This window comes from Coloeus monedula (genome assembly GCF_965178545.1).
Source record: "Coloeus monedula genome assembly, chromosome: 5".
NCBI lineage: Eukaryota > Metazoa > Chordata > Aves > Passeriformes > Corvidae > Coloeus > Coloeus monedula.
In genome coordinates this window covers 10,436,348-10,556,269 of record NC_138785.1, presented here as the reverse complement: position 1 = coordinate 10,556,269, position 119,922 = coordinate 10,436,348, and the positions used below count along the sequence as shown (strand labels likewise).

Sequence of the window (119,922 nt, the reverse complement as noted above, 5' to 3'; positions counted from 1 at the left end):
GTCCAAATGGCACATTGCTCCTTTGCTGTCAGCAACTATCTGTGGAAACAGCTGGCAAGGATTTTCACCTCCCTCTAGAGCCAGTTGTCCCTCTAAGTTCACCTCTCTGAAGGGCAACAGCCTGTTGCTGCTGGCAGCTATTCACCAAGCTGAAAATTCTGGAGACAACGAAGTCCATCTAACAGTTTCAGGTTTACTCTTTGCCTGTATTGATGTAGATATAGAATTTCAATTTTATGTTCGTTTGCTTCTTCAACACATAAGACAATTACTAAAAAACATAATTCAAACTGCAAGCTGGTTCTCAGCACTTGGAAAATCCAAGAGTGAAATACTTTAATCAAGATTTCTTATGTCTGTGCAACAAGTTTGATGATGTGATACTACTTTTTAAATCTGTTTTTCTGAAAAAGGTAAAAAACCACAAAAAAACCAAAACAAAGACAAAAACTCAATGTATTCCAACCCAGCCAAGAATGTGCTGTGATTCTTTTCCTCACCTGTTGGCCTCTTTCCCTCAAAAATTTTGAGCCAACTAGCCACCCCAACTTCTGCTTTACCAGGCAGGTGAGAGGAACACAAAGTTCCTACCAGCTGTGTGATAACTGAGATCAGTTATATATAGGTGTAACTACACCTATACACATAGGTGTAACTATGCACAACAACACATATATATATATATATTATATAAGCTACTTGTAGTGTTTGGCAACAGATAAGTAAATATATGATGCAGCTCTGTGGCACTTTTGTGGCTGCAATCAGCTACTGTAGGTGCTGTTTCCTCCCTGTGGGTGGTTAGGAAAGACTGAGAGGAGAGCTGAGAGGACAGAGGCACATAGAGGGTGAGGGCAGACAAACAGGGACAGAAGGAATTTTATGTAAAAGGACACAGGAGCTCACTTTGTGTGCTGCCCATGGAGTGGCCCATTTCCATGGAGTGCCATCCCTGTTGTGATGCACACAATTCTGCTCTTAGGAAAGGTATTACTTGGTTGTGTGCTTTTCTTTCTTGCCCTCCTCACCTGCTGCAGAAGATGGAAGCTGTGCAGGATGATGGAAGTCAATTCCATTCCCAAGCAACAGGGTTCAGGCATCACCATGGGTAACTGGATTCTCCTGCATTCTGGGAATTACTCTTTTCTTTGGGATGCTGCAAGAGATTTTATCTCCTCCAGCTCTTTTGGAGGGGGAAAAGGGCTAAAACTGTAGGTTTCTATGCTGAAGTTATTCCTGCTACTTGCTTGAACTACAGGTAATTAAACAGGTTGTTGAAATAGCATGATTTGCTTGTGGTTTATTGAGAGAAACCAATTAATTTTTATTTATGCCTCAACATATGTTATAAATCCATTTTCTGACATGGGGTGAAAAATTACTATAGGGGCTGTACACATGTGGGGAGCCTTAACACCTGCCACATGCAGGAGGCAGCTAGGGCATGTGAGGGGGAAGGAAACTGCCGACATTACAGGCAACCTCTTTAGAAAACGGCAGTAAGCCCTGTCTGTGAGGGGACTTTGCCTGACAGGGCAGAGAAAGCTTCCACCACTGGGCTGCAAGCGACCATCCCCCTGCTGGTGTGGCAGACCCCCAGAGGCCAGGGAAAAAATGCCTGGGAAATTGGGCCGTGGGAGGAGTCTTAGCACATAAAAGCAGTGAACTGCAATGGAATTACCCCCCACCATTTTTTTTGTCTCTTGGAGGACTGAGGGCTCACCCAGAAGTTCAACTCGCTTCCCCCCCCCACCCCACCTGCTTTTTCTCCCTGCTCTCCTGCTTCTTCTGATGCGCGGGAAAGACTCCACTACCAGAATAAGTAGTAAAGTAAGTATGTTTATTCCAGTGCTGGGACGCATGGGGGATAGTTCCTCCAAAGTCATGCACGCTAACAGCTGCATTCAGCTTGGTATATGTCAGGTTACAAGTTCCATATTCATTAAGTGTTGCAAAATGATTAGAGGATCAGGGACATGGATTATTGATAAAGGGAACAAATCAATAACTGTACAAGCAAAAGCTTGCAAGCAAAAGGCCTGCGTGAGAAAAGCCCTCCATGAGAAGTGCCTGTGTGAGAAACAGGCCTGAGAACAAAAAGGGAGTTTTTGAGGATGTGCAGCTGTGCAGATAAGATGTACTGACCAGGAGAAGGGAGGGTGAACTCTGAATTCTTTAATCATAACATAACTAGTAGAAGCTTCCCAATGTAGTCTAATTATGTAGAAGCAGAAATGTGCTTTGATAGGTTTGAGTCAATTAAGAGTTAACAAGCTGGTATACTATATAAGTGCCTCTGGATTGCTAATAAAGGGAGCTTGCTTTTATCAACCATATTGGCTGGTCTGCAATTTCTCCCCCTGCCGCAGTTGCTGGGCTTTTCCAACAATTAAGTTTCCCAATACGCCTATACATATTCATTGCCTAGCCCCGCCTAGCTTCTCTTCATATTACAATGAGCCCAAAAGTCATTTACATTCGTGTTGCGCTTGCGCAGTGTTGTCTGGTGGTTGTGGGCAGGGGTCTCTGAGATGAAACAAGAGTCTTCCTCAGATGAAGTAAAGGGTCTTCCTCATCTTGAACTTTTCACCTTTCCTCCCTGTGCATGCTCTTTATGCCCCTGGCCTAAGGCCAAACTTCAAGACTGGTTTGAGTTAGTTTTAGGTTAAAACCAGGATCTTTGGTCAAGATTCCTTCCCTTTATCAATAGTCTCGTATCTTCTTATCCTGTTTTGGTAGGCACAATAAGTGTTGGGCAAGCAGTACGCATTGCTTCCAACAAACAACTTCTTAGTAAATAATTTAACCTCTCCTTCCCCATCCCCCTGATTCAGTCCCCCCTTTTCTAAAGAGTTAGTAAATTCTTTTACTAATACATAAATTCTTTTCCTAATGATTTTTTATAGTAAGCATCCCTTAATGCTCTTCCATGTGCATTTGATAAAGTAGTTAAAACTGATAACCTTTAATAGTACTCTATAGTTCCAAATAAGCAACATAATAGCACAAGGCAGGCACTAACCAAGATTAATAAGACAATTATGGGGTGACATAACATATTTAGGATGCCAGTTGCGGTAGGTGAACACTGAAAAGCGCATCCCACCAGTTATGACTTGCATCTTGTTCTATTCTTTGCAAGATTCTGCTTATTTCTTGTGTGTCACGATAGATGGTGACTGTCTCAGTTTTGAAAGACAGGTGTCTGCTAAGGAAGGCAGAAGCCCCCCTTGAAATGGCAGATATAACCCCTTTTCCCTCCAAGTTATTATATTTGAAATCAAGGGCCTTTAGGCAAAGATGTGGGAAATAGGAATAACAGTTCTTTACTATATATATATATATATATATATATATATATATATATATATAAAACCAGTCAAACAAAGTAACAACAACTATGGCAGTAACAGCACACAATCACAAACCCAGTCCCAGCCTTCTCGGCTGTCGGGCCCTTTCCCCTCGGGTGCAGTTCCGCTCGCAGCCGGCAGGGGCGCTGGCGGCTCCCGGTGAGCAGGGCAGGTGCGATGGTTCCCCCGCGGCTGCAGGGGGCGCTCCGGAGCGAGCTCGGGGAGCACGCGGCAATGGCGGCCTGGGATCCCGGGAAGGGAAGGAACAAAGGCTTCACAAACCACTGGGCAGCTGATCCTGGACCCTTGGGAACAGCAGGCTGGAAAGGCAGGCTAGAGCGGCAGGCTGGAGCGGCAGGCTGGAGCGGCAGGGACGAACGCAAATCCCGGGCGGCAGGCGAGATGTATCCAGATGGGAGAACCCCACGGAGGCCCAGGCAGGCAGGGCGAGCAGGGCTACAGCGTAGCGAAAGCTCGAAGCAGCAGCGGGGCAGGGCAGCCACAGCTCGGCCTCCAGCAGGGCAGGGAAAGTGGCTTTTGGGGTTCCGGCGTTGTTTCCAGCAGGAAGAAAATGGCCAAAAAGACAGAAGCAGCAGCTCCTTTCTCTGCAGCTTCTCTCTCCTGACGCTCAGAGCGAACTGACCCCACACCCAGGTGTAGACAAAGGAGTAGCCAGGCCCACCCCACTTCCTCTTTGTCTTTCTTAAGTACAGCTATTTGTCCCCTAGCAACATGCATATGGGAGAAAATTCCTTTAACAGGAAAAAAACTAAGACTAAACTAAAACCCCAACAGTGACTAAGGTCTTTTTCCCATTTTCTTCAGATTTCTTCTAAAATCTCAGTTAGGTCCTGATGTTTCGCTAATTGCTTTATTAATGTGAGGTCCATCCCAATAGGTGTGGGTAGCAATTTATGGTATATGGTGTAGTGAGACCTTATCAATTGATGAGACCCAACCAGTGCTAAATACGAAAGATCACACCCAACAATCTTGGCAAAATTACAAATACAAAAATTAGGGTGATTCCTGGCAGCTACATTTATATTACTGTCATCTATCATCATAAAAGTGCAGATAGTTCTTAAGCACACACAACCTTGACCAATATATACAAGTACAGCTTTTGCTGAAGTGTCTGGATGGATCTCAAAGTGACAAATGCCTTGTTCTGCATCAAGACATATGTCTTTAGCATCAAGTGTATTACTTTCATAGATAAATCCTTGTTGTTCCCGTGTGATGCAAGATTCTAAATTTACCGTTTGCCACTTTTCTCCTGCCATCTGAGCCCATACTCTCTGTTCAGAGGGGTAAAAAACTGTCCCTTCATAGTTTAATCCCAATGCAACAATAGGATAAATTACATAAACTGTGGCATTACGTATAGTAAGCACAAAGGCAGTAGCTATGTTAGTCATTGGGTCATAGGTGAAATTTACCAAGGTCCACCAGGATTGGAGCTTTCTTTCTAATTTAGTAGCATTATTCCAAACAGCTCCTCAGATGTCAATAGGGAAAACACCTTCATTTTCTTCTCTTATAATTAAGGAAGCTGTTGATTGCATCCATAATTGGGCTCATATGCAGCTAAGGGCTAATGATTCATTGTCTTGAGCTACACCAAGTGTGTTTAATATCAGTCTGTGGTCCAGGTCGCTGATTTTTGTGAGGTCTGGGAGTATTTTTGAGACTTGCCATTGGCTGTTTCCTAACGCTAATAAGGCGGATTGTAGGGGCTGTTTTAATTTGGTCAGGTCACTCGTTGCCGTGGCCAATTTATTCATCAGTCTCTCTGAATCAATTCCATTTATAAGTCCCAGTCCTGTTCCCAGCACGCCAGTCAGGTCTCTCCGCATTCTGCCTTTGAGGGGGGTTTGCTTCTGCAGCCAGGCTGTCCACCCTTCAAAGGATGTTTGTATTAAAGCGGAGCAGGCTGGTTGGACCTCAGAAATATTAATTTGCATTAGTAGTTCTACATGCTTAAGAGACCACTCTGGATTAAACAGCAGTAATTGCTGGCCTGTGTTTCTCACTACATAAAGGCCAATCTCATAAATCTTTGGTTCAGGTTTAAGTGATGTGACCTGGGTTTGGATTCGATTGCCAGTGTAGGTTGTAGGCCTAGCTATGGCATTTATCTGGAATTTGAATGAGAGCCCATTACTGTCCTAGGCCCAAAGACAAACCACTTCAACAGTCTGTACTAATGTAAAATTATACCAATGTCTTGGTTTGAAAGACAGGTGTCTGCTAAGGAAGGCAGGAGCCTCCCTTGGAATGGCAGATGCAACCCCCTTTCCCTCCGAGTTATTATAATTTTGAAATTAAGGGGCTTTCAGGCAAAGATATGGGAAATAGGAATAACAGTTCTTTACTATTATATATCTATATCTGTATAACCAGTCAAACAAACAACAATAACTATGGCAGTAACAGCAAACAATCACAAACCCAGTCCCAGCCTTCTCGGCTGTCGGGCCCTTTCCCCTCGGGTGCAGTTCCGCTCGCAGCCGGCAGGGGCGCTGGCGGCTCCCGGTGAGCAGGGCAGGTGCGATGGTTCCCCCGCGGCTGCAGGGGGCGCTCCGGAGCGAGCTCGGGGAGCACGCGGCACTGGCGGCCTGGGATCCCGGGAAGGGATGGAACAAAGGCTTCACAAACCCCTGGGCAGCCGATCCCGGTGTCTGGCTGGACCCTTGGGAACAGCAGGCTGGAACAGCAGGGTGGAACAGCAGGGATGAGCACAAATCCCAGGTGGCAGACGAGATGTATCCAAACTCAGGAGCTGCGGTGGAAACCCCCCGGAGATCTGGGCAGGCAGGGCACGGCGGGGCTACAGAGTGCAATGGTGGGGGCAGGGCAGCCGCAGCCCAGCTCCCAGGGGGGCAGGGAAGGCGGGCTTGGGATCCCGGGGTTTCTCCGGTAGAAGGAAAGCAGCCGAAGAGGCAGCCTCTCTCTCTCTCTCCGTCCAAATGCCGGGAACTGACTGCCCGCAAACCTAGGTGAAAGAGACGCAGCCTTCCCCCTGTGGCCAGGTCCTTTGTTTTCCTTAAGCACCCAGCAATTAGTCCCCCTGGCAACATGTATGGGGAAAATTCCTTTAAGAGAAAAACAAAAACAGGAGGAGAACTAAAACCCCAACAACCAACAATCTACTTCACTTGAATGACTACAGATTTCATTATGTTTGTCTGTAGGAGTAGCTGAAACACTAATTCAGGTTCTTTTTTATGAGTAGTTCCGTTAATCATTCGGCATCCTATTTTGATTTCTTCTCCTACAGTTCCCTGAAGCTGCCAAGTTTTTTGTTTTTCCCATTCTTGCTTTGTATACACTTGATTTCCATGCATGACCACAGTCAGCAGGTTTATATCCTTTAAATCAGAATATTTCCCCATGAATCCAGTAAACTGCATAAAGGCTTGGGACCGTATGTCTTCTCTCCTATGAATAACTTTCCAACTGGAGGTTAGAATTATGACTGTGAAAAAAACAGTTTTCTGGGTTATACTTGTGTGCCATCCTAACATTTTCATTTTGTTTGGGTAAACTTCAATTTCAGTTCATCATCACCAGGGGTCACTTTCAAAGGGGCCTCTGGAGCCCTCTTTACTCGGGTATGGTGAATCCAGGCACTCTGATCTTAATCACGGTGTAAGTGGTGAGAAGTACCTGAAATGGTCCTTCCCACTGTGGTTCCAGAGTTTTTTCTGTAAGAGAATTAACATACACATGATCTCCAGGTTGAATGTCATGTACAGGACCGTCCAAGCCTCGACTTCAGGTTCCAGCCACATGTTTTCCAGTTTCTCTAAGCTGTTTGTCTAAAGCAATCATATAGGTGGCTAGCACCTCTTCCCCTATTTGGGTAGATACTCCTTTCTGTACCCCATATGGTCTCCCATAAAGTATTTCGAAGGGACTTAGCTTTTCTTTAATTCTGGGTTTGGTCCAAATTCATAACAATGCAAGTGGAAGAGATTGGGGCCAGGGTAAATTAGCTTCTTGCCCTAGTCTCACAATTTGCTGTTTAATCAAATGATTCATTTTCTCTACTTGATCACTCGACTGGGGGTGGTATGGAGTGTGGAGTTCCCAATCTACGCCTAAATGTCGGCTAGTTTGTTGTACCACCCTTGAAATAAAATGTGGTCCCCTATCTGAGGATATTGTGGCTAGAACTCTGAAGTGTAGTATTATTTCTTGTAGTAATGCTTTGGTTACTTCTCGAGCCTTAGCAGTTCTAGTAGGAAAGGCTTCTAGCCATCTTGAAAGAGTATCTGTCAGCACTAGCAAATATCGATACCCTCCTTTTCTTGGAAGTTCCGTAAAATCAATTTGCCACTGCTGTCCAGGCCCATGGCCCCTCCCAGTTTGGCCCATTTTCGGTTTGGGGATATTTTTGGGATTAGTCTGGAGGCAAAGGTTACACTGTCAGGTTACATGCACAACAGTTTTGTGTAAGTTTCTAGTGATAATTTTCCCAATTAAGTAGTTATATAGGGCATTTGTTCCCCAATGCATTTTCTGGTGCTCCTCTCTAACTAGTGACCATAGCAAATAGGAGGGAATAACCAAATTTCCTTCTGCAGTGATAGCCCATCCCTCTTGGTTGAATGTTCCCCCTTCATCTTTAATCAATTTCTTGTCCTTTTTGTTATATGTTGGCTTACCCTCTAGGGAAAGTTGTCCATCTGGGATCAAGGCTACAGTCATCATTACTTCACCTTTTGCTGCTTCTTTTGCCGCTCCGTCCGCCAGTTCATTTCCTTCTTCCAATTCTGAGCTCACCTTTTGATGTGCCCTTATGTGCACATGTCTTGGTTTGAAAAGACAGGTGTCTGCTAAGGAAGGCAGAAGCCTCCCTTGGAATGGCAGATGTAACCCCTTTCCCTCCGAGTTATTATAATTTTGAAATCAAGGGCTTTCAGGCAAAGATGTGGGAAAAAAGGAATAACAGTTCTTTACTATTATATATCTATATCTGTATAACAAGCCAAACAAACAACAATAACTATGGCAGTAACAGCAAACACAAACCCAGTCCCAGCCTTCTCGGCTGTCGGGCCCTTTCCCCTCGGGTGCAGTTCCGCTCGCAGCCGGCAGGGGCGCTGGCGGCTCCCGGTGAGCAGGGCAGGTGCGATGGTTCCCCCGCGGCTGCAGGGGGCGCTCCGGAGCGAGCTCGGGGAGCACGCGGCAATGGCGGCCTGGGATCCCGGGAAGGGATGGAACAAAGGCTTCGCAAACCCCTGGGCAGCCGATCCTGGTGTCCGGCCGGACCCTCGGGAACAGCAGGCTGGAACGGCAGGCTGGAATGGCAGGGACCAGCACAAATCCCGGGTGGCAGATGCGATGTATCCAAGCAGGGAATCCCCCCGGAGGTCTAGGTAGGCAGGGCAAGCATGGCTACAATGTAGCGAAAGGCTCAAAGCAGAGGCAGGGCAGGGTGGCCACAGCCCGGCCTCCAGTGGGGCACGGGAAGGCAGCGTTGGGATCCCAGGGCTTTCCAGCACAAGGAAAAGCAGCCGAAGCAAGCTGACTCCTCTCTGTCCCAACTACTCACACACCCAGGTGAAACAAAAAGAGTAGCCAGGTCTTTTGTTTTTTCTTAAGCACCTAGCTATTTGTTTCCCTAGCAATATGCATAGGGAAAAATTCCTTTAACAGAAAAAAAAACTAGGACTAAACTAAAACCCCAACAGCATGATTGCTACCTTCTCAGGTAGCTGGACTGCTTCCAACAGCCACATTATTTCTTGTGCATGTTTGATGTTCTTTCCCTGTGAATTTAACAGTCCTCTTTCTTTCCAAATGGCCCCGTGTGCGTGTACAACTCCAAACGCATACCTTGAGTCTGTATAGATGTTTATTTTCTTTCCTTTTGCTATCTCTAAGGCATGGGTTAGGGCGATTACTTCAGCCTTTTGCGCAGAGGTGTTTGTTGGCATGGGTCCAGATTCTGTTCTTCCCGGCAGGTGGTAACTGCATACCCAGCATGCTGTTTTCCACTGGTGACATAACTGCTCCCATCAGTAAACCAGGTTTCTGCATCATCTAAAGGAGTATCCTTCAGATCCTGGCAGCTGGAGTAAGTAGCTTTGATAGTTTCCAGGCAGTCATGGCATACCGGTTCCCCTTGATTTCTACTGAGAAAGGAAGCTGGGTTGACAACGTTAGTTACCACTATTTCTACATCATCTTGCTCCACCATGATGGCTTGATATTTCAGGAACCTTTGTGGGGAGAGCCAGTGCCCACCTTTCACTTGAAGCACTGCGGACACCGTGTGGGATACCAGCACAGTCATTTTCTGAGCCAAGGTGAATTTGCGTGCTTCTTGGATGTTTAGCATGACTGCTGCAACAGCTCTGAGGCACCCAGGCCATCCTTTGGCTGCTGCATCTAGCTGCTTAGAGAAATAGGCAGCTGCCCATCGGTATGGGCCCAGGTCCTGTGCTAGTATTCCCAGGGTGATCCCTTGTTTCTCATGGGAAAATAGAAAGAATGGCTTACTCACGTCTGGAAGTCCTAGAGCTGGAGCTGACATGAGGGCATTCTTTACCTGACTGAAGGCCTGCATGGCCTCCTTTGTCCACTGGAGATCTCTGCTTTCCTTTGTAATGAGCTCATATAATGGTTTCACAAGCAGCCCGTAATTGTAAATCCATAATCTGCACCATCCTGTCATCCCCAGAAGAGTCCGTAACTCTTTCACTGTCTGGGGTTTTGGGGTTTGGCATATCGCTTCTTTGCGATCTTGCCCCAAAGTTCTTCATAGCCCAGGCAGATCGCTTTTTGTTTTACCACCTGAGCCTTTTTCTCAGGTACCCTGTACCCTTGGAGTCCCAGAAAGTTTAAGAGGCTTACCATCCAGGCTACACAAGCTTCCTCTGTTCGGGTAACTATTAAAAGGTCATCCACGTACTGCAATAGCTTCCCTTCTCCTGGTGGAGTTTCCCAGGACTCTACGTCTTTTTCAAGTTGTTCTCCAAACAGGGAGGGATGGTTCTTAAATCCCTGAGGCAACACCGTCCACGTGAGTTGGGTTTTGCTCCCACTCTTAGGGCTTTCCCATTTGAGTGCAAAAATTTTCTGGCTGACTTCATGGAGAGGGAGGCAAAAGAAGGCATCCTTTAAATCTAAAATGGTAAACCAAGTTAGCTCTGGTGTTAAGCATGTTAATATAGAGTAAGGATTCGCTACCACAGGATAGAGATCCTCAGTTATCTAGTTAACAGCCCGTAAATCCTGTACCACCCACTACGACCCATCAGGTTTATAGACAGGCAAGATAGGAGTGTTAAAATCAGACTGGCACTCTTTTAACAGTCCTAACTGTAAGACTTTTAAAATTATTGGGCTAATTCCTTCTCTGTCTTCCCTTTTGAGGGGGTATTGTTTAATTCTAACTGGTTGTTTTCCCTCTTTGAGTTTGATCTGTATTGGCGTTGCATTTTTGGCTCTCCCAGGTACATCTGTGGCCCAGACTCCTGGGAACACTTGACTCATTATCTCTTCTCTAATTTCTTCTGGAGAGCCTTTAGTTGTTAATATTAGGCTCAGTATTTCCACATACTGTTGGTCATTTACCTCCAGAATAATTTCCCTGTTCCTAAAAGTGATGGTTGCTTGCAATTGTTCCAATAGATCTCTTCCTAAAAGCGCTTTTGGAGAATTGGATAAATATAAAAACTTGTGAATACCCCATTGTTTCCCAATTTTATATTTCAACGGCTTGCAAAAATAAACTTTTTCGATTGACCAGTTGCTCCCTGTCCACAATGTAGTCATCCCCCACAGGCATTAAAGCTTTATTTAAAACTGAATATGCTGCCCCTGTATCAACCAAAAATTCTATTTCTTTTTCCTTTTCCCCTAGTGTAGAGGAATTCCTTGTGGAGCAGGGACATAGGATACCCCAGGAGAGCTTGGGCATCCCAGGGCTGTTGCAGAAGTACCCCTGACGGGGCCTCAGGCTGAAGACAGGCTTGCAAGGCACCTGCTAGCCGACAGCCTTGAACAGCCTTGGGAAAAGGTATACACTGGTCAGCTCCCCCGCTGCTTAGAGGCTTTCTGATGGGAAAGGGGCGTGAACTTAGAAAAAGTGTAACTTGGTGAAGGAAAACAATAAAACTGGAGCACGATGCTCAAATCGTATTGGTGTTCGTATCGTGACTCTGGCTGGATTCCCCTGCACCCAGGACCCCCCCCCCCCACTAAACCCTAGCTTCATTATAACCAGTGGATCTGCTAGGGTAGAATCCCCGGGTCTTCTTCAATCTTCTTTCATCTTTCTCGGTTTCCTCTGTTCTGGCAGTCTTCTTGTCTTCTTTCTGGGCACTCATTTTTCCAATGACTGTATTTTCTGCAAATTGCGCATTGGTCTTTACCCTAGGTGGGCCCTGTCTGGGAGGTCTCTGTCTGGGGGGTCCCTGTCTAGGTTTTTCTCTATTTCCTTCCCTTTTTACTGCTACTAATTTCCTCATCCCTTGCTTGTAACTTTCTTCTCAATTACTGAATACCCTCCAAGCTGCATCTAATAGAGTTTCCAGGTTCCTCCCCTCTGGCCCCTGAAGTTTTTGCAATTTACGTCTGATACCTCCCGTGGATTGTCCTAGAAAGAAAGATACTAGCTGTTGTACCCCTACCTTGGTCTCAGGATCCAGCGGTGTATTGCGACGCATCCCTCATACGATCCAGAAATTTGGATGGTGATTCGGAAGGACCCTGTTTTACTGCATACAAAGCTGACCAGTTTAGGGTTTTGGGAATAGCCCTTTTCACCCCTTTTGCTGTCCATTCTTGATAACTTTTTAATTTCTCTAAATCAGCTGTTCTTTTCAGACTCCAGTGTGGTTCCTGGAGTGGGAAGTAATCTTTTATATCTAACTGTTGCATTTTGTAATAGTCCTCTGCCAAGTCTCTTGCTGTTTTCAAAACTAACTGTTTCTCCATGTCTGTTAGTCCACCCAGTAGTAATTGTATATCAACCCAATCTGGATTATGCTGTTTGATTATGAGTCATAAGTGTTCAGCGGTACCCACTGGATCACTTCAGTAATTTTTGGCAATGTTATACTATGCAACTAGGTCAGCAGTAGAGAAAGGTACTCTAATCAACATTGTATTCCCATCAGGTGCCACTGCCTCTCTCAGGGGCGCCATCAATAGCTTCTTCCTGGTCCAGGATGAGACAGGACTGCCCGGGGAAGAAGGGTTGGCGTTGGTGTTCCTTCCGAGTCCGCATTCTCTTCCCATCTCCTAAGGGGAGGCTTAAGCAAATCAGTTAGTTCATCGTCTTGTTCCTGAGCTGCTGCTTGATAAACTTTGTCTGACCTTGTACATCTCTGGCCTATACTGCACGACGAACAACACCGCTTATTTCTTCCTCAGCCATTTTTATTCTCTTTTTCCAGAGCTAACACCATAGGATCACTGGGGGTTTGATTCCACAATCTCTCTGCCATTCAGGGTGATTTCGGAGAGAGAAAAAAGCGTCAGCATAGGAAACTTCTTCCCATTTACCTTCCCGTCTCAGAAATAGCATTAACTGTAGCAAGGTGTTATAATCTAAAGTTCCATTAGGTGGCCACTTTGCTCCATCTTCTAATTTATACAGTGGCCACCACTGGGTGCAATATTTTATAAGAGTTCATTTATTTTCTGTGCCTCTAGCTCCTACTATCTCTTTCCAATGTGCCAAAATACAGCCAAAGCGGGCTTGCTCTGGAGATTTCCTTACTCTGTCTGGTTCCCATCCTATTCAGAGTTCGAGTTCACTCAAATACTGTGCCACCCACCGCCTCTGGGTCACCCGTATAGTGTATAAGCCACTCTTTATAAATTCTCCTATGCCTTCTGCCAAGCCTGCTTCACTGCCACTTAAAATCTTCTTCAAAAGCCTTTACTACCTCCTCCCAATCTGTTTCTAGCACGCTACTATTTTAGGAGCGTGATGCTTTTTGCCACACAAAAGTTTTAAAACAAAATGTTCCTTGCTTTCCCAGCACTCTGGGCACGGATCTCTGCCTGCTAAATAAATAGAATCGTAATATCTCCAACTTCTGCAAAACCCACAGCCGGTGTGGGGCTGGAGTCTTCTTATATACACACACAAAGCAGGGAATCCTTTCTATCACTCGTGCAGGTAGGACAAATGAACGGAAAGAGTCGAGGGCTACCCTCCTACCATATAACTGCTGAGGGATGGAGGGGGGGCAACGACCTCCCTCCCTGCTTAGCCACTGTTGTTTCTATCTCTTTCTCCTAGTTTTATCTCACTTCCACCCAAACCTTTCTTTGCACTCTCTCACAGTTCTTTCCCAGTTTTCTTCCTGAACCGCCCAAATCTCAGGTACCAAATGCAACTTTCTGCACACACACTTTAAAATCTCAGGCTCAAAATCAACTTCACTAGAGTGCCTCCAATAGCACTGAGAACATAGGCTCTGCTGCCTGGCAGAAGAGCAGTACCACCTCTTCTTACAAACTTTAAACTGTATTAATACCCATGCAACATGCCACCCTCTCGCTGAATGAAAAGTTCTGATACATCCACAAAAACAAGCTATTCCACGTACTCTTTCAAAACCTAAATCCTCTGCTGCTGGTTGCTCCCAGTCTAAAGCCACCAATCTTCCTGCAGAAGTTTTGTATACTCCCTCTAGAGGAACTCGTTCGCCTCTTCTCTCTATCCAATGTCCTATTGGATTTATAAATTCCTAAGAATCAAGACCAAACCACTGAGGGGAAGGGGTTCTTCTAACCTCTCGCCTAGCCACAATTCCAAAATCAACAATCAAGCACCACCCCAAACAAATGCTTCAATACTACACATTCAAACAACACACGGCAACATACATGTCTCCAATTTACAAATGAATAGGCGAGCTAATTGGTGGGGTTTTAGTTTAGTCCTAGTTTTTTTCCTGTTAAAGGAATTTTTTTCCCATATGCATGTTGCTAGGGGACAAATGGCTGTACTTAAGAAAGACAAAAAGAGCTGCCCATTGGGGGTGGGGTGGGCCTGGCTACTCCTTTGTTTCACCTGGGTGTGGGGTCAGTTCGCTCTCGGCATTCGGAGAGAGAAGCTGCAGAGAAAGGAGCTGCTGGTTCTTTTTCTTTGGCCGTTTTTCTTTTCTGCTGGAAACAACGCCAGGATCCCAAAGCTGTTTTCCCTGCCCTGCTGGAGGCTGGGCTGTGGTCACCCTGCCCCGCTGCTGCTGCTTCGAGCCTTCGCTACGCTGTGGCCGTGCTTGCCCTGCCTGCCTGACCTCCGGGGGGTTCCCCGCGTGGATACATCTCATCTGTCCTCTGGGATTTGTGCTCGTCCCTGCTGCTCCAGCCTGCTGTTCCAGCCTGCTGTTCCCGAGAGTCCGGCTGGACACCGGGATTGGCTGCCCAGGGGTTTGTGAAGCCTTTGTTCCATCCCTTCCCGGGATCCCAGGGCACCAGTGCCGCGTGCTCCCCGAGCTCGCTCCGGAGCGCCCCCTGCAGCCGCGGGGGAACCATCGCACCTGCCCTGCTCACCGGGAGCCGCCAGCGCCCCTGCCGGCTGCGAGCGGAACTGCACCCGAGGGGAAAGGGCCCGACAGCCGAGAAGGCTGGCACTGGGTTTGTGATTGTTTGCTGGTACTGCCAGAGTTATTGTTGTTTGTTTGACTGGTTATACAGATATAGATATATAATAGTAAAGAACTGTTATTCCTATTTTCCCACATCTTTGCCTAAAAGCCCTTGATTTCAAAATTATAATAACTCGGAGGGAAAGGGGTTACATCTGCCATTCCAAGGAAGGCTTCTGCCTTCCTTAGCAGACACCTGTCTTTCAAACCAAGACACTAATATATAGCCACATACACATAAAAGCAGTCCAGTAACAACCAATATCCACACAGGCATATAAGCAACACAACAACAGTCAAATCAGCTACTAGTAGCAAGAATATTCACAACACTCACTTGTAATAACTTCAGGGTCCCTCTTATATTTTCCCCAATACAGTAACAAGTTCTGGTGGGACCCTGCCCCGTAATCACCCGATCCGATCTCAGGATCGCTGGCAGCCACTCTATCGGTCGACAATTCCCCTTGCCGGCTCCCGTAGCCAGTCACTTGCAAGCCCCACCTTTACCCACACAGGGACTACGCTGTGCATGGGACATCTCCTTGCGGCTTACCAGCAGCCCTGGCCACGCATATGACTTAGAGGCACCCTAAATGCAAAACATACCGTTTATCCACAGTTTCAGCAGGTCATTATCTATCCCTCACAGTGAGCGAGCCAAAGGGGTGGAGTTCCTCCAGGAAAGCCCTGGGGTGCCCCTAGGACGTCCGCTCCTCAGCCAATCCTGCAGTCAGACAGAGTTTCTCCTGGCTGCTTTCCAAAATGATTGCCAGGAAAGACTCCACTACCAGAATAAGTAGTAAAGTAGGTATGTTTATTCCAGCACTGGGACGCATGGGGGATAGTTCCTCCAAAGTCATGCACGCTAACAGCTGCATTCAGCTTGGTATATGTCAGGTTACAAGCTCCATATTAATTAAGTTTCCCAATACGCCTATACATATTCATTGCCTAGCCCCGCCTAGCTTCTCTTCATATTACAATGAGCCCAAAAGTCATTTACATTTGCGTTGCGCTTGCACAGTGTTGTCTGGTGGTCGTGGGCAGGGGTCTCTGAGATGAAATAAGAGTCTTCCTCAGATGAAGTAAAGGGTCTTCCTCATCTTGAACTTTTAACTGTTCCTCCCTGCGCATGCTCTTTATGTCCCTGGCCTAAGGCCAAACTTCAAGACTGGTTTGAGTTAGTTTTAGGTTAAAACCAGGATCTTTGGTCAAGATTCCTTCCCTTTATCAATAGTCTCATATCTTCTTATCCTGCTTTGGTAGGCACAATAAGTGTTGGGCAAGCTGTATGCATTGCTTCTAACAAACAACTTCTTAGTAAATAATTTAATCTCTGCTTTCCCATCCCCCTGATTCACTTCCCTGCCTGGCTTTCCTGTCCGCACCCCCTGAGGCAGCCCGTCCTCATGACTACCTGCTTCGCAGCCATTTGCACCCAGCCTGCAGCCATTGCTGCCGCCGCCTTCTCCATGTTGCTCAGAAGCCAGCCCGCAGCCGTCATTCACTGACAGAAGGGACACGCAGCCTGCTGCCGCTTGGAAGTCACACCCAGCCAATCACAAGAGCCGCGCAGACTCATCGCAGCTTGTAGCACACACGCTCTATCTGACAAGCAGATGCCAACGGGGCGCCCCGGGGTACAGCGGTAACATTCTGTTCTTGTCTCCTGTTTCTCTCTCCTTCTCTCTTTTCCCCTCTCTGCTCCCTTTATTATCCCACTTCGGTAGGAACACTTATCTTTCTTTATCAATAAACAGTTCTCAGATACAATATTGCCACGTTTGTGATTTATTTCGTCCAAGAAATCTATCAAAAAGAATCCTCCCCGACTCCCCTTACAGCAGGACGGGACATTTCTCTATCTGCAGATGTTCTCCACTTTGTCTTGACATTTTACCCAACTTAAATAATGGCTTTAGCAAGCTCTGAAAGGCTGATTTTGATTAATGCTCAACAGCTCCTGCATAACGAACAGGAAACTTCGGAGCAATAGAAAACTCTTCTTTGTGTGGTTGGTTAATTTTTTGTATAAGTTTCATGTGCAGATCCAGTCACTTAATTACCTAAAAATCTTGGTTTCTTAGTGATAAATAGTTTTCCTTATTTATAAACCTTCATGACTCAGAGATCTTAAAAAAAATATATGCATGAGCTCTGCTTGTGCCCTAGGAAAAGTGTAATACAATGTTGTAGTTGCTGTGTTTCATCTCAGGAAGTTCAGCTGCCTGTGCCTTTTCTTCTCAGTTCAGCATTGACTGTGGTATGCAAACCAATTAAAGAGGGAAAAATAGAGAAGAAGTGGAAGAGGAGAGACAGTAATATGTATCAAGATCATATTTCCTCTTTCTATCTCTATAATGTAATTAAATTACTGAGGCCCACGGAGGTTCACTGATTACCCGCCCCATAATGTGATTTTTTTTTTGTGGCTTCCTTCTTCCTCCATAAGGCTATTTTCTTTTTGAGTAATTAGTGGGAAATGTTCTCCTGTGAGGGGTAATTGAGCATAATTAACCATTGGACAACATGCACTCACATCATCAAGCAGAAGAGGGCAGTAAATCAAAAGCAGTAAGAGTACTAAAATCTGGGACAGAGAAAGAATTCCCTTATCCCCAAAACCTGGAGCTGAACAACACAGGAAGAAATTAATAATGTATGCTTTTTTCCTGCTGGAGAAAAAGGGCTTGACTTGTTTGGGGTTTTTTTATTATTTGTGGTTTGTAGAAAATCCAAATCATACAAATAGTTTTCATTCCACTGTTTTAGTAAGTGACTGATTTCCAATGCAATGTATTTGGTGTTGAGGCTCTTATAAAGTGAAAGGAGCCCAACCTGGAGTAACTGTTGAAGGCTTGACAGTTCTTGCCTACGGGAACACAATGAGGCTGGATGTGAATGTCCTTGTTTCCATTTAAATTATTAATGAAGTTCTATAAAATCAAAATCACTGCAGTCTCACCCCTCTTCGCTTACTACAAGTAAGTAGAGGCAGCAGCAGCAGCAAGCTACACAAAGTACTTAGTTCTAGTTATAAACAAAGAGAAAAGGACTTTCAAGTGTCTGAAATTGTTACTTTATGAGTAACCCTTAATGGCTTGATTTCTACCCCACTTCCTTTCTGCATGTCTCTTCACAGAGTCATGTGTTCCATACCAGTTCTGAGATATCCTCACTCACCACTGTCAATGTGAATTGCAGACCTTGGCTGTTCCTAAATGAAAAGTAGTTTTAAATGCTGAAATATTATGCTGTGAAAAACAAAAATGTCTTCGAGGACAATTTTTTTTTCTTTAAACCAAAATAACTGAAAGCAAACTGGTTAGTCTCTGTATGGAATTTCTTCTTGTAACCCACCACAATTTCCAAAGGGTTATCATGTATAGGAAGGGGGCATTCTGTTTTGTGCTACCTCTAAATTAAAAAGACCAACATGCCATGTACATCCCATGTATTTTCTAAGTGAAAATGAGGTAAAGTCCTCTTTCACACTGATTCTAACTTTTTCTTTCTAAAATATTGCAACTGCTGTATTTTGAAGTCTAACATATAGCAACAAACCACTTAGTCCTTTATTTCTATGTAACTCTTTCTTTTTTAAAATCAAGATAAATTTATTCAAGAATAAAATCCTGCCTGAAACAGGCTTGTTTTGGCATTGCATTGTTCCCCTGCCTGAATCACATAACTCCCATGTAATTAGTGGTGTTACAACCCCAGCTGAGGATCAGAAGCCTCTTGGTCTTACCTACTTTACAAGCAAAGTAGCATTATAACTTTAAGGAAAGGAAGGTATGTGTTTGGGTTTCTTCATTTGACGTTTTGTTTTATTTTATTCTAGCTTGTATGTTATTAATGGAAAATTATAAATGAGAGGGAATGAATTCAGAAAATATTTGGCTTAAACATGCAATGTAAAGGCCTTTACAGTAAAATATAAGCTGCTTTAGGAGCCTACAGTATGAATAAAATCAGGGGGGTAGATAGGAAGTTTAAGTAAATGTGAGTGAAGTTGACACTAGTCATATGTCTTCATAGCACAGAAACCTTGCAGCAAGTCTGAAACTTTGCCTTAATTCTGTTGGATCTGGAATTCTCCACAGATGGAACTTTTATTTATCTGGTATTTATCTTCAGCAATAGAAATATGTGAATCAACAGGTTTATAGACCTCTAATTAGGTCACATATCCCTGCAAAAATAACTCCAAAAGCTGGTTGGAACTAGCTGATCGATCTTTAATGTCCCTTCCAACCCAAACCATTCCATGATCCCATGATTTGGGGAAACATTTGTTCCTTTGTCATGTACAAAGTGGATATTCAGTGGCCCTTTCTGGAGTGAGCATTTGCAGTGTTGCCTGGGACTGCTACTAAAGACTGGTTCCAGTTATCAGTAGTGTGTCAAAATAGCCACCTCCATGTGAGACTTTTCCACCAGCAATAATCTTTGAGCTCTCAGCTCACAATGTAATACTTCTTTTTTTCCTACAAGGGCTTTTTTTTTATAGAAGCAAGACCACTCAAATGTTTCAGAGTTGTGCTAGCAAAGTGACTACTTTTGTGACAAATACATGCAGCAAAATATCCATCCCAAAGAGCCCACCTGAGATTTCTTTCCTGCTAGCACAGACAGCTTCAGCAATGTGCAAAGCAACCTAAGAGGGCTGCATAGGCCAGGTGGCAGGAAAATGAACATCAGCTTTACAGAAAGGACCACTTAAGAGTCTGTTTTTAGAGCACCCCTAAGTAATGGCCATGTCACCTCACGAAGGAGCTACTGAGATGTGCAAAGCAGCTTTGGTGTACATGGCTTTTGTTCAGCTGACAGTGGGTCTGTGTTTTAATGAAGTTGTCTACTCTTTTCCATGAAAAGGATCAAGGCAAGAGGTTTTCTAACTTTTTTGAGTTTTTACTTGGACCCATGGGAAGAAGAATAAGGAATAAACCCCAAATCAAACCCCAAAAAGTGAGCACATCAAGTCAGGACTTATTAAGCACTAAAGATGAAACTGACAGCACTTAGATCTGCCAGGCTGCAAAAAAACTGTCATTAAGGGCTAACATTTCCATCCAGCCGAACACGCTTCCAGTCTGTAACACAGCAATTTTTGCCAGGAAGTCTTTAATCTTTTCCTCCCAATACCCCACCCTTCTCTTGACTTGCTCTTTTTTCCCATTTATTTTATAATTGTCATCTACTATCTTCTATCATCCACTATTAATGAGATTTTAGCTTTACATCTTTGTTACATTTGTGACACTATTTACATGCTACACTATTAAAATAATTACATTTTCTAATGTGCAAACACTGAATATTATAATTTCTAGCAGCAACGTGGATGTCAGCTATATTGTTAATAAATGATAACATTTTTCCCCATATAATTTGAGGCTTGTTTTTAAAGGCAAACAAAAGACCTAAAAGTGATACCTCTTACCTTTTGAAGAGCAGACAGACAACTGAAAATTTGTTAATATAAACTAGGAGCAAAATCTGTAACTGACAACAGCCAAGTGTATACCTTATTACACATCTGGCAGGCTTAGTGCGTGGAAAAAGCTTAATTTTGCTATGGTGTGTGCTTTACTACAAAGCCACAGCTCATTTAAATTTACACCTCAGTAGTGGCCACTTACATAAGAGGCTGCTGGTAGCACCATCTATTATTAGTAATGCCTGACATGTTTTTGGAAAGAAAGAATCACCAATGTTTCCATGCTTCAGGGCACAGGAATGATATTTTTAGACCTACCTTTATTGTCAGGGAGATGTTTGTGCCATACCTGAGTAAAATAACTGGCCATGTTATTTATCCCGGAAAACTCAACTTGTATGTAACCTGCAAAAGTCAATCAGATTCCAGAGCCTAAAGACCCCTTAAAGATTTTATTTCCTTAGGAAAGGAAGCTGATGCCCTGAAAATGCAGAGGGAAGAAATATTCAGCTCAAATGCATAAGGAAGAGGAGCCAGAGCAGTAGAGCAGCGGGTGGTAACATGCAGAAGGCAGAAGCTGAAGACCGGGTATCTATTAAAATGCCCTAGGGTATATTACCGTGTCCTGCAGCGATAGGGAGGAGCAGAGAAGATCCAGCAGGCAGGAATTGTGCAGCAAGATTGATTCATTTAATTATTTTACAAATTCTTTTATAGACTTTATTCTTCATAGTCTAATTGGACAAGGATCAGCCACCCCTTGGGGTCCCTTGGCTAAAATCCTAAAACATCCATTGTCAAAATATTTTTCTACTATACTCTAAAAGAAGACTTTTCAAGGCTGCAGGTGTTTCATTGTTTACAGAACTCTACTTCTACTTCTGTGAGAGAGAACAGTCTCTCACGGACTTAGAAAACAGCAAGAAAATCCTTGCTGACAGCATTTTTGTATCCACAGATATCAGAGTTGGTAAAGCAGGAGATGCACAGAGTGTCAAAGGAGCAGTGTATGTGGATGGTCAGATGGAAATTGAGATGCAGCAGAGGTACTTTTGCACGCAGATGGAGGTGAGGAGCAGATGTGTGTGACTGAACTGCCTGTCACAGGGGCTGGGCTCCTGTCAGAAGGGAGATCCTTAAATCAGACCCTTACAATGTACAGGCACAGGAGGCCCAAATCAGTCTGAACAGAAACCTTCATCCTAGAGCTCCTTACAGCAAGTGGCTTTGCATTGCAGAAAACCTCCCTGGCAATGTAGGGGTTTCTTTCTATTTGTAATGAAAATGTAATGCCTCCTCTTCAGCTAAAGCTCTTCTGTTTTTTTCTGTGAAATGCCAAGGGCATTATGTTTGAAGCCCAATGTTTGTAAAGGAGAACACCAATTCTGTTCAAAACTTCGGACCAGGCAAGATCAAGACAGTCTCAATGCATACTTGCTTTGTGAGCAGAGTCTGACAGTGCATCTCGTTCTTCCAAGGGAACAACAAAAACTGGATTACGAATTTGACTGGTTTCAAACCCATGCGCTCTGTGAGCCGGCTGCGGCGCGGTAGAACTGGGGGCCGGCATTTCAGCACTGCCCTGACAGGACAGGACATTTCAGCACTGCCTAGAATTGGTTCTGCACGCTTGAGGCTCCGCAGCTGGCCACACACACGGACAGTTCATTCTCCTGTACCCAGCAGCAGAACCGTTGCCGGGACAGCACCGCGCTCGCAGGATCGGAGCGAGCTATGGGCGCAGGCACCTGTTCCGACACAACGGAGGGACAGCGACACCCCGGTGCCTTCTTCTCCTCGGCCTCTCTCCCTGCGTCCTGACCACGGACTCCTACCGGCTAGGGACACGGCAGCCGGCAGCAGGAAAAGACGAGGCAACGCTCCTTCACGGATACGCTCCCGGCCCCGCCGCGCCCCGCGCAAGCGCGGAGCGGCCGCGCATGCCCGCAGCGCCCCCGCGCGCCCGGCGGCGGCGGCGGCGACAGCGGGGCGGGGGGGGCGGCCGGGCCGGGCAGGTCGCGCGCTGCGCCCCCGCCCCTCCCGCGCGGGACGGCCCCGGCCCGGCCCGGCCCGGCCCCGGCCCCGGCCCGGCTCTGCCCGGACGGCGGTGCCGCTTCCTGCTCCTGGCCCGGGCGGGCGACAGACGCGGCCTCCGGGCGCACGGGCACGGTAAGGGCGCGGTGTCGGCTCCTGCCACCGCCGCGCGGGCGGGCGCTGACAGGCGGCAGCTACCCTGCCAGGAGGCCGCGGGGCCGTCTCGTCTCGGGGGCGGCCGCCGGGGTGTGTGAGATGGCCTCGAGGTGGTGGGGCCGGGGGTCGCTCCGGCGGCACCTCCCACCAGCCGCCCTCCGCAGCTACACTTTCGGTTTCGCGCGGGCTGCGGCGGAGGAGCTGAGGCCGCCCTGTTCCCTCCGACTCGGCTCCCCGCGGGGTCCGCGCCCGCCGGAGGGGGCGGCGGGCGGTGCCTGGCGCTGTCAGTGTAAACAGCCCGAGGCAGTGCGGCCTCCCGGGCTGGGCCCGCAGCTTCCTGGGCCGGGCTGTGCTGGGAGCGGGGCGGCGGCGGAGCGGGGAGGCGACTGGGGCAGCGCCAAGGGGCAGCGCCTTGTTTACCCAGGGCGTCGGGAGAACATGGCAGCCCGGGCGTGCTGGACACTCGATGTCATGCGTGATCGCTCTTCCCGTGCCTCGTCCCTGGGATCGCTGCTTGCACCACGGATAAACAGCAGAAGTCTGGCATACTTTTCATTATACCGTGACTGTAAAACGTCGTGGCTGGGTGAGCCCAGTTCGTGTTTAGCTGTTACCTTTTTGGATGTGTTCCCTCTTGTCTCTCCCCACTTGAATAATTCAGTTTTTCATTCTTCCTGCTTCCTCCCTTATGGCTAGTCACTGTTATCTTTCTTGGGACTTTTCTTTAGTCATTTAACTTCTTAAGCAAAGACAGCACAACCTTACTGTAAGTTTAAAAACAGGTTCTGGGTCTAATCCTTACTGCTTTTCCTTCTCCTCTCACGCCATCTCTTATAGTAGACAGGATCAGCTTTAGGAAAGGTGCTGGGAAAAGGATGGTTCTTTTGTGTGGTGCTGTCAGTGACACACTCTTCATCTCTCAGGTTTCAGTAGTATCTGGTTCAGAAGGTGCCTAAACTTTAGACTGTTAGACACATCTTTATGTTCAGTAGTCTCATAAGCCATTCAGGGGCTTTGCCTTCATAAAGCTGTCTAACTTAAATCTTACAAGTTTTTGACCTCGAGAATATCCTGTCAAAGCTAATTACAGAATTTACACACACTGCTTCCTTTTAGAGTGTGTGTGTTGGGTTTTTTTTTTAAAACGTACATCCTCACCATTTAATTTAATCGTCTTTGCTAATTTATTATGTAAAACGATGAATAATTCCTCCCTACTCTGGCTTGTGGGGGAGTGGAAATGATTGCGAAGGACCAACAATCAACTCGCTGGAAAGAGAGGTACAAAATAAGGGTAAATATGTAAGATTTCTGTCAGAGGGAGGAGAAGGTTTCAGGGTATCTTTAAATAGAGAGGAGTGGGAAGAGAGCCTGCTAGTAGGATAAGATACGGGAAGGTCCAGAAGAAGCCTGCTGAAACCACAAAGCTTTTTGCAGAACGTTAATAGTTTCTAACTGACTAGTTTCTAGCTTACATGTTTTGGGGTTCATCAGCTTCAGCTACTGAGGTTTCAGAGCAAACTTTGGATGTTCAGATTATCAAATTAAATATGTATGGCAGGAGGTCTTCTAGTTTTTACTGGATTTGATGCATCATTAATTTGATCCAACGTAATAATTTCTGTGCATTCAGCAATAAAATTACTGCTTTTTTGTATGAAAACTTAGGAAGTATGGAGTGGCTAGGACTACCTTGCCCATTCCTTATTTTGATTTGTGCTTTATAAATTTTAGTGCTTGGTGTAAATTGTACTGTAAACTGCATGGATTGCATGTTCCCCTGACCTTGTAAATATAAAGATTTACTTTGTATCCTAATTTTGATATAATCCCTGCAACAGACTATAGCAACAAGTTTAGGGGCTTTTTTCTGCTCAGACAGCTTTTTCAGTGGCTTAATTTTTCACTTCTTAGACTTGTTGAGTCTCAGAAAAAGAAAGCTAATTTCCCATTTCTTCTGCACATGCCAGTGTTAATCAGATAACAAGAGCTGTAAATATGATCTTGGAAAATGTCTTTAAAAAGACTTTTCAGTCGACATGAAATGTTTTACAGAGTGTGCTATGGTTTATATGTATCAGAGTGATAGTGGCATTTACTGCTGTATTTGAGGTTCTGCTTATGAAAGAACACCTTAATGCCCTTAGGAAGCCTTGTTCTTGTTAATGGGATTCTGCAGTGATCTTGGCCGGTGTATTTCTCCACATATAACTACCTTCATTTTTCAAGCCAACATTCTTAACTTTTCTTTGATTAAACCAAAAGAAGGCTATTTTGAAAAAAACAAGCTGTGTGTGATGCTGCTGCTAGCTGGAGTCCTGCGCTTGCGGTTGCATCTGTATAGGTATCCGCATAAATCTCTCCTCAGGATTTAGGAGGCCAGCTGAATAAAAGGGAGACGTTCCAAGTACTCTTGTGGTGGTTCTGAGTGCTGTGGGAGCAGCTGCCTCTGGTCACTACTGCCCAGACTTCTCCATGTTTGTCTTGTTTTCACGTATGGGCATCTTTTTTTAAGCATTATGTTTTGGGGTGGTTTTTTTGCTAGTTTCTTTTATAGTTAAAATAAAAGTGTGCTAAAGCTATTTGCACACTTATATTGAGAGTTTTGTCTTGAAACCAGTCCTAAATAAATTCACTTGAAGTCTGGCCTAGAAGAGATGACCTTCTCTGCCATCCTTTCCACACTGTTTTTCAATTATTATCTTTTATTCTGTTGAGCTGCATGTATGCTTTCCTGTTGATAGGTGGCTGTGCATAGGGGAATCATCTTAAGATACTGTTTTTTGTGGGATGTGTTCATCACAGTTGTGATTTTCAGTAGTTTTAAGCTAGTAACATACAAGAACAATTTGGATTTCTTGTGGGCACACACTTGGATACATAATGTCGGTCAGATAAATGTACTATTCAATATGTGAAGGAAATGGTATTTTGCAGCCTTTATGACAAGTGCCCTGTAGCCTCTGAAGACTTGCTCTAATTGGTTGTCTTGACCAGTGAAAGCTATAAAAAATTTGAGTCTTTGTTGTGTGTTTTGTAGTGGTAAATAGAAACTTCTTGCTGTTGAGGCAAAGTATTCAAGATTCAGAATTTTTTGTTTGGTTGGGGTTTTGTTTTTTATTATTTGGTGATGGGAGCATGTAGACTTGTTTTTGTTTTCCCATGAGATATGTATAAAAATAACAGATTATGCAGCAAGGATGTTTTTGTGGTTGTAAGGGTTTTTCCAAATGTTTCAGAACTAGTTTTTCTCCGAATTTGCCATTACCAGGAAGAAGAGGAGTGGATGTCAGAGCTGTAACAATATGATTTGGTAATTTTTTTTGGAAGTGTTAAATTTATTTTTTCTCCTCTGATGTTATTCTGTATTTTGCTTTGTTGTAAGCATCTATCCAGAGAGGAATTACATTTGCAGTGTGCATTTTTTTGTTTTATTTTTAATCTTTCTGCAGGTTGTTCTGTAATTCAAAACTAGCTGTACTTTGAACCAGCTTCTGTGCTGGCTAATTGTATCACTGGGGACAGCCTGGTCTCTTACAAACCTGAATCATCTCTTACTTTAAGATTCTGAGTCTAATTGTCTTTTGGCCTTTTTGGCTCGCTTTGTTTTGGGAAATGTGAATTTCTGAGCTCATTCCTGGAAGTGACCAGGCAGGCTTTTGCTTTTACAGGAATCAAATGAGTTGGGACTTGCTGGAGAGAGGATGGGGAATAGATTCAGTGTCCTACTGCAATTTGAGGGAGAAGCAAAAAGTCTTCCATAGAGAGATACTACTTAGTGAAAGGGAAGAAGAAGACAAATGCTGGTTCATTCAGAAAGGGCTGTTTCTGTGGGAATCTCACATGCATGTAGGTGTATGGGTGTGTTCGAGTGTTTGATTTAACTTAGAACTTCTAAACCAGACTGAACTGAAACTCTTTTACCTTTTCACTTGCTGACAAGTGGGCTTGTTGTTTTCTCTACCCTGCCAGAATTTTGAAAATTTTGCTGACTGAATGTCAGTATGAAGTTCAAATCCTATTATATAAAGACTTAGGGTTCCTTGCTGGGCTATCCATGTATTCAGTCTGAAGATACTATTCTTTTAATGCATGCTGTGATTTAGCATCTCATGCATTCTTCTGTGTACTTCCTTTCCCCTGTGAGGTCCTTACTAGGATTTCTGCCCCAACTGGAAAATTCAGATTATCATTTATGCCCCAAAATTATGCTTAATTTATTGCCTTAACTTCATTTCTATAGGAAATTGGTGATTTATGTAGAGATAGATCAGCATAAAAGTAATTTAAACCTTTTGTAACCCAGGAGATGGAAATCACATATTTTTGAGAGAACCTGATCTTGTAAACAGTATTGAGTGTTTTCGGTTGCTGCAATTTGGCAGTTACTTGGCCACCTGTGCGGGATTATAGCACGTAAAATATAAATATACAGCAGATGTGGTCTAGTATATGATTGTTTATTTGCATTAATATTTATTTATTATTATTGATTGTTTGCATGAATATTGTGCATGAGAATGAAATTAGCTTTGTGACGTGCTTAAGCAGAGGTACCATATGAAGCACGGTATGCTATTACGTAGCTACAAGTCTGAGTTGCAGGAATAATACTGATGTTTGAAACAGGTTGGAATGTCTGGGCTTCCAAATTAAAATGCAATTTAATTTCTCTGGATTTCTATTTTGGGTTATGATTAATTTGCAATATTTCTATTGTGTATATAAATGGAAAACTGTAGAAGAAGAAAAGGTTTTTGCAATAAAACAGATTTTTAAATTTTTTCTTCTGATTGATTATTTTAGTGTACTCATAAACAGTTGGTTTTCTATTTTACGTATTTCTGAACTTAAAGATTTTTGGAATAATTGATAGGTAAGGAGTAGACTTTTTGTTCTAAAAATCTAGAGGGTGACAGGTATATATGGCTCCAGGGGATACCTGTTAAAGGCTTTCCAGCCCAAGTCTTGTTTGGAGAGCAGAGGAGATCTTGGCTTTCTTTTTCATCAAAAAATGGTGCTAGGTTTACAAATGAAACAATGGAAAATAATGTAGTAACTGTGGGGGGGGGTTTGTGCTATTACAAATGAAATATAGTTAGGTATGAGTCATGCTTTGTCATGTAAAGTGGATTGCCTATGTGAGCAAAACAAGCCTTATTTTTTTTTTCTAAATTGTGTATATTTTTTCTTTCTTTTGAAATGTATCTTATGCTTATTCCTTGCTTAGTTTGCAAGCATTTGTTTGATCAGCATTTGTAATTTTTGTTAGTGTAACCTTGCCCGTAGGAAGCGCAGTTATATTGCACGAATCCAAACAAGTTTTTCCCTAAATGTGCAAGATTAGTTTTGTTTAAGCTGGCTTCCTGCTACTGAAAAGCAGATTCATTGAGTTTGCCCATTGGAGTATTGATTATAATTTGTTTTCAGTACGTATTAGACGATCCTGTTTTCTTGCAACCTCAGTGATTGTTGTAGCCTTCTAACAGATGGGTTTTATTAAAAATGTTGGGCCAAATTCTGACTTTTGTTAGAAAGCACTGATCTCAGTTTTTGCTGTAGAGATGCAGCATGCAAGAGATTTCATAAACATTGGAAGACTTTTGAGTATAAATTATGCAAATAACTTTAAATTATTTTGTGTTTCAGTAACCTCTGCCCAGCTGTTTAAGAGCAGTGGATTGTGAATTCAAGCCTTTGATATCCTGAGGCTATCAGCATTACTATCTTCGAGAGAGAGAACAGTTCTCAAAGAATCTTCGGGGGATGCACCATGACATCGGTAGTGATTGACACTGGAGGCCCTGCCCTGGAGTTTGACAGCAATGGAATAAAAAATCAAGAGGTTAGAAAACTAAATAGCACTTACTTACTATCAAACTTTGAAACCTTTTCTCTTAATTTGGAAGAAAAATTCACTGTAATCTTGCCATGAAAACAAATGAAAGGGATCTGAGATTGTTGTGTAAGGAGGAAGAGTGCAGCCATTTTTCAAGTATCTTTTAATAGAAGATTTTGTTATCACAGAAGTGGAAGCAAGAAGTTTTGAAGTCTGCAGTACAACTGTAGACTGGGTTTACAAAATTATATTCTGTACTAAGCTTTCTTTAAAGATCTCAGATGTGTCTTGAGGTATAGAACAAGTTGAGCAGAACAATACGTGGACCTCTTTTAAACTTAGGCAGTACAGCATATTTTATCGTGTTTTGCATTCTTATCAATAAATAATGAATATATTCTACTCTCCTGTAGCTTTTAATAAACAGAATCTGGCAGTGTTCTACTTCTGCAACACTATAACTGATTATATATGCTTTTACAGACATTTTGATCCTTAAATAAGTAGAGATGAGCATATAGGCTTTGAAGTAGTCAGTTCTTCTGTAATAACTTATGTACTTAACCCAAAACATGTGTTCATAAGACACAGGTCAGATGTAGGTATTTTGCAGTGCATAGTCAAAGCCTTTGTTACATCAAGCAGAGGGAGGAGAAACACTTCCCACAGCTGAGTGTCTTCATTAGAAAGTGTGCTCTTTTCTAGTATCTTAAAGCTGTCTGCTGGTTTAAATTTTAAGTCCTTAAACCCAGGAAAATATCTGTGAGATTTAGAAAGCACCCTCTGATGGCTGATAGCTGTCTTTTATTCTTTTAATCTCTTGCTTTGGAAGAAAATTTCCTTTAAAAATATTTAAAATTATTATTATTCCATAAAGAAGGTAAGAACATAAGAGGAAAATATTGACATAGAGTTTAATAGTGCAGTATTTAGAGCATTTTTTTTTCTTTTCTTTCCTTTTTTTTTCCTTTCTATAGGAAAATGAGCCAGTCTCTGAATTCCCTGCAGTGATTGTGGAGCCAGTTCCTAGTGCCAGACTAGAACAGGGTTACGCTGCTCAGGTCCTGGTTTATGATGATGAGACTTACCTGATGCAAGATGTAGCAGAGGAACAAGAAATTGAGACTGAAACTGTGGAAACAGGTAGACTTACTTAATTTTTTTCTTCCATGAGGTTTTTGTACTTTTAGAAATCCCCAAGGAATGTGACGTGTTTAGCCACAGGAGGGAGGTCTTGACCTGGGTTCACATCTATTTCCTCTAAGCTTAGTTTTGCTTAGGCTTCAGTGATGACAGAACCATGTTGGCAGGTAAAAATGTCATGTTACATTCATGGTGCTGCATTCTAACACTGTGTCTCCTCCCTCATGAGCAGACAGATTTTCATTTATGTCTTTGCTATGTACTTATGCAGGGAGTTTCCTAGACAACTGAACTTGGAGTTTTTAAAAATCAGCTGAGCCAGGAAGCCGGTTAGAATTCAGTTTTACACTATGTGTGAGCCACACAACTGCATGGCAGCTGGAAATAGGGACTGCATGGCTCTATTTACCCCATCTTCCAACTCTTGCCCCTTCCTGCCTGTCCCTTCCTATCCTGCCGTTTTGGTGCAGAGCTGTATTATGGCTAGTTAGGTGGCAGGAGTGGGTGGCTAGGGGGAATGGAGTTGGGCTGTCCCATTATGGGCAAAAAGCCTAATAGATTGAAATTATCTCATCTATAAAATAACAAGTTAGGAATGAAGGAAGGAGTGGAGCTTCGCTGTGAAAGCTGAACTTTCCAGTGATAAGCACAAATCTTTCTGTACACCCTCTCTCCGAAGAACACAATCAGGAGGTTTGCATTTTCCGAGGAGCAGCTCAGTATGTTTAAAGTGTCTGTGGAAGCAAAAGTTGTGCTGGTATAGCAGCCTAATTACATCTGACTGTTGGGCTGTGATTCCTGCTATCCTTCCCTCTTGCTCTCTTGTGTTGCTTCTTGTAGCAATGGGGAACAAAGACACACGCACCTCCTTGCTTGCTCCAAAGAAGATGGTTTATTGTAACAAACCAAGCCTTTTTATGTTCTAAACTTAACCAAAAGAAGCGCACATTGGCTGCCTGCTACTGTGGTGTCACTGTTCATGCATCCCTTTACTCAATCAGCTCTCTGATCACGTGATATCCACACGTCTCCCCAACCAATCACTGCCTCACACGCGAGGCCGACCACATGCCAGCCATACAACCCGCTCTCTGGTCATGTGGCCTGTTTTTTACCTTGCTGTTAGCTGAACCTTTCCCAGAGTGCTTTCTGTTAAGCAAGAGTGAACAGAACTGAACAGGATTTCTTATCTCCCCTGTCTCCCCCCTTTTTTTTTGATAGCATGCACTTTGATAGCTAGCAACATATCTAATATAACTGTCATCAGCTGCTTAAATACTTTACCATCATCCAGAGTCTGCAATTGCTGGGGAGCCCCATCTCACAGTAAGGACCTGGAGGACCTTTCCCAGGCAAGGTTTCCAAGTTTACATCAAAAGGGGGTCCAGCTTTTATAAGACAAAATCAGCAAGTCAAAGTGACTTGACTACATTTTTAGCACAGAAACACCTGGGTCTGGTGGTGTAATTCCTAATCAGTCAGGGCCAGGGCTTGGCTAGAGCCAAGACCTTAACTGGAAGGGTTTCCCTAATATATCCTACAAACAAACCTCAATTAGTATCAGTTGGGAACATGACTTCACAAGACCTTATCTTTCTCATGAACAGGGGGACAGATTATAACACCCAATAACTGGCACAAAAAGCAGTCAGAACAATGCAGAGGGTCACAAGGTGGTATGGTAAAACTTTAACAATGAGCGTCCAGGGCTGACCAGCTGGGAAAGTTGCTTACAGCTAAATCTCTTAACTTACAAAATGACATATACAACAACTACATCACCTGCAGGAAACTTAACAATACCTGAATTTGCCAATTTTCCTTCACAGAAGGTATATACAAGTTTATAAATCCAGGCCTGGGACTTTACAATTATATTAACTCCCTAAGTGGTTTCAAAAGATACTTGCATTTTAACGAGGCAACTCTAGTAATCTCCAAGATGCACTGAAGAATATTGCAAATGTTCGTAAGTTGTTAACAAGCCCTGAGTCAGAATTCGCTGTGGGGTGAGAGGGTTACTGTCTTTATCCAGTGTTGATCTACAAGCTTCGTTCCAGTGGTATAGTCTTTTCTGCATTGGGGAAGCAGCAAGGCGGGAGCCATTCTTCCACGGGTTTTTTTGAGTAGGACAAAATTTCTGCAACTCAGTTTCATTAACTGAAAGGGTACTTCGAAAAAATAAGCACGGATCAAGCTATGAAGTGCTGGATGGGCTCCCGGGGTTTTCAGCGCGGCGCCCATCCCTGCCACTGCTTTCCGTGACTGGATGAAACACGCTGAGAACAAAGGGGCCGGCGCGGCTGGGCAGCTCCGCAGCCGTTCCCGGGTGCAGCTGCCGCCGCACAGCTCGGCCTCGGCAGGCAATGGCCGGCACCGGTGCGCTTCCAAGGGGTCGGACCTGCTGCCACTGTGTTTCCCACGCTGCAGCGATCACCGCCGTGTTCCCGACGTTACCCGCGGCACCCAACCCGCTGCCGCCGGCCCCGAGCGCCGCGCGCCGCTTTATGCGGCCGCGGCGCGCGGCTGATAGAGCCACCTGTGCCGGGACGGAGGTGCTGTTTCTGATGCCCTGTCAGAACCCCGGCGGCTGCTTCAGCTGCTGGGGAAGGAGAGGGAGTGAAAAGCAGTGGCAGCCCCGCTGCCGGAGCAGCCCCGACGCAAGGGAGCAAATGTTTCACTGCAAAACACAGGAGGGGTAGTATTGGGAGGGTTGCAAAGATGGTGCTAAGACTTCGTCCAGTGTGTTGGAAGTGGGTGTGAGGAGGCCTGATGTGAGAAACGCCGCCTCACGTCTTCAAAACTTTGAATTTTATTAGTTAACTAAGGATAATTTGACAATCGGGGATCAGTGTTAGCGATCAGCAATTCCACAAAGCAAAGCATTACAGCAGTGGCTGCATCACCGCTGATGGCATGTAGCCAGAGCCACGCCTCCTGCTTGGGAACGCAGTTTTTATATCGTGGGGCTCAACGTGTCTCCACCCAAACCCTGCCTCCCGAGGGTTATCCTGATTGGCTGGTTGGTCTTGGGACCTTCTCACTGGCTCGTTGTCGCCCACTAGTGATCCCCCGCTTATCCCCTTCTGTTAATACGGTCAATGCCCCCACCCCCTTCCTTAAAATCAGATTAACATTGTCAACAAACGACCCAAACCCATCAACAGATCATATAACAATCAACTTATTTACCTCATCAACAATTTCAACTCAACCATCTTTAACCATAAACCCCACATATGAAAGCCAACATTAACAATTCTCATTTATAACCGAGGGCTCAGGGGAATCAGTTTCTGACGTTGTGAAATGGCGGACATCCACGCGACTTCTTTAAGAAACGCCATAATAGTCCTCTATGGGGTGAAGTGCCCACAGTCATTGGCATCGCCGTTCCTGGCAATATCAAAAAAGTTTCTGTCCTACTGCCTGCCAGGCTTCCAATTAAAAAGTCTCAGTAGAAGGGAAGTCTTTTAAATACATGGACACCCCGTCCAGCAAGGTTAGCATTGGAGATGTCTGTACTTTGCTGATGCAGGAGCCACCATAGGCTCCATCTTCGTTCCATGGGAGTTTTTCTGCCTGTAATTCTTCCACTGCTCACCTGGCACTGCTCACCTGGTAGGTGATGGGCGTATGTTTGGGTTCCTTTGCCAAACTTTCCTGGTCAACCGATTCCTGGTTCAGTGGAAGTTGCTGCCAGTGCAGTCCACATCTTTCACTGCCTGTGAGATGTCCCAGATTGGGCTGCCATTTGTTGCAATGGGGAACAAAGACACACGCACCTCCTTGCTTGCTTCAAAGAAGATGGTTTATTGTAACAAACCAAGCCTTTTTATGTTCTAAACTTAACCAAAAGAGGCACACATTGGCTGCCTGCTACTGTGGTGTCCCTGTTCATGCATCCCTTTACTCAATCAGCTCTCTGATCACGTGATATCCACACGTCTCCCCAACCAATCACTGCCTCACACGCGAGGCCGACCACATGCCAGCCATACAACCCGCTCTCTGGTCATGTGGCCTGTTTTTTACCTTGCTGTTAGCTGAACCTTTCCCAGAGTGCTTTCTGTTAAGCAAGAGTGAACAGAACTGAACAGGATTTCTTATCTTTCACAACTTCTCATACTTCTCTATGCTAATTTTGCAAGAAGAAAAATAGCAGGGAGACCCTCAACTGTTCTGTATTTTTGTTGAGTTAAATTTCTGCTGCATTAGCAGAGTGTTAGGGTAGGGAGTACGGCGAAACTGCAGCCAAAGGACAGGTTCGCTTGGGCACTCCATGCTTAACTGGTGAGACCCACTGACATGGGTAGTATATGTTCCTGTCCTGGGGTTGCCTAATTTAGAGCTGGAGTTTAAATTCATGATGTCAGGAAAGCAAAACAAAGGTGAGAGACTCTGTCTCAGCTGCTTAACCTGGCATCCCAGTAAGTCTATATGCATTCCCATCAGATTAGGCACTTCAGTGCAGATGTCTCAGTAAACAGTGGATGCAATTGCTTATACATCCATCTCAATTCGGATGTTATTCTGTAGCACTAGCAAAAATCACAGGCATCAACTTCATGAGGTGAGCATGAACTAATGATTCAGGTTTTGGGACAATACTTACAATTCCATTTACTGAAATGTGTTTTGAAAGAAATACCCTAATTAGAAGTTCAACAAATTAATGTGAAGAGAAGTTATGCGATAATGCATTTCTTAAATTCAATTTTTGACTATGGTAATAAAAATAAAATAAAATAAAATAAAAATAAAAATAAAAATAAAAATAAAAATAAAAAATAAGATTCAGGTAAGTGAGAAGTGAGGGTATTCTTCCCAAACTGAGTTTTACAACTTAAGTTTATATATGAAAACTTTTAGGAGTTTATACTTTGAAGGTTTTTGTATTCAGAAGTTGTTTTTTAAACATTAAATATGCTGTTTCTTGTAAGATTTTTGTAGATTAATGGCTAACAGAACAGGTCTTTTAGGATAAAGAGCTGCTGCAAATGCACTCCTTATGTTTTTAAGCATAATTCTATGGCCATAATAAACTGGGGGAAATTACAATTTAAAACTTGTAGCTCTTCTATAGGAATAGTTTTATGTAAGCTACTGTTCAAAGAAAGGGGTGTGGGTGCTTCCAAGCCTTGATATTTGAAAGTATAGTCTTAAAATTTATAGAGCAGTTGATATGATAATTTGGTGTCTGTGGCTGGAGATGGTAAGAGATGTGTCTTGACTGCATGTGGTTTGTTGATGTTTTCTGTGTTGGTTTTATTTTAATTTCACAGTTTGACATTAATATGTCCTTAAAAATTTAGTATAAGATAATCATATATTAAAATCAGTTCAAATATTTATTTGTTTAATGGTTTTGATCTAAGAATTAATGGGCAGTGAAAAGCCAATAAACAGCGGAGGAGAAATTAAAATTAATGAAGATTTTAAATCTATGAATGCACACCGGTTCCTACTGTATTTTAAGTATTATTTGTGTAGTGTATACCCCATTAATCCAGTGTGGTTTTCATGGTGTAATTATACATGACAGTGAGCAGAGGTCCTTGCACAGAACTTGTGTCCAGTGTTGGTGAAAGGAGTGCTTAGTTTAGGCTGTTTTAAAGGGAGGGAGGCAGTGTTACGGGGCATGTGTTGCAACTGACATGTTTTGGCACAGCCAGGAGTCCTTCTGAATTATTTCTTTTACAGAGAGGTAAGATGTGTGGAGAGAAAGTATGAAAGCCTGAAGAAACATTCATTTTGGTAATGCACCATTATTAGCAATGAGTTGCAGGACAGTGAATCTGAGTGCGCTGGTTTTTAATTTGAATTTTGTAGTAGAGATAGGCTGTGGGTAGGTAGCAATTTAATGTAGGAGAGGTGGTAACAGGTGCCATGGTAATTGTTAATGAGAAAGCAGGCTAAGGCAGTAAACAAGGTATAATGTTTAAAGAGCATTTTAAGGTGTTAATTTTTTGAAGTACATACCTTTGTTATGCTAATGATCCCAATTTAGAGAGGTGCAACAGTTTGATTTCTGTACATCTTAGAAAAAAAATCTATTATTGCTAAAATAGTCTCAATAGATTCTACTTCATAAACAACAGAATTAATTGCTACAAAAATATTCATGTTATTTGATAAATGATCATTGTTGCACCAAGAATGAGTAGACTTAATACCTTTTGTGGTTCTAGACTCTACAGGCAGTATGGTAAATACTAAAACCCATCTTAAAGAATCCTTGGCAGTACTTGAAAAGGATCCCTTTTCTCATAATATATCCCCTCTTTTTCAGTATTTTTCCTGTTGGTCATGGACCTGAATTTTTTGCCTTTCTTTTGACAGTTCATTGGTCATTCCAATGTCTACTGATTTACATGGTTTATTGCATTACAACACAGATTTGAAGAGCCTTGGGCTAATTTGCAGTTAATCTAAAGTTTCACAGTTTAGTAAAATGTAGCATTATTCTAGCCTCCAGAGATAGGGATCAGTACCCTGTGTGAAAAATGTTGTAGGGAAGCTGCTGTGAGAAAATTTACTTAGGGTGCTAAAGAAATTATCTGTGCTGTGCACTAAATGGTTCTACTTGTGGTTTGCTATGCAATGAATGGATTTGAGACTGTGTGGACTATAAGGATAGTCAGTGCTGAGCCAAGGGCAGAATCAGGACCCACAATGTTGTTTTTAATTTAAAAATTTCTCACATTTATGAAACCACAATTCAAATAAAATATACTCTATGATCATATAAATACTCATGATTTTTTAGTTAATTCTAGTGGAGTATGAGGTTTTTCTGCCTAACAGACTCCTTTCCACTAATCTATCTTGATTCATTAATCAAGGATCATTATTTATAATTAATCCTTTAACTGTAAAATTAATCCACTAACTACCAAAGTACAATTCAAGTGTCTTTCAGCAAACAAGAAAGACTTAGTCGTTCATGTTATGTGTTTATTCCAGAAAAAAAATGCCTATTTGCTTGGAATAAAAAAAGGAGTTTTCTAGAAAAACAAAATACAGAAATTTGGGTCATTTCAGGTGACCTTATGACATTCTCTGTGGAAGTAGTGAGTGCCTTTTGTAATGGTTGGAAGGGGAAATACAATATTTAGATTGACACAGTGTTTAAATTTCTTTCCCTTTTTGTTTGATGCTCTTGGGACTAGTACCTTTAGATTACTGAGGACTGAGTTACAGCCTTAAAATTTTGTCTACTGCAACAGTCAAAGTGTTTGTATCATAAAAGACACATCCTTCTTAACAAGTTTTTAATAATACTCAAATTTTATTGGATTTCATTTCCTGCACAGTTTTTTTGTCCTAAAAGTAATTACCCCGACAGTTTTAGGATTTATTCAGCAATACATAGTAGCAGAAGCTGCTTTCTTTAAAGAAGCAGTCAGTCTAAAGTTAACCACTGCTACAGTTCTGTTTATTTTGTCACCATACAGAACTTGTAACGTGGATGTGTAGGTGTGATAATGGGGTCATCTTATTTTGGAATTTGCCATAGGAGCAGTATGGAAGGTAATACAGTCATGGTCTGCAGATCTTAGACATGGAGGATGCCTACTCTTTTAGTTAACTAAGACGTGAGTATTTAAGTATTGCCGCTGTAGATCCTGATTTAATTGTTTTTGTGAATATAACATCTTGTATAAATAGTTTTTTTCCCCTTGTTTTTTTATTAATCATCAAAGCACCAAGTACAAGTTTGGGATTTATTTTTTCATCACAGCTTTAAGATTAAAAAGGAATCTTATTTTCAAGAAGCTGAAATATCAGTCAATTTGTGAACTGTCACCAGTTTTTTTTTTTAGTTTCATGTCCTATAAGAAATCCTCCCTTTGGTAAAAGTTGAAAATCTGTTTTGATTCTAAAACTGTTATTGCCACAGGGGGGTGGAAGATACGCATGAAAAATGTGGATCTGAAAAATGACCCTTTCCAGGATGGAAAAATATTGGGCTGCAAAGACCAGGAAGTTCAGTTGAAGCTATCATGTAAATTGATAGCCATTTTTAAGGAGGGAGGATGTTGAATCAACGGGGAGTTCAGGCTTAACTCTCCCCCAATTAAAACATATGGATAAATAAAATATATACTTTAAGGGAAATCATCTTCTTCAGTGGAAGTTTCAGATTACTACTTACACAGTTATCACCATGGGAATCAGTTTTGCATCTCTATGTCTAGTCTTTAGTTACTGCCTGTTCTTTCTGTCTTTATATGTCTTCCCTTATTATGATTAAAACTGCTTTCTTCTAATGTCTCTTATGGAAATTTGAGCCTGTGAACTCTATAGTTTCTATGATAAATTTTAATCAGTTAAATATTATCTACTAAGAACTCTGTATTAGATTTAGTTAGAATCTTACCTTTGCGGTTATGGTATGTGTGTGTAAGGGATAGACAAAACAGTGTTATAATTCATTCTGGCCAGCCATCATTTGATTAAACTTCCTCTCAGGAAAAATGAGGTAACACAAGTATCTGGAGTACATTTTGTTAGTGGTGACATACCCTATTGACTGAACGTGAGAACGTACACATGCAGAGAGACCATTTGCTTTAGAGGACAGTGCTGACTACAAAAAAAAAAAAAGTTTGGACATTCTAACAGCTTGATTAAACTCTCATTTTAAGTTGGTGCTGTTCCTTAAAGAGCTAAGATGAAGCCTATTAGCTGGATAAAAACAAGATAAAACTTTGCTTGCTCTACTGCAAGAATTAGATGCCTCTTACACATTAATGGGTTAAGAGTTTATCCTTTGAATTATTTTTCACACCATGCTGCTATTGCTACTGAAGATCCATGTGAATCCTCATTTTTCCAAGAAGTCCACTGCACTTTTGGTAGTTAAATATCAGTGACAGTGAGGCAAAATGATTCCCCTCGTATTGCATGTGTTATTGTGTAGTGCTTGGAGCAGTTATGCCAAGGGTATATACATCTGTTTTCAGTAACATTCTTCATTCAGGAACAAAATGCAACTGCAGCTTAGATTTTATGTCATCTTGGTTGATGTTACCTTTTCTGAGAAATTAAGGAAAAGAGCTCTACAACTGCTCCATGGACAATAGTATTTTAATGTAATGGTAACAGCCTAGTTGTGGTGTCCAGTTCTTTCTAGATTTCAGGTTTCTGCCTTACAGCATTCAGTGCTCCATTCATACCAAAAGCATGCTACAAGACTATTTTGTAATAAAGCTGAATTTAACTGCACATTTCAGGCATAATTTTTATTTTCCGAGGCTGATGTGAGAGGCTAATTCAATGGTTTGCTAGTGTAGGGCATTATGGGTTGGACTTCAGATGCACAGAGGGATTCTCCTCTAAACTCCCAACTCCAATTGCAGCTGGGAGTGAGAATTTGTAGGATGTTACTGTCAAGACTCAGCCACAGCATTTTACTAATGTAAGCTGAAAAATTTGGGGCTTTTTATCTTGAAATTAGAATGTGATGAGGCATCCAAACCCATTGTGGTATGAGTGCACAAGAGTTAGTGGTGTTTATTGATCAAAAATATAGTCACAAACTATTGAAAGTAATAATTTTTAAAGGTGACCTGCATATTAAAAGGGTGATTGTAGTTGACAACAAACTGTAGGATGAGAGTAAAGCCATGTGTGTTTGAGCAGAACATTTAGTCCTTAAAAACATTCAGTGGGCTTATAGAATAGATGTTTGTTGTTATCAGGAAAGACTTAAGGACTTCAAAATTATAGATCTGGGACAGAGAAATTGCTCAAGTGTGACATAGTTGATATGCCAGCCTATTACCAGTCTCAAATACTGTTAATTTTGTAAAATCATATAGAATGCTATGCAAATACCTGACTTACCATTGTCAAATAGACTGCCCTGGAAAGAAGGAATTTCCTAATAAAGCAGGGAAGTGTAAATATTGATTGTTTGTGGGTTTGAGGTTTGTTTTGCTTTTTTTTTCAAGACAGCTGAGTTTTCTTACTCTGCATGCACAAGTAATAATGCTGGAATGTAGCACTTGCTATTTTGATTAACTCCTTTTCAGTTTGTCAAAGGTAGTATCAAATCCTGAGAATACATTTGGTTTTTGTCTGCAGTCATTAATTGCTGTATGAATGTGACATCAGGATCCTGAGTCCACTCAAAGGTGCAAATTGTAACAGACACATGGCTTTGGTATTTTTAGACTTCATATGGTGTAGTCAAGAAGATAAGCTTGGCATAGTCATGGACCCCTTTCCTCAATATTTCCCTGTTTCTTCCAGGGACACTTTGTGGTTGTTTTGCTATTTGGGCATTTTCTACTGTGGAATCCACAGTGGATGGTAATGATGATGTTGATGTTCTGATAAAACAGATGGCTGCATTTTCTTACATGTTTTCTGGCATTTAACTGTTAAAAATGCTTCTTTTTATTGTTACCTTTGCAATGCAGTAATAGCTATCAACAGTTTGATGGCCTGCTGTTGAAGACAGCAGCTACTTCAGTAATTATTAGATGGGAATTTCTTTAGAATCCTGGGCAAAACTGAACTTTCTGTAACTTTAAAATTAGTAGGTGATTTGGGCACTTGAGACAGGGCATACCTGGACTTCTGAAATTACTTGTGGCTTTTTGAAATGGCTGGCATTTAAGGATTGTTACTCTGTTATCATTTGCAATTTCTCATGTAGACTGCAAATACTACCGTCAGACAGATTGCCGTCTACCCTCCACTTACTTAAATTAAGCCAAACAAATCACCTCTGTAAGAATAAGCAACTGCTTTATGACAATTGCCTTTTCCAAGGGTAGCTTTGTCTTACTAGAATATAACTGGAATCCTCTGTGGCTAAAGTAATTAAATGCACACAGTTTTTTCTTTCTGATTAATTATTTGCTGTCAGTGGAGGGAAAAGGTGCCATTTTAAGGCTGTACTTTTAGCATTTCAAGCTACAGTGCTTGTGAAGTAGTTTTCCAAGAGAAAGTACAGTCTTATCAAAGAATGTTTTCATCATATTTGTGAGAGTTGTAGGAAGGGCAGCTTTGCATAGGAGACTGTAGGAGTGGAGAAGACAATTCCTTTATGAGCACTGAATACTCTATTAGTTTTGAGGACCGATCAGATGGTTAAGATAATTGATGATTCTATTCCAACCCAAGTCTGAAAATCTGATGAAACTCACCAGTAAATTCTACTTTGAATTTACTTCTCCTGTCTTGGATGCAATTAGTCACATCCAGCTGCTTTTTTTGAGTTGTATTTCACTTTTTCTAAAGAATCAGGATGATGTTTAACTGGTGTATATTGCAGAGAAGAAGTGATACATTTCCTTTAATATGAGCAAAGTTGTTCATATCCCCTAACCAGAAAGCACGAGCTGATAGATATTTTACTCCTGTGTTATACAACTATGGAGACACAATTCACTTGTCTTGAAGTTACTTAAGACTTATGACAAACAGGAATGTAGTAAGTAGAAGCATAATTTTGAATGGTAGCTTTCCAGCTTATCAAACATTTTGGCTGGGGTTTTTTCCTGGCAGTTGGTAAATGTACCATGTAGGTCTACCTGGCTATCTTGACAGCTGAACTTGTGGGTTAAAAAATTACAACAAAGCTTAGTCTCTGTATACTAACAGTAAAAACAAACAAACAAAAAAACCCCTCAACAATAACCTAAGTTAAATAAACATGTTTCTGTCTGACAAAGACTGATGCTGGTCAGGGATCTGTTCCTCTACATATTTTTTTTTACTTTTTTCATGCCAGAGAAATAAAAGTACATCTGCAATTTCCTGTTGCCCTGTTCCATTACAGTTAGTATTTCTTGCTTCACTGGGCCACCCCCTGAGTAGATTTTGTAGCCCTCTTTGTTAGCCTAAAAAGGAGGTTTTGCAAGAGATTTAAAAGTTAAATGCATGTTTACTTTTTTCCTGTTGACTGTCTTTTTTTCCCTGAAATAATAAGATTTTATTAGCATGACATCAATTAGCATTCATAAGATACTAGAAGTCATATAATTTAAACAGCTGAGACTGCAGGACTTTTGGACAAAGTTGCATTCCTCCTTAAAGACAGTGTTATGCTTTAATACTGTACTTATATAGATAAGGTATGCACAGGTCACTTCATAGATTTGTTGTGGTTTTTTGCCACATATTAATCTTGAAAGTGCACAGGCTCAGATTCTTTTCAAGTGATTGGAATCCTCTTGGGCATCCAGTGATATTCTCTCTGTGTATGATCAGAGAGAGGGAAGAACCAGAACACTGTGCAGCTGTTCAAGTCCATTTCATGTGAACTGGAAAATACTGTGCTAAGTCTGTGCTTGTAGTTGTAAATAAAAGCTATTTAGGAAACTGGTATTAAACCAAGAACTTCATGTTTAATACTCTTCTCTTCTTCATTTTGGACCTACGGTGTTTGTCAAAAGTTACACAATGCCAATTACTTGCGTGCACTTATTCAAGGAGTCCACACATCTCAGGCAAAACTTTATTGTGTATGAGTTGAACACTTTCGTTTGTGACTGAAAGCTGCAATCAGTAAACAATCCTCACTGAATTACACAGCAATCAAAAAAAAAGGAAAAAACTGTGAGTGCACCTTTTCCAAAGTATGGTAGTGCGAACTATTGACATGGGTGTGGATCTTCAAAAGCATTTTGTATCTCAGTACAGCTTTTGTTCTGGATCTAAACAGACAAACTTTTAAACTCTATTTTATTGCTTGAAGTATGGGTAAATTATAATTTTTAACAAGAGGAGGTACATAGGATAAAGTGACAGGACTACATGGTTATTGCAGTACTCTGTATGTAAGCTGAAGCTATGGCGTTGCTAAACTACACTGTGTAAGGCTTCCACTTCAATCTCAGGATGTTCTAATGAAGGGCTATTAAATTTTATTGCACATTTAAGTGTGTGCCTAGCTAAAATGCCTTTTCTTGTCCTTGGGCTTGTCTCCACTCGGTAATTTCTGCTGGAGAATACAGCAGAGTCCCCTAGTAGAAATATGCTGATGGAAGGAATTCTTGTTAGTACTGCCGTTCCACCTCTCTGAATAACAAAAGCTGATGGGAGCACTCTGCTGTTGGCAAAGCTGGATCTGCCTGAGAGCTTTTTGCCTTCAGAGCTGGCTAGTTGCCTTTTTTATCTATGCTTCTGGCTGGAAGGATCTTGGCTGGCAAAATTTTAGCACAAACCTACTCTTAGATATCATGGCCTGCATGTGAGAATCAATGATGTCACTTGCAGGTCTTGCTCTTTATCTGATGAGACGATGAACAAATTTAATTCTTTACATCCAGGAATAGGTGACTGCGGTCTACAAAATGCCTGATTTTTCATTTGTGTATTTATTTGTGTACTATGTATTAATATTTGTGTATTATAAAAATTATGTATAAATACAGTAATGGAAATGTATTCCTAAAACGTCTTGAGAGTTGTAGTGAAGGAGTAGGATTTGTCAAGAGTTTGAAGCACTGAATTTACCAGCTGGAGGTGATTTTTGCTGGATACTATTTTGTGATTTCAGTGGTGAGGAAAATTGCTTCTAAATTGTTCCTTCTAATCTAGGTCCTAGGACTACTGAAATTTGAGAGGGGAAAAGATTGTGTATTGTCAGATTGCAGCTGGAGCCCTTCACCTTCTTTTAATGGAGCTGTGAAGCTGTTGTGTTCAAGGAAGTCACTGTAGGCAGCAGGTGTTTGCCAGATCCTTGGCTTAACAATGTAGGCCTCCTCAGGAGTATGTGGTGTTAATGAAGGAATTCATGTGTGTAATTTCCATGCATAGCTCTGTGTAAGACATAATAGGCTTTTCTTGGTGCAGCTGCTCTTGGCATGCAGCTCTGAAGTTTTACTCCGGGAGTAATCAGGACAGGGACTTGTTGGGAAGTGTGGAGAGTGTTCTCTGACTGGTGCCTCTGTTGAGGGTCCTGGGAGGTAATGCTGTGGTGTTACTGAAGCAGATTTCTTCAGAGGGGAGTGGATGCAACCCTAAAAAGTGGTGTTTTTTTATTTAAGAGAGCAGTGAAACTTTTTTTTCACTCCACAAGTCTTTTCAGAGAGTAGATTTGATGAAGGATGGATGGGGCTTCTGGCTAACTGGAATCAGCCCTGTTACTCTAACGGAGATGAGATGGATTGCAGGTACGGAGCACCGAGCTTTTCTGGCGAGTTGTTACTAACACAGGTGCCCCAGGGACCTGTCAAGGGGAAATCATGTTAATGCGTCAGTGGTCGCCTCGGTGAGGACTGTCCGGCTTATCCTGGTACGCGGTCTGCCTCGGTCAGAAAGTGTTACCGGGGCACGGAGGTGCGGGTGGGCGGGGGCTGCGGGGAAATGGAAGGGAAGGCGTTCGCGGCAGTCCGGGGACGGCCGGACTGCGCTGCGTCCTTGCCCTCGGGCGCCTCTGGAGCCGTCCGGGAAGGCGCTGCCTGTGCCGCGGGGCGTCTGGCGGGGCCCGGCGGCTCCCCCCGCCCGCGGGCGGCCCCGCGCTGCGGCGGGAGCCGGCGCGGCACTTCCTGTCTGGGGCGGGCAGCGGAAGGACCGCGCGCGCCGCCCCGCAGGAAGCGCTGCCGCGCGCCGTGGCGGTGACCGCTCCGCCCGCCCGCGAGAGCGCGCTTCGCCGCCGGCCCCTGCGCGCGCCCGCCCGTCAATGTGAAGCCGCTCCGGCAGCGTAAACATGGCGGCGTCCGTGCATGAGGGGCCCACGAACCAGCTCGACCTCCTCATTCGGGCCGGTGAGCTGCGCTGCGCCGGGCCGACGCGGGGTGGGAGCGTGGACGGGCCGGGGCGGGGAAGACGCGGCGCACGGCGCGCTCCGGCGGCGGGCGGGAGGCAATGGAGGGCAACCAGGAAGTGATCACCTTGGTAGCGGCCGGCCCGGCGAGCGGCTGGCCCGCGGTACTTGCCTCCCGGTGCGGTTGGCACCACCGCGGCCGCCGTGTCAGGAATTGCGGCGGGGCGCGCGGAGGAGTTTAGTGGGGTTTTGGAGGCTGGGGCGAGAACCAGGAAGTGCGCGAAGCTGTTGTCCTCCCGCCTCCCTTGGCCCTCCCCTCGCTCCAGGCGCCGCCGCCACGCTGTCTGAGCAGGCAGGCCGAGCGTCACCGCACACTGCACGCAGGGCCGCGGCCCGGCCTCCCCGGGTACCGCACACCCGCGCGCGTCCCCCGCTATTCTGCCGCCTGGCCCCCGTGCCCTTTTAAACTCTGCTCTGGCGGCGGGGCGGGAGGAGGCGCTGCCGGCAGGGCCGCGGCCCCACGTGTGCGACGCGGGGGGGCGGTGGCGCCCCCTCCCCCACGCGTGCCGCGTAGCGGAAGCCGCGCGCTCCCCCGGGGCCCCGCGCAGAGGAGGGGCCGCCGCCGCTGGCGGGTGGGGGGCGGCGGCTGCCAATGGGCGCGCGGCGGACACGGGAGTGGCGGCGCGGCGTTGGCGGCGCGTACGGCACCGGAGGGAAGCCGACTGTAAACACGGAAGTGGCCGCGCCGCCGCCGCACGTGGCCGCACCTGCCTGCGGGCGCCCCCGGCGGGCGGGGGAAGGGCGGGCGGTTGCGCCGTCCCGGGCCGAGCTTCCTCTCCGGGCAGCTCCGCGGTCATGGCGGGATGAGGAGGCGCGAGGCCGCGGGAATTCCGTTCCCTGCCGTCGGCCCGTGCAGGTGCCGCGCTTTCTCTGGTCGCTCCTCCGCACCGTCAGACATTGCAGCCCCCGGGTCCAGCCGCTGCCGGGACTCGGGCCGTTTACCTGAGCTGTAGAACTTTTTCGGGGTTGCATTCAGAAACCTGTATGGTTTGGCCTCTTTCAGTTTTGTTAAAACTGTCTGACAACAGGATACTCCAGTGATCCCAGCACTTGTCTTAAAGTGTGGTAAAGCCCTGGAGAACGAGCAAGGTTACAACTGACCCAAACGTCAATGCAGTGTCAAGCATTCAGTTCTCCACCAAAGTTGTACCAGATCTGGTTTTATTTTTGCCTTTACAACATGGAGTTCAACTTCTAAAAGTAGTCCTTGGAACCATAAATAGTACAGTGTAGGGCATTATAGGTAATGAATTGTGCAGTAGGTGCACATGAATTTACAGAGCGAGTCAAGCTTAATACTGGCTTTACATTGACATGGCAGTGGGTTTTTACAGGTCTAAAAGTAAATGCTCTGTCGTTTCCTAGTGTATTAAGATACTCTTTTAAAAAGGGCCAAGTCACATAGTCTTCATCATCATTTCTTTTATTTAATGTGGAAAAATACCCAGTTTTTTTTTTTTTTTTTTTTTGGGGGAGGGGGGAACCCAAACCTCAGACACGCAAAAATACCCCACTACAAAGCAGTGAAGAACTGTTCTGCTGAGTAACCAGAAGGGGAGTAGGTCCTAAGCATTTGGACGCTTTGGGTCTATGATGGAGCAATAGCTTCACTTTGCCAGTAGAACACATCTCCGATTTTTGCAGGTTTCACTGCTGCAGATTTCAGTGAGTTGTTTTTTACTTTTGATTGTCCATAAATAAAGAATGTGTAAGTAGTTGATCATTGTGTCAACACCTTCTTAAGTCACTGTAACTAGATTGCTTGAGAGCCAGCCCTTAGATAAATAATGAATGACCTTTGCATTGCTCTTTCTGGTGTCCTTTGTCATACTGATCTCATTAGCCCAACCAACTTCATTCCTTTTTTTTCCATATTTGCATTGGAGTGAGTGATACCTACGCATGTCTAGTATTCCTATCATCATACTATCAAGATATCATATCTGTTTATTTAGTTTTGTATGTAGATGATATCACGTGGATTTAAGTGAGGAATTCTTTATCCTAAGGGATTATAATAATTATATGTTGCCTTTTCCCATGGCTGCTGGTTTCAGTGTTGGCAAAACTTCAGTGTTTGATAACTGTGGGAAGTAAGATGAACCAAAGATGTTACTGCTTAGTGTTATCTTAATTGCCAGTTGTAAGAGCAACTCTTAAATGACTTTACAAAGATATGTTTTGGCTTTATAGCTAATATTTGTGTCAATATTGGGCTGATGACATATGGCTCACAGTGAAACAAGTGTTTTGAGATGGTTGCTCTCATCTTTGTTATTGATTTGCCTTATGCAGTGGGTTAGGCATAATCCTTAAATTGTGTGCAGCTGAGAGTATGGAAAAGAGCCAGGCGTAGGGAAATACTAAAAATCCAAAGAATTATTTTTCAGTTTCTGAATAAATATCCACCATAAAACAAGCAGTAAACTGAGAATGCTTTCTTTTCCAGTCAAGTTTTGCATACAGAAAGATTTCTGGATATTACCTATAGAGGCAATTCAACTGCTTTTAATTAAGATGTAGCTTAAGCACTGTTACTTCCACTGCTGTTTTTAAATGCTGAAATAAAACAAGCATGTGAACAAGCATTAAAGTAAACTTTAATGTGGTTTGTTAGTGTATGTGTAGTCACTCTTGACTGAGTTCCATGCTTGGAATTGTGAATTCTTCATTAAAATGTTGCTTTGGTTGCCTGATAGTATTAAAGGGTTAGCTATTGCAGGTGCTACAGTTAAGTGTTGGCCTTGTCAATGCAGACACTGATAGCACTTCAGGTTGAAGGGGGGGAGAGGAGAGCTGTACTGCAGTGCAAAAGAGTACCATTTTGAAAATTTCAGTCTGTTTTTTTGATCTCATAAATTTCTTTCATTAATTTTGTTCCAAATGGATATGTTGCCACTGTTTTTTCTGTAAAGCTGAAGTACAGCCCTGTCAGACTTAATTTTACCAAGGTTGGTATTTTGTAACAGTTGTTGAGAACCTTGAATAATCTATAGTACACACTATTTGGGTAGAAAGTGGAGCTAGAAGGCATTAGGCCAACAGTGAAGATAGGCATCAACTAGCCTAGTTATCTATTTACACTTTAGATTTGAAATTGTTTTCTAAGATTTTTTTTTTTTTTTTTTTTTTGTAAATAGATAAAAATTTTTTAATGAAATACTTTAAAATAAAGTGCCATGGACTTAGATTCTGTCATAAAAGCAGTAAGATGAGATTTGGGTTAAAAGAATGGAAGATAAGTCGTGGTATTAGCTCTGATGTGTTCTCGATCAGTAAATGGCAGTTCTCATGTTACTCAGTTACCAAAGTCTGGAAAATTTACTGTCATCCACATAAACTACTTTGCTTCATTTGGGCAAGTGACAGTTCTTCCTGAAATGATTGCATAATATAACAGCTACACCTTACATTGTTCACTCAAACAGTACGGTCTGTTTTAGCTTTGGGGTCTTGCTTATAGTTGATAGCATAAATATAATAGAAATAGAATTGGGCATTTTTAGAGAAATGGGTGGTACACTTCAGTCTTTGATTAGAAATGTTTCTGCCCATTGTGATACTTGTGTATCAAAGTGTTGGAAAGTTGTGGTTTTTTAATTGTGGAAGCCTACTCCTTTGGTTTGCTTTTAGCCCATCTTTATTGTGAGAAGTGTTACCAAGTGTTGTGATACAAATGTAATTTAGTTGATGACACTTGATCAAGTCATCTGCAAGAAGAGCCGCCTGGTTTTTTTCTGGTCCCATCCCCTCTCTGTGAGAGCTTGTTCCCCCACTTCATCTTTCATGATGTGTTTTTTATCTGTTTTTTTTCGATATCATGTCTTCTATCTGAGCATTCTGACATACTGTCTTCTGTTAGACATTTTCTAGTGTGTCAGAAAGATACTTTACATAAATTTGTGTTGAGGTACAAATTTCTGCTTTTTTCTTCCTACTGTATTGGCGCAGTAACATTGCCTGTGAGCAAATGCAAACTCATGATGTTCACTGGGTAAACAAATAAATTCCTCTGAGGCTAAAACCATGTACTGGTTAAAGGACAATTAGCTAACTGGGAAGACTTGAAACTTGGTAATAGAACTGAGTTTAGTAAGTGTTTTAATAGTTGTCCTTTTGGCAGTGTTAGGTTAGTTTGTTAGCTGTCATGATAGACAGACAGCATGTGTTGTTCGAGCCAAAGCCAGAAGTGTTACTATTTTTTGCTTGATATTTTTTAGGTGACAGTTTTAGTGGAGTCCCAAGTAGCTCACACTGGAAAAGCATCTGTGAAGTGTGTATTTTCCAGCGTCAGAGGCTTTTGTGGAGTAGATAATGCTGTTTTTATTGGAAATGGAAGGGTTGCTTAGGGGAGAGGTCGAGTGACTCCTTTGCTCTGCTGTTACGGTTTTGCAGTCTTAGTCCCTAATGCTGGTTGTATTTCCTTTCTCTCCACTCTGGTCCTTCAGCAGAATGCCCTAGTACTGGAAAACTACATAGATGGCTTTCTGCTGTCTTTCTTGCCTTGTTCCTGCCCTCTGCTAAGTACCTCTTAGTTGTGATGCAGCATCTAAACTGTTCCCTGTAGGAAAATTTTGTATACTTTTAAGCATTTAGGAATAGTGAATTCAGTACCCTCTTACAATTGAAATTTGTCAACTGAGTTTGAACTTCTTTACAAAAGTCCTTCTTACACTGAACCTAATGGCACAGAAGCAGCTATTTGGTTAGAGAAGCTTTGCTGACATGCTTTGAATCTTATTGCATGCATTAGAATAATAACATATTAAATACTGATTCAGACTTTCTAATTTCAGTACTGTTGTAGAATTGATACATTTTTAACGACTATCTGAATATTGTTCCTGTATTTTGATAATCAATCAGTGAAAATTTTTATGAGGTAGATGAGGGAAACTTAGTCATCAAATTCTGTGCAACTGAAACTTTTATTTAGAATGAGAAATGTTTAGGCAGAGGGTTTCCTGCAGGGCCACTCTGTTACAGTGCAGGTGGTCAGCCTCTGACTTTGGATATGCCCAAACAGCTGGTTGGGAAGGAAACACTTGGCTGAGTATGGGGAGCATCCAGGGTTTGGAGCTGGGGAAAGGGCTCACAGTGCAAAATTCGTGCTGGTTGCCACTGGTTATCCAAGGAACAGAGTGCACAGTGAAGACCCTTTCCTGATTTTCCTGTGCTCTTAGGTAGGCTTTTATTGTTCACAGCCTGGGGTGAAGCAGTGTTGGAATGTAAGCTGTAACAGGCATCTACTATTCCAAAAGATAAAGCCCTCTAAATAGCATCCTAGGCCATAGCTAATAGGCTGTGGTGGGAATCCCATCAACCAGACATCAGGTGGGCAGCAGGCTGGTTCAGCAGGAACTTTCAGTCACCCATAATTTTGCATTTGTGCATCTTCCACATTTCATCCACTTTCAGATTCTGGTTGATATGTTTAATCTTCTGGCTAGTAGGTTTTTCAAGTTTTTAATCCCTGGATTTGAAAAAACTGCAGTATGCTGGAAGGCTTTTATCCCCTTGTGAGCCTGCAGGGAATCAGTGTGTATCTGGTGTTTCCTTAAGTCAGAAGCAGCTCTGGCATTATTTTTCCCTGCTTTTCACTAAACAAACCTTGAGTTATTTCTTAGATGTTTTCAGTAACAACATAGGTGCCTCGAAGTTTTCATAGAGAATTATTCCCAAATCCTCTTTAGTTCTGTGATACTGGAGATAGGTGACTCTGCTTAGGCTAAAGATAGCTCTCCTGGTTGCTGGCTGCCTTGCTGGAGTGGTTTAGCTTAGAGCAGATGGCCATAAATGGAAAGAGCAACTGGAGAGAGCCAGTTACCTTGGCCAGAGTGTGGATAATGGGCAACAGGTGCTTCTGCAGTCAACACTTTTCAAAACCTTTACAAGGGTGAGGAATATGGAGTTAGCTGTGAATAGAATTGTAGTTTTACATGATATGTTGGGGGTTTTTTAGTGTTGCTGCTGTGTTCAAGGTGCTGTGATCTGCACTGCATCAAACTTACCTGTGCTCTCTTGAAGTTGCATTATTTTTGATTAATTAGTTTTCCTAAACTTTCAGAACTTGAAAAAAGAGCTGCTTTTACCTTCTTCCCTTAGTTTTTGCATAAAAGCACACCCTTTATACTGTTTGTTGTGCTTTGTGGTTTTTTTAACAACCAAGCTGCTAAAACAAACTCACAATTATTTTGAATGTCAGAAATCAAAACAGGATTTATGTTTTAGAAATTAATCTTGTATCTATATACATATCTATATCTATATATATATATGCATACATAGACACATATATGTATATATTTATCCAATAGACTGAAAATTTTAAGAGAGGTGACCTTTAGGTCAGTGTCCTTTAGGAGCAGTGTCAGTTCTGCTTGTCTTGTGTCTTCCCTAAATATTTCTGTTGATGGGAAGGTATAAAAGGTGTGAAGACATCTGATAATCTTGTGTTTTTCATGTTAGAGAAGTACAGCTGTACAGGGATACATGTGGACTTTTATAAGTAACCTGTTCTCATACATTTTTTTGTATCCTTCTGCAGTGGAAGCATCAGTTCATGGCAGTAATGTGCACTGCACAGATAAGACAATTGAAGCTGCAGAGGCCTTGCTTCATATGGAGTCTCCTACCTGCCTGAGAGATGCCAGGAGTCCTGGTATGTCAGCCACAGTCTCTGTTCTGGGAGCCATTTCTCCTCCTACTAATGAGTAAAACAAGCAAAGTGGGAAACCTATGTCTGTGGAGAGCTGGATGCTGTTTAAAACATTTGCCTTCATATTTAAAAACTACTGATTTGTTTTGAGTTTTCCATGATTTCTCCACCCTGCAACAAATATACTTACAGATTAAATAATTTATCTGAGAGGGGTTGTTGGGAAGAGATAGCTGAGTAACTACATATTTAAAATTAATTTTTCCCCCTAAACATCACAGCATACTTTTTCACTGTGCAGGTGACAGAGCTCTGGCACAGATTGATCAGAGAGGCCATGGAGACTCCATCCTTGGAGATATTAAAAAGTACAGGATCCTGGGCAGCTAGTTCTAGGTGGCCCAGCTTGAGCAAGGAGTTGGACCAGATCCCCTTCTAACCCCAGCCGTTCTGGGTTCTGTGAATCTGACATTTTAGATTGCAAAAATAGTTACTTTAAGGGAAAAGTATTTCTATTCATCTTTCTATTTTAGAAAGCATACCTGAAAACAATGTGTTGCAAAGTGTTAACAGTCTAAAAAACCAAACCTTAATGCTGATGATTACTTTAACTGGTGTCCCTTCTGAAGTTACTTAATATATGTTGGATGAAATGGTCAAGCTGAAATGCAAAGACTACAAAATAGGAAATGGAGATCAGAGTAATGATCAAAGATGAAGCTCTAATTTGTTTAAATTAAAGTTGAGTTTAGTTCTGCAGAATATTGGTGTGATACCTTTTTTTGCCTAAAACTACTGACAAGTGTGCATGTTTTGGGGAGTTGGATTGATTTTCAAGGTGACAGGATTTTGGAGCAGAAACTTGCTACACCATTGCATATGCTTTGTTTAAAATAATTTTATGTAAGCTACATTAAAATAATCAGGTAGAAACTTCATCCGATACTCTTTTTTTCTTCTCTTGTAGTGGAAGTTTTTGTCCCTCCTTGTGTGTCCACCCCAGAATTTATCCATGCAGCCATGAGACCTGATGTGATCACAGAAACCGTGGTGGAAGTATCAACAGAGGAATCTGAACAAATGGACGTATCTTCTGTTCCAACTTCCCCTGATATCCATGAACCAATGAAAAAGAAAAAGGGTACATACAGCTTTTCATAGGAGCAAGCTCATGTTTACTTCTGTTGTTCACTGCCATGGATGGTACAGTTGATACAGGGGAGGATGCATTGGATGGTCTGATCTCTTTGCTCATACAAACAGATTGATGGGAGTCTGAAATGTGAGTTCTTAGAAAATGGGTCTGCAACAAGAAAAAAGAAGGAGCAGGAGAATGAGCTTTGACAAGCCATAAAAGAAGATGGTGTCTGTGTTGTGTATTTTAACACAAAGTGAAGGATGGATAGAGGATTCAAAGAGGACTTCTGTGGTGGGTAACCACTGATGTCTGAAATATGGATATATTTGGAGAGACGGTAGACTTGGGGTTCATGCAATGAAGCAACAGGGTAAATACTAACTTAAAAAAACATAAGTCAGTTTACAGAATCATTGTAAGATCTTTGTGAAATTTTTGTCTTTTGCATTTAATTGGCGTGTCTTGGAGGAGGAACAATTCAGAACAGTGTTAGGTTTCTAAGCATTTTGCTATCAAATGAGAGGTTGGCACCTGGTAATGTTGTTCTAGTCTAGCAGTTTTGTTAAAGGCATCAGTACAGTTCATAACTTTAGGAATATTGATTTAATAGAGTTTCCAGACATGCTGAGATGGAATATATACTTGTAATTTAGAGGGAAACAAGTGCAATGTAGTGATAAAGTGATATAAATCCAAGATCTGTGAGTCTTAGTTTTAATAAAAATGCACATTAACTTGTCTGCAATTGAACTGAATCTGCCTATGAAGTAAGCAACCCAAGGATAATTAAACTGGAAGTGCAGTAGTAATCTAAGAATCTAAGTTTATCCATACCTGTAGCAAGGAAACAGCAGGGGAAAAATACACAGACTGCTTTTTTCAGCAAAGGCAAACTATAAAATTCTACTCTGCATGTGATTAATACTTCCTTTTCCCCATGTTTTATGTGCAGCTGGCCGTAAACCCAAGACCCAGCAATCATCTTTATCTGATGGGTCTCCAGATCTAGGTATAAAGAAGAAACCTAGAGAAGGCAAAGGTATATTTTTCCTTTTATTGAGTCTTTAAAAATAAGCAGGGTATGTGTATGGTATTTATCACAGGAAATTTACAGATTTTAAAAATTGTATGGATGAGATTGTACTGACTTTATTAGAGTTTTATTCAATGTCTTCAAATTTGTTTGTACAAGATCTAGCACAAGGATGTATGTTCTAGGAGTCTCCTCTAGAACCCTCCACAATTAATAGGCTTTCCCATTTTATATTTGCTTTGCTTTGTGGTTATTGACGTGTGATGTCTTTTGTGTTGTGTATCAGCTTAGTGCTACACATAAAATTCTTTAAGCTATTGCTGTAAGACTTGCTCTCAAGTAGAGGCAGCACATGAGCATTTAGAAAGGTGATTGTTGGAAATACGATTTCTTAGTTGACTGACAAACTTCAGTGGGAAGTTCCTTGACTAATAGGTTCCAGTTAGTTTAAGGGGAAAAACAAATGGTGATGTGTTTCTTTACTGGTTGAGTGGAGGATTATATGCAGGAGAGTTCTACTTTCCTAATGTTTCTCCTGATAAATAGAGGTTCCTTTCTTGAACTCCAAGCCCCTACTATTCATTCAGCAAGAAGACAGATTGAGACAGTTGCTCACAGGTTACCTTTGAGGTGGCGTGCAGCGTATCAGCTCTTCCCCTGGCTACAGGTGAAAAATCTGGATCTCTTCTCCACCTAGTGCACTGAAAAGTTGTTTGGAGATGTTGCTATAGCTGGGAATAACAAAGTTTAGTGACTTCGAGTGGCAACATGCTAGCTGAAAGAGCTCCTCTATTATTTTAAGATTTGTTTGAAAGCAAGGTCTCTGCTGTTCACATAATACCTTATCTGGCTAGAGCTCCAGAGTCATCATGTCAGTAGGGCAGGGAAGAATGACTTCATGGAGATGTTTGCTCATGGAAACCAGTGCAAACTCTAATTAAACTTCCCTGCAGTGCCCACAGTTGCCCACAGATTTGGTGTAGCAGTGGACTTCAGTGGAGATGACAGATTTTGTATCTGCTATATTGAAAAATACTTCTTGTAGCCTTCTTGAATCCTTACTTTTCTTTCTATTTCAGATTTTAGTATTACAGCTTTCCATGACCTGAATAGTACTTTCTGGTTGTCCCAGGTCCTAGTTTCCTGCACAAATAATTTGAAAAGGGAGGCCTGTATTTCTCTCTGTTCTCATTTTTGTGCTGGTGATTTCAACTCTATAGCTTCTTGTTTTATGAAGTGGGAGATGATACTGCTTTATGGTTTTTGGGGGACTTTTTAGCTTTCTTTTAAATTTATTTTATTTCTATGGCCCTTCCTAATGACCTACATATGTCTCTTTTTCTCTTGAAGTACCTCATTCCATATTTTATACTACAACTGCAATAAATTAATTTTTGTTCTTGATGTCCTGCAAAATATTTTGTTAACTGGATTTAATTTTTGTTACTTATTTTTAAAAATTACTTGCAAAGGTAGGCTATTTCATATGCAGCATGTTTTTGGAAAACCAGGTATTATTCTGCAGTTCAGTACTATCAGAATTAAGTCATGGAGGAGGAGATGGTGCACATTTGGAAAGGGGATCCCTTGTTGGCATTCCTTCCTTTGTGCATTCTGGGTACTTTCTGGTGCAAAGTGAGGCAGCTGTAAATCTGATTTAATTGTGTCCTACAGTTTATTTCTTCTCTTGAAGTTCCTGTTTGCTTTCTAATCCTGAAGCCCACTTACATTGTTGCAAAATATCTATTGCAGACCTACAGCATTTGGTGGTCGACCCAGAAATTCTCCTTCTAAGGAGCTAAGGAATAAAACCCCAGGGATTAATTCCCTAAAATCTAGGATGATTTAAAAAATCTTGAGTTCTCTTGTTGACTGGTTCCTCACATAGGTCTTATTCAAATATCTCTGAAATCTAGTTGGGTTTTGGTAGTCAACTTAGTGTTGTTTGGAGCCCATTGTAAAGTACAGTTTTTATCTTTGAGATGTTTTTCCGGAAGATGGAACCTGTGATCTTCCCTATCCTTTGAGGTTTTCAAAGATAGCTGACTTCTCAAAATCTGCAACAGTGGTCTTCAATCTGCCTTAATTTATTTTAATTATCTTTGCATGGCATAACAAGTGCTGTGCTAGGGCTTTAAATCTCAGGAATTATTGCCCTTTTTTCACCCACACACAAAAATATAATTTGGTCCATGTCCTTGGAGGTAAATAATTGTTATTAATGTTCTGAGGTAATTGTCCTTGTGGATCTGTCTTAGTTCTCCCTTCTCAGAAACTTGAGGAGTCTTCCCCAGCTGTACAAATTGGAATGTGATCTGCTCTTTTTCTTTGGCATCTCTTCCTCTTTTCCTAGATGCACATGGTCTGGTCAGAATGCAGACAGACCCTGTGTTACATTCTGTGGCATCCTGATAGTCACTGTCACAAACCCCTTCTTGGGGATTCTCCAGTGAAGATGGTACACCTCTTGAATACCTGACAAGTGCATTAAATTCTTTAGCCTGACTTCATTTTATAACCCCCTAATTACAGAAGAGTACATGGGATTTCTGCCCTGTTCAAGAAGTTGGACTGGCTTTGCACCTAGAAGGATGTTGGTCACTCCACAACATATTTGGGAAGGATCAGAACATGGGGCTGTCACCAGTTAGTGTGAGAGCCCCAGGTGCTGGACAAACTTAACCACAGTTGAGATGGTTTGTTGCTGCAGGTTGTATGCCTTTTAAAAATTACGTATTTATATTCTCCTGTCCTTCAGTGTCATAAAATATAATGGCATTTTCATGCCCTGTTTAATCAAATATGAGAAGAAAATTCTGAGTGCTCGTCCTGCTGAATAGATAGGTACTGACTTGGAACACCCTCCCATACTTCTTTTCAAGAACTGAAGAATGGGTGTTGAACAGGCTCCTGTGCTGTATAGCAGATCACTTGGATCAACTCCTTTCAGAATGTAAATATTTATGGAAATGTCAATAAACTTAACAGAATGAATGAATATATGCTGGTTACATCCTCTGTGTAACATTGCTCGTAACGCAGGTCATGAAGAGTCACCTAAATATGGAGAACTTTCTGTTATCTTTAAAAGTGGCTTTCTAACACACGAATGCTTTCTGATTATAGGAAATACAACGTACTTATGGGAGTTCCTTTTGGACCTTCTTCAGGACAAAAATACATGTCCTCGGTATATTAAATGGACTCAGAGAGAGAAGGGAATCTTTAAACTTGTGGATTCAAAAGCTGTCTCCAGACTCTGGGGAAAACACAAAAACAAACCTGACATGAACTATGAGACTATGGGAAGAGCTCTGAGGTAAAAATTTTTAGATTCTGAAGTTACCTACTACAGTTTAAAATCTGATTCTTAATTTTGCCCATAGAAATATAACCGTTCTGAAATTTTAAAAACTTTACCCTCTTGCAGATTTAGCCTTCAGTCTTGCAGTCCCTATAACTTTTTATGTTACTAATAAATTTGCAATTTTAATTCCTGAAGTCTATATTTGAAAGGTCAGATTTTTTTCAGGTAGATCCCTCAGATCCTTTGCCAGTATGTGTTCTCACAGCTTCTTTCCATACCTCCTTTTATCATAGATTTTACTGTGATTACTTCAGGTTTTCTTGTTAGCACAGATTGAGATTTTCTTTAAAATCTGTCACTATGTTGCTTACTACTTAATTGTACTTTCCTTGCAGATACTACTATCAAAGAGGAATCCTGGCAAAAGTTGAGGGACAGAGGCTTGTATATCAGTTTAAGGAGATGCCAAAAAATATAGTTGTCATAGATGATGACAAAAGTGAGTCCTGCAATGAGGATTTGTCAATATCTACAGATGAAAAGTCCCTGGAAAGAGTGTCTTTATCTGCAGAAAACCTTTTAAAAGCAGCACCCTCTGCACGTGGAGGAAAAAATTCCTCTCAGTTAAGCTGTACCAGAACAGAAAAAGCAGTCACCAGAGTTGTGAATATTGCCTCATCAGCTCATGACACATCCTCATCTCGTCCTTCTACTACCACTGCTACTGTCCCAGCAACAACACCTCCCAGGTTTGTGTTAATGGGGCTGTTAAATTTCTAAAGTCCTATTGCTAGATGTGCAAAAGGTTTGGGAGTAGGTTCTTTGCTTGCTGGTTTGGCTTTTTCATTTTTTGTTGTGATATGGTTTGGTTTAGTTTTTTTTCAGAACCAACTAAAAATCTGTCTCTCTTAGAATTGTCTGTCCTTGTCATCTGTAAGGATGCCCTGTGTTTTGGCCTAAACACACACATTTATTTTGTAGGACTGTTCGTGTGGCAATGCAAGTGCCCGTTGTCATGACCTCTCTGGGACAGAAAATCTCAACGGTGGCAGTGCAGTCAGTAAATGCAGGGTCACCGTTAATAACCAACACAAGTCCAACCACAGCAACAACTCCAAAGGTAGTAATCCAGACAATCCCTACTGTGGTGCCAGCCTCTGCTGAAAATGGAGACAAAATCACAATGCAGCCCGCCAAAATCATCACAATCCCTGCCACACAACTCACACAGTGTCAGTTGCAAACAAAAACGGGCCTGTCTGGGTCAGGAAGTATCAACATTGTGGGAGCGCCATTGGCTGTTAGAGCACTAACCCCAGTGTCCATAGCTCATGGGACACCAGTAATGAGACTGTCGATGCCTGCTCAGCAGACCTCTGGCCAGACTCCTCCCAGGGTGATTAGTGCAGTTCTCAAAGGTCCAGAAGTTAAATCAGACACAGCAGCTTCAAAACAGGAATGTGAAGTGAAAACACTGCAGCTGGTAAAAGAAGAGAAGCCAGCAGATGGAAGCAAGACTGTGACCCACGTAGTAGTAGTTAGCACACCCTCAGCTATTGCCCTTCCTGTAACAATGAAAACAGAAGGAATCATCACATGCGAGAAATGAAGAATAGGTTTCTTCCAGCATGGACTTCTGACTGTTACGGTTTTGAATATACTGACATAATTGGGGGAGGGATGTAGATGACTATCACCAAGTCATAAAGGAGAGTTTTGGAATGTTAATAAACATGCATATGTTGAAGACTTACTGGAAAAAAAATTATTTTCCTGTGTTTCAGTGGGAATTAAACCACACTGATATGCAGTTAAAAACTGCCTCTTCCAGTTGGGAAACAGCTGAACCTATGGAGAAGGAAAGAGGGGCTGAAAAGGGACCAAACAATTTCACTACGCTACTGGTTACCAAGTTACACTAAGACCTGAAACACTAAGAGCTGTGTGAGAGGTTTGCCTTGGTTTTTAGTTTTCATTGTTACGCAAATGGCAAATTTGATGTATTTTTTCTGCATACCAGCAATTACTACTGTGTGCCCACAGTACTCAACTGGTGCTATGTGAAAAACTATGCTACTAGGTATTGTAGGAAGTGAAATAAAGGAGATTAAAGAGCTTCTAAAAGAAGACAGAGGCCTAGAGGGATTTTTGTATCATACAGCTTAAGCAGGTTCAAATTGAAAGCCTTAGACTGATTTTCAGTTATCTTTCTTGAAATAAGCTAATGGCTTGTTTGTGTAAAGCTTTTTTTATTAAAACAAATTTTTTAAAGACCTTGTACCTAGCACAGTATTGTTATAGAATGACATGTAACATATTTTGTATGGTAGTTAAAAGTCTGTCTAAATTTCTTGATCGTGGACAAAGTAGCAGCAGGTTTTCTGCCTTCTGCTGTACCATGCCTGTATCTCTCACTTAGCCTTGACATCTGTGCATACATTTCAGTTTCAGCTCTACTCTCACTTCAAAGGTCACACCCAGCATGAGCTTTTGTCAGGTAGTTCTAAACCTGTACATTTTTTTTTAGTTGAAGTTAAGAGGGAAGTACCAGTGTTCAGAACGAACTATAATAGTTTGTATATTCAACATTTGAAGTATATTCTATTTTGTTGTACTCTTGTTTCAAAAGTGTATTCAAGTAGGTTTTACTGAAATACAGAAAGAAAATTTAACGGTGTTTGGTCTGCTTTTTATTTTTTCCTTCTTCCTTTCTGCTAACCTGTTAACCTTCTTTTTTTATTTGAAATCTTCCAGGCATTCATTCTAAGATAGATGATACAGTGTGAAATTTTGGGACTCCTCACTGCTTCAAAGGGCTGACCAGCTCGCTCACTCAGTTGTTTAAACACCTGTGAAGCTTGCTGTAGCTGATGAGGTAGCTTCTGACAGGAGTCTAGTTCTTCCACTTTTTCAGCATGGTGAGCACACATATGAGCTCTGTGAACTACCTAGCTGCTCCTCCAGCTACACCAGATATTAGCTCCCTATTTCCAGTCCATGTGCATGGCTTGAAATGTAGCTTACCTTGTTTTCACAGGGACCACACTGGCACATCAGGCTTTGGGTAGTCAGGTGCCCAGTGGACCCCCAGTTCCTAGTGATATGCCCTGGAAAGTCTTCAGGGCAGGAACTTGGGTATCTTGAAATTACTGAAGTCTAAATGATCATCTAAGTACTTCATGCCTGGAGGAGCAATTTTAACAGATGTCTGGAACTGAGGTCTTCTGTAACGCTAAAAGACACCAGAATTAAATACTTACATGCTGAGAATCAAGTTACTTGTAGAGTCCTAGCATCAAGGCCCATTCTTCCCTTCAACTGGTAAGAAATGTGGAAATAGCTCCATACAGCCAGGACAGCATGTGGGGGACTATGAAAGGCTTCTGGAAAAAGTATTCTTTTTCATACTCCTAAGCAGGGAAGTGGAATTTAAGAACAAAATAAAGCTGAAGCAGATAAAAGATTGTGTATAAGGCAGCAATCCCTTCCACTTGCAGCAACCCAAAGAATCAAAGGTTCCTACACATGAACTGTGTTTCTGGCATGGGGTAGAGGACAAAGAGCCTTCACGCAAGGAAATTGAGAAAGAAGAGGACTTTTTTTTTTTTTCTAAGAAAGATGTAGGAAAGGGAAGTAGGGGAAGCTGGGCAATCACTCAATTAATTTGGCAGTCTGGGAGGCACTGATGTTCTGGGTAAAGGGAAATGGAGCAGTGTAAAGAGAGGCAGGTGAAACAAATCTGAGTCAGACAAGAAGAGAGAAACAAGTCTTTTTAAACCTACATTTTTAAGTCCAGTCTGCAAGAAATCCTTTTCTAAGCAGCTATTACTTGATTGCATCTGAAAGAGTTGCTATATCTCAGAGCGTGAAATATCTATGTTGAGTATTTGTAACTAAGACCTTTCCAACACCTAATTTAGATACATTGGAAGTCAAATGGGGACAAACTATCTTCCTGGAATTAGATAAGGATCTCCACCTGATAACCTCCTCTTAATGACAAGACTTCATTATGTAATAGCAAAGACTAGAGGAATGAAGGTGCACACATCTCCGCTACTAGTGGGGTAGTCAGCTCGTAGCCAGCTCTGAGATGCCAGTGCTGCATCTTGCCACGGAACTGGTGGTGGTCCTTTGGCTCTTTCCCCTGGCCACCAGTGAGTGGCACATGATACTGGCTGCCAGAGGATATTTACCAGGAGTTCATGAAGTGCTGTGAGAATCTCAATCTGTGTGAGGATGTGCTGTAACTGAAATGGAAAGGGAACTTAACGTGATTGTGTAAATTAGTATGTGTTTACTGGTGGTATTGGAGGATGTGACCTTGGGATGAGGGAGCTTTGGTCAGGTTTGTAACATCTGAAACATGAAAAGAACACTAGAATATTTCAACAGTTAGTATCTAGCTATACTGCCAGACTTTTGCAATCCCGTTGAAGAACCTGTTTTATATATGTGTGAAAGCAGGACTCCCTTGTACATCTGAAGCTGGTGGCTCATGTAGAAGAGTCCAGGCTTAACTCATCCTTGGCAAGCAGTAACTCTTAGATGTGTGGGTGGAATTAAACATGCGTGAAGTGAGCACGCTTTACACAGAAGGCATTGAGACATACACAGTCATGGTATCACTAATTTTGCAGATAAATACAAATATTTTTACTTTTCAAATCCACTGTTTTAAGTTACAGAATGAAAAGGGTGATGCTGTGTAATCCACAGGGGAAAAAATCTTAACTGTGAGTTGCAACTCAGAGTAAATGACCGAGTACCAAAAATAAGAAAAGTTGAAAGGGGAATCCCATTCCAGAGACCATTGTTTTTGTTAGCTCTCTCTTGCACATCTTTCCTAGTGAAGGGTTCTGGGCCTTGACACAACTCAAGTTGTCTGGGTAAAGCATGCTGAAAGGAAGGCTGAGCTCTTGGGATGCTCTGCTAATTGATCTCATCAATTTTAGGGCTTTGGAGAATTACACCTGAGGTGATCAGGGATGAGTGAGCCAGGGGCAGTCAGGAGTTGAGAAAATGGAGAGGTGCCTGAAGCCTCAGTTCATACTCAGCACATGTCCAGCAGGGATCTTGGCTGCATATGGAGGTTGTTACTGCCAGAACAAGCTAAGTGCAATTCTGCCTTGTAGAGACAGTTCAAATAGCAGGTGTTAAGCTTATTAAGAAGATCCAAGTGACACTATGTACTTGGAATCTAATTGTTCTCCGCAAGAGATAGTGTTTTAATAAGCTTGCAACAGCTTTTGCCTTTCAGCAAATTAAACAAATGGGTCAGTTCTTCCTGCAGCTTGCTTGAGAATGAGGGAAAAGTGTCACTGCTAAAGCTAAGGCAGCCTGTATTCAAGATGAAAACAAGGGATCTGTGGAGACTTTTTTTAGCCTTAATGTGCTTATAAGGTGTACAGCCATAAGAAGAGCTTGGAAGACATTTTTACTGAGTCATACTGCTACATAGGAAAAAAATATCCTTTCTGCTTCTTCTGAAAAATATTTAGTGTACTGATATTTATAGCTGGCAAAAGTATTTCAGTGCTGCAGGCTTGCCTCTTGCTGTATCAAAGTAAGAGCAATAATCCATTTAAGTTTTTCAAAAGAGTCTGTCTGCAAAATAAATTATGGCATGTACTGGAATAAAAGGGTGAAGCTGCCTGAGAACTTACCAGTTAGTTTCTGTGGGCTGTCTACCTTTTATTAAAATACAGCAGAAAGGGTTCACCGTTGGGCTATAGCAGGGATTTTCTGAGTATGACAGTATTAAGAATTGCCTTGAGATGGGGAGAGTCCCCAGCCTTTTCAGTTATTCCACCCCTCCTTGCCTTCACAATTACCCTTTAAGGAGATGAAGCAGTGAACATCTATCGTAACATGTCCAGGATGAAAGAAGAATCCCAGCCCTTTCCACTTCAGAAGGGGTTCTGCAGTGATGGCAGTATCATACAAATCATGCTCTTTCTCAACAGTTTGGTTTCTTTTGTAGGATAGTGTTGCAGGCAAGGGTATGAACTAAAATGTCTTAAGAATGGTAAGATACAAAATACTCCACTGTGAAAGTGACAGTGGGAATTCTGCAGCTGTGATAGTTTGGTTCCTGCTGGTAAAGAGCCTTCCATAACTGGGCCTGTGGCTCTATGCTCTGGCAGTGGGAAAGGTGCTGCACTGATGGACACCTTGACTGGCTTGAGGAAAATGGAGCTGCTTATACAAAAGTGAAATGAAATCATGGGCTTTTTGGTGGGAGTGGTGGGGTTTTTGGTTATGGTTTAGTTTGTTCTTAAATACAAATGTGATCTTTGTTCTCAGTTTAGGGCTTTCTACCACAAGTATAGTTTCTTCCAGAAACTGCCAAAAGGAGTCTGGATGGAAACTCCAGCTTTTGGTGTATCTTTTTGTGGTAGATGAGCAAGGATTTGACTTATTAAAGGTACCGTCTTATAGGTCTACATTGTGGTGTTGATTTTAGAAGTGTTTAGCTGCAGATGACTACAGACGTCAATTAATGGGCACTTGCATTATTTCTCCTCCTTGCAAGACCACTTGAGGGAAGGTCCTAGGAGAAAATACTACTAAAGGAGAAGCACTGCATCTCACCCCCTCTGCACAACTGAGGGCAGCCAGCACCATGAAAAGGAAGCTGTCAGTGTCTAGTTGGTATGAAACATGGGAGCAATGCTCAGTCTTTTTGTGGAGTATTGGGAGTGTTGCATCTCTGGCCCAAAATCTCCCCCAGAAGTGCCACCCTTATGGCTTCCAGGGACACAGTTTGATCTTTCTGAAATTCCAGCCAAAGGAGGTGCTGGCTTGTTGCATGTGCCTGGTAGGAGTATTCACCAAGGCCATTGTCTCCTTGGTTGTAAAATCCTTTCTGTCTGAGGAAAGTCAAATCCACATAAATCCCAGGCTGGTTAAAGGGGCCTCTGCTTGGAAGTAGACCATTGCCCTCATCCTGAAAGGGTCAGGAACATGTGCAGAGTGTGTTACAGCTGTGCAACAGCACTTCATTTGTTTGCCTAATGAGGAGTGTTTGTGGGGGAATTTGGGACTTCCAGTCACCAGACTCTATTTCCCTTCTCAGCAATGCAAGTACAGTAATTTATGGGCTGTGTAAAGCTCATACCTGCTGCGTTTCTTCCTTTCAAATGTGGTTTTAAAAGAAAGTGGCAGATACAGCTGCATCTTGTGAGGGACCAGTCTTCCCAGGCACACTTAGCAGCCCTCAGGGAGGAATTCTTGCACCCTGCTTTGCAGGACTAGCTAGGTTTGTAGCTCCACACAACTGTTGGAAAGGGGAATATTTACAGTAATTCAGTGTAGGTTTCCTCTCTTAACTAGAAGAGTGAGCAGCTTAACAGCTAAGGGTAACGCCCTTCCCTACAGACTTGTGAAATTTGGACATTCCAAGCTGGAGAAAGAATGTGTGCTGTGAAGGCAAAGCAGCCGTGGCACCCTGAGATTAGGGTTAGGGGTGGGGAAGAAGAGGTCTGGAAGGGGAAGCATCAGCACCAACATGAAGCTCAAACTAATTGAGACATGTCACCTCCTTGGCAACAGGAACTTGGAACAGGGAAGTGAGAAAGACAGCAGCAGAGATAAACTTCTTTCTAAAGTGTTTTATTAATAAAAACCTGGAACATTTAAGGGTTACTATGCACCCTACTTCACATGGAAATACTGCTTTATTTGCCCTGCCATATCTTCCTCAACTATCTAAATGTCAGCCCAACTCCAACTGTTGTCTCTCTTCCCTCCTTTCTTCCTACGTCATTTTCCAGCATAACGGCATGTTTACAATCCATATATGCAATTCCTATGTCACCAGTGAGCATCACAGGAGTTACTATACTAACACACCTCTGATGTAACCCAGATGGTCACAGGAAGAGGCTCCTGAACACTATCACTGTACAATTTCCAATCAGATGCAGGATCACCAACTTCTCTCAAATAAATTACAACACGTTCCAGTGTAGCTTTAGATTCTGAAGATAAATAAATCTTTCAACATTAAGATTGGCCCTTTACTGAAACGGCAAGATTGACAAGACTACAAATTTAAATCATTTAGAAAAATAATACGCAGAGCAGAGGAAGAAGTAGTCCCTGGTTAGCTGTGTCCTCCAGAGCGAAGCACAGAAAAGATGAAGGTACAGTCACTGTGTACATGCCTACAGGCTATATGCGTGTGACAGACACATGCACACAGTTCTGGAAAAGTGACGGTATTACTCCAGGTCATAGCCTCTGTTTCCTCACCTGCTCTTACTGGAAGGGGCCTTCCTCACACTTCTAATGAATTTGTCATCTCAGGTCATAGAAAAATGACAAGATCACACTACTATGAGCTTAGCTTTTTGTCTAAACTGCATTAAACTTCCTTCATATTGCAACATAAAAACATTTAAGAGACTCTCACTGGGTAGTCAAACCTCACTCTCTTTGGTACTTGCAGAAGCTTAACATGAAAGAAATAAAATTAGCATGCTGTCAGGGCAAGTTGTTTTACAAACAGAAGTGTTTTGATTTAAACACTAAGGCCTCCATATTCATTAGAGGATTAAATCTTTAAACAGGGGGCTTAGTGAAAGGATAGAGCTCATTTGCCTTCTAGTTTTCAAATCCTGACATGGCAAGAAGACCATGATGAGAACACTGGCTTCTTTCTTTCTCCCTAGAAGGCTGCACATTGAGGGCTGAACAGCAAGTGTGAACTCCAAGCAAGTGCCTTAATGGTTAGTCAACAGTATTTCCTCATCTTTCAATAGCATCCAGATTCAAAGGCTTTCTCTAAAATAAAAGACTGGTGAGTTCAGACACTGCAATACCAGGTGGCATTCCAAGACGTTACAGCAGTCTGTCAGGGTCTTGATTAAAACTAAAGTCACACACGAGGGACAGGTGATCGGAAGGGTAATTGAATGAGGGCAGCCTGTTGGGCCCAATTTGCTCTTCAGTAAGCAAGCCCAGGGCTGAATTCACATTCAAGGCATGCTGGGAATACCAGATATAATCCAGTGTGTGCCGGCACTCTCCAGAGGGCCGGATTTTCCAGGTGGTGTAGGGGGGCTCCGACTGTCCATCAGGGCTCAGCAGCTTGTATGCACTGTTTAAATTGAGGCTGGAGTTGGAAAACTCCCTGTAGACCTCCTCGGTTGGCTCTGCATTGAAGTCTCCACAGACAATCAGGGGGATCTTCGCTCCTTGGGTGATATTTTTCAGGTTCTGGAGGAGGTCGCAGCCCTGAGCAGAGCGGAACCTCTCCCAGCCTGTGCGGGCTTTCAGGTGGGTGACAGCGATGCAGAAGAGTCTCCCAGTTTCGTGGCACTTCAGTGTCTGAGCAATGGCCACCTGGTTGGTCTTCAGCTTCATGGCCGTCAGCCGGATGTTGGCACTGTTGACGAGCTCAAAGCGCTCCTTGAGGAAGAACATGGCGCAGCCATCTGGCCCGTTGTTGTGCTCCACATCCAGGCACGGTGACCACGGCTTTGGGAAGAAAGTGCACTGGTAGCCCAGGCGGCTGAGGAGCGGCTCAAAGGTGTCAAAGTAGTGGTCAACTTCCTGAAGGCACAAGATGTCGGGCTTGTACGCAAGGATTTCCTCCAGGATGAGGCATTTCCTCTCCTCCCATTTCAGAGCTTCCATGGGGCACTGAACAAAGTTGTCTTTGCCTTCCCCAAGAGCTGGAATCAGCACGGAGAGGGGACAAAAAACCCAAAAGTTATTGATAGCTGAAACAGCCTGTCATCCTCCAGGTTTTATCAGTTTAAATGCAGGTCATGGGTTTTTCAGGAGTAGCTGGTTACTTTAAGGGTACCAGATTTACCAATGGGTGTGAGAACCCCTCCTCAAGTCACTGGAGTCACTCCAAAAAAATTAAGTTCCTTTTACAGATACAAGTAAAAGTTTTCCTCCCTCTGCCCACTACACAAGGGCAAGTACTTCCACATGTGGCTGCTGCAGCTTAAGCCAAAATAGAAGGAAGTGGGTTAAAAGTGACTTAACTGCAAAAGGTAAGGCAGTTCCTACGAAGGGAACTTCCCACCCCAAAAGATTTTAAGATGAGGCTGTTGCACAAGTCAATTTACAGCCTTGACTCAAAACTACCAGTTAAAATTATTTTTAAGCATTGAGAATTCCCCTAGCAGATCTGAATTTCTGGATAGTTCACCAATAAGGTAATCAGAAACTGAAGAGAAACTTTACAAATAAAATTTAGGAAAAGGATGAGTCTTCTCTGGTGTTAACAACCATCTATAAAACTGATGGGTCACAGCTTTTAGAATACACTGTATTCAGTTAGGATAGGAATTCAGGGCTACCTTCGGCATCAGAGTTGCGAGGAAACACCTTTTTTTTCTCTCCTATGGGACAGAAGGAAAGCCACTACTTCAAGTACTCAAAATATTCCCCCTGGCCCTCAGTCTCATGTATCTCATGTAGTTCACTCCTCTCCCTTTGCTCTGCCAGGGTTTTCATTCATGCATTTGGTCTCAAGGTCATACCTTGAGCTCACAAGCATCTCCTACCTTGGGCAAGGATGTTCCACTGCATGACCCGGATGGGGCGGTGGTTACAGGTAGTATTCTTCTTCAGGTTCACGAAGTTCCTCTGAAACCGGGGCGGCCGCTTCTGCAGAACAATCTGACATTCCTCCAGCAAATCCTTGGGGTCTAAAGGATCCAGCTGTGCTGAGTCCAGCTGCTCCAGGCAGTCCTGGTGCTGGGACACGGCACCACTGCTCAGCGTCTTGGCGAGCACACTGTAGAGCCGGCTGGTGCTGTTTCCCATGGAACACACTGCAAGGGAAAAACAGGTGTTAGAGCTGGTCCACCACAACTCTTCTCATCACTTGGGTGCCTTGTTGCAGCCATTGGTGGTATGTGCAGGAGCCTGTTCCTGAGTCTGAGACAAAATAAGAAGGATGCAGAGATAGGGTTAGTCCTGTTCAGTCTCATGTTCTGCCTGTCATCAGGGGCTGCAGCCTGCAAACAGCCTGGTTTAAGACATCATGCTGCTGTCTTCTAAGGCAATAAACAAGTCTTTCAACCAGAAGAGTGTTACAGTGGGGATACTGCAACACGCATATCAAACAACAAGGCCTGTGGAAAAGAGATATATATGGACTGATTCTAGATAGATGTTTCAGAGAGATGTTTATTTCTCCAGCCGCATGGCCGGGATCTGCTGATGAACTGATACAGTCACGGGACCTGAGGGTCCTTGCCCACGCAGGGGAACATAAAACAACCAATGGGGAACGAGGCTGAGCAGGGGCAGGGAAACCCCGTGTCTCCCCCCCAGGGCCCCTTCCCAGGACCACATGGCAGGGGGGAAGGGACCCCGACATTTCAGCCGTTTATTTTTAACAAAAAAAGATTTAAAACTTAACATTGAAAACAACTGGATAAACATAACAAGAACAGTTTCAAAAAAAAACAAGCCACCCTCCTGAGTCTTTAAATGTCCAAACAGATTCTCTGGAACATCTTAAGGGTGACAGAAGGGAGACAGGACTCTCCAGGCATGCTTTGTGGGGAAACTGAGGCAGGAGAGGGTTTCTTCCATTTGTACCTGTTGGAACTCTAAACAACAAGGGTTAATTTCTTCCCTCCCCCTCTTCATCTCCCACTCGGCATTGGAAAGGGATTTTTGGGGAAACAATTGGCAAAGGTATGGTTTTGAGGGAAACCATGGGTGAAAAAACGGATTGGGAATACACTGGGGGTAATAGGATATAGGATAAAAGGGAAAGGTGGGATTAGGAAAGGGAGACTGTAGGGGGGGCTTATAATGGAAATATTGTCTAACATGACTACAATTTTTAGCATATATACTGCCTTTTACAGAAACACCATCAGGCCCAGTGACCTCTGCTGCTTGTAACCCTTTTCTACCTTGCACAATTTTGAACTCTACTACTTCTCTAGCTCCTAAACTTGGGATGTATTTTTCAGGGTTATTCTTTTTAATAGCAGTTCTATGAACGAATATGTCTTCTTGGTTGTCACATCCTGTTATAAAACCATAATTTTGTTTAACAATACACCATTTTACTATTCCTAAAACCTTAGCTATGGTGATTTTTTCCTTTTTTCGAGTGGTTGCTGTTTTCTGTCTCTCTGCGTTTTTGCTTTCTCTTTTACTTTCGCTCACTCCTGTGTTGGAATTGCCAGGGTTGTCAGTGCTGCCAGGGCCGTCGGGGCTGCTCGTGCCTGCGCGTTCTTCCTGGGATCTCATTCGGGGCTGCGCAGGCCGGGCCAGGCCACGTCACTCAGCTTCCCGCGCGCCGCCGCCGCCTCTGCTCTCAGCGGCGCTGCTGCTGCCTGGGGCCGCACCCACGTCATGGCCGGGCCCCCAAGCGACGGCCCCCTTGCGCCCTGCTCCAGCGCGCGTCTCAGCTGGGCACGGCTCCGCTCCGCTGCCACCACCGCCACCAGCCGCTGCCCGCGCGCCGCCCCTCTCGGTCAGGCGTTCCCGGGGCTCGCTCCACCACGCGCTGCGTGGGGCCGGGGGGACACTGCCGGGTTGCAGCGCTCCCGCCGCGCCTCGCTCTGCTGTCGACACTGCAGCTCACACTCCGCCGCCCGTGCACAGGAACTGCCTCGCTGCTGCTCACAGAGCTCTCAGTCCACGTGGCCTAGGTCACACAGACTCTGAGGCAGGCTTCCCTTCACCAGGACACAGCTGACATTGTTCAACAGTCTCAATAATTAAATAATATTCATGAAAATATTCTTCCATCAGCATATATTTTGACTCAGAAATTAACTGTGTCCAAACAGTCTTCCAAAAGTCTCTGGTAAGAATTAAATCCCAAGAAATGCAGAAAAAGTTCTTAAACAAGCATGAAAGGAAACGTTTCAGTTCCTTTTGAGCATGAATTAAGCTAAAATTTACAAATCGTTGTTCAAGAATCATTTTAAGTTTAAGATAAATGTCCATATGCAGCTCTGAGAGCCAAGAGTCTTTCCACGGTTCCTCCATAGTTTAGAGATGGAACAGCAAAACAAAACCAAGAAGAGGAATCCAGAGTTTACTCACAAATTAGTTACTGTCCTTAGGGATCAGGGATCGTTCTGCTCGCATTATCCACCATTTGTTACAGTACAGATACTGCAACATGTGTATCAGACAATGAGGCCCGTGGAAAATAAATATATATTGACTGGTTCTTGATAGATGTTTCAGAGAGACGTTTATTTCTCCAGCCGCATGGCCGGAGCTCTGCTGAGGAACTGTGGCAATCACGGGACCGAGGGTCCTTGCCCGCGCAGGGGAACACAAAACAACCAATGGGGAACGAGGCTGACCAGGGGCAGGGAAACCCTGTGTCTCCCCCCCAGGGCCCCTCTCCCAGGGCTACATGGCAGGGGGGAAGGGATCCCGACAGAATAGCAGGGCTAAGAATAACTCTGCACATGTAGAAACCACAATAGAGCATACCTTTTCCCTGTTCACATAGGAGAGCGCCCAGCAGTGGACAAATGCTGCCTGCTCCTTATTTCATGTGCACCATTGGCTTCTGATGGAGATAGCACTCTGTATGGCCTGGTACCCTGTGCCTATCTAGGATGCCTCCAGACTGTAGACTATGGCCTGCAGGACAGCCAGCAGGGTGACTCATTCCCTCAGGTTAGTATTTAGTTGGAATTTCTGATCACAGTTTCATTTACCCCCAAAGCAGTAACGTTGTCATGAGCATGAAGCAGCCAGATGCTTCTGCTGGCTTAGATCTCAGGATGTGGAGTGGAGAAGGCGGTGTCTCTAGCTCCCCTTCACATCCTTATGTTCATTCTCCTCACCTTCCTTTCTCCCTTTATCTCCTCACTCCTTTGTGCTGTGCCCCAGCTCAGCAGTTTCCAGCACTCCCTGCAGTCCTCCCTGGGCCCCAGCCACCTCCTGTTCCTTTGGCCATCTTACCCACATGACCTGCACACAAGCTGCTGTCCCCAGCTCTCCCTGCTAATGCAGCTGGCCCTCACCCAGCCCTGCATCTCCTACAGGGAGGTCTCCCCATCCTACATGGGGTCACAGCTGTCAGGGAACGGAGACGCACGTGTGTCCCTGCTCTGTTTTGTCCTTTGGCTTATGCACAGTTTGTGGTATTTCTACACTGTGTGTGCCCCAAGAGCTCTCCAACCATTTCTCAGGGAGAGGGCTTTGCTCCTTCAAGCACAGGCAGGATGGGCAGTGCTTGCACCACAGCAACTTGCTGACTGAGGCAATGCTGACTGAGTTTTGTTGCTGTCTCAACTTACTTATTTACTCTGAATGCCTTTTACAAAGGGAATCTTAAGCAAAAGAACTTCAGTGTTGCACTACTGTTGGCTCACAGTGGTTTTTAAGTAAGTTTATTTGTACATTTGAGTTACTTAAAAAAGGAAGAGGATGAAATTGTCATCTTGTGCTCACATCTTGCAGCAGATTTGGGGTGCTACCCAACACACGTACATGTTCAGATTGGACTACAGCACTACCACTTAAAAGAGCTGGTGACAGATGTACAATAATGACAGGCTAGAGGGGCAGGCAGGAAGATGGATACCCTAACAGTTCAATAAACATACTCAGGAGGAAAAGAAAGACTCTGCAGTATAAGCCTCACGTCCTTGTATTTAGGAAAATACATACTTTTAAAAGACACTAAAAACTACTTGCTTTAATGTGTGTTTTGTATGTGTAAGCCCATGGAACAGTTCTAAGAAAGTTGTGAACTGGGAATTTAGATTAGATATAGGATGTTTCTCCTTATCTCCATCCTTTTAGTTAAAGTTTAAAGTACTAGGAGTTCCTCAAACTGAGATGCGGTCTTGAGCTCACACACACAAATGTCTTTCTAGGGAAGCTTTGTGCAGTGTTTCAGTTTCTGCAGTCTTTCTCAGTGTACAATTCTTCTCAAGAAGCCAAGTACTGCTGAAGTAGAAGAAATGGCATTTAGTAGTGAGGGAAAACACAAAATCCCTAAGCTGGACCCTTACACAGCTGTGAGAGGATAGGGAGCAGGAATGAAAGCACGCTCTGTGCTGGATACAGAAGGGTGCGGTTTACACACAACCAGGGCTGCGAGGCAGCCATGCAGAAACCCAAAGAAATCAATCAAGCTTTTAATAGAAGCTCCACAGGGAGCCACTCACCTATTTTTAGGGTAGGTACAATCCACAGCTAAGCACTGCAACTGCAGATAAGCACACAGTGTTTTCTGTTGCATCAGGGGTGCTGTCAACAGCTGAGTACAGCCCCTGCCGTGCCATGGATGCACATGGCTCATGTGGGGCTCTCCAAAGGAATACTGGGAAATAACTACCCTCCAAGAAGCCATTAGCAAGATCTTAGGCTGTTTGTGGCTTGATCTGAGTCAGAGGGATGATGCAGAAGGGACAAGGTAGGTGTAACACAGCTGGAATCAAAGGTCTGTTGGCAAAGCCCTGAGCAGCTTACAACTGTTACAGCAGGATCAAGGCTAAGTTCAGCCTCCACCTGCCAAGCTGCAAACAAAGCCAAAGTATTGTCTAAATCTCATCATCCCTGGGATCCTGGGGTATCCAGCTCTTTATAGGGCATAAAGCATAGCCTAACCTGTGCTATGGCCCAGAACTGATCTGACAGCTTTTAAAGTCAGTCATGTGTCAGGAAGGAAAAAGAGCTTCAGTCTTCTTTTGAGGAACCAGAGAAGATTGCATGAAAGAGGGTCTGGACTGTAAATTAAGCAACTTCGGTCCTGGTATAGGTGGCTTGAAAGCTCTTGGCTGAAGGAGGGGGGCTCCTTGGGATAATTCCAGCTTAAGATGACTGCTGATCTGCATAAATTCTTTGTCCCGAAAGTGCTGAAATCATGACAGCATAGACTGAGGTATTCTACAGAATAGGGGTCAGACCAACAACCTGAATACGAAAACTCCAAACACAAAATTCATTTTGTTATTTCTGCAATGTTGAACCATGTCCACAGCAGTCCAGTTGTACAATACAAGGTCACCACTTCAAAAATCTTACAGTGCAAGTTAAGTGATCTGTAACTTCCTGGGATAATGTGTGCTGCCAGTGCTGTGACACTGTGGTGCTGGTGCAGGCAGAGGAACAAGCAGACTCCTGAGCTTGCACTGAAGCAGTGGATAGTGAACATAAAAGTGATTCTCTTAATGTGATGTAACAGGGAACAATCAACTCAGCAATTACCATTCAAGGTGCTTAAAATCAAAAAGTCCCTTCCTCTCAGCAAGGGTGGTACCTCAGCATAGTAAGGGCAAGGGAAGAATTCAAACTGTGAATTAAATTTAAGAACAGGGTGTAAAGTTGGAAGGTTTCTTGCATCATCCACCACAGAAGAGATGAACTTCTAGGACCTCAGGCAACAAGCCATCAGAGACTTTATTTTAAGGACTTTGCTTCAGAGATGAGGGCTGCAGAAGGGTATTGGACCCTGACCTTTCAGGTAAGGTGAACAACATTCTCACTTCCCTTCCTTTCAGGTCATACCTCCCAGAACCACTTTCAGCTAGAAGCCCTACCTTGTTTACCACAGGGCTTTCCTGGCCCGGTGAATGGCTCCCCATACCTGCAGTCTGGCCTGGTAGTTGCATCAGCCTCCACGGCCCCAGGGGCCAGCAGCAGCTAGAGATGGCCTCCCTGGAACCCCAGTTCTAGGAACAACTTGACAGGCACCATGTGACAAATCCTATGCTACAAGGTATCATACTACACGTACAACCTTTTTTGGGACAGCAATGAGAGTTTGTCAGAGCAAGGCAGAAGCTGCCTGTTCTCAACAGGCAACACCAGAAAGAAGAGGGAACCTCAAATCCTGCCTCCAGTAATATAGAGAATCAGTACTTGGCACAAGCTCTGGAAACCTTTATCCTCATGAGTGCTTTATTAATCATGAGCTCAATTCTGCCAGCTCTCAGATGCGTATGCTCCTCTTCCCTGTAGTGCCATGAAGCTTCAATCCTGCCATATGGCATCCTGGCCTGGCATCAACAGGAGGAATGGAAGCACCCTGCCCCACCCTGGCTTTTACACCCCTCCTGTAACAGCAACAGCAGGGAATGAACTCACTTCACCCCAACCCCAGCTGAGGGCAGTAGGGGAAAGTGGATCTCCTGAATGCCAGGTATGTAATACAGCCTCAAACATATCGTCCAGAAAAGCTGTGGCTGCTCTACAGCTGGAAGTGTCTAAGCCCAGGCTGGATAGCACTTTAAGCAACCTGGTCTAGTGAGAGGTGTCCCTGCCCACTGAGCAAAGACTGGAACCAGAGGACCTTTAAGGTCTCATCCAACCCAAACCATTCAATGACAAAGCTTATTACCTCTCCCACCAGCAAGTCTGGAGCAATGGTGGCTGCTACCTTGCTGCCCTGCCCCAGCTTTCACAAGGAATGGCACCAGGTGAGCATCTTGAGCCGTGGCCAGAGCCAACAGAGATGCCTTTAAGGCTGGATCTGACCGCAGGAGTCCGGTGGGTGCATCATTGCCCTGATTCGGGTCTGGCCACAGTCACAGGGCAGGGTGCAGGGCACACGCCAAGGTAGTGTCCGCAAAAGCACCCGAGGACATCTGGGCACTTTCCAAGTCTCATGTGGGGAACAAAGAACGGGGTGTAATTATTTAACGGTATAGACAAGTAGGGACCTGATGGCTGCTGCTGCCTGCCGTAGAGTAACCTGGGCTGTTCCCACACACTGTCTTGAGTGAAAAGACCCCACTGTGAGCCAAACTCATCCTACACAAAGTGCAACGCTAAAGAGGACAGCTCAGCTATCTGAGAACATGCTCCTGACAGCGGCACGTGGACACTGACCCTCGGGCTCACCAGACAGGTCACCCCACCGATACCCGGGTTTACTCCAAGCACCCAGCCTACATGTGGGTGCAGAGGGTGCCCTATCCCTCAGATGGAGGACACCGAGCCAGAAACCCCTGAAGTTCCGGCGGGCTGTCCGGCAGCGCCGCGATACTGCCCGCTCCTCACAGCTGGTCGGCGAACGCCACGGCCGCTGCCTTAAAGCCCAAGAGCCGGTCCAATCCCGAAGAGGTGGCTGGCGAAGGGACAAAGGACACGCTGATGCGGGCAGGACAGCCCAGATCCTGCTCCGACAGCAGCAGCCCAGCACCAGCCGCCCGGTGACCGGGGCCGCCCAGCTGTGACCCCGCGCGGTGCCTGGGGCGGCTCCGCACTCTCCTCGGTCAGTACCCACCTGTGCGGGGCGGCGCCCCCGGGGCGGGCGGGCCGCCCGCTGCTGCCCGCGAGGCGGCGGGGTGGGAGCGGGGCCGCGACAGCGGCAGGCGGGAGGCCGAGGCGGCGGCGGGAGTGCAGCAGAGGGTGGGCAGCGCCGAGCAGAGGCAGCGCGCGGGGCTCTGGTACATGCTCCCGGTGGGACAGAGCAGAACCGGCTGGGATAGAGCGGGATCAGTTACGCAGCCGCTCCCACGCCTGCCCGGCGGCGCTGCTTATAGAGGCGGTGGCGCCCCGCGCAGGGCGTACATCGGGCACTACCACCCACACTTGAGGGGGAGACACAAGGTACAAACAAACTCTCTCGGCACCGCTGCCCGCACACCGAGCCCGCCCAGGGAGAGCGGCGAGGCGGCGCTTCTCCCGACCGCCCCGAGGCTCCTGCTGCCGCAGGACGCTGCGGTAGGAAGAACACGCCCCGTGGCCGCTCCCGCCTCCCCTACCTCACCGTGAAGTGGTCTGGCCCGGAGGAGGTTTCCCGCCAGTGATGTCAGCAAGGGGCGCCCTCTGCTTCCACGGACGTCACGGCAGAGTGCCCGCGCAGCCCCGCTGCCCCGCCCCGCCCGGTGCAGCGTGGGGCGCCCGTACGTGCAGGCCTTTGCACCGCTAGGGAGAGGCGCTGGGCTGCCTCGCTGAGCCCTGTGCATCCCTCTCCCCACGCCCGCCACGTCCCCAGGACCACGTGGAGAGAAGGACACTCTCCCAGCGCAGCATCCCGCATGTACCATCCCCTGTGGGAGCCTGCGAGGGGGTTGGGGGGAGAACAGTCGAGCAACCCCTGATAAGGGGGGTCTGGGCCCTAAAGCAGGGAGCTGGGGCTCCCTCTGTTGGGTGCTCTTGTGTCTTGTTTCCCCGGCTCCCGTGTCCTCTTTGCTCCGGCACCTTATGTCAGGCCGGAGGGGCCAAGGGCAGCCCGAAATTCCTGTGCTGAAATTAGGGCAGTGCCTGCAGCTAGTCTGAACAGGCTTCCTTCTGAAAAAGTACTGACTTTTTTTTTTGACAGACCACCGAGGGGGCTTGGGGGAGGCACATGCCTTCTGTGAGGGATGCTGCTGCAAGAACTAGGACAAGCTGGCAGCATGGCATTAGACCTGGGTCTGCTTAAACGCCCCTGGCTCATCCGTCTTTTTCTCAGGCTTTCCCTTGCCAGGAAGATGGCATTAGGGCACAGCAGCTGATCCCTGTGTTTTGGTGTTCCAGTGCCTGCTGTCAAGCTTGCTGCCTAGTGGGCTTAGGGTGGTTATAGCCATCCTCTGGAGACAAGAGAGAATAGTAGAATCATTTAGGTGGGAAAAGACCTCCAGGATCATCAGGGTGGAAGGTTTTGTTTGATGGGAGCGTCCTTCTCTTGGTGGGCTCCCAAGCCCCAGCAGCCCACTCCACCAACCATGCAACAGGATGGGGGACACCCAGGAAAAGGGGCACTGGGGAGGCTGAGGATGCTTCTAGTCCTGTCACATTAACCAGATGGAGCCAACAACCCACCTCTGCCACTGCCAGACAGTTCAAGAACTGATCAATATGAATAAATGGTGATCCTCAAAAGTATGGTGCAAGCATTACAAAAGACCATTTCAGAGCAACCTCAGAGGAGTTGTCAATTCAGCAGCATCACAGGCTGGGCTCCACTGCCAAGCAGAAGTCAGGTTTTGGAGAGGATCTTACCTCTGTTCTTTGTGCTGTCAGGATGAATTACCTGCAGACTGCCTGTGTGGGGTGACATGTAACCTCGTTCTAAGCTGCAAGTGAAGGGGATTTCACAGCCTCCCTGAGCTCCTAGAAAACTCTGTCTGTTTTGGTTTGGGGCACATATGTAGGCATGCCTCTGGGTCCAGAGGAAAGGGAGTTCTCACCTCTCCAGGGACTTAATTGGCCTCCAGGGCTGGAAGCAAATGCAGGGTGCCATCAGAAAGATGGGACTCGTCTTTTCCACTGGCATGTCATGAGAGCTCTGACTTTCTAGGTGCTTATCCTTCCTAAGCATAACAGCTGGTCCTGCTTTCCCCAGTGCTGGAAGTGCATCTTGGCTTGGGCAACATTGGTTGATCCCTGTCCTTGGTCTAGCAGTCTTTTAATCTACTTGCAGACTATTTTTCATGGGCCTGGTCTTTCTTTATTTTCCCCTAAAAAATTAGACATGCTTCTTTCTCATCATGTCTTCTAAATCTTTTCTTGTTGCTCTCTCCTCAAGCCTCTCCTTGCTCTAGCTCTTCCCTGCTGTCTCCTGCTTACAGCCCGCCACAAATTTGCTCGTCTTTCTTTGTGTTACTCTCCATTCCAGCCACATTTGTCATTGTCAGGTCGTTCCTCACCACAAATTTCATAGTGCAAGGAACTTTCCTTCCCCTTTGAAGGCAAGTGCATTTTTTGTCTTTCTTTCATCACCTGGTGCCACTCTTCTTGCCTGGATTTTGGAAGGCACTTGTTAGGTGTTCAGAGATAACGTGGGAGAATATCTAGAGTCTTCTGGGTTGATGAAGGTACCAGTTAGCTTTTCTTTCTGCCTCTCTTCTACTTACTTTGTGTCCTTGCTGACTTTTCTGTCTCATTTCTAGAGTTGAGTTTGATCCCTTGTACCATTCTGATGCTTTGGACCCTCTTGGCTCTGACTGATTTCATCCCAGTTTCATCCCTGGAGGCTTGTGCTAATTCTGTTATTCTCATCTGTAATTTTACCTATGTGTCTTTGTTCCTCATTTCCTTTTTGATTATCAAGGCATAGATGGTGGTAGTCTCACAAGCCCTCTGCTGATGGTGTTTTTCTCTCAATGCTGTTTTTCTCTTCAAAAAGCCATCTATAGAGCAGCTGCAATTTCAAAGGTGGGTCCTAGATCTTGGTGCTTAAATTTACACCTGGATGTGTGTAGGCTCATCTAGCCCTCCCTAGGCAAAATACTCTAATGTAAATGCTTTTAAACAAAGTAAAAACCCCAAGAAAGATAGTTAAACAACAGGTAGGTAATTAGTACCCCACGAACTTTTTCAGTTTTGTTTTCTGTAAAATAAAATAGCCTGGCCTCGGCAGAGAATGCTGGGAACATGGGGGAGAAGCAGCTGGAGAGGCTGGGTGGGTGTAGTGGTGCATTCATCCCCTCCCTCTCCTCCCCCCACCGCCACTTCGGGACTACAGTGTGATCTGAGAAAATGCTTGTTTGGCCTTCTCCTTGAAAACACTACCTAGGCTCAGTTCTTTCTGAGCTTATCAAAAAAACACTGTCTGCTCTTAGGAACTCCTTAATGAGCTTCTGTTTTTCTCATGACCAGCCTTGGAAAATATTTCCCTGGCCTGAATGGTATAACATTCCTATTCTCACACTTTCAAAGAAAAGCCAAACTGTGGCCAGGCTGAAACATTGTTATGGCTGAAGCCCACTCTCTTACAACCCTATAAACATCGGTCCAAGATGGGGCCCCTTGAGCTCTCCTGGACCGCAGCAGGCCTGTGACCAGCCATCTCCCTCTGAGGGGGACACCTCTCAGAGCCAGCAAACCCTCAGGTTGGCTGTACCTGGAGGATCACCGAACAATGATGCATCCTGGGCCAACACCCTCACTCCTCAAGGCCTGATCCTTCGCCCGTCAGGAGATGCAAAAGCATGCAAAGTGAGTATTTTCACTGACTTTGAGGGAAATTTTTCCACAGGTACCTTATCTTGCACTGACTGTTTCTGTCTGCATACTCCATACTGTTTGCACATATGCTATAGCAAGTCTGGAAGTTAAGTTAAATTATAGTTATAATTTAGGCTAAATGCTGTTAAGTGTAATTTCTCTGTTAGACTGTTAAGGTTAAGATATAAATTAAAGTATAAGTTAAGTTAAAGTACTGTTAACTTTAAGTGTTGTTAAGCTTTATGCCGCATTCCTTTTTATCCTTGTTTACACTATCTTTACACACAGATACACACACATACTTAGGTAGTTTCAATTCATTTCTGTTTTGATTGCCTGGCTTTTGTTTGGTTTTGTTGTTGCCTGCTTTCCCCTTGGGGTGCCTTAGTTGCCCTTTGTAAGTAGAGTGAAACTTGCTAACGAATCTGTTGTCCTTTGTAGTTTAATATTAAATCTGACTTTTGCTCATACCCTTGCTGGTGATTTTTTGAATGATCTCAAGGACACTTGTTCAGGACAGAGGGAAAAGGCTGGAACCTGGATTTCTCTGCTTTCAAGTACGTGGACTACTCCTTGAAGATCTCTCTGCTCTGATTCATATCCTTTCCACTTTAAATACTCATAGAAGGAACAGAGGCTTGACTGCCATGCAAGACTGGGAGCCCTGGTTCCTTGCTGGGCTCTGCACCTGACTGGGCTTGTTTGCTCTAAAGTCTGGGCACCCTTATCAGAAGAGCAAACTTGTGACTAAGAGTTTATTTCTATGCTTTTTGTGCATGAACCTCTGTAACCAGCATTTCCCCCCCCCCCCCCCCCCCCCCTTTCCAGAAGACCAGATAATTCTGGAAGGGAAGAGTCGTTGGTGATCCAAGGAATTCATGAACTGTCCCAATGGCCCTGCCGTTTCTGGCGGGATTTGGCAAAGAAAATCCCTGACAGTAGTGGCCAAGGGGATAGGTAGCCTGGGTTTTGCTGCTGACAGATTAGACTTGGTGACAGGGGAGCTGCTGGCTTTGTGTCCTGATCAGGAGATGAGGCAGCTGGGCCCACCTCTGAGCTCCAAGTCCTCAGCTCCTGTCAGGCATTTGCTGGCATTCAGGTGCATCTTATCCTGATGGCTCTCTGTTCTGCCCTTGTGCCCCATGGAAAAACCCTTGAGTTTTCCCCAGAGCTGGCAGCTCATCTTCCTCACCTCATCTTCCAGCAGATTTTTTGGAGCTGCTCACCACCTAGCAAGCTCAGCAGTCCTTAAGTAACTAATGAGTGGCAGTGCAATATGCTTGTTATTCATTTTATTTCTCTGATGACTCAAGTAGTTGGGTTTAGGCCAAACCACCTCTTCATGTGATCTCCAAGGAGGAAGGACAGAAGGTTTCCTGCTGTACTGCATATGCTTTTCTTTGCTCTCTTGAGTGTTGGCTTTCCTTAGCCATGTGTGCCCATGCTTGCATGGCAATAAAGAAGGCATTTGTGAAAGAAAAAAAGTTGCTGATGATGCATGAAACTGTTTTCTACGCATACCACTCTGTTCCCAAGACTGGGAGGAGTGGTGATTTAGCTCCACAATGTGAATCAGTGTTTGCTTGGCATTCCTTGGGGTGGTTCAAAAGCCCTATTAGCCTTCTGCAAAATCCTTCTGAAAATACACAAAAGATATTATTAATTTTAGGTACATGTGACTTAATGAAAAGAGAGAAGTTTCTTCAGGAATTGATCTCAGCTATCCCATGTGCATCTGACTCATGTTTCCACAAGCTGGGAACAGTGAGCAAATGGAGATAAGGGGTCCAGGTCAAAGGGTGCATAGTCTCTGAGAAATGCTTTTTTCTTAGTTTTTTGACCTGTTCTTACCCTGGAGATGCTGATGTTTCAAATATCCTGCCCAGACTATTAATCCTTTTCCAATGCTGTGGAACTCTCAGAACCAGCAGGCTGTTATTACTTACTAAAAAAATATGCTTTGACTTAAGTTTTTCCAGCATCTAATAAAAACAATGATGTCCTCAAACTCCGCTTCCTTGGGATTAGAATGATCTGTGGAAATGATCCTTCCACCTCCTTAGTCACTTCCTCCCAACTGGTCATCCCTGTGTCAGGAAAGCATTTGTGCTGTGTTTGGTACTGCTGCGCTAACTGCCAACATTTTCAGCTTGGAAAAGCATGCTCTGAAAGGAAACTACCATCTCTGGGGAGATGGACAGCAATCACTGTAGTGTCACAGTGCATTAACAGGAGAAAGCCTGTGGCAGTTTGATTCTGAGCAGCATGGATGGCTGTGAGCGTGGTGGTGAACTTCCTGGTGCACACATATCCCAACACCTGATTTCTCCCGTGAGCAATGCCATCACCTGGAGTGCTGGATGCTTTCCTGTGGGATGCTTTGTGCCCCCCAGGATGCCCTTTTCCCCTGTCATGTCACCAGGAGCCCTTCACCTCCCCACCATCAACCTGCTGTGGGGCTTCCTCCCTCCCTGGGCAGCAGTATGGGAGTGCTTGCCTGCTCTCCCCTCCCTGCCTCACCTTGCTTTTGGATACCTGGGAAGAAGCTGTGAGCCAGGACTAGTGGCAAATATGGGGATCATGTTTGAGGAGGCTGCCCTGAAACAGGTTCACCTGACATGAAGTAGGGCAGAGATTTAGGTGTTTAAAACAGGCAGCATTACCACAGATAGCTGAGATAGCTTTCCAAAGCACTCAGCTCTCATTTTTCAAGCATTTCAGTCACTAAAGCATTTTACAAAGTGGAGCTCTGCCACTTGAACCCAGTATCTGTCTTGTGGAGAAATTAGTAGCAGCAAGTCTGGGTAGCAGATGGTAAAGTGTTCCAGGCAGTTAAGGAAGAGGGAACAATAGTGACACTTAATGACATCTTGTTAAAGAAACATGCATGTCACTTCATCTCAGATATGAATATACACTAGAGTGGGGATGATTAAGTAGAGTACTTTGTATTTAGAAATAGGTGTCTGTCTGCCTTTGGAATCAAAATTTCCAAGACTTCTACATGAGGCTGCCAGACTTTGTCTTGACTTGCTCAGTACCTCTCTGAATCTACTTTCTGACACTTCGTAATTTTTTGAATACTTATTTATGCTCCAAGGACCTGTTATATGCCCTTTTTTGGGCAAAATCATTTTATTTTCCTTCTATGTGTGTTAGTGACTTTGAAGGGAACTAGTGAATAGCTCTCCTTGGAGCCACTGCAGCCACTTGTGCTGCAATGCTCACCTGTATCTGAACAAGGGGAGGATCATTCATTTCCATTTAGCTCATTTAGCAAACATTACCATTCAGCCATTAGTCTGCCTTTTGAGAGACAGAAATGGACACATTATCCATTTAGGATGACGTTGTGACATGGTTGTAGCTTTCGAACAGCTGTCAGATGTTGACATGATTTTCAGAGGTCCTTAGAAAGGTCAGGCCTGGCAGGGCTACCATTTCCTAACCTGCTGGAAAGACCTGGAACACTTACTGATACAGGAGTGGTTCATCTGCCTCTGCTTAGAGTCTGAGGCAAATGGGATGCTGATGGAGTGAGGACCATTGAAAAGCCTGGGATTTGTACAGCATTTCTAGAGCCCAAATCAGTGGAGGTGCTGCTCCTGGGGAGCTTCTGGTGGTGATGCACTTCCTGGCACACAGGCATGTAGAGGCAGCAGGAGTGGGTCTGGGGCTGCTCAGTAGCACCATTCATTGTCACTGGTCCTCCCTGGTGCCCATTCAGACATGGTCTGCAAGTACTGCTCTCTGACACATGCTCCAAGAAGCTGAAGATCCATCCTCCTTCCCAATGACTGCTTTGGGATATCTTAAGCTAAGATAAGGACAGTCTTCTTGACATAAGCATCATTTTTACTGCATTGTTACTGTCTGGGCTCCTGTTGAAAAGCAAAGTGATGGAGAACTGTGGTCTGACATAGGGATGTTGAGGACCCTTGGCTGGGCACTGCAATCCTCATGTAAAATGATGCTAATTTTCATCTTTGGAAATAAATGCAACTTCTATTTTTCACACTCTGTTACCCTGGTTTCACGGTACCTTGGTGCCTCAGTAAAGAAACCTGCCAGTCATCAGTTTCCAAGCCATATATTTGTAATTGAAGAGGGACTGGCATGGTGGAGCTGGCAGCCAAACCCAGGACTGGACTTTCCCCCGTGGGTGTGCTCAGTGGCGGCACGCTGGTTGGGCTGTCTGGAGGTAGGACTGCAGGCAGCTCCCACCTCCTGGTGGCTATCCAGCCCTGGCCGGCATCCAGCTGTGTCTGCGTCACTGGCCCTGCTGGTTATGCAAGTGCCCCTCTACTGGCGTGACCCGCAATGGCTTTCGTAACTCGGTTGGCAGGGCTCTGGGGGCCTTTGCCCTCTACCCCACCTGGACCCTGGCTTTCCCCAGTGTTACAGCGGGGATACTGTAACACGCCTATATCAAACCAGGAGTCCCGTGGAAAAGAAATATATATGCGGACCGATTCTTGATAGATGTTTCAGAGATGTTTATTTCCCCAGCCGCATGGCCGGAGCTCTGCCCAGGAACCCTCACAGTCTGGACTGAGGGTCCTTGCCTGCCCAGGGAAACACAAACCAACCAATGGGGAACGAGGCTGACCAGGGGCTCGGGAAACCCTGTGTGTCTGTGCCCTCAGGGCCCCTCTCCCAGGGCTACATGGCGGGGGGAGGAGACCCCGACACCCCAGTGGCTTTGCTCAGCTCTGACCGGCCTCAGCAGGAGTCGGGGAGCCCAGAATTCAGGCTGGGAAGCTCTTGGTGCTGCTGGACACACGAAGTTGGAAGCCCCCTTTTAGGCATCTGGTGGAGTTTGTTGTGCCTTCTGCAGCTACCCTGACCTCAGGGCACCAGGTTGCATGTGGCTGAGCGCCCCTGACCCCTCTGGCCTGGTCCAGGCAGTGAGTTGGCAAAGCTTGAGGTTTTGTTAACTCCCAGCCACAAAGACAAAGGTTGGGAGCTGGCCACTTCCCAGGTGGCCGGCTGGGCTGTGTCCTCTCCCCAGCTGTGTGCCAGAGGGGCTGCTTTGCTGAGGTAATGCAAAAAAGTCATGGAAAAGGCAACCTGGGCTGTGCCTAGGTTTATCATCCTGCAAAAATGATCTGCTTATTTGATAGCAAAATCCTCTCTGAATTCCCTACTTGCATTGCATCGAACATCATAGATTTCATTATGAATGGATTTTTGTCCTTCCAGGGCAGCTTTAAGAGACATAGAAAGGTTCTCTTCCCTCCATGGGTACACCCTGGAGTTTGGGTGAATCTGCTCTTTTCCTCAGAGAACAGCTGAACTTGCTGCCTTTACTGTGTTCTAGTTTTTTTTTAAAAGAAGTTCTAGTTTCACCTCTATGCCAGGGATATCAGAGGATTAATGAGGGCTCTTCCTAACAGACTTTCAGTAGCTTTAAGCCCAGAAGACATTTTGCAGAGAAAGTCTGATCTGGAACTGATCCCTGCGGGGTGAAAGCATTGCTCTCCTTGGCACAGCATGCTTCCTGTCTTCAGGGAGCTGTCAAGGCTGTCTTCTGAATCCCTTCACTGCCATGGGTCAGTCTCTTCCGACTTCTCTTCAGGCCCTTTTGGTGCTTTACCACCCTGGGGTTCACTGTGTCACCACAGCTCAGACCTGGCTTTTGGAGCATGTGCCACCTCCATCTCCTGCTCCTGGGTGTATGGCATGGAGTGGGCAACCCATGACTCGCTCTGACTGATGCCGGAGAAGCGCTCCAAGGCAGCAATGGTCTGAAGAAATACTGGTTTTATTATCTCTTGACTGTTTGGTGGGTTGCCCAAGGCTCTTCTGAGATCTTGCTGAAATTGTTTAAATGATATTCCATCCTTGGCCTCTCAACATAAAGTAGGGATGCACTCAGTGACTGACAAGGTGAGGGCATGGAAAGAAAGAGTCATGCAATAGATACACGAATGTGATATTAAAAACACCCCAAAGATACTTCTGGAGTAATTTCAGGATTTCTGTCTGTTGGATGGACAAGGGACAGTTTTGAATAACTTGTCCTTTGCAAGGGAGCAGACACTGCCTTATGAGAGACCATTCACCTCAGGAAATTAGGACCTTGTTCGACACTAAGTCCATTTCCCTTCCACTGAGCTGAGTCCAGGTCAGCAGAAAATTCCTCCTGAGATGGACAGTAGGCTCTGGGCACTAAAATTCATGGCGGGAACACTGTCCAGGCAACTCAGATGCAGCCAGTGACCTAGTCCAGCAGCAAGGCAAACCTGTGAAGCATAAAACATGCTTGCAAACACAGTGAAGCCAGGGTGGTTGGTCATTAGTGACTCCAGCAAGGCTTGAATGTGTGTCCTGGAGGGGAAAGGCTGTTTCGCAGTCCATGACCTATCTGAGCATCCCTCCTGTGATGCCATTCAAGATCCAAAGTCTAGCAAAGTAAAGGTCTGATTTTTACTCCAACTTGGGGCTTTTAGGGCACTGTCAATGGGCAGCATCCTGGCCTGGTATCAGGATTTAGAAATCCTGGACGCACTTATTATTCTTTGTACAGTGCAGGGCAGACATATGCAAGAAGAGAAACTCACTCATCACAATTGACTGAAAGCCTGTCTAGCTGCTGGTGGTAGCCAAGTTCACATTATCACCAAACCTTCTGTAATTTCTACACTGACTTCTCTTGTAAATGTAGGAAATTACCATTTGGTTGTCCTCATGAAACAGCGTGGTTGTACCGCTCTCAGTTGTGATGGCCTCTCTCTTCTTTAAGGAAACCTTATCACTTGTGCTGTCACCTTCATTTAAATGGCTGAGAGTCAATATGAAGACCAACTCCATTTCCAGGTTCTGAGACGTGGTTTAGGAATGGTATTCTCCAATTTAATGTTCCCACTAACACACCCCAGACCATGTGCTGCTTGCTCACTTTCCCCCTCTGCCCCTGCGGTGAAATGGAGAGGAGAATTGAAGGCACAAAAAGTTAAAGATCACAGGTTGAGATAAGAACAATTTACTAGAAACAGCAGTGGAGTAAGAAAATTAACAGTAACAACAAGACACTAATAACAGAGTGTACAAGATAGGCAAACTATTTCATGTGATTGCTCACCACACAATTTATGTTCCCTGTGCAGTGGGATGGAGAGGAGAATTGGAGGCACAAGAAGTTGAGATAAGAACAATTTACTAGAAAAAGCAAAGAAATAGTAAAAAGAGTAACAACAATACTAATAGCAGAGCATGCAGATCAGTGCAAAAGTAACATGTGGAATCCAGGCTGATGTGACCGCACACCACCAAAGAAATGGCACCACCCTATGTCCATGGCATGAGGTGGCATCAAATCATTCCAGGGCTATGCCCTTCCTGGCTGCTGCAAAAATTAACCCTGAGACAAGCAGGATAAATGAAATGCCACTGCATCTCCAGGTGAGGTGTCAAGCAAAGAGCAGAGCTGGCCTGCTTACAAAAACTGCATACATTTATTCACTCAGCTAGAAAACAGTGGGATTTGACAGAAAAATAAACTCAGCCCTGGTCTGTTTTAAAGGGAAAAACCCCCCAAACTCATATGCCTGATGTTTTCAGGTCATGGATGGGCTTTGTATATGGTTTTGTAGCTTTCAGCATGAGCTCTGCATCACTTTAATTGAATGGTGTCCAGTCCAAGCTGTCTCAGTGAGCACAGCACAGCTGGGCTGGCTCCACAGCTACACGTATGGGAAAGCAGGAGCTTTGCCAAAACACTTGGATTAATGAGCACTGCATCTTTTCCAGCACATCATCTCCAAACCCTTTAGTGCCTTCCACCAAGATAGATGGTGAACTCTGCAGCTCTCTTTAAAAAAAAAGTTATATATTTATAATAATCAAATATGAGATGATGGTTATGGGTGATGGCACATTTTATTTGCAATGCCACTTATTTATTGTCTGCAGCATCAGTGCTGTGTGCTGCGTGTCTTCAGTCTGAGGATGTGGCAATGCCCTGCTGAAGCCGCTTGCAGGGAGAGGTGACAATTCCTTGGCTGTGGGTGATGGGTGCTGGGGCTTTGGGGCATCTGGGTGGTGGGGTGGGGGGTGCTGGGACCTCACAGCTAGTTATTTTTCAAATGGCATTTGCTGCAGTTTCTATTTTACGTGTTTTCCAGTTACTGTCCAGCTGTCAGGTAGCTCTGAGACAAAGCTTGGGGATGCCTTCATTGAGTGCAGGGATCCTGGGCTCACCCTGGAAGTTGGTGGGAAATCTGGGGCTGCCAGCAAGCACTTTGACGCAGTGCCAGCTGCAGAGTTACTTGTGGCAGGTATAATTATAAGGTCAGGATATACCATTGCCTCCTTCCACACATTGATGGGCTTCAGCTGGCACTTGGCAGCCCCTCCAGCACTCAGAAACACCCTGTGAGCCCAACCTTTCTTCCAATTTCTATTTTTTTAATCTCAGACAAGTGCAATGTGAGCCCTCTATTTTTACTGCTAGGTGAATAAACGAGTTTCTGCTGGGTAGTAGTTCAGCCTTGTTTGTGAGAGACCCTTGGTGATCTCTGTCGGGGTCTCTTCCCCCCCGCCATATGGCCCTGGGAGAGGGGCCCTGGGGGAGAGTGATGGGGTTTCCCTGGCCCCTGGTCAGCCTCATTCCCCATTGGTTGTTTTGTGTTCCGCTGCGTGGGGAAGGACCCTCGGGTCCCACGATTGAGCAGTTCCTCGGCAGATCCCCAGCAGATCCCGGCCATGCGGCTGGAGAAATAAACATCTCTGAAACATCTATCAAGAATCAGCCTATATATATTTCCTTTCTACAGCCCTCCTTGTTTGGTACGTGTTACAGTATCCGCACTGTAACATAATGGTGGAGAATTGATGGCAAGACACCGATCCCTAAGGACAGAAAATTTGTGAGTAAAAACCACTCTAGATCTCTCTCTTCTCACCTTGGTTTGGATATTCTCTCTGGACTATGGAAGAATCGTGGGAAATGTGGCTCTCTGAACCACAGAAAGAAATGTATCTAGAAGTTAAAGGAAACTTTGAACAGCAAAAAAAGAAAGTATTTGTTCTGGGAGATCTAGAACATTTTTTTAACTGGCTTTTCAAAAATTTCTTCTATATTTCTCGAGACTTACTTTTTGATATTAATCCTCCTGGAACTATTTACGGGTATTTTTGGTCTGAGATCTTGTGTGAGATGAAGGATCAAACAGAACATGCATTAGTGATTGAACCCCTCCATGGATGCCTTGTAATCACTGAAGCTCTTCAGGAGCATTTATATGGTCCCATTACCCCTAAAGCAGAGGATGACTGTAATCCCCTGGCCGAGACTGTGTGGCAGCCATCCCAGGAGTGCATGACTGCAGCCGTGCCAGTGGAGGTGCCTGCGCTGGATGCGCCCGGCCCCCTCGGGAGCACGTGCCTTATCATGGACCGCATCCCTGTCTCGGGGTCCCCGGCCATGTGACCGTGAGTGAGGGAGCGATGCCGCAGGCGCCGCGGGTGCCGTGGGCCACGAGCAGCCAGGAACCGGGCATCGGTGTGGCAGCTCGCTCTGAGCACACGGCTCGGAGAGCCCTGCGGAGGGAGAAGCGGCGCTTTCCACAGCGACACGAGAAGCCGCGCAGCGCAGCGCTGAGCCAGAACGGGGCCGCACTCAAAGCAGTGTGGAGCTGGCTGAGCGGAACCGCTCGGAGGGCACGGGGCCGGCGGCAATGGCAACGCAGGGCCGTGCAGAGCCCAGGCACGCACCGGAGCAGCACTGCTCAGAGGTTGCAGAGCCACCGCAACACGGGGGCCCAGCTGAGACGTCAGAGTCAGCGAGGCAGCAGCCACGCGGGACCGGCAGCCATGACAAACACGCAAGCACATGATAGGAGAAGTTGTAGCCACTAAAATCACAGGAACTGTGAAATGGTACAATGTAAAAAACAACTATGGATTTATAACACGAGATGATACAGGGGAAGATTTATTCATCCATAGAACTGCCATTAAAAGGAATAACCCTAAAAATTACCGGCAAAGTGTAGGAGATGGGGAAGTTGTACAATTTCATATAGTACAAGGAAAGATGGGTTTACAAGCAGTGAATATTACTGGGCCTGGAGGTATTCCAGTCAAAGGCAGCCGTTATGCACAAAATTATAAACAATATCCATCCCAGCAACTTCCCTACCCACAGCCTACTTTCCCCTTTTACCCTATACCCAGTATGAACCCCTTCCTAAGTTTACCCCATCCCCAGTTTATTCCTAATCCGTTTTTCACCCCATGGCTTCCCTATACAATTCCCTTTCCCTACAACTCCTCTCCGATGCCAAGGGGGGGATGAAAAGGGGGAGGGAAGAAATTAAACTCTCTCCTGCCTCAGTTTCCCCACAAAGCATGCTCAGAGAGTCATGTCTCCCTTCTGTCCGCCTTAAGATGTTCCAGCGAATCTGTTTGGACATTTAAAGACTCAGGAGGGTGGCCTGTTTTGTTTTGAAACTGTCCTTGTTTTCAATGTTTTTAAATCTCCTTTTGTTAAAAATAAACAGGTGAAATGTCGGGGTCCCTTCCCCCCCCACCATGTAGCCCTGGGAGAGGGGCCCTGGGGGAGAGAGATGGGGTTTCCCTGCCTCTGGTCAGCCTCATTCCCCATTGGTTGTTTTGTGTTCCGCTGTGTGGGGAAGGACCCTCGGGTCCCGTGATTGAGCAGTTCCTCAGCAGATCCCGGCCATGCGGCTGGAGAAATAAACATCTCTGAAACATCTATCAAGAATCAGCCTATATATATTTCCTTTCTGCAGCCCTCCTTGTTTGGTACGTGTTACAGTATCTGCACTTTAACAGATCTCCTTTCAGCATTTTCTACTCTGCATCTCCGCTCTCTCAGGTGCAGCCCTGTATCCACACAAATTCAGGTTTCCTGCACTAGATGTCCCTGTCTTTACAGAGAATTTAATAAGTTTACAGAACAGATTATTAAACTGGGGAGGAAGGGGGAAGGAAGTTACTTGGAGAGGGTGTGTAAGGGACTGAAAATCATATTTTCAATTATGTCCAAAATAGGGTTTCTCTCTTAAGTTTGCAAGAGGAATTCAGTGCTGCCTGGGAAAATGAGGTCCCCGAGAGCCCTTTCCAAGGAAGGCACAGAGGTCTGTGGGGGCCGGTGGGCCTGTGGTACAAGGGACCAAGAGAGTCCACTGGTGAGACAGTCCCTAGTATCAGATATCCTCCCCAGGTTAGGGAGTCAAAAAAGGCTTCCCCCAGGATGCTCTGTTCTGTTATGTTAATGTACTCCAGTTCCGCTTCCCCAGTTGGCCCATTGGCCTCCCAGCTCCTTTCTTACCTTATATATGTCCCTGCCCTAGAAGGTTCTCCACTCCCTGTTCCCCCATTGGCCCTTGCCCCATCGCCTCTCCCTCAGAGCTCCCCATTGGCCCCCATTCCCTAGTCCCGGCTGCATACCACCCCCGTGCCCTCAGATCATTGGTCTCTGATGCCTTCTCCACTCCCCTATATTGTTCTCTGTCTTCATCCTTCAACCCTTTCACGTGTGTGGCTGCAATAAACCTCTCCCATGAAACCCCATACGAAGACCCTTCCTGGCTCTTTACCGTCGATTAATTCCTGGAGCTATCCGTGCATGTGTGTGTGTGTGGACGTGTGTGCAAGTGTGGTGGCTTCACCGAGCGGCTTCCTCCTGGAAATGCTTTTGGGAAGGTTGTGGGACTTTACCATCCAGCACTTCCACGTGACTGCCATCTCTTTGTCCTTGCTTCTGCAAGATGCAGGTGGTGGGATTGACTCTGTTTTCATCTTTCTCTTGAGGCACAGACCAAAACCAAGAATAAATAAGAAAAAAGTCCACTGATTGATGAAGGAACAATTTTCACCTAGTTTCTGGAGTTTCTTACAAAAAAATCTCTGGGTTGAAGAGAGTTTTAATTAAGCGGACAGGATGAATAGGCTACAAAGCAATTAAGTGCATGCAATGGGCAGTATTTGCTGGCTACATCAACCTTTGTGTTTGTGTAACTGGAACGAAGAATTATTTTGTGTATGGCATCATGCCGTTCTTCCTTCTCCTTTTCCTCCAGTTTTTTAACCAATTCAAAGGATGCTTCAGCCAGCTAGTTATGGCATGTATGATTAATGCTTTAGGCAACGTTGATAACAAGGCAAATCTGGCTTTTGCTACTTTTTATTTACATTCTGGTGAGAGTTTAGATTCGCAGATGTCCTTGAAATTACAGAATTTGCTTCCTTAAAGATTTTACCTTGGAAGAGAGCATGGGCAGCTGGGCTTTACTACACTGGGAATATTGTTTCTTTTGGGTTTGGCATGTAATGGAGCATATAAACACACTGCCATGCCAGATCTGCATGGCTTTATCAGGTCTCACCAGGGTACTGCATCTCTCCTTGCCTGACAACAGACTATTTCTGCCCCTCTCACTGTGTCACACATCAACCCTGGGTGCAGAGCAGAAAGCATTTGTGGTGTGTCACTTGTTTTCGTGTGACTTGGCTAATACACACAGCAAGAGATTGAGCAGGTCTCATGGAGCGCCCTTTGATGTCCTGACACTTGCATACTGTGAAGTTTGGAGATAGTCAACACTGCTACCCAAATGCAAACCTACCAAGCAGTCCTATCCATTCAGTATGGCCTTGGATGGGACTTCTGGACTTGGATTGCATCCCTGGGCATATTGGATATAATTTATTTCTTCAGCAATTCTGCTTCTCCCATGGTGGAATGATCATAGAATCACGGCATTATTTGGCTTGGAAGGAGCATTAAAGATCATCTACTTCTAACACCTTCTGCTAGACCAGGTTGCTCAAAGCCCCATCCAACCTGGGGTGGGGGACAGGTACCAAAACCCTCAGTGTGACACTGGCAGACTTAGCAAGGAGGTATGTTGTCCATTATATTTTTGTTTACTAGGATTCAAGGAAAATCCTTTATCTAATGCAAACTTTGTGTCTGTTTCTAAACTGCATGTAGGGACACAAAGCACTCATGTTGTGTTTTGCTACAATTTGTCTCTGTTCTCATAGCAGCTACTTAGCACAATTTTCTATTCCACTTCCATTGGCATGAAGGAGCCACTGAATTACCAAAATATGGGTATGGATCTAATATTGATACCCAAATGAGACGGACAAAGATTCTCTAACAGTTTAGAGTTAGAAAGTGTACGTTTATTCCAGTGCCGGGCAGCTGTGCGGGATAATTCTCTGATACACAGTGCAAAGGTAAAAGCTAATAGAGAATCTATTTATCTTCAAAAGTTATGAATATTCAAAATACAAATGCATGTTTATAACATTAACACCTCCCATTCTCCGCTTTGTACGGAAATTAGCTTAAATGTCATTAAGCATGCGTGGTATGCTCCCTAAATTGGGTTGATGGTCACGAAGATGAAGTAAAAGTAGTCTTCCTCAATTTGATCTTTCTGCCTTCCTGGGTTTTGACAACACAAATTACTTCTAGTGACCTTCCAGTTCCTCTTTGCGTGACTTTGAATAGATTCTCAGATGGGGAGGAAATTGATAATTGTTTACTGTTCCCTAGATCTACTTATTAGTGTTTCTGTTTCTCGTTCTAAGCACAGCTAAACTAACATAGAAGTAACAGGTAATCAGTTATTTAGTAATCATTTACTCACATCTTGAAAACTCATTTCAGGTTCAGCTCTTCTTAACTAACTAGTAACTTTTAATTGATTAAGGTCACTTCTATTTTAACTAAATTCAGCACAGCTGAATTAACTAACTATCTAACTAGATCTTTATGTTTCTTTTGAAATTCTGTGTTTCACCAGGAGGGGGACTTTCCACAGTAGTGCAATGAGCCGTGCAACCTCTGAACTTGTTTCTGCTTTCCTCTTAAATCTTGGTAAGGGCACAGCAGAGCCACAGACACCATCTGTGGGCTGGGAGAATGTGCTCCATGTAAAGAGGGAGCTGAAAGGTGCTGCCAGCACAGGGTTTGATGCCCTGTCTTTCCATAACAGTGTTCTCTTGCACAGGAAAGAGAGACCAAGGGTACAGGAAACCATGTGATTGCTTGAAATCCTCCTCACCATGGTCTGTAGGGCTCTGCTAAACTGAAAGAGAAATGGAAAGATCAGCTACGTGTCAGCTAAATATCAGTTAATTATGAATGATGTCTGGAAAGACCTGGTGTGAAAATAATGCATAGGGAGGAAGGTGGCTGCAGATGCAACCGAAAAATGGCAATTGCTTTTTTTGTAATGCATTCAGAGGAAATGGAACAATAGTAATTTTATTTGGAATTTATAATCAAAGGGGAAGTAACCATTTTGATTGGAGATGGAAAATTGCTTGATTTTCTTCCCTTTTTCTGTGCTTGCATAGGGAAGTCTTTTCCCCTGCTGGTGAAGTGAAGGAAAATGTAAAAAAGGAGAGGTAAAGAAAAATGCTGGTTTTGTTTCCACTTTATATTCTGCTACCAACATTAGCAAACAATACTGTTACTTTTCAGAGCTGTTTTTCCACATATGTGAGGCCTCCCTGGGGAAGCACAGCAAGGCAGAGCCTCCGGCAGCTGCAAATCTGGATGATTTCCTCAATTTTCCACAATTCTTCAGTTCTATCTGGCTCCAATCTGAAAAAGCCCTGAAAAAACAGGGTTGCTTTTTCAGCCTCCTTATCTGTGAAATGGGATGATCCTTACTTGTTTTGTAGAGGGTGTAGGAAGGTTGAGGATTGTCAGGAATGAGGCCACACTCAATTTGAATTTTAAAATTTAATTTATTAAACAACACGACCAAATTCCCTAATCAAAAATGGCTTATCCAGGTTCACAGCGATCAAAGATCCTTAGAGCCAATACGGCTATTGACCCAATGCAGAGACCCACAGCACTGGGGTTTGCTTGGGCTAGTCCCAAGCAAAAGTCTTCTAAGAAGCAGGCCTAATACCCACAGTGGCAGGCTCTGCTTACGCTAATCCCGAGCAAAAAAAGCAGTTCCAGTCCAGGACTGGAATTTTATATCCCTCTGGCTCCTCCCATCACTGCCCAGTGTCCCACCTTCAAAGTAGGAGAGGATTGGTAGAGTCCTTTCAAAGTCCAAATCATTGGCTCTAGTTTAGGCTATGATGTAAAGTCTTTTGACCAATGGCTCGCTTGCTGCTAGGGGTGCAGTCTCTCGGTGATGTTGCCCAGATTTTTGGCGGGAGAATCCTGCATTAAAATTCATGGTTTCCACGGAGCTCGGTGACAGGCTCCCATCTAGTCTTCTAAATATAGCTCCTTGGCAACAGGTGAGGGCTTTCCCTTTCTGCAACACAGCTTAACTTGAAGATTAATTCAAGAATTATTACAAGGTTTTGTAATACAGTCTAAACTTTTAGACTTTGACTGGAATATTAGAGTAACAGCATTTAAACATTTGTAACAGTGAAGAATATAAGACTGTAAACTTTCTTAACTTTAGGGACTAATTGACAACTCAGTCATGTACTAATAAAAGCAATAACTTCACACCAATTTCTTGTCATCCCATGAATGCGAAAGCCAAACTCTTTACTTCATTTATGATAAAGATATTTCTCTTTTTGACATATCCCAAAAAAGCCTGTCTCAGAGGTTTTTACTTGTTCAGTTTGGAGAAGGAGGGATGGAAGGTGTGGGCATCAAGGGGAGTGTAAAATGTTGGATCTGGGTGAGGATCTTTTCTGAGCTGGCTCCCATGGATCTGTCTGCCTCTTCTTCATTTATCTGGCAATCCAGTGAATGGAAAGAAAAAGGAGGGAAAACCGCAACCCCACATCTTGACCATTTATGGCAAATATATTTTATTGCACATCCACAGACTCAGCTGGACTCACGTAGCCAAAATGTGAGGAAATGTTGAACTTCTCAGTCCCTCCAAGGCAGAATTACTGTAAGAAGCTTTAATTTTTTCAGAGGAGCCCCTTGTCCACCAAACTCCCTGGCAGCAGATTGCCTGGAAGGTGAGGAGATGCAAGCACCATAATTTTATGCAACACTTCCAGTAGTGCTGATCCTCTGTAAATCATGGAAGTGACATTTTCTCCCAGCCTATATCTGTGTGTAAGGATGGCCCAGCATGGCTGTCACCCCTTCCTTCATGTACGGAAGACTGATTTAAAATGTTCTTATTTTTTTCCCTTGTCACTGAATTTTCAGGAGCTGTCACCATCTGCGTTAGGCTAGCAGAGCATTTGACAAATAAGCCTGAGTCCTTGCAAACCACCGGAGGGTGAGTAGCATGGAGGAGGAAAGAGGGTGTTTCTTTTGCAGTGAAAGTACATGAGCAGGGAACTGCTGAACCTGGGGGCTGCAGGAGTAGCCCCAAGCACAGGCACAGAGAGTAGAACTGGTAGTAACACAGTGTTCCTTTAACCAGCTCTTGTTGTGCTTGCCACATCGTGACCCAATATTTGAGCAAGATATCTTGTCTAGGAGGTTGTTGAGGGGAGCAGAGGGTTCCTGGGATGTGCTGAGCAGGGAGTGCTCCAGCAGTACCTGGAGATGACTAATCAACAAGCAGAGAGTGGGAAAGAGACAAAGACAAGCCAAATTTCTCCATGTGTTCACTTTGCAGTCTGCAGACTTTTAAACTGTTCTGGTTTGATTTTTTTGAATGCTGCAGCATGCCTGAATAGAGCTGGTCATCATGAACCACTAAATGTCTGAAACCAGAAAGGTTTGCTTTTGTCTCAGTGATACCTGGAGGACTCTGGAAACCTTTTAGGGCTTTCTCCCTTTCAGGAGCAAGGACAAGCCTTTTGTAACTGCTTCCCCTTCCTCGACTTCCCTCTAACATCAACTCACTGAATTTTTAGCATGTCCTTCATGGAAACAGCTGTCAGTTGAGCTTTTTGCAAATCTCCCCATCTCTTGGTGTTTCTCTGTTTCCTTATCTTGTTTATAAAACCGTGTTATGTGAGGCAAAACTCATTTGTTTGCTGGGAAGAGACATTATACTCAATGGCATATTTACTGTGTACCTGAGATATAATCTATTCTCTGCAGTAATACAGGCTCCAAAATGAATGGGTACTACTATAGCAGACAGTCCATATGGACGTGTAGTCTTGTTTGTAATCAGTTGTGGCACAATGCTCTGGTTGCAGCAAAGTAACACTTTGCATTAAGTGATGAATTGGTTTAGTCTTCTTATTCTGTCATTTTTCTTCACTGAAGATGTATTGCCTCCATTATGCAACCCTTGTAGGTGAGCATCAAATATCCATGGGCACTTAAAAGGGAACATGTGAGATCATGCATAGCCCCATGTAGGACGGGAAGGGAGCCATGCTGTTAATTATAGGGAGTAACGTGTTCCAAATAGGTGACTTGTTGCAGCACAAGCCACTCTTGTGGTGAGGAAAGCAATGATTTATTCTGCTAAAGTGTGTTGTTATTGTACTAACATTGTATTTCTGGATTGATTTCAACTCAGAATCTGATAATAGAGTGGATATTTTCCTGCTGGAGAAATAGGCCATCCATGACACCAAACAAGCTAGATATATTTTAAAAGAGATGTTCTTGGTATGCTGAAGAAAGCAACAACAAAACCTCTATTAAAAGGTCTGTATTTGGATGGTGTGGAGATGCAATGGATATGTCTGTGTTGTCAACTTATGGTTGTTGCCATCAAATGGGAAAATCTGCCCATTGCTCATGAGTGAATTGCCAGAAAAATAATAACTTGCTTTATGGAAGATACTGTATAAAATGGAGCCACATAGTAATACTTGAAGGCTGTCTCTTGGCTTGGATCTGGATATTTCACAATGCAGTGCTCCCCAGAGAAGGAGGGCTCTGAATGCCAGCAGAGTGGCGGGATGGGGAGAGAAAGTGGAGCTGGAAGGTGCTTTTGTCCCTGTGCCCTTCCCTCCCATGCTTGTCCAAAGCCTGGGATACCACCTGTATCTTGTCAGGGGTTTTGCCCAGATCATCGTCCAATGGCCCTGTTCCTCCATGATGTCCTTTAATATGTGATAGGTTAAACTTGTTAGTGTGTGCCTTGTCTTGTCCTGCTGTCCTGAGTTGCAGTGTATTCTATTACCATCCTCATGAGCTGTTGAAATCAGGTGGGGCAGTGTTTCATTGCCTCCTCCCTCTGGACTATCTTCCATTAATTGGCCCATCAATGATTTGCTGCATGACTCATAGATAACTCCCTCCGGACTATCTTCTATTACTGAGTCCCCTGTGGTTCTGTGGCTCACATGCATAAGCACACAGATGCAGGGATGGCTTCAGTAATATTAAGCTGACGGCAAGGATTTGAGAAGGGTTCTTGCTTAGAGTTTCACAGAAAGCAGTTTATTGCTACACCTTGTGAAGGGTTCTAGAGGCAAATGACCCTGAGCACGTGACAGCTCAAGCTTAAGTACAGGGGTGTGGCTAACACCAAGAGCCAACTGGGTAATCATAACTGGGGTACATTACCATAATCGAACAAGGCATCCTTTCCCTCACCATAACCAATAAGTCTTAGGCACCAGAGACTGTCTTACCAAGAGCCCTCTCTGTCTCTTGTGCCACTGGTCAATCAGCTACCACAGTCTTCTGTTAATGAGCCCATCAGTGCCTTGCCTCATGACTCATCATCCCATTGTGAGATGCTCCACCCAGAAGGAGGAACCAAGCATTCCATCCTAGATATAATCTGAGATTCCGAAGACCATAGACACCCTTTCCACTGGATTCCCAGAGGACAGGTGCTACATAGCCACCACTGGACCTTGCAAGGAAGAGCAGACCCTTCTACAGGAAACACATCCACCACTTCAGGAGGACTGCAGCCACCATTTTATCAGACTGCTACCACCACCATGACTAACAGGGTGTCAGGTTGTATCCTGACTGTCAGTTTAAACCAGTGTTTTCTGCCTTTATTTTTTTTTTTAATTTCCCTATTAAATTGTTATTCTGACTTGGTGCCTCCCACTGTTTTTTTTTCAAACTACTACACCTGCACATAAATAGGTTTGAGGGCTGAGAGATACTTAAGAGGAGGAGAAAACAGGCCCATTTTTCGTGTATCTCTTGTGATACGTGAGTGTAATGGTTTTAAAATTTAGTTGATGGACAAGTTGCTGCTCTCCTGCTGAGAGGAGGGGAGGGGACAGGCCCAAGCTCCAGCCCGGGCTCCCTCCCCCAACACGGCGGCACTTGTCTAGCTTTGTCTAGCCACTGGGGAAAAAGCCGTCCCAGAGCCGCAGGCAGCTGAGAAACAGCTATGAGCTGCCACACGGCTAGGACCACATGGCCAAGATTTCATTTGAAGCCACTGCAGCCCTGTGTGAAGCCGGCAGCTGCAGGTGGAGCTTCTCTGCAGCCAACAGAGCCAACAGCTTGTGCCAAACTGAAAAGAACACCATATGCAGCCAACAAGGCCACCTTTTCTTCCAAGTCAGTGAGAAAAAAGTAAGTCATGTGAGGGAGAAGAACATGGCAACTCCAAGGTCAGAAAGAAAGGAAAAGTAAAGTCACATTGGACGAAGCCAAAATGGCGGTGGGAAAAGAGGGCAGAGGCACTTCTAGCACGGAGCTTAAAATTCTCTTTGCAAGCCATGGTTAAGACTGTAATATTAGAGACTGTTTTCTCTATAATTCATTAAAGTACGTGGGGGGATGGAAAATCCACGCGCGGCTTGTGAAGATAAGAGAATGCCTATGCCAGGTTATATAGAAGCTGTGAGAGGCCTTTAGAGATTTTGAAGGAGAGAACCTTTGTTTTCAGGCTAGAATAATTCATCCTTAAAAGACTGAAACCCTATGTTATGGCCCATGGTTGGCAGTGTGAGAAGACTCTAAGATTTCATGGGAGAGATTTTTTTTTGTCACTTCAGCAGATTGTTTTTTCCAGGCGGATTGCTGAGTTGTGAAGAATCCCGTGGCACAGCAGAAGAAACTCCTTTCCTTATGCATAAAAAGACTCTTAAGAAATGCTATACTGACCAAATTCCATGTTTTGTTATCCCTGGCACAGGTCAGTGGGAAGGAGGGAGGCACTGGGAGAGAAAGGTGTTTGAAAGTTTGCTTTAATTTCTTATTATCTCTTTTCACTTTTCATTCTGTTAGTAATAAACTTTCTTTATATTGTAACTGCTTAAATGTGGGCCTGTTTTGCCTTGCAGTCTTTTCTGTTTTCCTCAATAATCCTTATTTCCCCTTATGCGAATAACTAGATTTCGTGTGCTTGGTGCCTAGCTATGCGTCAAACCACGACAATGAGAAAAGCTTGCAAATGGCCTTCTGTCTTTTTAAAATCAGAAACACCACGGGTATGAAGGCTGCTCTTTGCTGTATTTCCCTTGAGGCAAGAGAAATGTTTCATTTCTCAAAGAAGCAGCTGAGGTATGCAGAGACAGCATCTTGTCCTTGTCTCTGGGATTTTGGGAAGGGGTGAGAAAAACACACAAAACGCCTGACATACACTTCATGGTCTTAATAACAGCCACTTGGTTTTCAGTAGGAGTAGCTCAGATCCTTCCCCTCTGCCATCTTTCCGTAAAGTCTTCTAAGAGAAACAGATTATGTAAAAACACATTGAAAAGCTGGGAAGAAACTGGCAGGTTTGAAAGAGGCTCAAGGACATCCTTGACACTCTTCTATGCAGCACAAAGAAAAACAACCGGAAAATTGCTTTTCCTTTGTAGGTTGCCTTTGCAGATCAGTAGAGTCAGAAAAATCACTTAACTCTCACAGGCTGCAGTGTTTTACTGCTGCCGTCCCTCCTGCCACCACTTGTGTGATGCCTGGTCTCCTCTGTAGACACTCCAACCCATTGTTGTTGCACCCCTGTACTGGTGGAGGAGGCAGTCATTGAGAAGGCTGGCTTTTCCCATTGTCCCTTCTCTGGCTGTGGAAACTGACTGTTGAGCTAACATGAGAAAAGGCCTCAAAATCTGTTACTCTTCTGAAGTGGGAGCTCCCACTGGGACTTGAGCTCCTGCTTCCCTGGGTTTGGGATGAAACACAGGCTGGTGGGTATCAGGCAGAGCCTGCTGCAGACATCTTCCCGATCCTCAGGTTACTTCTTAGACTTCAGCCTGGGAGGAGGCTTTGCAGCCCCTCAGGCAGTGCAGGTGTGGTGGCACAGAGCTTGGCGGGAACTTAACCCCTGGAGGGCCTGCATATTTCTTAGACACGTTGCAGTGACATTGCTGTTGCTCAGCCTGCTGGGTGCCTGTCGTCTTTGCCTGGGGCTGACTTAACTGGCAGTTTCCTGAGGGTGAAGAGTGATAGAGATGGCTCAAGTGGAGGATACCCAGGCAGAGGTCTCTGCTGGCAACACCATCCAGCATTCTTGACAAGGGCACATTTTCCTTCAGCTATTGATGATTCCTGGAGAGAAAACAGTGGAAAAACACCGTAAAATCATTATATAGGGAAACTGCTGATGTTCTGGGTACAAGAGCTCAATGTAACATCAAACAACCTGCCATGAATGTCACTTTCAACTTCTACTGACAGTCACTTTCCAAACTCTTACTCTGGAGCATCCTCTAGCTGTTGTCTGTAACTCATTTGATCATTTCCAGAGCTTTCACTGTAATGCCCTGTTTTATAGCATCATCTCAGATATAGGTTATTAAATTTGCTCCCAAAACCAGTATACCAGGCTCTGCTACATGCAGCATTGACCTAAAGATCTTGCTATGGCCAAATTCTTTGCTCTAAAATTCAGTCTTTTGAAGAGAGTGAACTTTCACTTGTATGGCCATTTTGAGTCTTCTTTGCTCTTTTTGGAAAGGGAAAATTGACATTTGGTGTGGATTTTTGAGGTTCATTATCTACTACAGAGCATCTCCTTAGTGTCTGGGAAGTTGTGTAGATCCTGGCTGACACTGCTGTCAGACATCTCTTCCATCCAATTTCAGCTTGGTTACTTACCTGGGAGGTGGCACAGGACCAATCACTCCTTGCCTCAAATTTACTATTTATTTAATAAATAATAAACAAATATGTAATAAAATAAAATAAATGGTAAATTAATGTTGCCTCCATTGACTCATACCATGACAGTGCCATCCTTTGTGAGACATGTGGAGGCATCATTGCCAGGAGTTTACAAAGCCCCAGTTCTTTAAGAGAAAACCCTCTGCTGTGAAGTGATAACATGGAGGACTTGAAAATTATTCCTGTCTCTTGCTCAGTTGTGGCAGTTCTGCTTTTTCTGAGATGAACTTTGCTTTAATGAGTCTTGATGCCTCTCTACCACATATACACCATGAAGGAGCTCAGCCTTGCGCTCGTCCTTGCAATGCCTTTTATTTTGGTCTGTAAACTATCTTTCTCCACACCATTGGCATTTTTCTTCTATCTCTCTCTGAGCCCTGAGTCCTAACTGTGTGATGGGACATCTTCTCTCTAGGTGAGATAAATGGAGTTAGGTTCCTTCTGTCTCCTCTTTGGACCCTTTTGATCCTGAAAAAGGATTTAGGTCTGATGCCTGATCTTCCTTTGTGTCTAATTCCCTCGGTCTATTAAAACTTCTTAATTTTATCCCAATCTTGTTTCTATTTTTTGCTGGCCTCTTTGTTTGGTACAGCTGCTTGCAAGCTTAACTTCCTTTAATATATTTTCCAGCTCTGTCACTCAGCTGCCCTGCTTCCTTTACTAGTGATTTCACTGAATCAGCAAAATCATCCCAATTCACAACTTTTACTCAGTTATTCCTGTCTAAATCTGAGACTGGGCAGGTTTAGACAAGGAATTAAGCATGTGAAAATCATTGCAGTTCAGTACCATGAGTGCAGTGACCTTGCAGAGTTTTATTTGCAAAGACCATATCTCCAGAACAGCTGAATATCAGACTGAAAGTAACCTGACCTAAAAGGAAAAAAGCAGAGTGAGAGACAAGCATGTGTCTAATGGAGGCCAGCATGGGAGTAGCAACGATGTCAATGTATTTAAAGTAGAAACTAAACACCCAGCAATAAAGCCAAGTGCAAGAGCAGAGGCAAGTGAGAGGTGGAACAAACAACCTTTAAGGATGTTGTTGGCAGTATGTACACAAACATGTTTGTGGTAGGACTCCTTGGTAATTCATAGCTATCTGCACTGGAGAATATGACTGACTGCAGGACTGGCTTTTTCTACTGGGATTTTCCCTTCTGAATGTTTGTCTTATGGTGTAGAGGCAGCCTTGCCTGCAGAATAAGCAGGTCCTTCTCTGTGGCACTTTGTTGGGCTCTTCTGGGGATTGCTCATGGCCCAGCTGTATTTTGAACAGAGATTTATGATCACCTTCCCAGTCAATTAAAATTCTAGGTACTGCTACAGCAGAATTCAATTAAGTCTAATTGGAGCTTCTGACAACTGATTTTCCAAACAGAAACAATGGTGGGGTTGCAGATCCTGAGAGGGTTTCTATCACTTTTAAATAACTTTCAGTTCTGTTCTTGCTTGACACTGCTCTAATCTTTCCTCAAGCCCCATGGTCTTTCTTGCATCAAGCAATTCAAATGTTGATTTTTTTTTTTTCTGTCATAATTTATCGTTTTGGCTTATTTGTCCTTTTTATATCTTCTTTTAAATGTGAGGGGGGAAGCAAACCAAACCACCAAACCCTGCAGAAGTCTGGAAATGTTTTTGTATCAGTCCCAGTGGTCTGACATGAAAGATCTATAGCCACTTCTAAGAGTTTGATGGTTCAGTAACAATTATCTAGACAGTTACAATAACAATTCCCTTTTCTTTTTCTGTTGAGAGGGATGATGAGGTTTTAATGAATTGTCAATAAAGATTAAAAAAATAATAAAATACCAAAGAGTAGAAAAAAACCCAGGTGCAAACACAATGACATTAAAATACAACTCAGGTTTTCCATTCTACCCTAAATTTTATTTCCTTGGCATCAGGAGCTATTGTGACAGTTCTTTGCATGCTTGATTGAACAGGGGAAACACATGGGACTGTATCTTAGTCACAGAATGCAGAACATGTAGCTCTCATCTCACAGAGGGGTGAATAATCCTTTCAGTAGTTTGTTTTGCCAGAATTTGCAAATTCTGGCAAATGTTGTTTACTGTGTGGGGACTAAGAACAAAATGGCAAACAGGAATTTAAAAAGTGAGAGAAGGAGGAATATATATATATATAGAGAGAGAGAGAGAGAGAGAGAACAGTGACAGCTGGAATGTCCAACTTCTCCATCCTGTAGTGTGTGGTTGTCACTTGCCAACTGGAATACTTTTTCCTAGAGTTTTATTTTCTATGATTTCAGGACTACAATAACATTTCTATCTGCATGTGTCCTGTGTCTTGCTGCTTAAAGGAAACCAGAGCAACCCTCCACATAACTGTGTTTTTAGTGTTTCCCTCTCTTCATATGAGATAAATGGAAGAAAAGCCATGGGCAATTATTTTGTGTGGAAGTTAAAGGGAAAAGTTTTTTTATAAGAAATGATTGTGTAATTATACAATTGCCAAAGGAGAACAGGTGGATGCAATCCCTGATGTGTGATTACTAATAAATTCTCTGTATTCCTTGTGGAAAAGAGGCACAACTGAAAAATTAATAGTCAATACCTCTTTGATGAAAGGGTTTGCAGCCACTGGTGTCCTTTATCAAAATAGAGTGAGCTTTGAAGGAACAGCTAAAATAGCAAGCCTCAGCTTCAAGTAAAGCAAGCTGAATGGAAAAACTTACAGATGGCTTTTTCTCTGGGAAATTTGTTTATATATATATATATATATATATATATATATATGTTTATATATAATACTGTGTTCTTTTACACAGTAGCAGAAACTTTTTGCCTGAGGAAATGGTGGGTAGGGTTTTACCAGGAGGTATGTGGCTGCTGAAGTTGTGGTCAGTGCCATAGGGCAGATGGGCAGCAGATACGAGAGTAAATGTTGCATTGGGTTGTGAGTGTTCACATGAAAATTTGATCAAAACCAGCTTCTATTGCAGAACTCTTTGTGAGAGCTGAGTTTTCAGTGAGGTTTGTATATGTAAAGGAGAAATCCTCTTAGTTCACCAGCACATTCTGTCACAACTTTTGGGCAGAAGTAGTGACTAAAATGTTGCAATGTGAAGGGAAATCTGGGTTCTCTGCTGTGCTGTGACAAGGTGCCTGCTGTCCAAGAATAGCAGAAGCTATGAAAAAGGCTTTGAGGTCCTTTGGAGATGCCATGGGTGCCTTACAGAAATAGCTTAATTACACACTAATGAATGCCAGTGGCAGACAAGGGAAGGACAGTGTATTATACATATATCCTAGATACAAGTTGACAGCTGATTTTTGAGTACCTTCTTTCTTCTAATGATTTTTATTTTGGTTCTTAGAGTGTTTAATAGTTTGAACATCAGAGTTTCTTATTTCTGTAGATATGTCTATACGATGGCAATTTTTTTCTGTGTTTGTTTAGGTTATTCATTTCAGAGCTTGGAAATGAGAAGAAAGCAGTTGTAAGCACAACTTTGTCTTGTGTTCTGGCCGTCTCCATTTTCTTTATTTGAACATTGACTTGGTCATTTAGGGTGCCTGGTTTCAGTCGTGTTCCCCACAATCTGAAGGTATTAACGAACAAGAATGAAGATGGTTAATCACCTTGCAGCAACTGCATGGTGTTCCCAGCTCTGCTCCTGAAGGACACTGGGGCAGTCCGTGCATTAGGAAGGTGCTGTGAATGCCTGATGAAGTTGTAGCATTTCTCAAAGCCAGAGCTGTGCTGGCTTTCTCCAAATATGCCATGAGATGGCAGCAAAGACTTTTGAGAGAATTTTGTACCTTGAATTGTTGCTTAGGTATTCTTGTAAGAGAGCTTGATCATAAATCCCACGCCATTTAATGGCTTCATAGTGCATCCTACAGAGTATATGCTGTATTGTTCCCTGAAATGCAAGGTTTCCTTTTCAGTAGAGAAGGCCCTATTTTTCCCTTTGTTCTATTTCTTCTTTTCACATCTAGCATATTCCCATTGCTTAGTGTTATTTTAAAGAAATGGACAAGCAAAGCCTTTAGTTTAGATCGGAAGGGACCTTAAAGATCATCTCATTCCAATCCTCCCTGCTACGGGCAGGGATACCTTTCACTAGACCAGGTTGCTCTAAGCCCCGTCCAACCTGGCCTTGATCACTACCAGAGATGGGGCATCCACATCTTCTCTGAACAACCTGTTCCATTGTCTCACAACCGTCCACTGAAGAATTTGCTCCTAATATCTCATCTAAACCTACTCTTTTTCAGTTGAAAGCCATTCCCCCTTATCCAATCTCTACATGCCCTTATAAAATGTCCCTCTCTAGCTCTCTTGTAGCCCCTTTAGGTACTGAAAGGTGTTACAAGATCTTCCTGAAGCCTTCTCTACTTCAGCCTGTTTTTGTAGGAGAGGTGCTCCAGCCCTCTAGTCATCTCTGTGGCCTCCTCCAACAGGCCCACATTATACTGGGGACCCCAGAGCTGGATGCAGCACTGCAGGTGGGGTCTCTCCAGTGAGGAGTGGCAGAATTCCCTCCTTCTTCCTGCTGCCCACAGCACTTTGAATGCAGCCCAGGACACAACTGGCTTTCTGGCCTGCAAATGCATATTCCTAGGTTGTCTTGAGCTTCTATCCACCAGCATCCTTAAGTCCTTGTCCCTAGGGCTGATGTCAGTCCGTTCTCCACCCAGACTGTACTTGTGCCTGGGATTGCCTGTTGCACTTAGCTTTGTTTAAATTCATGAGTTTTGCACAGACTCCACAGACTCACCTCTCAAGCATGTCCAGGTCCCTCTGGATGGCACCCCATCTCTCCAGCAACACCATCTCTCCAACAACACCACACAGCTCAGTGTCATCAGCAGACTTGCTGAGGGTATCCTGAATCCCATTGTCCATGTCTCTGACAAAGATGTTAAACAGTGCCAGTATAGGGGGTTATTCCTTGCCAAAAATTTAGCATTACCTTTATCAAAAATATATTTGTGCTCCACAGAGAGAGGGTGACCAGATGCAGGAAACCAGCTTTGCAGAGATCTGTTTAGTTATGGGAAAATAGTTAAGGAGGAAATTGAAACTTGGGTTTGCCTTTTTTTTTTTTTTTTTTTTTTTTTTTTTGTCATCAGCTGTAGCTATCAAGTAGGAATTTGGAATTAAAAAACTTGTGGGAAGAGAAGCAGAAGTTCTTTTCAGCCACGTGGTGACATTATATGCCCCCTTGATGATAATGTGATATGAAAAGAATGGCAGATATTTATGAAGGTGAGGAAAAACAGATTTCTACTCTTCATCCTGTTCTTATCACGGGTATTACTTTTAGCACTTTCTTCTTAGCAACAGTAATGAAAAGTAGGTGAAAAGCCATTAGCAAAAATTCCTCCTTCTCATCTTACAGGAAAATGTTGATAAAGACAATGTTGTACATGACTTGCTTGAAAACAGCCTTTCCAAAAGAATTGGTTATAACTGTAGAGCTACAGTGCAGGAGGCAATTTAGAATTATTCAGATTGGTTCTGTGACATGCTGGTGATGAAGTGAATGAGAGACTGTGTTGCAAAGGCAGTTGCCATTTGATTCATACTGATGGACAACCGGGATGCCAATCCAAACCTATCTTCTTTCAGTTTAAAGTCAAAACCCTGTCACATCATGCCCTTGTAAAAAGTCCATTCAAAAAGTCTTCACATACAATGTCTTTGAATATAAAAAATTTGAATATATTTAGTCCCAGGAATTTTGCAAATAATTTATTCGAAATGCACAAGTAATTATTAGAGGCTTCCACTAATTTTTTTTTTCTGCCAGCATTGGGTAAGCTCATCAGTGGGAGTCTGAGTCCTGCAAATTATCACTGAGGCTGCTCAGTCTGCAGTTTGGGGACAGCATCAGCAGACGAAATCCCTGATCCTGTTTTCCACCTTCTGCTGTGTGGCAGAGCTGCTTTTTGCTGCTGCAGAGAGAAATGGATTCAGGAAGATGTAAAACTATTTGGTTGGGTTTTTTTCTCTCCTGGGTTTTTCAGCTGAACCTGTACCCAGGTCCATTTCATCACAGAGTTGTGGCAAATATTAATGCTGCACTTGGATGCATCATCTAGAGGGGAAGGGCAGACAGGGAATGGAAGATGTGTGTTGGTTTAAATATTGCAACTTCAGAGTCTCTAAGGCCAGAGAGATATACATGAATTTTCTGGTTCCTAGAGGCTCTATCTTCCAGTCTGACCAGTTCTCGGTCCTCTTTTCTTAAAAGCTGGTAAGTATTTGCTTGGTTTCTCTAGAATCCCAAGGATGCTTGCTCCCTGAACTGTGCAGAATCAAGGCTTGCACCTTTGGGCACAGGCTCAAAGTACGTCCTCAGGCAAAGCTAAAGCATACAGCTGCCGTGCAGAGATATACACAAAAAACAACATCATTATTTACACTGTAAATTCTCAGTTCCCTTTGTGTTATTTCCAGCATTCCCAACATTTTGCTGGGTCCCCTTGTAAAACAAAAAAATAACATGGCAGTCATAGAGAACTCCTTCCATGAGTGGCATAGAGTTTTGTTGAAGTGTTCTTGACTTCATCTTAAACCTAAAACCAAGCAAACAACAGTTCTGTGACACAGTAAGGGAGCTGATATGAGAGAATTGTCTCCAGACACTGCAGTGCATTATCAGCTCTATCATCTTGAGGCATTTTTTCCTCTGTGAAAACTGTCTTTATAATTCAGCCCATCCATTCCTTGACTTTCATATTGTTATTGGGCCTGATCCTGTATGGAGGGATGGGGGAGATGGATTAGGTTATGAACAGACTCAGGTTTGAGCTTGGAGTGGGAATTATAGACCTAATCAGACATGCATCTATAGCTGTTGGATGGAGTCTGTTCCCATTATCTCCCCCCTCCCTTCTTTATGTCTTCATAAATTGCCACAGTGAGGAAATCCTTCTGCCTTACACATTTGTTACACAGGCCTGCAAAAATATGTGTTTTTTCCTCTGAAGATTTGCATTGACAGGGAAGAAAACCTCCTCACAGTTGAAACAATATGTATTTTAAACATTTTCCCTTCATGTGCATCCCAGTTAAAATGTCATCAAAAGTACAGTTGGACAATCTCTTGTAGAAAGAGTAATTCCTTTCCTTTTCCACTTCCCAGCTGATTCTTAATGTTCAGATACACCTCTCCTCAGTCTCGGACAATGTTCCTGTAATTCATTAATACCCTTTGCCTGTGTCTGCAACACAAAGTCTGCAGAGCTTCTCTTGCCTCCAGAAATGTTCAGAAATGGTATTTGATGGTATGATATACAGAAGATGGTGTGCTTTCTACCTGCAGAGGCAAAGGTAACAGTGATGGGAACCCATACATAAGGCAATTAAAAGCAGGCTGGGATGGGAAGATGGGATTGATAGGGAGATTATGAGAAACAAACTTGCATCTTGAGAGTTCATTTTACACTTAATTCTTAATGTTCATGTCATACCTTATTTTTGCCATAGCTGTGCATGAAAACAGAGGCATAAATAAAACAGCCAGGAATCTTCTCTGTGATAAGACATAGGACCCCCAAGACTTGTCTGTCCTTTCCCCAAGGTCTGTGGTCCCAGAAGGGGATGGAATGACATCCGAAAAGCAGAGTTAAGGTCACTCAATTCTGTAGCCCTGTTTTTCCAAGCTGTGTTCCATACTGCCATAACCACCCTTGGATGAGCAGGGCACATCAGGCTTGCAGGCTGTATTCTTGTTTAATTACTAAAGAATGTACAGGAATTTGCAGGCTTTGATTAGGGCTATACTTTCGTCCTATCTGATAGTTTTCTTTTGTACGTGTGAGCACAGCTCTACTACCCAGAAAAACAAGGTGCCCAGAGAAGTTGTGAATGCCTTGTCCCTGGAACTGCTCAAGGCCAGGCTGGATGGGGCTCTGAGCAACCTGGTCTAGTGGAAGGTGTCCCTGCCCATGGCAGGGAGGTTGGAATGATGGTGCTTTTTTTGAACGCTTCCAAGCCAAACTGTTTCATGATTCTAAAGCAAGGGTTGGCATTTGGGAGCACCTCCACAAGTTCTCTGAAGAGTTTTGCCACCTGCTCCCAGAACAGAAAAGAGCTTGGCAGTCTCACAGGCAAGGAGGAGAATCAGCACCTTTCCCTTGCAATGGGAAGATAGGGAACATTGACCTGTGTGATAATTTTAGGTGGATGATTAAATTTGTCTTTTTAGGTCCTCAGCTGAAAATTCAATTTAGGTGACTAGTTTTCTTTTCACACACTGCTTAAAAGTCTTTTGTTCTGCTACCACTAATGTTCCTGATGTTGATGGTCTTTTCACTCTAACAAAGTGCAGAAATGCCCAGCCTGCTCTACATTTCTGTTGGCTCTGGGCTATCAAAACATGAAGAGAAGACTGTTTTTGGTTTAAGGATACATGTTCTACCCTGAGATAGACTGACTGTCTACCCCATAAAGTGAGATGTTGCTGTTGCAATGTGTGCAAGGAATAGTCAAGTCAAAAGGATTATAACTTTTCTACCGAATTAAGTTGTTTTCAATTATTCTAGTTAAAGATGCCCAGGTTTTGGACATATTTTTCCTGGAGAAAACAAACAAACCGAAAAAACCCGATCTGGCATCAGCTTAGTATTAGAACAACCTAGACAAATAGTAGGACCATAGGATAAAACATTCTGTAAACATGTGTGAGGGGATAGGAAAGATAAGGATGAAAAAGGGGAAGAAGCAGAGAAATATTCTATTCTGTGGTATGTTTTTGGGGATTTACTTATGCTAAGGCGTCAAATATCAATGTGAGAGCAAATGTTTCTGAAATGAGGCAAAACTGAATGCTGATGGAGGCAGCTGAGTGCATTAGAGATAGTTTTGCCATGTGACATATGCTTTCCTTACTGCTTGATGGTTCTGCATAGACTAGTAATATATGTGGTTGATACCCAGAGGATAATTGCAACTTTAACGGGAAATGCTATTATGCATATTATTTACAGTGGTATCCTGCTTTCACAAGGATCACCAGACTGCTGCCTTAACTAATGTTAAATAAGTTGTTAGAGGAGAGTACATAGATTTGCTGCACCAGATCTTATCTCTTTAAGAAGTCTATTGTCTCAAAGAAACATAGGGATTCACTTAAGAAGGCTCCACTGTTGCATGCACAACTTATTTTCCTCAGTTAATGAATGCAGGCACTCAGAAAGTGCTTTTGGTTGACAAATTCCAAGAAGAGTGTTCATGTCATAAAGGGATCCAGAAGAGCAGCAAAAGCTTCTGAAGGAAAGAATATATAAAGGGCAGTTTGGAGTGCATTACCCAAAAAGCAGCACTATGAAGTAAGCTCCTGATTGCTACAGATACAGTGCTGGATGGTTTTAATGAAGTGAGAATACAGCTGAGTTTGGTTTTAACAGATAAAGCAGATTCAGGTATAAGATTAGAAAATAAGAGAAAGATAGATGTGTACACTGTAAAGGATAGGCCTTTGCCCTTAGCAAAGCTTTCTTGTTCTGAAACCAAGCGGATGGCATTTCCAGTATCATCTCAAAAGAAGACATGGGCTGTGCAGTATCCTTTTAGGCTGACCAAGGGCTGAGATGAGGCAATCTGCATTGCCTTGCTAAAGTCACATTTATTGCCTATAAATAGACACATTTGAAAAGCATATTTATGCAGTAAACAAAGGTATGATTACAGTAGAAGTAGGTATAATGTAGATTTAATTCTGCCTGCATAACCTCTCTAATGAAACTGCAGAGCTAACTTTAATATGCAGTTTGCTGCTGGAGAAAAGCCATACAGCAACACTGTACACATGCTCTAGGTGCTGGGTGCTGCAACCTTAACTAATAATGGCCAATACCTGCAGCAAGTAAGCCACAGAAGAAATAGGAAGCTACAGTCTCTATTATAACATCTCTAATGAAAGACAAAAACACTTGAATTCTCTCTTCCAGCTGTTGATCTCAGCTGAAAAGAAATCTATGCCTCAAAGAAAAAAAATGCACAAGTGAATAAAATGAATTGTGGATTATAGTGAGCAGGACAGATTATAATAATGCATTGCATTAGATTCTACTGGTGGTGCCATTTGCTGCTGATTGCATTTACTATTTTGCCTGGCAGATTACGATAATCTGACATGCAATATAAGAGTTTGGTCATTAGGTGTGAAAACTAATGGATAACAGCATACAAGAAGAGACAGTTACCCAAGTTGCTACCAATTTTTGTAAAATATTTTGTAGCTGCAATAAATACTCTGATCAGAGTATTTATGACTACTTTTTACGAATGTGATCTTACTGTAAATATAAGTAGTTTGTAAGATTTGTGGGTGCCAAAAAAGCCAGCCCTTTTCTGTGTAAAACTAGAGAACAGTTGTCAAGGGAAAGCTACGATTTTTGTGTTGTTTTAGTTAGCACCTAACAGAAATAAAGAGAAATGTAGCCATATATACTGATAATCCAGTATTACTTTCCAGGGAAATAATGAAGCCATTGTTGTATGTATGAACAAATAATTAAACACAATAAAGCCAAAGCAATACAATGATATGAGTGTACAGTAGAGCTGAAAATGCAAGTCTGACTTGCTTAATACTAGCACACAGACTTCAACCACTGTCAGTCTTAATTTCAGTCTACATTATGGCATTAGCCTGATGAAATAGGAATACCTTTCCAACAACCCTGGACTACCTCCCCTTTGGTGCTATTGCTGTGCTTTTTCCACATCAGTGTGTGGGGCTGGTGACTAGCCCTGATGCTGCTGAATGACCATGGAGGCAGCTCCTCATATCCTTTCACAAAGACACCGTGTCGGCGTTTGAATCACGGACTCAAACCAGCAGGGAACCTGAATCATTTATTCAAAGGAGTGAGTTTTATACACTTTTCTAAGGCACAGTATTTCCTTATATGGCGTGACCTATCCTGTGTTGCCATGTCAGCAACACTCTTTGTAGGGGTCTGCCGTGTGATGCCTCCTCCCTCCAAGATCCGGTGGAGACAACCCTCTCTGTGCTGCCATGTGCTCCTTTGTTCTGCCATGTGCCTCTGCAGGCAGGTTTTACAGCTCACAACCTAATTCTCTCTTATAATTCCCCATAACACCGTATAATTTACAACATTTGGATAGAATGAGAAGATTTAGTAATCAAATTTTCTAAGATTCCCTGAGTCATATTTAAAACTTTCAGCTCTGCCTGAGAGGTTCAGCTGTTGTAATGAAAATGATGAGATAATAGGGATGGGGATGATGCTTTTGATTTGGCCGATTACTTGGTTAGTTGAAAGTAACAAGACAAATTATGCCAGGAGATGCCCTTCTCTAAGCTGAGGGCACAAGAATGTATCTGCATTTGCTGCATAAGGTCAGGGTATGATTTCTACATGTACTTTTCTCCTGGCTGCCATTTTACCATTTCTTCCCTAATTTTTGTCACAAAAGCCAGTTAATTTATGCTACTTTTTCCTTTCTCTCTCTCCCCCCCCCCCCCCCCCCCCCCCAAGCATAAATAAACTGTAAACGTTTCTTCATTTCCTTTTGATGCCTGTTTCCACCCAGCTCAGATGGTAACCAAGCCTGGGTTTTTGGCTTACCAGGACTGCAAGGAAAATGAAGAGCTTAGAAAATGAAGGTGAGGGAAACCAAAATCGATTTGGGTTACTTATTATTTCCAGATTGAAGTTCTAAAAGAGTCTTGAGGAGATAAACAAGCCAAGACGCCACCAGATTAGACAAATATACTCATGTGTAGCACTTCATATAGTGTCCTAAGTGTCCTTACAGCAAAAGAACATCTGTCTGGGGCTACAGGTGAGGCATTCATTTTCTCTGAGATTATTTCTAAAATAAATGGGTTTTGATTAATATAGTAGGTAAGTAATATTTTGGGATTTGTATTCAGCAGTCAGCTGTACTTTATTTTTACTGCCAAAGTGCTGGGAGCACAGCACAAATGTTTTCCTCTCTGCCAATGAATATGTGTTGCTGGTCGGGAATGATGGATACGGTAGTTCCTGTTTCTGAGTAAGACCATACAATTCCAATCTTGAGACTGTCATGAAAAGACCTGATGAGTCCCCTGCCTTATTACTATTTGTGACATCAGAATGAATCTGTTTCACACCACAAGCTGCTCCTGTTGCAAACTTCGTCACAGGCTCCAGAACAAGAGAGAAAAGCAAAAGGAAGAAAAGGCCTGCTTTCATGTGGGAATTTTCCAGAGAGCATGCAAATGAGATGTTAACTTGATTACTGAGGTAAGAGATATGGCTAAGGTGGTAGACCGCAAATGTAAGTACCCTGATTTGCCTCATTGCTGGGGATCCTGTGGGGATATCACTCATTCAAGGGAAATCCAAAACAATGCTCTTGGTTTAACAAATAAATAGAATGAAGTCCGTGATCTTGGTGTGTAGGAAATGACCTTGTGGGTAGTGGAGAGGAATACATGTCCTCTGAGTATTTTCAGTGTGTCTCCCTTGACCTAGTTCAGTTGCCTGGTGTTGAATCAGTGATGAGAGTTTAAATTCATCCATAAAAAGGACTTGGGGTGAAATTGAGGATGGAGATGAGAAGAGGAAGGAGATGAGAAGTATGTACATGGAAATGGAAGGAAAATCTTGGCACAGCATCCTCTGCAGGAACAGTGCTGCATTTGGACCACTCTGGTGGAAACTTCACCATATCACTTTGACACCATGTTTAGGAAGCAACTGGTGCCAATCTTAGGTATGGACAGGGACAGTGAAGCCAGATAAGACAGCTTAGGTATGTGGAGGGTAATCCTCTTCCTTTTTTCTATTTATGCTGGCCTGCAGCATAGTCCTTCAATATGGAGTTGGAGGTAGTTGCGCTTTTAATTCCCTTTGTATACTTTTTTTCTTCAAGAAATATGGAAGTCTAAAGTCTAAAATTGGAATAACTTCCTGGTAATGGAATTGTTATAGGTAACGATTGAACTGCTTGCAGGGGATAGAATGGTTCCTCAGCTCAGGTGGTCAGTAGAGAGTATTAATTACTATACATGGTCTAACTTAGAGATGCAGTGCTAAGGCACATAAACCTCTTTAGCATAAAGTTCAAAGAGAATATGCATGACTGGGAATATGGTATTTACAGCTTTTGTTAGGAGGCAGAATGAGCTGGGGCTGCTTATTTACTTTTCATGTGGAGCTTTAAAGAATTTTGTCTGAAAAGACCAAGAAGTAAGAGAGGAGGTGCTAAAGGAGGAGAAACACGTCAGTGAGCTGTGTGATGCCAGTTTCCTTTTGACAACTGTCCCTGTTGCACAGCATCTGGTGGCCTGTGAGAATTATCAAGATGGACACATGGTGGGAATCCTGGTCCCCTCCTGCAGAAAAAGTCAGAACCCCATCCTTGTGCCTGGCCATGGTCTAGGGGAGCCTCCTGCCATGAAACTTGCACATGGAGCCTGGGGACAACCCTGGCTTCAGGGACAGGGAATTGGGTTTGTTTTCCTGACCTGCTACAGGTGTCTGAAATGATATTTTTCTCTACCTTACAAATGGTAAAGAGAGGTAATGGGAGGCAGACCAAGCCTGTGTACATTCCTCTCCTAGAGCTCACACCTCTGAGACGGATCCATTAAAACTGCCTCAGAGAGAGAGAGGGCAAGCACATTAAAGATTATGATGTGTTGAGGTGTGACCATGAAGGGGATGAGTAAATACTGATGACAGATTCATTGCTCCTTATGTCTATATAGACAGGACAGGGCTGATAAAACTAACAGGGAGCTCTGGACCTGTTACCCTGGTTACATGCCCTGTCTCCACTGAAATCACGTGAGTTACAGCTACCATGCAAGTAACAGGGAGTCCTGATGCTGTTCATAATAATGAGAGACAACATGCCCTATCAAAAAAACTTATGTCAACTACATGCAGAAAAGCTGCAGGAGACGCATTTTCTGTAGAGATGCTTGCTTTAGTACCTTACGCAGGTCGATACGCTGAAGATTAAATCCAAATATGCCTTTGAGTTTTGAAATTTCAGGTCATTACTTTGCTGCAATTTGGGATGTATTATTTGTTCTCTCTTGCACGAGCTCTGTAAGATGTCTTCTCTGTATTTTCCCTGATGTCTAGTCTTATTTTTCCCCTCCTGATTTAATAAACCAAACTGTCTTTGTATTTATTAGAACAAAACCAGTCCTGGAGAAATGGATAAAGTATGCTTCTAAGTTGCTTCATTTTTGCAAGCCTTGTCATATCAGTAAAACACAGGTGGCTGGAATAGCAAACTAGCCGAGGTACCTGCATGACTGAAGGCAGGAAGCAGAAGACATCTGTCTGAGTGTCTTGTGCTGCCAAACTCCTACACTCAGCCCTAGGGACTAAGATCCTGCTGTTGCTGTCAATATAAAACTCTTTAGTCTGGCATTTAATGTGCCTTCACCTGGAAAGCTATATTTAAACTAATAATCCTAGTTTTTTTGATTGTGTGAAGTTAAGTGGATTTTAGGATTCTCATGCACTTGCCTGGCATTATGGATGCAGAATAAATTTATGTCAGCAAAGTCAAAGGGTCCGTAGGACTTGTTGCTCCTTGAAGGGAGCTTCTGTGCATCCACAAAAAAAGAAAATCCTACAAAAAAGAAAATAACTGTGGTGGCCTGTTTCAGGGGGGTGTGACTAAGATCCAGTCACCCTGAGCTGCATTAAGAGAGGGAATGAAAAACATTACAGACCTCTTAAGTTTGGAGAAATAAAAAAGGCCATGGCTTTTTCTTAACAGAACCTTGACTGTTCTTATTTTTTAAAATTCTTTTTAGGCTCTCTTGGACCCTCTCTCTCTTGGACCTGCTTCAAAGTCTGAGAAATTAACTTGACTCCTTCTGGAAGAAGTTTGGCCATGCTTTTCTGCATGCCAAAATGTGGATACAAAAATGCTGTTAGCAAGAAATTTTCCTGCTTCTTTCTAAGCCCGTGAGATATTTTTTTCTCTTACGAAGATAGTAGCAGAGTTCTAGAAACTATGAACACCTGCGACCTTTCAAAGCCTTGTTTATGGTACAGTAGAAAAATATTTTGACAATGGATGTTTTAGGATTTTAGCCTATCACCCCAGGGGGTGGCTGATCCTTTGTCCAATTAGACTATGAAGAAAACAGTCTAGAAAAGAGTTTGTAAAATAATTGAAGAGAGGAATCTTGCTGCACAATTCCTGCCTGTTGGATCTCTCTCCTCTCCTCCCTACATCTGCGGGATACAGTAGTACCGAAAGCCCTGTCATACAAACTCTCACCCCGGGATAGTAGTATGGAAGAGGGCTTCAGTTGATCGATGACTCATTTGTCCCTGCTGGGCTGCTCGTGGACCGCTTGGGTGGCACTCTGCCAGCACCTACGCGAGAACCCAATCTCACCTTCACAGGTGGTTGTGAACAGCTGCTCACACCCACAGTGTGTGCACAAACCGGAGACAAAGAGGCGAGAGGGGTTCTCTGTGTGCAATTCTGAGGTGTTTAATTGCAACACCCCGAAGGGAACAGAGGCAAGAAAGAACAACCAAACCGAAAGCCCATGCCAATTTTATCCCGAAAACTCCCAAAGGCAGGCAGAGCATTCAAAACCAGTAGTCTGAGGGCTAGGGGGCAGAGGCAAGGTTGAATGACATGACAGGGGCCAATGGGAAAAGGGATGGGACGGGGGATGTCACTGCAGGGATTACTGCAACAAGCATATTTCAAACCAGGAGTCCCATGGAAACGAAGTATATATGGACAGATTCGTGGCAGATGTTTCAGAGATGTTTATTTCTCCAGCTGCATGGCTGGGGCTCAGCTCAGGAACTCCGCAGTCACGGGACCCGAGGGTCCTTGGCGTTATCAGGGAACCCAAACCAACCAATGGGGAACAAAGCTGAGCAGGGGCAGGGAAACCCCGTGTCTCCCCCCAGGGCCCCTCTCCCAGGGCTCCATGGCAGGGGGGAAGGGACCCCAACATCAGGAGAGGGCCAGTGACCAGCAGCATGTAGACAAAGGGAGAACTTTCTAGCACCGTGTTGTAAGGAGAGACCACTTTTAAGGCAACCTGGGGGGTGTAAAGTGGACTTAGCCACTGCAACATAGTAGGTTATGAAGTCTTTCTGCTTTTCTTCTCCTGTCTAACCTGGAAAGTTTAGCAATGTTAATTAGACTACTGTAAGGATTAGGAAATGACATTTTGTAAGTTGATTGATGCCTGGAAAAGTTCTATGTGAGGCCACCACAAACTGTTCCCCCTCTGCCAAGCCACTGCAGCCTTTATCTTTTTTCCAGCTGCCCTGACTCTGAAGAACAAATGCATCCCCATTCCACTTATGCACTAGTGATCAAACCTTGATATTGGAAACCAAGAAACTCCTTACTGTGCTCTCTGTCAGCAGTTTCTCCTTGCAGCTTTATATAAACTTCATAGGAAATTTCCTAAAAAATTAAGGTCACTTACTTTGTTAGTCCCTTAGTAGCCCTTCCATTTTTTTCTCCTTTCTATTCAAGAGGCCACAGAAAAGCTGCAGTAGTGCCTGCTTGATTTTTGTTTGTATGTCTATTTTCTTGATATTGTCCCCAGATTAATTGTAATTAGTGTGATGGGAGTTCACTGGGATTAAACAGTCAGGAGGCTTTGGAGTCATGTATTTATCCCAGTGCAGAAACTGAGTTCTGAATATGCAAAAAACTGTGTTCCAAGAAAATTAGACACCACTACCTAACCTACGCTCATTACAGAGTAAAAACATGGCCTATCATCATTACAGCACTTTCTGGTCCTCTCTTTTCAGCCACAGGGTTTTAATGAGTCTATTTTGCTATATAATTTATTATCCTCAGGGCTTCTCAAAAAGAATCCATTTTGTTGAAACAGGGTCATGGGACCTGAAACTGCTTTGTGCTATTGCCCTCCTCATTGGTCAATAACTTTTGAACTCTTGACCATCCAGCAACTGGCAAGAAAAGTCTCCTTTTAAACTATAAGTTAGTAATAGGTCAAGCTCTCCAGGATCCACATCTTGAAGGACATATAGAGGAAAATTCTTTTTAAATGGAGATATTTAGATATTATTTCACATTTTGTAGCTAATAGACCTTTCTTCTTTACTCTTTGCTTGCTTTTGGAATTGCCAGACAGATTACAGAAGAGAGAAATAGTAAAAATAGAAATGAAATAGAAAAAATCATCTCATTGTGAAAAGCAGAATACATAATGTCTGTGAAGGTACATTCGGAGAAGTTCAGTAGGATTTTTAAGGCCAACCTGATTAAAATAAGATTTTAAAGTTGATGTGAGTTACAGTAGCTAGGAAAATAGTTGAGGAGAACTGTCGCTTTTATGAATCCAAGTCAGAGAGGGGGCCCTTTCAATTTGGGTTGCAATCATACAGGACAGGGAGAGAGAGCAGAAGTGTCTTGGGGTGACTTTATGATGTGTATCCCATATTGCTGCCCTATGCCCAGAAATTAATTCTTCTGCCGTTCTATGCCTTTAAACTGAACCTGAGAGGGGGAAGGAAGAACTGAGCAAAACTTTTTCAAAGCAGTTTGCAGCTTGTTCGAGGTCACAGAGAGATAACGAATTTTATTTTCAGCTGCGGCAGGGGAGTGAGGAAGCACCTGGCTTGCTGTTTTCCAGTCAGCTTTTGGCCAGTTTTTGAGCTTCTTTTTCTCTGGAGAGAGACTGAGAGTTGAACTTTTCTTCCTTCCCTGGAATTTCGGATTTTCTCCCTTTTCTGCTGGACTGCTTCAATATCAGAGCACATCGGGAGGACTTTCCACCGAGCACAGAGGGCCTGGCCCTGGGCCAAGCCCCAGCTCCGAGGAGACCAAAGGGAGGATTCTAACACTTTCCCAGGTTTTTTCTCCACAGCGAGAGGTCTTATTATTTAGCATTATTATCCTTCTCCTGTGTGTTTGTTAAATAAATAGTTTTTATCTCTTTCACTTTCCTTTGAGGAAAATTTGTTTTTCCCAAACCTGGTGGAGGAGGGATGGTTGTGACCTGCCTTCTCTCAGAGGATATATTTCTAAATTTGGCCAAACTGGAACAAGAACATACTGAATCACAGAGTAAAAGTAATTTTTGGGTAGCAGATAAGATTTTCTTGACCTCAGGCTTTAAATTTCCTTTAAAATCCCTGTTGTTACTTGTTGCTGCCTGTTCTGAGCTTCCCCTCCCCCTCCCAAAGACACTTGCCTCTGCCATGTGCTCCGAGCTCCTTTGTTCTAAGTGCGGGCAAAACCAAATGTAACTCAAACTCTTTAGTCACTCCGGGTCCGCCCCCAGTCCTCCCCTTTCCCCTTCTCCGAATAAAAGAGACAATCAAGGGAGGCCCCGCCCTCTCTTGGCTCTGCTACCTTTCTGCGAACATCTCTTGTTGTCTGTTTCATTTGAAAGCTTCTAACTGCGGGAAATTGAGTGAGCAGGGAGCTATATTTCTCCTTCTTTGCTTCTGCTGGTGGTATTTGCTTTGCAGCTGATACGGGTACCGATTTTAGAGCTACTAAAGTGCTAGATTGCCTGTGCTACCTCTCTTGGTTGCTCGAGGCTTTCTAAGGCATTAAAGTACTAGCCTAGCTGGTAAAAAGCTGAAAGATACCTTCCACAGTTACTGAGGTTGTGGCAGATGTATGACAGCAGTGGGTAACTCCACTCTGCAGGAACCTTCAGTCCTGAGACATTCTGGGAGTCTGTGGGTTTCTCCAGGCATCTGCTTTGATACACTGACACCTGTCTTCATAAAGCAGGTGGATTGAAGGATTAACATCTGCCATTAATGTCCTGGCTATTAGGGTTTGTGAAGTGGCTATTATACTCTGGGTTACCTTTAAAAGTTTATTCAAAATTTTAATCGTTAAACCAAAGTCTATACATCCCTACAGCATACAATTGTTTTCTTTTTACAACCTGTTATCACAATATATAGGCTTATTCATTATTTCAAAGTGTCCATTTTTTGTCACATAAAGGCAAGGAATATAAAAACACAGTATTCCCACACACCCCTATATAATCAGGGCTTTATTTTACAAATAAAGACATGCAAATATGTGAACAGATATTAAAGAATACTTGACTATTCAAAATACTTAATTGACCAAATATCTTATGTATCTGGAGTAGGAAGAACATCTCTGAACAGAGCAACAAAAGTAATAATGAACTACATCAGTTAAATCATGTATCATAAAAAAAGGTCATTAACTATTTTAACAAAGAAGTCATACTACATGTTTCTAAAGATTTTTTTTCTAGACAACTGGAGCTATTAAGAATATATTGAACTATATTGTGGCATTTCTTGGTGTGGCATATTAAATGGCTTCTGGGTGGAAAGACGTCTTTCTCTTAAATAAAAGGAAATATTATAATGTACATTAGTGGCACATGCACCGTAAGCATCAGGAGCAGCTGCAAGCAACTAGTGTAAGCAGCATAAAATGAGGCATTCCAGCTTTCTGGCAGCAAGAGGAGGCTGGCTGTTCACACACCTATTCAAAGCAGTGAGGACTTGACACCTCAGCAGTAATGGTGCAACAAGTATATTTTTCTGCAATCAAAGGTCATTTTTCTTCTAAGGAAAAAAGCAATAAAAGTGTAGATTTCATTCTTGAAGAAAATAAATAGGATGGACATAACCTTTA

General features: G+C 43.7%; 2 protein-coding genes and 1 long non-coding RNA gene across 8 annotated transcripts; 1 reads left to right on the top strand and 2 right to left on the bottom strand.

The window, feature by feature from the left end:
- Positions 1-3,424: 3,424 nt before the first annotated feature.
- On the bottom strand, positions 3,425-16,491 carry LOC309573121. Of its 4 annotated transcripts, none has more exons than XR_014226402.1 (3): positions 15,587-16,491; positions 8,027-12,625; positions 3,425-7,063 (listed from the first exon to the last, which is right to left on the bottom strand). It is a non-coding gene; the product is annotated as an uncharacterized lncRNA (long non-coding RNA). The 4 variants fall into 4 exon arrangements; XR_014226403.1 differs by having other exon boundaries at positions 16,398-16,480; XR_014226404.1 differs by lacking the exon at positions 15,587-16,491 and having other exon boundaries at positions 8,027-8,736; positions 9,201-14,626.
- A 5,928-nt stretch (positions 16,492-22,419) lies between these two features.
- On the top strand, positions 22,420-59,196 carry ELF2 (E74 like ETS transcription factor 2). Of its 3 annotated transcripts, none has more exons than XM_082281870.1 (9): positions 22,420-22,592; positions 28,263-28,458; positions 29,430-29,595; positions 50,931-51,044; positions 52,009-52,182; positions 53,132-53,218; positions 56,339-56,531; positions 56,915-57,268; positions 57,501-59,196. In XM_082281870.1, exons 2-9 carry the CDS (start codon positions 28,387-28,389, stop codon positions 58,126-58,128), a joined length of 1,788 nt encoding a protein of 595 aa, XP_082137996.1. In that variant the 5' UTR covers positions 22,420-22,592; positions 28,263-28,386; the 3' UTR covers positions 58,129-59,196. The 3 variants fall into 3 exon arrangements, with proteins under 3 accessions (XP_082137996.1, XP_082137997.1, XP_082137998.1); XM_082281871.1 differs by lacking the exon at positions 22,420-22,592 and adding an exon at positions 23,055-23,199; XM_082281872.1 differs by lacking the exons at positions 22,420-22,592; positions 28,263-28,458; positions 29,430-29,595 and adding an exon at positions 44,163-44,324.
- A 4,921-nt stretch (positions 59,197-64,117) lies between these two features.
- NOCT (nocturnin) lies at positions 64,118-74,946 on the bottom strand. Its single transcript, XM_082282359.1, has 3 exons — positions 74,716-74,946; positions 67,046-67,315; positions 64,118-66,199 (listed from the first exon to the last, which is right to left on the bottom strand). Exons 1-3 carry the CDS (start codon positions 74,882-74,884, stop codon positions 65,364-65,366), a joined length of 1,275 nt encoding a protein of 424 aa, XP_082138485.1. The 5' UTR covers positions 74,885-74,946; the 3' UTR covers positions 64,118-65,363.
- Between the last annotated feature and the right edge of the window lie 44,976 nt (positions 74,947-119,922).

Coding starts and splice junctions, on each gene's coding strand:
- ELF2 (XM_082281870.1), top strand. CDS start 28,387: ATGACATCGGTAGTGATTGACACTGGAGGCCCTGCCCTGGAGTTTGAC. Junction 28,459..29,429: donor ATGGAATAAAAAATCAAGAG/GTTAGAAAACTA, acceptor TCCTTTCTATAG/GAAAATGAGCCAGTCTCTGA. Junction 53,219..56,338: donor GAAACCTAGAGAAGGCAAAG/GTATATTTTTCC, acceptor TTCTGATTATAG/GAAATACAACGTACTTATGG.
- NOCT (XM_082282359.1), bottom strand. CDS start 74,884: ATGTACCAGAGCCCCGCGCGCTGCCTCTGCTCGGCGCTGCCCACCCTC. Junction 67,316..74,715: donor GGGGGCGCCGCCCCGCACAG/GTGGGTACTGAC, acceptor TTTCCCTTGCAG/TGTGTTCCATGGGAAACAGC. Junction 66,200..67,045: donor GTGGAACATCCTTGCCCAAG/GTAGGAGATGCT, acceptor TGCTGATTCCAG/CTCTTGGGGAAGGCAAAGAC.